At 38.7% G+C, this 144,179-nt stretch overlaps 2 protein-coding genes, 1 long non-coding RNA gene, 1 other non-coding gene and 1 pseudogene across 5 annotated transcripts; all 5 read right to left on the bottom strand.

Moving 5' to 3' along the window:
- Positions 1-76,156: 76,156 nt before the first annotated feature.
- LOC130459156 (DNA-directed RNA polymerase III subunit 1-like) lies at positions 76,157-120,710 on the bottom strand (annotated as a pseudogene).
- LOC130459121 (uncharacterized) lies at positions 82,033-86,458 on the bottom strand. Of its 2 annotated transcripts, XR_008922834.1 has the most exons (5): positions 86,006-86,458; positions 85,748-85,912; positions 82,867-83,017; positions 82,641-82,792; positions 82,033-82,076 (listed from the first exon to the last, which is right to left on the bottom strand). It is a non-coding gene; the product is annotated as an uncharacterized lncRNA (long non-coding RNA). The 2 variants fall into 2 exon arrangements; XR_008922833.1 differs by having other exon boundaries at positions 82,867-85,912.
- On the bottom strand, positions 114,829-114,935 carry LOC130464477 (small nucleolar RNA R71). Its single transcript, XR_008924886.1, has one exon. It is a non-coding gene; the product is annotated as a small nucleolar RNA R71 (small nucleolar RNA).
- A 9,846-nt stretch (positions 120,711-130,556) lies between the features above and the next one.
- On the bottom strand, positions 130,557-134,632 carry LOC130463296 (uncharacterized). Its single transcript, XM_056832385.1, has 4 exons — positions 132,846-134,632; positions 132,207-132,657; positions 131,066-132,034; positions 130,557-131,024 (listed from the first exon to the last, which is right to left on the bottom strand). The coding sequence occupies exons 1-4, from the start codon at positions 134,630-134,632 to the stop codon at positions 130,557-130,559; spliced, it is 3,675 nt and encodes a 1,224-aa protein (XP_056688363.1).
- Positions 134,629-136,020, bottom strand: LOC130463295 (uncharacterized). The gene has a single exon (XM_056832384.1). The coding sequence runs from the start codon at positions 136,018-136,020 to the stop codon at positions 134,629-134,631; it is 1,392 nt and encodes a 463-aa protein (XP_056688362.1).
- Positions 136,021-144,179: the final 8,159 nt, after the last annotated feature.

Raw genomic sequence — 144,179 nt, 5'->3', positions numbered from 1 at the left:
CAAGGTGAACAAATTCTGCAACTATTTCTTCTCTTGGTTCACTTAGGTATAGTTGCTTGAAGCGACCAAACCCACTGTGTAGTGAATTGAGCAAGATAGAGAATGCCATCCTTTCGCTTATTGGTGTTCCTAGTAGACTTAGGCGATCAAAGTATGAACGCATAAGATCCACATGGAACCTCAGTCGGACGCCTACCCTCTGTTTAGTGCGAAGGAGCTGAACATGTGTTTCTTGGACCTCCATCCTATAACACCTGTTGGGAGAACTAACCTTTAGACCAGACATTGATTCAATCAACTCATGGACGTTCAGGTCCCTGTCCTCCGTGCTTCCACGACAGATATCCCTCAGATTCTTGATGAGCGTAAAAGGTTCATAGGCTACAAACCTTCTAGCCCAATCATCAGGGATATTGTTCAGCATGAGACTCATAACCTTTTTGAGATCCGCATCCCAGGTGTAAAATCTCTCAGGGGTCATGTCTCTGGCATAGTAGCTTGGCATGGGATGTGACAGTACATACTCAAGTCCATTGAGTTTGACTATTTCAACTAGCTTAGCTTCCCATTCAAGAAAATTTGCCAGGTTCAGCTTGACCATAAGCTCAGAACCTATGATGATGTTTTGATTGTTGTTTGCCATTTTAAAAACTACAATTGAAAAGAATAAACAAATAAATAACCATTCACAGTTTTTCTTAATAAACTTAAATTCTAGCATACATGCATAATTCAATGTTTATTAAGCATTTTATTCAAGTTATGTGTTCCGGCAGGTGTGAATAAAATGATTCCAAGATCCTAAAATCATTGAAGAACTAAGCACAGTTTGTCGACTTAATCCTAAAACATCTTAGGTAAGCAAAAGCCTTTTGCTAATAGTCTAGAAACTATTCTTGGTTGATAGGTACGTCTAAGAACTTATTAGGTAAACCTATCGATTTTGCCACGACATAAAAGGACTCCTTACTTATATCGTTGAGTTTCACCAAAACTAACATGTACTCACAATTATTTGTGTACCTTGCCCCTTTAGGACCAATAAGTAACACCTCGCTGAGCGAAAACTATTACTAGATTGATGTAAAGGATATCCAAGCAAGTGTATATTTTGGCATGGCACCTTTTAACTCAATTTTTAAGTTTGGAACTTAAGGCTCTTACTATGTTGGTTAGATTTTAAGTGAACTAAAATCCTTAATCATGCAACATAATCAAGCCACAATCTCATGCATAATTAAGACATATTTAAAGCAATAAATAACTTAAAGCATGCATAAGATAAATGTGATCTAGTATGGCCCGACTTCATCTTGAAGCTTTAACTTCAAAGTCCGTCTTGAAAATCTCCGTGGGAGGCACCATTTTCTTCAAATAGGATAAGCTATAATTAAAACTAATTACAACTATTTGATGGTACGCAGACCATATTTGAATTGAAAAACAACTTTGGTACTTTAGACCAATTACATTCAAATTAATGGTACGCAGACCATATTTTCTATCCTATTTGGGCCATACTAGTCACTTCATAACCTGCAAAACAGTACATATACAATATATACCATTCACCCATTCATTATCATGAATGGCCCACATAGCTGGTTAGTAAAACACATTATGCATCACGTAAATATTTGCAGCAATTAATCAAGGGCACCAATAATCTACCAATTATTCAGTCCTTATTAATTCTAATCAAGTTGTTTTAACCTTAAGGATTTGTAGACCTAATCAAGAGTTTATGACTAAAAAACGCTCCCACTTAAACCAATAAATTCATATGCTTTACTAATTTTAAACATAAAAATGTATTTCAAGTCTAACCGGAAACATACAAATTTAATTAAAATTTAAAGCCCATATAAATTTATAATTGAATCCAATAATTTTAATTTGATTTCAGTCGTATTTAAATTAATTTATGATTTTAATTTTAGTAAAATAATTAGAATAAATAAAATTTATTATAATTACAATATTCAAAATTAAAATCCAAGAAAATAATTTAAATTATTAATTTTAAAATTAATTAAAATTACGTAAACTGAAAATTTCAAATTAAACATTCAAAACGATCTAATCGCAACGCAAACACCCTACGCATCGCACACCCATGGGCCACACGCACACAACCATCGCTGGCCATGTGCGCGCAGCCCATGCGCTCGTCGCATAGCTGCTGCATCTTCCATCGCAAGCCATCGCACAAGTGGTGCTCGCTGCGCGCGCGCCAGCGCTCGATGCACGCGAGCCATCGCTCGCTGTGCGCGCTCGCCAGCGCTTGCTGCGCGCGCTCCAGCGCTTGATGCACGCGAGCCATCGCTCGCTGTGCGCGAGCAATTGCGCGCGATCAACGCTGGGCGCAGCGCTCGTGGCACGCGAGCTTGCGCTCGCTGCGCGCGCTTGCGCGAGGCAGTGCGCGTTGTGGCAGCTCGCTTGCTGCCCACACGCGACTGCCATGCCTTGCCTTCGCCCATGCCCATTCATCCATAGCTCGTGGCCCACGACACAAGGCAGGGCTGCTGCCTTGTGCTCGTGCACCATGCCCCTGCTCATTGCATTCGTGCCGCACGGGCGACGAGCTCCCTTGCTCGTCGTCGCATGCCCGCACTATACAACATCCCTTAAGGGTAACACGAAGCGTCCATTGCTTTGCGCGTGCAAGTTATATGAACGAATCGCATAAAAATTTAAAATTTATATTTAAAATTAATGACAAATTAATAAATTAATATTAATTTCACAATTTTAGTGCGAAAAATCGAAAATTTATTATTCAATTGATTTCCGATTATCATGGATTCAAGCCTAGGTCATAAAAATTTAAAATTTATCATAAATTTACAATTTTTATGGTGGTTTTTAATCATAGGTTTCTAATTAAATTATAATTAATTATGAAAATCAAATTAATTCTAAATTATTCTAATTTTCAACTAATTAATCATAATTACAAATTAGATTGCACAATTAACAAGGCTAGGCATTCAAACTTGTTAAACATATACAGTAGGTCAATCAAAAATTCAAGATTTATCAACAAGAATCGCAAATATTTAATTTAACATCTTAAATTTACGAAATTTTGCATTCGAAAAACTAAAACCTTCGAAAAGTCATAGTTAGGCTTCGAATTTGAGAATTCTGGGTTCGGCAGAAAAATATCTATTTTTGTCAAAATTTTAGAATGCCTTTTACATGCGGAATTGACACAAAAATCACTCGATTTGGATGAGTAACGAAGAAACTGCCGAAAAACTGCGTACGTATAATTAAATAAACGCAATTTGCAATTAATTAACAATTACGAAAATTAATCACCCCTTTTAATTCTTGCAAATTTGTAATATTTAACCATGTTCATGCAATTTAGATTATGAAAATAATAAGAGGCTCGTGATACCACTGTTAGGTTATGATACATATGACAATTCATAAATCATGCGGAAAAACCATTTAGCCAGGAATACATATTATTTACACATAATCATATAGCATAGTTTAGATGCATACTCTTTGTTGCGTGCCTTCCCTAGCTGCGCCCGAACCGAACAAGAACAAGTCTTTAGGACTCCAAGTGTCGTCCCTCCGTAGATAGTCCACAGCACGTCCGGATCCGCCTTAAGATTGACCAACTAGAATCGCCCTTAAGGTACTAAAGATTTTCGGCACTTTTAGTCAAGGAATGTGTCTGAATTTTCTCTCAAAAACTCACTTTGAATACTTGAATAATCTATGAAAATATGTGACCCTAGGCACCTATTTATAGAGTTATGGAAAGGGTTTTGGAATCCTATTAGGATACTAATTTATTTAATTATAACCCTACTAGGACTCTAATTAAATAATCATTATCTAATAGTTTTAGGATTTAAGCACACTTCGAATCCTGATTGCTTCAGGATTCCCGCACAAGCATTGCACGAGCACCGTACACCCGCGCAAGCCTTGCGGCCCACGCTAGGCGCACAGCGCTCGGCCCACTGCTGTGCTCCCGCGCGCGCGCCCATGGCCTTGGCTGGGCCTGGCCTTGCGCTGGGCCTGGTCGAGGCTTGGCGTGCGATGGTGCGCGTTGGCTCGCTGGGCGACGGCCTGGCTTCGTGCTGGGCCTTCGTCTAGCGGGTCTCGTCCGATGCTAATTCGTACGATACGCTTCCGATTAAATTCCCGATTCCGGAATTCATTTCCGATACGAACAATATTTAATATTTCCGATTCCGGAATCAATTTCCGTTTCGAACAAATATTTAATATTTCCGTTTCCGGAATTATTTTTCGATTCCGATAATATTTCTGATTCTAACAATATTTCCGTTTCCGGCAATATTTCCGATTCCGGCAATATTTCCATTTCCGATAATATTTTCCGATACGATCAATATTTAATATTTCCGATTCCGGAATCAATTTCCGTTTCGAACAAATATTTAATATTTCCGTTTCCGGAATTATTTTCCGATTCCGATAATATTTTTGATTCTGACAATATTTCCGTTTCCGGCAATATTTCCGATTCTGGCAATATTTCCATTTCCGATAATATTTTCCGATACGTACCATGTTTCCGTTTCCGGCAACATCTACGACTTGGATAATATTTATATTTCCGATACGATCCATATTTCCATTTCCGGCAATATCATCGTTTCCGGAGTATTCATTTCTTGCCTGTGACGATCTCAGCTCCCACTGAAACCAAGATCCGTCGATTCCGAATATCCATAGATGGAGTATTTAATGCCATTAAATACTTGATCCGTTTACGTACTATTTGTGTGACCCTACGGGTTCAGTCAAGAGTAAGCTGTGGATTAATATCATTAATTCCACTTAAACTGAAGCGACCTCTAGCTAGGCATTCAGCTCACTTGATCTCACTGAATTATTAACTTGTTAATTAATACTGAACCGCATTTATTAGACTTAACATAGAATGTATACTTGGACCAAGGGCATTATTTCCTTCATTAAGGTGGTCGGGCCTCGGAATGAGGTTGTCTACGTGTCCCGTTAGAGAATCAGGCCGAACGTAGGTCTAACTTACATAATTATTTGAATATGACTTTTGAATTTAGAACTTAAACATTGAATTTCTTGAGCTGTTCGAGGTTTGTAAAAGAACGGAATTCAGTCCCATCGACATTTGTTAATTCGGCTGCTCCCCCGGAGAGGATTTGCTTGACAATGTATGGCCCGACCCAGTTGGGTCTGAATTTTCAACTTAGGTCCATGACGCTCTTGCGAAGGGCTTTCAGGACAAGTGTGCCTTCTTTGATGTTTCGGGTTCTGACCCTCTTGTTGAAATGTCTGGCCTCTCGGCGTTGATAGACTTGTACATGGTGAGCGGTTTGAAGTCGTCGCTCATCGAGCATGACTAGCTCGCCATATCTTGCTTGTACCTATGCTGCTTCTGGGATTTTTCTTTCAAGGACTATCCTTAGGGAAGGTATTTCCAGCTCTACAGGTTGTACTGCTTCCATTCCATAGACCAATGAAAATGGATTTGCGCCAGTTAAAGTGCGAATTGAAGTTCGATACCCCTACAATGCAAAGTGCAGCTTCTGGGGCCAGTCTTTGTAATTTGTTGTCATTTTCATGATGATGGTTTTGACATTTTTGTTGGTTGATTCAACCGCCCCATTAGTTTGCGAGCGATAAGGTGAAGAGCGGTGATGTTGAATTTTGTACTCGGTGAACAGATCTTCACACTCTCCTTGGAAATGGGTTCCCTGGACACTAATGAACTCGTGAGGAACTCCGTATCTGCATATGATGTTTTCTTGTATGAACTGGGCCACTTGCTTGGAACCCAACATTGTTAATGATCTGGGTTCAACCCACTTAGTGAAATAATCGATTACGACCAGTATGAATTCATGACCCCCGGTGCCTCTTGGAGTGACTTTGCTGATGACGTCGATACCCCAAGCTTAGAATGCCCATGGTGATGATTGAGAATATAGCAAGGATGGGGGAATTTGCTTCAGGATCGCACATTTTTGACAGATAGGACATTTCTTGACAAAGAAGTAGCAATCCCGTTCGAGGGTGGTCCAGTAATACCGAGCCCTGATGACTTTGAGGGCCAACATCTTCCCTTTCATGTGAGTATTACAGACTCCGGCATGTACGATGTCCATGACTTTTTGTGCTTCATTCTTGTCAACACATCGGAGGTTGGGGCCGTTAGAGGACCTCTTGTATAAAATACCGCCTTCTAGGACGAAGTTGGCTGATTGTAGGCGTAAAGCCCTTTTGACTTTTGCTTGAAAAATGCGGTGGATACTCAGAGTTTTGTAGATACCTTTGGATGTCTGTAAACCAAGGCTCACCATTGCCAGGCTCGACGTTGTCAATAGCTAGCATTGACATATGCTGCTTCTTGACGCGTTTCAATTGTAAGGGGAATTTCAGCCATGCCATTTGGAATGTTGATCATTGATGCCAGTTTTGCCAGTGCGTCGGCGAATTGGTTCTCCTCTCTTGGGAGGTAGGTGTAACGAAGCTCTTCCAGTTATTCAGACAACTTCTCGAGATAGGACTGGTATGGGGCTAAGCTTTCACTTCTGACTTTCCATTTGCCAGAAATTTAATTGATAATTAGGGAGGAATCCCCGTACACTCAAAGTTTCTGGACGCCCAATGCTAAGGCGGCTTCCAGGCCCATAATGCATGCTTCATATTCGGCCGCATTGTTTGTAACATTGAATTGTAACTTTGCTGATATGGGAATGTGAGTGTCGTCCGGAGCTACCAAGATTACCCCGACACCACATACTTTTTGGTTTGAGGCACCGTCAAAGTGCAGCGACCAACTGTCATCGGTTTTCATTAGAATTTGCTCATCGGGTAGGTCGTAATCCTCCTCTTCTGCCTCGATGGGACAGTCGGCTAGGAAGTCTGAGACCGCTGAACCCTAGGTAGATTTTTGAGGGATGTACTTGAGATCGAATTCAACTAACATAACCAACCATCTGGACAACCGTCCGTTGAGAGCCGTCTTTTCGAATAGGTATTTGAGATGATCTGCTTTGCAAACCAGGTGAAGTCTGTGAGAGAGCATGTAGTGTCGGAGTTTCTTTGTGGCCTAAACCAAGGCAATACTGAGCCTTTCGAGTTGATTATATTTGGTTTCGTACTCGAGTAGCTTCTTGCTTAGATAGTACACGACATTTTCTTTAACTTCGATCTCTTGGGCGAGCATGGCCCCTACTGCCGAGTCGGTTGTTGTAAGGTAAAGCCTGAGGGGAGCACCCGGTATTGCTGACTTTAACACAGGTGGATTTGAAAGATAGACCTTGATGGTGTCAAATGCATGTTGGCAGTCTTCGTCCCATACCTTGGGTCCACTCTTGCGGAGTTTTCGAAACACTGGCTCAAAAATCATGGTGAGTTTTGAAATAAATCTGTAGATGTATTATAACTTGCCAAGGAACCCCTGAATTTCTTTCATATTCGATGGCGATTTCATGTCTAGAATGGCCTTGATTTTTGAAGGATCAGCCTAGATGCCCCGAGAACTGATGACATACCCGAGTAACTTGCCTGACGTTACCCGGAATGCACATTTTTGAGGATTGAGCCACATATTGTATTGACTGAGCCTGTTGAAGAATTTTCGAAGTACAGTTGTATCCTCATGTTGCTCTCTGGATTTTACGGTCATATCGTCGACATATACCTTGATTTTTCTGTGAATCATGTCGCTCATAATGGTTGTGGCTGTTCTTTAATACATAGCCCCCGCGTTCTTTAGTCCGAACGGCATAACTGTGTAGCAATATGTACCCCACTAAGTGATGAAGGTTGTTTTCTCCATGTCTTCCTCTACCATGGGAATCTGATTGTAGTCTTCGTACCCGTCCATAAAAGAAAGTAAGGCATGATTAGCTATGTTGTCGACCAAGATGTCGATGTGAGGCAGTGGAAAACCGTCTTTAAGGCTAGCCCTGTTAAGATCTCTGTAATCAACGCACATTTGATGAGCGACATTTATGTCGCTCTTAGCTTAGGATTTTAGTTCCTTTTATTAGCATTTTATTATTATTTTTGCTTAGTTTTATCGTTTTTAGTTCTTTACTGCATTTTTGCATTTATCGTAACTTTTTCTCGTCTTGCGTATATTTTAGTCGTTTTTGCTCTATACGTGCCTTTTTTGCGCATTCTCATTGCGTAAGAGTCGTTTTGAGTATTAACGTGTTAATAATGATTCATTATGCTTGTCGACTAGTTATATGTTTTGCGATTTGTAAAAAATGTAAAACGAATTATTATTTTGATTTTCGAATTTCAATAATATGCTTTATTTCTCTATGCAGCGACTTTTATTTGAGTGTCCAGCAGTGCAGCCCAATAACAGCAGCCTCACGAGTAACACAAACAGCCACGCTGCACTTGAACAACTGTGCACTTGGCTTTGTTGCAGCTAGCAAGCAGTTGTGCACTAGGCTTTGTTGCAGCCAGCAAGCAGCTGTGCACTTGGCCTTGTTGCAGCCAGCAACACTCGAGCTACCTCACGAACAACAGCGCAAGCGGTACATCGCAGCTATGCACGAGCAAGAAGAATAGCAGCATCACAGAACAGCCGTAGCTGCCACTCAAGAACAGCAATGCACTTGCCTTTGCAGCAACCCCATGTGCCCTCCAATTAGCTCCCTTGCAGCAACCTTGCAGCATCCTAAGAACAGCAACAATGAGCAAGCATAATAGCAGCGACACGCAAACAGAGCAACAACAACAGCTTAGCAATAGCACGGCAGAACAACTTAGCAAGCAGCGCGCAACAGAACAGCTCCTGCAGTGTTGTGCGATCGAACAGCTAGGCTGTGTGGTCGCACAGACCTGCTGTGCGGTCGTTTAACAGTGCTCGAGCGTACAAACTGCCATTTGAAAATTCAGAAGTTTCTGTTTTGTTGTGCGACAGAACATGATTTGCTGTGCGACCGAACAGCCTTTGTGCGATAGAACACACCCTTTGTGCGACCGAACAAGGCTGCGCGGAGATGGTTTAAATACAGAAATACGCAGCTTTGTTTAGAGAATTAGTTTTTACGTAGTTTTGATATTTTAGGATTAGCTTAGAATTCTAGAGAGAGAATTAGATTAGGGCTTAGATTAGTGGTTAGGATTAGGATTCTTAGCTTCAAATTCTTAATTCTCAGTTGATTCAAACTCTAAAATTCAGATTTCTTTTCTCTTTCATTTGAGTTTTGTTCTTCAAGTTTGATGCAATTTCAACAATTCAATGTATAATTCTACTTTTCTTTTTGATTTGTTCTTTCATTCTTTAATTGCTTCATTAATTTTGTTTATGCTTTGATTTCATTGTTGAACTCTAGAATTAGTTTCATATTTTGAATGTTCTTGATTTTCCCCCCAATTTTGATATTTGAATTTTCTGATTTTTGTTGATTCAATTAGTTTCCTTAATTCAATTAGTTTCATGATTAGGATTAATTTTAGTTTAATTTTGATGTTAATCATGCTAATTGAGTAGTTCATAGTCTAGAGATTTAGGTTGAAGTCTTGGGAATGAATTTGGGAAATTATAGGGAAATTCATGTTGATGTTGTGATTAAATTTGAGTTGATGATAGGATGTCCATGACTAATTAAGTAGTAGTTGCAAATGCTAATTGATTGGAATGCATAGTTTAGGTTTGGCAAGACATTGTGAACCTCTTTTATGCAAGTGAATAATAGGTCTTATATGCAAGTGGTCTAGTTTAGGATTATGCGAAAGCTTTTCCATTAATTAGATGCTTCGCATGTTCCATGCGAGAGGTGGCGAGCACGTCATTAGTTTCTATTCCCATATGCATCAAGTCTTTGCATAATCATTGTGTTTCGACCTTGTTCTTCCCTTAATTCAATTTCCATTGCCAATTCTCGAAATCTCTAGAATTTCTTTACTTGTTTGTATTTCGTGCTTTTCTTGCTTTCATTAGATTAATTCAAAAACTCATTTTCCATTCGAACTAGCTTTTGAACACATTAGATTGAAAAGTCAAACATATTCATTCTCTTAGGACGATCCCAATGCTTGCCACTATAGTCAATATAGCCGGTTAGTTAGGAGTTTTATAAATTTTGTTTGGTTAGGTGGTGTTCGCATAACGACGCGAAAATCGCCTTATCAACATTCCAACTTTGCAATCCATTCTGGATACTTGGCTTCTCGAATAAACCCGGCCTCTAGTTGCTTAGAGACTTCTTCTTGATTTTTGAGGGAAACATCTGGTTTCATGCGACGGAGTTTCTTCTTGATGGGCTTTCAACCTGGAATGAGGGGAATTTTATGCTAACCGATGTTTGGATCAACCCCTGGCATATCATGATAGGACCATGAGAAGACGTCTATGTACTCTGAAAGTAGCTTGATAAGATCATCCCGCTCTGCTTGAGATAGAGTCAAACCAATCTGAACTAGTTTTGGATCACTGTTGTTAGAAAGGTTAACTTTTTCCGATTCCTCAATTATGGGCTTCCTGTTTTCATGATTTCTGATAGCTTTTAAGATTTCAAGGTCAGTTTCTTGTGCAGCAAAGTTGTTTGGATTAGGAACGTGTTTTGAATTTAGACTTGAAGAGTAGGAGGAAATTGAAGTATTATTGAAATTAGCAATCATTACATCGACAACTTTAACTTGAAGTTCGGCCTTTAGAGGCTCTTGATGTTAGGTTATGATACATATGAATAAACATAAATCATGCGGAAAAACCATAAAGCCAGGAAACATATTATTTACACATAATCATTTAGCATAATTCAGATGCATACACTTTGTAGCGTGCACTCCCTAGCTGCGCCCGAACCTAACAAGAACAAGTCTTTAGAACTCCAAGTGTCGTCCCTCCGTAGATAGTCCACAGCACGTCCGGATCCGCCTTAAGCTTGACCAACTAGAATCGCCCTTAAGGTTACTTGGATTTTCGGCTATTTTGGGTTGCAAGTGTTTGGCTGATTTTTGCTTAAAAATCTTACCTTTGAATACTTTAAAATCATCTGTTAAATATGTGACCCTAGGCCCTTATTTATAGAGTTTACGGAAAGGAATTATAATCCTACTAGGATATGGATTTATTAATTAGAACCCTAATAGAACTCTAAATAATAAATTTAATCTTTAAGGATTAGGATTTAATCAATGCACGAATTCCGATAGGATTAGGATTCGTTACGAACACGAGCACATGCACACGCATGCACGCCCGTACGCAGGCCTTGCGGCCCACGCCGAGCGCACAGCGCATGCGGCCTCGCAGCCCATAAGCTTCGTGCGCGCCTGCCAGTGCTTGGTTGGGGCTGGCCTTGCGCTGGGCCTGGTCGAGCACTTGGCGTGTGGCTTGTCGGGCGTTGGCCTAGCCTCGTGCTGGGCCTTCGTCTAGCAAGCCTCGTCCGATGCTAATTCGTACGATACGCTTTCCGATTAAATTCCCGATTCCGGAATTCATTTCCGATACGAACAATATTTAATATTTCCGATTCCGGAATTAATTTCCGTTTCGAACAAATATATATTTAATATTTCCGTTTCGAACAAATATTTAATATTTCCGTTTCCGAAATTTTTTTCCGATTCCGATAATATTTCCGATTCTGACAATATTTCCGTTTCCGGCAATATTTCTGATTCCGGCAATATTTTCATTTCCATTAATATTTTCCGATACGTACCATGTTTCCGTTTCCGGCAACATCTACGACTTGGATAATATTTATATTTCCGATACGATCCATATTTCCGTTTCCGGCAATATCATCGTTTCCGGAGTATTCATTTGCTTGCCTTTGACGATCTTAGCTCCCACTGAAACCAAGATCCGTCGATTCCGAATATCCATAGATGGAGTATTTAATGCCATTAAATACTTGATCCGTTTACGTACTTCTCTCCGTCTCTTTTTATTCTTTACGTTTTCCTTTTTGGGTGTTCCAAAATGTTCTTTACATTTCCTTTTATATTATCACATAAATGAATTAATATGTTATCAAAATTTGTGTCCAATTATTATTTTAACCAATTAAATCTATTCGGTCATTTAATATCTCACACTTTTCCATAATGACATTAACTTTTTTCATTTTTCCAATATCAGAATTTTGATAAGAGTGAAAACATTATAAATAAACGTAATTTTTCTCGTTTACATAAAAAATTTAGAAGATCTCAATGCACATTAATTAGTCGTTAAAACGCGTGCAAAATACCAAACGTAAAAAACAAAAAGAGACGGAGGGAGTATTTGTGTGACCCTACGGGTTCAGTCAAGAGTAAGCTGTGGATTAATATTATTAATTCCACTTGAACTGAAGCGGCCTCTAGCTAGGCATTTAGCTCACTTGATCTCACTGAATTATTAACTTGTTAAGTAATACTGAACCGCATTTATTAGACTTAACATTATATGCATACTTGGACCAAGGGCATTATTTCCTTCACTTGATTGATGCAAGACTCTATCCCTAGACTCTTAGACTCATCACTAGACTCAGATCCAGACTCATCCTCTGACTCGGACTCGCTCATCATAGATCCTTCGCCCACACTAATCTTGAACATTTTGCCGTTTGGAGCAGTGATCTTGAGGGAATTCCGCCAGCCATTGACCATCTTCTCACTAGGAGCAATGAGTTTAGACGGGTCAAAATCTTTGATTGGAGTGATCATTTGAACCATAGTATCTTCAGAAATGACTGGTGCTACTTCTTGGCCGAACAAGAGACCAAAAGCTGAAGAATCAAAGCATTCTGGGTAACCTTGCTTTGTACCGGAGGTGCATCTTCGAGAAAGTGATAGTTTTGAAAGATTTCGAACCCAGGGTAGAGGACCCCTTTTGAAGTATCATAGAAAGGCTCTGGAAAGTCGAAGTATAGATCATCCTCTCCTTCTTTTATGAATTTCCCATTGTGTGTGCGCTGATGGGGAGGTATTTTGAATTGGTCATTACCAGCTCGACGGGCCCTTAACTTAGCCTCTTGTTGCTTGTTTTCATGCTTAGTTGGTTTGTATCCCAGACCACAGAAGTTAGTCTGACCTTGGGTCTTGAAAGGAGATTCGGTAGGTGGTGGCAGAGTAGTGCCCAGGAAGCGCCCACGCTTGATCATTATATGCCTTGCCATGGGATTCATTTTGGACTCGATGGCTCCTACTTCAGCACTGAGCCCCCAAAGGTCTTCGTCATTGTCATCATGCTCTATTAATATCAGAGCTTTGTCGGCTATCTTAGTTCTTGGAAGGGATGCATTCAAAGTAATGATGTTTCCTTGGACCTCCATTAAAACTTTCTGATGAAGTGTAGATGGTACAACTTTAAGGTCATGGATCCACGGTCTCCCCAATAGGATATTGAAGCTTGCTTTGACGTTGAGCACTTGAAACCTCACTTTGCATTCAATTGGGCCTGTTCGGAGTAGAAGTGTGAGAGTCCCCATTTCTTCCCGACGAGTGTTGTCGTAGGCGCAAACGCCCTGGGAGGAGCTAGAAAAGTCACTAGGAGTGAAGCCCAAATTGTCAGCAGTGCGAAGAGGACACACATTGATGGCTGACCCATTGTCCACTAGAGTCATGGGGATAATTTTGTTTTTTTTATTCAACAGTCAAATAGAGTGCCTTGTTATGGCTTGCCCCCTCGGGCGGGAGGTCTTCATTTGTAAAGGTAATCCCTTCTTTCAGATTTGTTAGTAGCCCAATCAGCTCATCAAGAGTAACTTCCGGCGTGAGATTCAGCTTGACGAGGAAATTGATTAGAGCAATGCGGTGCTCAACAGAGGAAGCCATGAGTTGCCAGATATTGACCTCTACTTTTGCACGCTTCAATTTTTTGATCAAGGGATTACCCTCAGTGGGTGGAGGGACATTAGTTGTTGGTGTTGTCCTGTTGACTGACTCTTGAATTCGACCAGATCGAGTCATGACCTGAACACTGTTTTCTGCCTTAGTGTCCAAGTACCAATTGGCGTTCACAATTTCTTGAAACTCATCATCAGAGATGTTCTTCATAGTGGGATCATGGTATAGGTCTTCATCATCACTGGCCCATATCCCACAAATGTCTTCTGGAGGTAATCCAGTAACAAATCCAGACTCTAAATTTTCGTCGGGCTGCACAAGGTCAAGTGAGGGCCTCTGGTTATGAAATATTTCCTCTACTTCGAAGGGACCCACATCATTGAAAAGATTTTCTTGATTATCTTCGAGAGCCCTTATGCGAGCCTCAGCTTCCTCAACACGATCATAGAGCTCAGCTACAGCCGCTGCCAATGAAGTCATCTTGAAGTGTACTTTGAGAGAACGAGTCCGGGGACCTATTTAGCACATGACTTGGATTTAGAACTTGGACTACCCGACACATGGTATGATATGCATGCAATGAATGAGACCTAGACTTGACTCTAAGTACCACTCCAAAGATTTGGGATTTTGGATTTTGTATTTGTATCAGGGGTTTGCGACCCGTTTCAAAGGAGTTTCAACCTATTGGGATTTGTATAAGAATTTGTACTTGTATCGGGACTTACAACCGGTTGGAAATATTTTTGAAAGGAGCTTCATTCATTTGTGGAGGCTTCCTCCTTGTACCATTTCTAAAGACTTGCAACCTAGCATTAGAACTCGGAATATCGAAAGAGAGTTTTGACCCATTGGATTTTGGATATTTCAAGGGAGTTTCGACCCAACATAGAGTATGGAATATTTTAGGGGAATTTCAACCCGATGGAAATGTAGAAATTTAATTTGTATAATTTCAAGGGACTTTCAACCCGGGAATAGAGTTCGGAAGGAAAATTGTATTTTGTACTATTTCAAGGGGATTTGAACCCGTCAATAGAACTTGGAATATTTTACGAGAGTTTCAACCCATTGGAACTTGGAATATTTGAAGGGAATTTCAACCCAAAATAGAGTTTGGAGTATTTTAGGGGAGTTTCTGAAGGAAATAATGCCCTTGGTCCAAGTATGCATATAATGTAAGTCTAATAAATGCGGTTCAGTATTAATTAACAAGTTAATAATTCAGTTAGATCAAGTGAGCTGAATGCCTAGCTAGAGGCTGCTTCAGTTCAAGTGGAATTAATAATATTAATCCACAGCTTACTCTTGACTGAACCCGTAGGGTCACACAAATAGTACGTAAACGGATCAAGTATTTAATGGTATTAAATACTCCATCTATGGATATTCGGAATCGACGGATCTTGGTTTTAGTGGGAGCTAAGATCGTCAAAGGCAAGAAAATGAATACTCCAGAAACGATGATATTGCCGGAAACGGAAATATGGATCGTATCAAAGGCAAGAAAATGAATACTCCAGAAACGATGATATTTTCGGAATCGGAAATATTGCCGGAAACGGAAATATTGTCAGAATCGGAAATATTATCGGAATCGGAAAATAATTCCGGAAACGGAAATATTAAATATTTGTTCGAAACGGAAATTAATTCCGGAATCGGAAATATTAAATATTGTTCGTGTCGGAAATGAATTCCGGAATCGGGAATTTAATCGGAAAGCGTATCGTACGAATTAGCATCGGACGAGACTTGCTAGACGAAGGCCCAACACGAGGCTAGGCCAACGCCCAGCAAGCCACACGCCAAGTGCTCGACCAGGCCCAGCGCAAGGCCAGGCCCAGCCAAGCCCTGGAAGGCGCGCATGAAGCTCATGGGCTGCGAGGCCACATGCGCTGTGCGCTCAGCGTGGGCCGCAAGGCCTACGTACGGGCGTGCATGCGTGTGCGTGTGCTCGTGTTCGTAACGAATCCTAATCCTATCGGAATTCGTGCATTGACTAAATCCTAATCCTAAAAGATTAAATTTATTATTTAGAGTTCTATTAGGATTCTAATTAATAAATCCATATCCTAGTAGGATTATAATTCCTTTCCATAAACTCTATAAATAAGGGCCTAGGGTCACATATTTAACAGATGATTTTGAAGTATTCAAAGGTAAGATTTTTAAGCAAAAATCAGCCAAACACTTGCAACCCAAAATAGCCGAAAATCCTAAGTAACCTTAAGGGCGATTCTAGTTGGTCAAGCTTAAGGCGGATCCGGACGTGCTGTGCACTATCTACGGAGGGACGACACTTGGAGTCCTAAAGAATTGTTCTTGTTCGGTTCGGGCGCAGCTAATGAGGGCACGCTACAAATTGTATGCATTTGAATTGTGCTAAATGATTATGTGTAAATAATATGTTTCCTGGCTTTATGGTTTTTCCGCATGATTTATGTCTATTCATATGTATCATAACCTAACATTAGTATCACGAGCCTCTTATTATTTTTATAATCTAAATTGCATGAACATGGTTAAATTTTACAAATTTGCAAAGAATTAAAGGGTGATTAATTTTCGTAATTAATTGCAAATTGCGTTTATTTAATTATATGTACACAGTTTTTCGGCAGTTTTTCGGCAGTTTCTTCGTTACTCATCCAAATCGAGTGATTTTTGTGTCAATTCCGCATGTAAAAGGCATTCTAAAATTTTGACAAACAGAGTATTTTTCGGCTGAACCCAGAATTCCCAAATTCGAAGCCTAACTATGACTTTTCGGAGGTTTTAGTTTTTCGAACGCAAAAGTTTGTAAATTTAAGATGTTAAATTAATAATTTGCGATTCTTGTTGATAAATCTTGAGTTTTTGATTGACCAACTGTATATGTTTAACAATTATGAATGCCTAGACTTGTTAATTATACAACCTAATTTGTAATTATGATTAATTTGTTGAAATTCGAATAATTTAGAATTGATTTGTTTTTCATAATTAATTATTAATTTAATTAGGTATCCATGATTAAAATCCACTATAAAAATTGTTAATTTATGTTAAATTTTTAATTTTTATGACCTAGATTTGAATCCATGTTAATCGGAAATTAATTGATTAATAAATTTTCGATTTTTCGCCCTAAAATTATGAAATTAATATGTTTTATTAATTTGTCATTAATTTTAAATTAAAAATTGTAAATTTTTATGAAAACGCCCATAAATGTTGCACGCACAAAACAATGGAAGCTACGTGTTACCCTTAAGGGGTGTTGTATAGTGCGGGCACGCGACCCGTGCGGTACGAATGCAGCGAGCAGCATAGCATGGCGCGCGTGCGAAGCAAAGGTGCTAGCCGTGTGTGCTATGCAATGGGCGTGGGCGAGGGCAAGGCAAGCGAGCAGTCGCGTGTGGGCAGCAAGCGAGCTGCGCCACAGCGCACACTGCCTCGCGCATGCAAGCAAAGCTCCGGCAGCGAGCGATGGCTCGCGTGCAAGCGAGCGGTGCCTTGCGAGGGTGAGCAGCAGCAGACACGACACATCACAGAGGCTGCGCGCATCGTGGCCAGCGATGGCTGCGTGTGCGTGTGGCCTATGGCTGAGCGTTGCGTGGTGATGTACGTACCTTGTGCAGCGACCAATCGTGCACACGATGGGGCTTGGGCGCAAGCCCAAGTGCTCGTCGTGTTACGATTAAATCGTTTTAAATTTTAATTTGAGATTTTCAGTTCGAGTAATTTTAATTAATTTTAAAATTAATAATTTAAATATTTTTCTTGGATTTTAATTTTGAATATTATAATTATTATAAATTTTAATTTATTCTAATTATTTTACTAAAATTAAAAACCTTGAATTAATTTAAATTCGACTGAAAATAAATTAAATAAGTGGATTCAACGATAAATTTATATGAGCTTTAAATTTTAATTAAATTTGTATGTTTCCGGTTAGACTAGAAATACATTTTTATGTTTAAAATTAGTAAAGCATATAAATTTATTGGTTTAAGTGGGAGCAATTTTAGTCATAAACTCTTGATTAGGTCTACAAATCCTTTAAGGTTAAACAACTTGATTAGAATTAATAAGGACTGAATAATTGGTAGATTATTGGTGTCCTTAATTAATTGCTGCAAATATTTATGTGATGCATACAATGTGTTTTAACTAACCAATTATGTGGGTCATTCATGATAATGAATGGATGAATGGTATATATTGTATATGTACTGTTTTGCAGGTTATGAAGTGACTAGTATGGCCCAAATAGGATAGAAAATATGGTCTGCGTACCATTAATTTGAATATAATTGGTCTAAAGCACCAAATTTATTTTTCAATTCAAATATGGTATGCGTACCATCAATTGTTGTAATTAGTTTAATCATAGCTTATCCTATTTGAAAAAAATGGCGCCTTCCACGGTGAAATTCAAGACGGAGTTTCCAAACCATTTTCAAGACGGACTTTGAAGTTAAAGCTTCAAGATGAAGTCGGGACATACTAGATCACATTTATCTTATGCATGCTTTAAGTTATTTATTGCTTTTAAATATGTCTTAAATATGCATGAGATCGAAGCTTGATTATGTTGCATGATTAAGGATTTTAGTTCACTTAAAATCTAACCAACATAGTAAGAGCCTTAAGTTCCAAACTTAAAAATTGAGTTAAAATGTGCCATGCCAAAATAACACTTACTTGGATATCCTTTACATCGATCTTAGTAATAGTTTTCCGCCATAGCGAGGTGTTACTTATCGATACTAATGGGGTAAGGTACAAAAATAATTGTGAGTACATGTTAGTTTTGGTGAAACTCAACGATATAAGTAAGGAGTCCTTTCATGTCGTGGAAAAATCGATAGGTTTACCTAATAAGTTCTTAGACGTACCTATCAACCAAGAGTAGTTTCTAGACTATTAGCAAAAGGCTTTTTCTTACCTAAAAGATTTAAGAATTGAGTCTAAATACATAATGTGCTTAATTCTTCAATGGGTTTTAGGATCTTGGAATCATTTTATTCACACCTGCCGGAACACATAACTTGAATAAAATGCTTAATGAACATTGAATTATGCATGTATGCTAGAATTTAAGTTTATTAAGAGAAACTGTGAATGACTATTTATTTGTTTATTCTTTTTCAATTGTAGTTTTAATTATGGCAAACAACAATTCATTCAACATTCGATCAATTCTCGAAAAAGAAGAAGTTGAGCGGGAAAAACTTCCTTGACTGGCAAAGGAACTTGCAAATAGTTCTTATGCAGGAAGAAAAGGAGTATGTCCTGGAAGAGGCGATGCCCGAAGCCGCAGGCCAAGGGGTCACTCAGGCAGCCCTCAATCGTTGGATTGATGCCAACAAGGATGTGAAATGTCTAATGCTTGCAACCATGAGTGCAGATCTACAGAAAACGTTCATCAACTCAGATGCTTTCACGATCATCAGTGAGTTAAAGAACATGTTCCAAGATATGGCTCGGGTCAAAAGATTCGAGACTCATAGGCAAATTCTTGAGACCAAGCTTAAGAAAGGCGAGCCCGTAAGTCCACGTGTTCTCAAAATGATTGGACTCATTAATATGAGTCGGCTGGATCAGCAGTTCTCTCAGGAAATGGCTGTAGACACCATCCTCCATTCTCTTCATAACGGGTATGATCAGTTCAAGCTGAACTACAGTATGAATAGTCTGGACAAAACACTCACTGAGCTTCACGGTATGCTGAAGACCGCTGAAAAGACGCTCAAAAGTGATAAGCAAGATGTGCTTATGGTGCGTGGGGGCAAGTTCAAGAAATCTGGAAAGAAGAGGAATGCTAAGAAAGGTGGCAAGAAGGCCAAACCAACTAAGCAAACTGGCGCCAAGTCTGAAAAGAGGAAGGTCAGTCAACCCACTTCTGAATCCGAATGCTTCTACTGCAAGAAAAGGGGCATTGGAAGAGAGATTGCTTGAAGCTAAAGGAAGATCAGAATAACGGAACAGTCGTTCCATCTTCAGGTATTTTCATTATAGACTGTATACTTGCTAATTCAACTTCTTGGGTATTAAATACAGGTTGTGGCTCACACTTATGTTCCAATTCACAGGGACTAAGAAGAAGTAGAAAGTTAAGCAAGGGTAAAGTCGACCTACGAGTGGGAAATGGAGCACGGATTGCTGCATTAGCTGTAGGAACTTATTATTTGTCGTTGCCCTCTGGGCTAGTTTTGGAACTGGAAGAGTGTTTCCATGTTCCCAGTCTTACTAAAAACATCATTTCTGTTTCTTGCTTAGGTGCTAAGGGATTTTCCTTTTTAATAAAAGACAATAGTTGTTTGTTTTATTTTAAAGAGATGTTTTATGGATCTGCTAGATTAGTCAATGGACTTTATTTATTAGATCACGACAAACAAGTTTATAACATAAATACCAAAAAGGCCAAAAAGGATGATTCAGATCTCACCTATCTGTGGCATTATCGATTAGGCCATATTAACTTGAAACGCATGGAAAGACTTCAAAAGGAAGGAATTCTAGAACCATTTGACTTAGAGGATTATGGTAAATGCGAATCATGTTTACTTGGCAAAATGACAAAGCAACCTTTCTCTAAAGTTGGAGAAAGAGCAAATGAACTATTGGGTTTAATCCATACAGATGTATGTGGACCAATTAGTACAAATGCTAGAGGTGGTTTCAGCTACTTTATCACTTTCACTGATGACTTCAGTAGATATGGTTATGTCTACCTAATGAAGCATAAGTCTCTAGAGAATGCTCAAGATGACATTCAGGATGAAACTCAGAGATCTTTAGAAGTTTCTGGTGAGAATCATGGACAATCTAGAGATGTAACCCCGCGCAGATCGCAGAGATATAGATCTCAACCGGAAAGGTACTTAGGTATTTTGACGAACGAGAGCTATGACGTTCTATTACTTGAAAGTGATGAACCTGCGACTTACAAACAAGCTATGACGAGCCCTAGCTCCAAGCAATGGCAAGAAGCCATGCAATCTGAATTAGACTCCATGTCTGAAAACCAAGTTTGGGATTTGGTCGATTTGCCAGATGGCTACCAAGCCATTAGAAGAAAATGGGTTTTCAAACTGAAAAAGGACAAGGATGGGAAACTTGAAGTTTTCAAAGCTAGATTGGTTGCAAAAGGTTACATGCAAGTCCACGGTGTGGATTACGATGAAACCTTTTCACCAGTTGCAATGCTAACATCTATTCGGATAATGTTAGCAATCGCTGCATATTACGATTACGAAATATGGCAGATGGATGTCAAAACCGCTTTCTTAAACGGCATTTTAACAGAAACTGTGTTTATGACACAGCCTGAGGGTTTTGAGGATCCAAAGAATGCTAAAAAGGTATGCAAGCTAAAGAAATCAATCTACGGATTGAAGCAGGAATCCAAGAGCTGGAATATACGTTTTGATGAAGCAGTCAGTGACTTTGGTTTCATCAAGACCGCAGACGAATCTTGTGTATACAAGAAGGTCAGTGGGAGAAAAATTGCTTTTCTATTATTATATGTCGACGACATATTACTTATCGGAAATGACATTCCTATGTTGAACTCTGTCAAGATTTGGCTTGGGAAATGTTTTTCGATGAAGGATCTAGGAGAAGCACAGTACATATTGGGCATCAAGATTTACAGAGATAGATCTAAAAGGATGATTGGACTTAGTCAAAGCACTTATATCAATAAGGTACTTGATAGGTTCAAGATGGCAGACTCTAAGCGAGGCTACCTACCCATGTCTCATGGAATGACTCTAAGCAAGACTCAGTGCCCAAAAACACTTGATGAGCGTAGACAAATGATGGGATTCCGTATGCATCATTGATTGGTTCAATAATGTATGCTATGATATGTACACGCCCGGATGTTGCGTACGCACTCAGTGCTACGAGCAGATACCAGTCAGACCCAGGAGAGGAACATTGGACTGCTGCCAAAAATATTCTGAAGTACCTGAAAAGGCACAAAGATGACTTCCTGGTCTATGGTGGAGATGATGAATTAATTGTTAAAGGCTATACGGACGCAAGTTTCCAAACCGACAAAGATTATTTCAGATCACAGTCTGGGTTTGTCTTCTGCCTCAACGGAGGAGCAGTAAGCTGGAAAAGTGCTAAGCAAAGCACCATTGCGGATTCTCAACTGAAGCGGAGTACATTGCTGCACATGAAGCAGCAAAGGAAGCTATATGGCTAAGGAAGTTCATAGGAGAACTTGGTGTAGTCCCCTCCACTAAAGGACCAATAGCCCTGCACCTGTATTTTGATAATAACGGAGCTATTGCACAAGCAAAGGAGCCTAGAAACCACCAAAGAGTCAAGCATGTACTTCGTAGATTCACCTTCTACGAGAGTTCGTTGAAAGAAAAGAAGTCGAGATAAGCAAGATTGAAACGGATGACAACATATCATATCCATTGACTAAACCTCTGCCGCGGGCAAAGCACAACTCGCACACTGCAGCTTTGGAAATCAAGCATATTGGAGAATGGCTTTGATGTCCTTGTTTAATGTTTTAAAGTTTTAGAGTTTAATACTTTGTAAAACATTAATGGTTAATCATTCACAATAAATGAATTGAATTCATTTTCATTTAATTTTTGGTTTATTAAATGATGAGTCCCTTCAATTTGACGAAATATTCAAGATAGACTGTCAGGACCAGTCCTGTGACTAAGAAATGTCTATCAAGTGAACTTGAATGTCAAAAGTTGAAAATGGTCCCTGGTCGGAGTTTTCTATAAAGATGGACGCATAGAAAACGTTAGACGACTAGAATGCAAGATGACTAGTAGTTCTTTTCTTGAACTATGTGGACATGGCAATGTCATAATCATTTGCATAGATACTTACTTTGGGAAGACTAGTATCGGACAGACCTATGAAACTTTACTGTAAGAGATAAAAATCTATCATAAGTAAATTTCATTAAAATTATTAGACACTAAATCCTCAATACCTGATTGATTAGAGATTACTTGTTTGAGAACTGGTTACTTTGACGTTGACCAACCGTCACACCGTAAAAGGAGGCTATAAAGGCAACGCTCAGGTAATCACCTATCAAACGAAGTCTAATCTCAAGATCGCAAGATTGGGATTGTCCTCCCATAAATCGGGATGAGATGCTTAAAAGTTGTATAAGGCCACTCGGAGAGCTAGAAACTGTAAAATGCATGGCCGTGCTCGGATGAATCATAGGATATGATTATCTGTTTATTTGATCAGTTGAACTCTGAAACCGAGAAACACCTCTGGACATAATAAGGATGACAACTTTTACCTTATGTTCAAGAGCAAGCATCGAGCGACAAAGGAAATAGGAAATGCACACTTGTCCCTAAGGACAAGTGGGAGACTGAAGGAAATAATGCCCTTGGTCCAAGTATGCATATAATGTTAAGTCTAATAAATGCGGTTCAGTATTAATTAACAAGTTAATAATTCAGTGAGATCAAGTGAGCTGAATGCCTAGCTAGAGGCCGCTTCAGTTCAAGTGGAATTAATAATATTAATCCACAGCTTACTCTTGACTGAACCCGTAGGGTCACACAAATAGTACGTAAACGGATCAAGTATTTAATGGCATTAGATACTCCATCCATGGATATTCGGAATCGACGGATCTTGGTTTCAGTGGGAGCTAAGATCGTCAAAGGCAAGCAAATGAATACTCCGGAAACGATGATATTGCCGGAAACGGAAATATGGATTGTATCGGAAATATAAATATTATCCAAGTCGTAGATGTTGCCGGAAACGGAAACATGGTACGTATCGGAAAATATTAATGGAAATGGAAATATTGCCGGAATCGGAAATATTGCCGGAAACGGAAATATTGTCAGAATCGGAAATATTATCGGAATCGAAAAATAATTCCGGAAACGGAAATATTAAATATTTGTTCGAAACGGAAATTAATTCCGGAATCGGAAAATATTAAATATTGTTCGTACCGGAAATGAATTCCAGAATCGGGAATTTAATCGGAAAGCGTATCGTACGAATTAGCATCGGACGAGGCTTGCTAGACGAAGGCCCAGCACGAGGCTAGGCCAACGCCCAGAAAGCCACACGCCAAGTGCTCGACCAGGCCCAGTGCAAGGCCAGGCCCAGCCAAGCACTGGCAGGCGCGCACGAAGCTCATGGGCTGCGAGGCCGCATGCGCTGTGCGCTCGGCCTGGGCCGCAAGGCCTGCGTACGGGCGTGCATGCGTGTGCGTGTGCTCGTGTTCGTAACGAATCCTAATCCTATCGGAATTCGTGCATTGATTAAATCCTAATCCTAAAAGATTAAATTTATTATTTAGAGTTCTATTAGGATTTTAATTAATAAATCCATATCCTAGTAGGATTATAATTCCTTTCCATAAACTCTATAAATAAGGGCCTAGGGTCACATATTTTACAGATGATTTTGAAGTATTCAAAGGTAAGATTTTTAAGCAAAAATCAGCCAAACACTTGCAACCCAAAATAGCCGAAAATCCTAAGTAACCTTAAGGGCGATTCTAGTTGGTCAAGCTTAAGGCGGATCCGGAAGTGCTGTGGCCTATCTACGGAGGGACGACAATTGGAGTCCTAAAGACTTGTTCTTTTTCGGTTCGGGCGCAGCTAGGGAGGGCACGCTACAAAGTGTATGCATCTGAATTATGCTAAATGATTATGTGTAAATAATATGTTTCGTGGCTTTATGGTTTTTCCGCATGATTTATGTTTATTCATATGTATCATAACCTAACAGTTTCAACCCGTTGGATTTTGTACTAGAAAATTGAATTTGTATTATATCAGGGGATTTTCAACCCATTGGATTTTGGGAATTGAATTTGTATTATTTCAAGATATTTTCAACCCATTGGAGTTTGTATGGGGTTAAGATTATTTCAAGGGATTTTCAACCCGTTGGAAATGTTTTAGGAGGTCGAATTTATTTCTGGGGATTTTCAACCCGTTGGAATTATTTTTGGAATCTTGTATTCAGGAGCAATGGTTAACAAGAGCTTTTGTAATTTGGAAAGTGAATTTTGAGACTTGAGTTTGATTTGGAGTTTGAACTTGGAATTTGAAAAGAAGAGTTTTTCATAGAAGATGAGGCTTTGAATTTGAAGTGAAGGACTTGGAATTTTGGACTTGAAAATTTGGCACTACGCCGCCATAGGTTTTAGGCATTTGAAATTGGACTTGGAACTTTGAAAAGGGATTTGGGACTCGAAAGTCCGACATTACGCCGCCGTCGGCTTGGAAATTTAAGGTGTTGATCATTGGATCGTGAGGTTGAATAGAAAGTTGTGCCATCATGGATTTGAGGCTTGAAGTTTGAAACATTGAACTTGTAATTTGAAAGGTTGAATTGAGGAACATGGATATGGAAATTTGAACTTAAGGCTTGAAAGGTTGAATAGAAAATTCGGCATTATGCCGTTATGAGTTTGGAAATTTGAATTTGAGGTTTTGAATATGGAATTGGAGGTTTGAATTATTGAATTGGAAATCCGGCATTATGCCGCCGTTGGATTTGGAAATTTGAATTTGAGATTTTTACTATAGGACTTGGACTTGAAAATTTGAATTGAAAATCGGGCATTATATCACCGTTGGATTTGGAAATAGGACTTTGAAGATCCGGAACTATGATGCCGTTGGATTGAATTTTGAATTTGGAATTGGAATTCGAAATTGGAAAATCCGGCATTATGGCGCTGTTGGATTGAATTTGAATTTGGAATTTGGAATTTGGACTTGAAAATGCGGCATTATGACGTCGTTGGCACTAGTACATAACTGAGCTTATGTAACACGCGTTGGTAACACTTTTTGAAATGCAAAATTACTAGATTTTTAAGTAACAATTTGGTAACATTTTTTTAAAAATGTAACACTCAAGGTAACACTTTTAACATAGGTAACATTTTATGGTAACACTTTTAAAATAGGTCACAGTTTATGGTAACACTTTTAAAATAGGTAACAGTTTATAGTAACACTTTTAACATAGGTAACATTTTATGGTAACATTATGAAGTGATACCTTATTTTTTAAGAAGGAAATTAAATATTTGCAATAAAAATATGGGCTAAGTGTAAAAAACTCTCATTCGGGACCAAACATTACGGCCATAAGCTTTTCTCGTCGTAAAAAATCAATTTCAACGACGAGTATTGGAAGTGGTCGCAAATAGTTTCATTAGTTGCGACCAGTCTCCAATCTCGATGTATTTATAAATATTCTCGTCATAAAATATATGAAAATTTGGCGAAAAGTAAAGCAGGAATTTTTTCCCGGGTCTGCTATAAAATCAACTACGACCAGAGTTCTAAATACAACTGGTCGTATTTGTGATATACGAAGTACATATTTTTTTAATAGAAAAAGCTTGAAATTACCCAAAAAACGAATTAAATAGAAAAAACAAAAGAAAAAAAAGAGCTGAACTAATAAAACAAAAACCCTCTTCCCTTACGCATCTCCTCTCCTCTCCACCAAACATGGCAGCAAAATTCTTGCTACCCTAATTCTCACCACAAAACAGTGCGAATTTCTCCCAAAAACCTCAATTTCTTACTCTATTCGAAATGATCTGGTCATAATTTATAGTTTCAATTCTGAGTACTGAGTCGGCGATTCCAATTTGCTTTTCAATTAGCCAATTGTGAAGATCGATAAGTGCGAAATTGGCTCTCCTTCGAGGAGTTTGAACCGTTTTAGAGGTAAAGACGTAGTTTTTAATTGTGTTAATTATGCTTTATTTCCTTTTCATTAATGCCTCCAACCCTCAATCTAGATGAAGTTGGCATTTCGAAAGTGGGTCTTCTAGTACTACTAGGGTTCATCAAATTGGGATAATCACACTGGCTTGATATTGTTTTTAGGTAATTTTACAGTGATATGATCTAACGGAGGTGCAATATTTGCATATTGTTAAGGATTTTCTAAGACTAGTAACTTAGGATAGTGGCTGTGTCATAAACGTACTTGAGGGAGTTGTAATTAGGGATTTAGTTTTCTATTTAGGTGAATTTCAAGCTGAGCGAATCGATTTTGATGTATCCTATTAAAAATTTTCATATGAATTAGGTTTTTTAATTGCGCTGAATGCTTCTTTTGTGTGCAATTGATGTTAAATTGATGATATTCAATATATGAACAGTCAATCAGGAGTTCATGAATGAATGATTTGGTTCACAACATACCTCTCCATCTCTGGAATGAGTTGCATCTCAATTTAGTTAATAATTCTCTTTTCTATCAAGATCGAATATTTTACACTGTTTTATGAGTAATTGTTGGAAGTTTGAACTGTTTTAAATGTTATCAGGTTTATGAGCCAAAATTAATATATCCTGTCCTTGATGCTGCAGGCTGCAGTAGTTGGTCTAGGAAACGAACTGGGAAAACCTATTGATGTCAGTAATGCTTCTGATCAAATCTTTGGGCTTGTGCTGATGAATGACTGGAGTGGTAAATCTTTTACGATCTTTATTCTTTAATCTGGATTCCACTTATCTTTCAAGAATCTTTATTTATTCGTATTTGAATAATCTTCAAATTTACTTGAAAACGGTTTCCATAGCTAGAGATATTCAGGGGTGGGAATACATGCCTCTTTGACCTTTCCCGGGGAAGAGTTTTGGTATGGTCGATTTTCATGATGGTTGTTTATTCTTTGATTTCACCTCATCTTTTTGGAGCTTAGGAAACATATTTCTTTATTTAGGTACAACAATCTCACCATGGACACTCTGGATGCTCTGGAACCTTTGCTAGTGGTGTCCTAGAACAGGTACTTGATGGATTAGCCATTTGGCATTTAAATTTGTACTAAAAAGTTACGAAAGATCTATCGATGCTACGGTACTGTCATTTTAATTTACACTGGTACATTACTTAACTCTAATTGTAGGATCCTCCTCCTTTTCCATGTATAGAAATGACGACAGAAGAAGCTAAAAGACTTGATCACTTCTTCTGCCAAAATTGTTCCTCCAACGACCCGAAGAAGTTGTAGAACTCACATGCTGCATCTAGACATTCTGATACGAAGGTATATCAATTCCTCTTATAATAGATTCTCTTTAGGTTTACACAGTGATGGGATATTCTGCTTTTTTACCTATACACTAAAATATCCGGTCCGAACCAATTATGAAGAGTGTTAACCAAAAAGGATAAGTTTTGTTAAATTAAGGCTTTTCTACTTAAAAGAAGGGGGGCGAGAAAAAAGATGAAACTAAAAAGTAAAAGTATGGCACGAGGATTTGAACCCTAGACCAAGGTGTACATTACAGTTATTAAACTATAAATAACCATTGACGCAAGTAGCATTTAGTGATTGTTTTAGTGTTTATTAGTACTCTGTTATTGGAACATGGAAGGAGTAAGTTGGTTTGTTGTAAAAAGTGGAGTTATTTTGGGTTCAAAGAGAACCTTTTCATGTAAATCAATTAGTTTACTGGTTTGTAGAGTGTTGATAACATCGTTCAATGGAATAGTGGGAACTAAGCTTGAATTGGGTAGGGGAGATTGGGAGAAGTGGAGAACTAGGATCATGTTGGAAATGTGAAGGAACTAGGAAGAAATCTTAAAGTTATATTGCTGCTCTTGAAAACTGGATATTTGGTGGCTGCCTATAGCGATTCTTCAGTTACATTTAAAGAATTCATTTTTGAGTACATATCTTAATAAGTGAGGTGCAAATTATGTGGTCTTCGGCTCTTTGGGTTGTGTTCTGAATTCTAATAGCAACTAGTGCTCACTGAGCATGGGAATAAACCTGACTGCGTTGTTGCAACATTGATGCAAGAGTGGGTTCATAGTCTCTACTCCCTGATCTTCTCACTGACTTGTATTCAAAAACTAAAAAAAAATATATGTTAAAACAGGATACCAACATAAAACTGACAGTATATATATATATATATACACACACACACACACACACACATTTACTCAAATAATCAAGTTTAGGACAGTAGACAATGCGTGCTTGCACGCTGTAGAATCCGGAAGATTTTATGCATTCAAAAACTAAAAAAAATATATGTTAAAATAGGATATAAACATAAAACTGACAGTATATATATATATATATATATATATATATCCGTTTCTATCTCCCAAGGAGAATTGCAGAATAATAGAAAAATCAGCATTGTCTCGGCATGCTGTTTTGGATCTCTAATGAATAATAAAAGTGCTAGCATTCTGATGTTTTTACTTTTATTTAACTTCTTTTTATTTTGTCTTTGCTATTCTGAAATTTGTCTTTGCTAAAATCTAGCGGTCACAAAACCTGTTCAGTAGCCGAGTTAAGGATACTTGCAGCCTTAAAAAATGCAAATGAAATGTGACCAGACAAAAGGACTGGTCACTTAAGTCTGGGAATACTTCCCCCATTTGAACTAAAATTTGATCAAGCCAAAGAGAAGTTGTATAGAGTTTTTGTGCAGTTAGAATGCCAGATTTAGCTGATACTGTTACCCGGACTAAGACACAAACTGAGCTCACAATAGAAACATAGGGAATATACAAGTAAGACATAGTCTATCCCAGCTATAACAGCAGATTATATAGCTTGACTATAAGCTCCAACCATGACTAACCCGATATTTTGTTTCAAGAGTTCCTTCAAATATTTTGATGTAATTGGAAATCTGATGGTTTATATGAAATAGATGGGTTTAGTCTTTGCTAATTAAGTATTTATCTCCCAGATCCTCACCTCTTGGCCTAAATGGTAGAAGGCTCTAGCTTGAAACTTCAGTCATATGATCATGATCTTTACCAAAACTAATATTTTTTTCTATAGAGAGTCAATGATCAATATAAGATTCATGCCTATGTCATGAGTTTCATGATTCGTAGTTTCAAGTGGGAGCTCAATGAAGTTAAGCTACTAGGCTCAAATATTGATACCAACCTGTTAAAAAACTTCAACCCCCCAAGCCCCATACCCAGTTCCTATTGGTTGAAAATTATATCCTAAGAATTCTCTCCTGCAGGATCTCATACTGTAAAAATTGTAAGATTTGATCTTTATGACTGTCACTTCCCTTTGTAATTACATTGGATCTAATAAAAACGAACAGTACACAGAAAAAACTCTACAACTTAAATGTTACATCAAAAACAAAAAAACCCCTCAAGTGCATTTATGGCAAAAATAATACTGTGCACATGCGTGTTTTATCTACATTGAACTTAAATTATCAATACAAATGCTTAATAAATAAAGGTTCTGTAGTAATCATATTTTTGCACTTAAATTATCAATACAAGTAATTTTTGCAAGTTTAAGTCTCAGTTGCGGTATTGATTCAGAAAATTCGCTATTTTAATTTCAAGTTGTATTGAGCGCCTGTCTTAATTCAAACATTTTCAATTTCAGGTTTCATTGAATTCGTGCTTCCAATCTTGTGGTCTTAATCGTTGTGTCGATCGTGCTCTTGGTCTGACTTTATCGAATTCCCCCTTTTTTTCCAGGTATGTTCTTATTTGTGTGCTATGAACTGATATTGTATTCGAGCATACGATATTGTATTCGAGCATTCAGACTTTATCGAATTCCTTTTCTTAGTCTCTTGATTTTATTTTATTTTCATTTTTGGCAAATTTGTGGGCCTTTTCTTTTTTACTGGTGTTGTATTATGTGAGTTCAAGGATTGCATTAATTTGCTGGGAAGTTCTATTAATATATTGGTATTCTCTGATTTTAGATTACTCTGTCTGAAGGTTCATATTCTAATCCTTTAAGTTCATCTCCTCTGAAAGGGCTACAACTCTAAGTTGTTCCAACCTATGTGGTTCTTCTAGTCCGGTAACTGTAGGTTCCAAGAGCTTGCCATGTACCATTATTCAATGACAATTATCATTGCGTATGAAATGAGAATTGAGAATTTCTATGAATATTTTCTCCCGTAACTCTTATATTCGTTTAACTAGCCAATTATAGTTGTTTTTGTGCATATTACATGATGCCTATCCCACATTACTTGACTATAGACACTAAGACTGACAGATTCAGTAAGATTTTTTTAGTGATTAGCTTTCTCATGTGTTTCTTGTGTGACACAAGGGTGGTAGTATTGAAGCAGCAAAAAGGGCCGTTGATATCGGAGTAGATGCGATCATTGTTCAAGGACGTGAAGCAGGTGGGCATGTGATAGGTCAGGTAACTACTTGTGCTTCTTATTAGTTGATTATTGGATTGAAGGTCAATTTGAACATCATTTCTGCCATTGATATACATCTAATTAATCAATTCCGGTTACCCGATTTGCTCTTGTGGCCCTCGTAGTTTAAGTTTTATTTCTGCAACAAACCTCTTATCCGACCCGCCTAATAACCAGGCCTACTAAGAAGTACTGTTCTTTTTTCTTTTCCTCCCGCGCATCTTTTTAATATAATTCACATTGCTTTTTCACTTGGCATGTAGTTTGTTTTATAGTTACAAGTTTTTGATGCAATAATGGTAAGAAACACTCCAGACTAATCAACTGATCATTCTGTTAATATGTGACGCAACTGATCAATCTAGAAAAAGAATAGCTATCTAGCTCGAAAACAAATTTACTGAAATAAGAGAGTTCACTTGTACCAAATATATGTACTTTTTTTCCAGGTACTGTCCAGACTCCAGATAATTTCACACATATATAGGATCAAATGGATCAAGATGAAGGATTGGAGTAGCATTTTGGAGTTGTCAGCTGCTGCGCGCTGTCATTGTTGTTTGCTGCTGTCGCTGCTGTTTGCTGCTGTCGCTGCTGTCGCTGCTAGCTGCTGCTGTACGTCTGCTGCTGTTACTGTTGTTGTAATGCTGTCACTGCTGTTACTGTTACTGTTACTGATCAGTAGTCTACTATTGTCTGTTGGCAACTGCTAGCTGCTGTGCGCTATTACTATTGATGCTTGTTTGCTGTTGCGCTGACTATTATGTTGTTTTTTTCTCTTTTGGTATTTGGTAGTCTAGAGATCGAAGTCGGAAGTTGTCTTTCGTTTTGTTTTGTTTATTAGATTGTTTAGCCAAACAAAAAAAATTAGTGTTTGTGGACGTTTTTTTAAGAAACTATGAAATTATATAAATTCCAATTATTTATCGTATATGTTAATTTCAAAATCGTTGTTGTTGTCCGTGTTAATTTTATTTTTAACTTAAAAAAATAAAAAAAAGTTGCATATTTTAAATAACCATAGTAGTTGTAGTAGTCGTCCAATAATAATAATAATAATAATAATAATAATAATAATAATAATAATAATAATAATAATAATAATTAAAAAAAAGTTACCTATTAATTAACAAGGTTTTACATTAGTTGGCAAAAATTGATACATAATGTAGAATAAAGTGTTACTATATGTCAAAAGATGATTGAAAAAAGTTACCTAATAATCAACAAGGTGTTACATTAGTTCGCAAAAGTGATACATAATGTCGGATAAAGTGTTACTATATGATTGCATAATATTACCAAAGATAAGTAAGTGTTACCTAAGAAATAAAAAGTAACACTTTAAAAATGATACGATTGATATAAAAAAGTGTTACATAAGAGGGTTTATGGTAACACTTTTAAAAGTGTTACCATAAGTTACCCAAAGTGTTACATAAGACCTTAGGGAACATGGGCAGATGTACCACCCACTAAAGTGTTACCTATTGTCTATAGTAACACTTTTACCACTTTATGTATCACTTTTTGGGTGTTACTTAAGGTTAATTATGTACTGGTGTGGATTGGGTTTGAATTTAGAATTTGGAAAATTGACTTGAAAATCCGGCATTATGATGTCGTTAGATTGGAATTTGAATTTTGAATTTTGAATTTTGAATTTTGAACTTGGAATTTGGACTAGAAAATCCGGCATTATGACGCCGTTGGATTGGAATTTGAATTTTGAATTTGGAATTTGGACTGGAAAATCCGGCATTATGACGCCTTTGGATTGGAATTTGAATTTGGAATTTGGAATTTGTGCGTGAGGCGTGTTTAGGGGTTTTGAATCAAGTGGAGTGGCACTCCTAAAAGACCCTAAATTGGAGAATTTAGATGCATGAGGTTTGAATGATACTCCTAGGGGAGGTTTCCTAGTTGGAGGCTAATGGTTTTGGCAAAGCTAGAACTCGAGGTTATCCATTCACGCAAGCAAAGACTCCTATACAATGCACAAATAGCACGTTGTCACACTAACATGTATATGAATGCGACATGCAAAGTTCTCAACCTAAGGTCGGTCTAAGTTTTGTATGATGCAAGTGGTGCGCTTTGGGTGTCGAAAAGGGTTCTTGACTAAGAAGCGGATCCGGCAACAACTGTTTCACCTCCTCAAGGGGGAGGTGTTGGTTGGTGGACGACCTCCATACTTGACATCAGGAATGTCAAGCAAATGTCAAGTTTCGGTAGGCGCGGAAATGGTCATACACTTTGGTCAGGAACCGCATGGAGAATCACCATTTCGTTGCCCCCGGGGCTAACCCGAATGTAAAACACATTCGTATTGGGCAAGGTAGAAATTCATTTTGCACAAATATGGTTTCCGAAAACATGTATGTCATGCCTAGAAATTGAAAATTGTACTCAAATATTGTATTTAAAAAGCTCGTTTATCGGCATTCGCTTTCAAGGTTTGGGAGCGTTCTTCAAAATTCAAAATCTGAACTGAACTCCCACTCGAAGACTTGGGCAGCATGAACAACCAGCCACTGGAAGCCACTGTGCTGAATGCAGGCAGCAGCACCTGGCGCAGGGGCTTGCGCCCAGCGCAACTTCTGGAACCAGAAGTTGAGCAGCAGTGGCAAGTTTCTCAAAGCTTGCTCGTATAATCGAATTGAAAGCTTGAACTCCCTAGTGGATTCACCAGATTTGTAGGGGGTTTTTTCCCTCTTTTCGGCGAGGTATTTGGACTTTCAAATATCCCCTACGGGTTTTGGAATATTTTTGAATTTCGAAGGAGTCACCACCAAACATTGTTTAAGGGTCCGGTTTGGGAGGACCTTAGTTGACTCTCATGGATAAGGCATTGAATCTTAGAAACGGGTGGGTGAGATCTGGGCAAGGGAACAAAGTGCTTATTTTGCGAGCTTTTAAAATTGTATTCGAATACACGACAAGAATCATTTTCGGATATCCCTAGTCATGACACTATGTTGGTTTGGACATGCATTTAGAACATGAAAATTGCTACTTGTATGTGATCACTTCGCTTTAAAGTTAATTAAAGGAACCTAAGGCCAGTTTGTCCAAGAATTATCTTCGTTAAGCGTGATGTGACCTTTTGTATATTGTTAGATTTAGCATGTGAGATGATGAAAGCAATAAAAAAGTAAAGCATCATCGCAATAAGTAAAGGAATTATTGAAAGTGCGTACAAAACCACATCACCTTAAATAAGGTGAGTAAAGAGTGCGGAATTGAAATTGCAAGAATAAAGGTGTGATATTGAAATGCGATATTGAAATGTGCGATATTGAAATTGTATTATTTTATTTGAGATCCGAACGCCAAACGACTACTTAATAATAAATGCGTCCGACACGGATTCAATTATAAAAATCTCAACTTTAGGATGAGTTTCTCATCACAAAGTGTCTTAGACTTTGATTGTTGAAATTAAACATTGAACTTTGAATATTGAATCTTGAATATTGAATCTTGAAAATTGAATCTTGAACTTAGGAGGCTAAATGCTTAAAGTCCAAATCTTTTAATGTGAAACAGATCTCAACTTTAATGTGCTCCACTACTTGACATTGATTCTAGTTTAAGGAAGTGATTACAAACAACCTTAAACATCATAGAATCCATAACTTGTATTTGAATCATAAAAGGGTTTTGATTTTGTAAAAATGTATGATTGTTGTAAGTAACACTTTTAAGAGTAAAAGTGTCGACTTTACTAATCATTTTTGGAATAAAGATTGAATCTTGTATGACATAATGGAAATGGGGTTTTGGACAATCATTTGGAGAGGGTTTCAAGAGTGAAACCTCCCAAAGATGACACCTTTGGCATAGTGTTTCCTAGTTAATCAAGGGTATGAACCCTAATGATAACATCATTGGATTTTGCATTTATAAAGGTAGAAGAGTAAAAAACATTGTAGCTTTAAGTAGGGATTCGGAATTACCTATTTAGGATTAGGTTGGATTTCCGATTAGTGCTCCCAATTGCTTAAATTCTTGAAATTGTATAGGAAATTGTAGTTTAGGATTTGATTGTGTATTTTGATTTTGAGAGAAGATTTTGAAATTACGACGATGTGTTTATCCTTTTCTGCCCCAAATGCTTAGGAAATGAGGGCTTAAATTGATAATTAACCGGCTAAAATTCAAAAGCCAGCTGCGTCTGGCGCAGGTGATGTGGCTCAAAATTCGCCAAAGCAAGGACGATGACGCCGTCCTTGCCTTTGTTTTATATGGGTGTACCTTTGTACGAATGGTACGAAATTGGCACGTAGTGATTGCTTAAGGATTAAGTTGATTTACGTCTAAAAACAAGCCGTTTTGAATTTTGAAAGTGTGTTTGGACTCGGTTTTACGGGTCGGGGACCGACATGCTCGGTTTTGTGGGTTGGCGCCCGAATTTGGGTTGCTTAATGTCATTTTGACTGGAAAATGCCTTGTAAAGCCAATGGAGAGGTCCATTGGTTGAGATTGTGTATGGATTTTGAAATTGATTTTTGGAAATTGAATTTTGTACCGAGTTCTGTAATGGGAACAGGCTCGGGAATTGGATTTTGGATTTTGGAATACATTTTAGCAATTGGGACTTCCGCACGGAGTTGCACCAACCACCTAGTTAGGATAATAGTATCGGCATCATCCCATGTGGGGAAACACGATTTAGGTGTCTACACTTATTGATCCTGTGATGACCCATTTTGGTGAGTAGTCTCTAAGTATCAATAAGCATTGTCTATCTACAAGATTGAAGATGATACATCATTTGGTTCGGGATTGGAGAGCTTGTAGTTTAGTTTTGATTTGCTAAGTTGACTTTGGTTTGTTTAAATGGACTTTAAACTTATGGAATTAGTTACATTGACTTTATTTTCGTTTGTTGGATTTGGAGTTAATTCCGTAGTTGACTCTTTATAAACTTAAAGTTAGTTTTATGTTTTCCGCTGCAAAATTCTGAATAAGTCATTACGTTTTCACACGGGAGATAATACTTTGATAATTCTCTATATCTATATTCATATTTATTAAAAAGGTTATTCTAGAAAAGGAAGAATTGTCGGGGTGTTACAAGGATTTAAAAAAAATAATGGTACGCTGATCATATTTAAATAAAAACCATGGTACTAAGACCATATTTTACATTCAAATTTTAATGGTAGGCATACCATATTTTCTATCCTATTTGGGTCATACTAGTCACTTTTTGCAACCTGCAAAACAATATATTTACAATATACCATTCACCCATTCATTTATCAATAAATGGCCCACTTATCAAGTTAGCAGAAAATATGCATCACATAATAATGCAACAACTAATTAAGGCTAAAGAATCTACCAATTATTTGACCCTATTAGTTCTAATTGAGTTTATTAATCCTAAGGTAATAAGGACCTAATCAAGAGTTTAACAAATATGAACAAAAGCTTCCACTCAAACCAAGATTTATATGCTTTACTAATTTTAAACATAAAATGTTTTTCCAAGTCCAATCGGAACCACATAATTAATTCAAATTTAAAGCTCATATAATTATTTTAAATCCCTTAAACGAATATTAGTTGATTAAAATAAATTAAATATAATTTATTCAAGGTTTTAATTTTATTAAATAATTAGTATAAAATTAATTATAATAATCAAACTAATGAAATTAAATTCCGAAAAAAATTATAAGCACGAAATTAAAATTAATTAAATTTGCCGCTCAACGAAAAATAAAATTGCACAAGTGTGCACAATGGCCCTAAACCATTGCACATATGCGCATAGGCCAAAGCAAGGGTATGAGAACGAAGCCCACCCCTCGTAGAGGCCACAATGTGTGCAGCGACAGCCACGCAGGGAACGCAGCATAGTAGCAAGGCATCGCTCCCTGGCGTTTTGTAGCATTCGTCGTAGCACTACAAGCAGCACAGCGCAGTAGCGACGCACAAGGCCATCGCTCGTTGGCTCGACCCAGCACGCGCTGGCTCGCTGCCAGTGCTCGCTGGCTCATCGCTGCTCCCTCGCCTTTGCTTCACTTGCACATGCCGTAGCCCATGTGCCTTGCTCGCTGCCATGGCACCACATGGGCGACGAGCTCCCTTGCTCGTCGTCGTATGTCTGCACCATTGCAACACCCCTTAAGGGTAACACTAAGCTTTCTGTTTCTTCATGCGTGCAAGTTTGTGAAGGTTTATAAAATCAATTTTTTTTTAATTTTCAAAATTTATGACAAGTTAATAAATCATATTTATTTCATAAATATTTAGGCGATAAATCAAAAATTCATTGAAACAATTTTCCGATCACATAAACTTTAGGGATTAAAATATCGTTCATAAATTTTAAAGATTCAAACTTTAACAAATTTTAGGTGGTCTTTTAATCATTAGATCAAATTATCAATTAATTATGAAAATAAAAAAAAATCCGAATTATTTGAAATTCAACAAATTAATTATAATTACAAATTAAGTAAACGAATTTAAATCTTAAAATTGTTAATCATATGCAGTAGGTGATTTATTAATTCAAGATTATTAAACAAGAGTCGCAAATATTAATTTTTAATATCATTAAAATTATAATTATACATTCGAAAAACTAAAACCTCCAAAAAGTCATAGTTAGGCTTCGAATTTGGGAATTCTGGGTTCGGCCGAAAAAGGTACTTTTGTCAAAATTTTAAAACATCGTTTACATGCGGAATTCACTATAAAAACATAAGATTTTGATCATTATTGACAAAACTGCCGAAAATCCTGTGAACATATAATTAAATAATCCTATGAATTTGCAAATAATCCATATTTAATGTAACACCCCCGAAATAATCCATAATCCATAATTAATGCAAATAATCCATGATCCATATTTAATGCAAATAATCCATATTTAATGTAACAAAAAAGATAATTATGGGGTTCTTTAAATTCCCACGAACTCCATGGAATCTGGGGCAATAAGAAACTTACGGTAGCAAAGTAAAAACGGCTGCATATCATTCTGAAATTATTTGTAGGGTTTAAAAGGCATATTTATATAAGATCATTAAACAACAATCCTACAGTTAATAAAATAGGGTTTCGGACTTTCTGAAAATAGAAAAGACTAATTTAGGAGAAACTCATTTAATAAATAAAGATAGTTTTATTTCGATTATAAATATTTTATAATATCATAAAATATTGGGATATTACATTTAATTCACCCCTTTAATTGTTTGCAAATTTATAAAATTAATCCATTTTCATGTAAATGATTATGCAAATTTATAAAATTAATCCATATTGAGGTAAATGATTATGCAATTAATTAGAGGCTCGTGATACCTTTTTTAGGTAATGAACAATCTAATGTCATGCGGGATAAACAAAAATGCCAGAATCCAAATTAAATGCACATAATCATTTAGCATAATTTAGTGAACACACTTTGTGATGTGTGTCTTCCCTTGCTGCTCCAGAACCGAACAAGAACAAGTTAGAACGTCAAACGTCGTTCCTCCGTAGAAAGTCCACAGCACGTTCAGATCCGACTTAGAACGTACCAAGTAGGATATAAAAACTTTAATAATCCCAACCACCCGCCTCAAGAAGGGCCAATTCCTCGTTAGGGAAGGAGATGGCGCACCACTTACATACCCCTACTATAGTGGTGATGTCCCCTCCTAGGAGATATTGCACCCTCCCCCTCCCTATGATTGGACTAGACCGGGCGACGCCGACTTTGCTTATGACTCGGCATGCCCGATGTATGTCCCCCCCGATCTGAAAATTGGGGGTCATGCTGGGGGACATACCAAGCACCCTCCGGTGTGTCCCACCACTCCTAGGTATGATTGGCCACCTTACACCACAGCCTTTGGGCCCGATGTAGATGGTCAATATAATTTACAATTCGACAGCGTCCGTTTATACTAGTCTATATGATCCATCAGACATCTATTTTCCTTACCAAACTACTTTACATGCGGATGGTGAGGACGATATGGATGATGATTGAGCCCTTTCCCTGACTCCCTATTTATGCCTTGATTAGACTATGTTTCTCATGGATGAGCAAAGACTTAGCTTGGGGGGAGGTTGATTTGGGTGCATGTGGTGGAGTTGGAAGGGCTAGCTATTGTTGGTTGTTGGTGCCTTATTGCCCATAATTGTTGGTGTTGCTTGTTTGTATTGCTTGCTTGTTGATCGATTTTGCTTGTTATTTGCTTGTTGTGGCTATGGTTGGTGAATGTTTGTTATGTTTGGTATATGCTTGTTAGTATCCCGTGGTGGTGTGATTCCTCCCAATTCTCAAAATCCAAATTGACAAACAAAAACTTCACCATTAGTTCCCTTTTCTTAGTTTTTACTCTTATGTTCTTGTACTTTTTTCCTTCCTTTTCTCCATTCCTTTTTTTAAAAAAGAAAAAAAAGATTACAAAAAGATTTTTTTTATTTTTTTTGTTTATTTCTTTTCCTTTACTTTCGCATTTTTTTTCTTTTTAGCTAAAACATACAAAAAAAAATCAGAAAAATTTATTTTTAAAAAAAATAGTAAAAAAAGGTATTTTATTATCGAATAAATGGTCAAATTGCCCAAGGACGATGCCTAATGATGAAATCTAATATGGATCTCTTTTTAGAACTTTGTAGGAAATTATAGGAATCATTCTCGGATAAATGTATGCTAAAGTTAGGGTGCTTTAGGAGTCGCTTAATCTCTATTGCTTCTTGTTCCACTAAAGTTAATTAGCCTTCAAATGTCCAATTTCTATCTAGCCTAAGAAATTGTCTGATTAGCTCATAATTGGATAAGAGTAATTTGATTTGTGGTCCCATTTGCCCCTAAGTGTACTCACCATTCCCTCCAAAGTGAAACTCTACAAGAGACTTAAGTTCTATCTAAGTTTCATTCAATAAGTGGCACCATAAGCCACAAGTACACTATTCATATTCTTTGTTCAAATAAAGTTTTTTTTTGTAAAGACAAAAAATCTCATAATAATTGAAACATAAAAAGCCAAATTAAAAACAGTTAAAAGGCGTGAAAAAAAAGAGAGAAATATGAAAAGCAAAAAAATAAAAGTTCAATAAGAGGTCAAATTGTGGATGCCTACCACGCTTAGCTTGTAATCGTTCGTGTCTTAAGTAGAGGGAAGAAAAAAGGGGGTTTATTCGTGCATTTAGGGGAGGTGGACCATTATTTTGGATTCTTTTAGTCTAGAAGAGCTTATGAAATCTTTTGAATGGCTAGATGGCTCTAATATACCAAGTAAAGGTGCCAAAAGAAGTGTACTCTAGCAATCTAGATTAGTATTCACCTGTAACCTTAACCTTGGCATACATTTGAAAGAAATTTCTTTGAAAAGTCACTCAATTGTCTGAATTTATGGACCATATCCTTCATGGATTGACTTGGACATGACCTTGTAATTTCAAAAATTGAAAAAAAAAAAAACAAAAAAGAAGGATTGTCTCTTTATTGCTTCTTTCAATTGAATTATGGGTGAAACTCGATTCAATTGAGTTATGGGTGAAACTCGAAGAAAACCCTTGCGAGATTTCACTCGCCCTCTAAAATGACTTAGGGGTTTAAAGAGCTTATTGCATGTGCTTAAATACAATCTTGATTCCTACGAAAGTGAGTTAGTGTATATTCTCATCCTTGGTTTCCTTTATTCTTGTTTTGTTTGAATAAAACCTAATTCTTCGTCTCGTCTTTCTCTTTGTTTTTCTTGAGGAAAAGCAAAAGCCTGGCTTGGGGGAGTTTGATGAGTGACATTTATATCACTCCTTGGGTAGTACTTTTCTCCTTTTTCTTCTTGTTTTCGTTTTGTTTTTCACCCTTTACGCTCGTTCTAGTCTCCATCGTTCTCTCCTTGTTTGGTTGACTCGGTTACTCACATTTACCATCCTTTTCCTTGTTTTTCCTCATTTTTTGTCAAGCTTTTGCTTTTTACAGGTGCATTAATGTGTAGGAAAATAGGTAGGGCGGGCAGAAAAGTCAACGGAAGTCAACATCATCCCAAGGACGAGTCGGAGCGAAGAAGAAGTCATGAAACCAAGAACTCAAGATAAGTCAAGAGGTTTGGTCGAACCCCTTAAGAAGTTAGACCAAACCAAAGCAGATTTAGTGAAGCAAAGGATTGCAGTGGTTTAGGAGAACCAACCCCTGGTCGGATTCCATCAAGTTCGGCCGAACCTCGATATTTTAGAGTTTCTTATTGTTTATGTTTAGGGGCGAACCTACCCTATAGTTCGGTTGAACATATCTTCAAGTGCAACAGAACCCCAATGTACGAAGAGTTGTTGATTTCTGTTGTGTTCGGGTGAACCCTCCTAGGTTCGGCTGAACCTACCCTTCAGTTCGATCGAACATATTTTAAAGTTCGCTCGAACCTACTATCAGCCATGGATTCTTTTGCGCGGATATTTATAGCTTTTTAGGGCAGTTTTAGAGTTACCTTAGTTTTGATCTAAAATAGACTGAATTTATTTTAGAGAGAGAAAGAAGGAACTTCATTGATTTCTCACTTATGCTTGGGAGTCTCCCTAATCTTTGATTTGAAGCTTCATTATAAAATTCTCAACGTACTCTTACTTTCATTTATTTTCGTTAATTTCTGATTTTCTTTTGTGTGTTCTCTTTGTTTTCTCATTTATCAAAAACCCTAAAAATAGGCACTTTCATATTTCCTTTTCCATTTTACTTGTCTATTTAGATTTCCCTAATCTTCTGATAGGATGTCGTACACCCGTCAAAAATAAAATCCTAACGAAACCTCCTAACAATGTAGTAGGGTAAGCAGGGTAGAATCCACAGAGAGACGGCTATTTAAATATAGTTTTCAAGGTATGGCGAAACTAACAATGTCACGAAATTTAGGATTGAATGTTTAAACTAAAATAAATAGGAAAATAAACTAAAAGATCTAGGGAAATGGTTCACCATGTTCATAGTTCAAAATCAATTAAAACATCATCAATAATTCAAGTATTTAAAGTATCTAGAGCACGAGTTAATCCTATGGCCGGGTCTTAACACTCTCCATTCAACATATGCAGTACGGTCGCTAACATAATTAGAATTACTAGTTGTAGGCAAGCCTCTAGAAGTTGATCTTTCGATTCTAAACCCTATTAGCAAGATTTAATCAAAGAATTGATCAGATTGCAAAGATTAAAGATATAAGCCTAATCAACTAGAAATATCAATGAATAATGAAACCATCAACAATAATAATAAAGATTCATAGTATAAACATGGATTCCTAAACCCTAGAAACACTCTACTCAACCATGAAATAAACAATGAAAATTAAATCTAGGAATGAAAACATAATTAAAATCGATAAATAAAATAAAGAGAAAATTCAATAATACCTCAAATAATTACATTGATGGAGTATGTAGAAAAACTAGGGTTCATGAAAAAGAGAAGAGAGAAAAGGAACGTGAAATAGAATTCTAAGGGAATTCAAACATAAAGGAAAATAAAGCATTCCCTTGAAGTATTTATGTGCTTTCTAAATTCTAAACAAAATAGGAAAAAATAACAATTACATAAGCTATGATTTAATTGGACGATCACGAAGACGAAAGCATGCGCAGAAATCACTTGGGCGCGGAAACCAGCGGGCCCGCTGGTCCGCGCCCAAGGAGAGGAATTGGGCCATCATTTTGGGCTGTGGGAGAATCGGATAGTCGAGCTACTTTGTTTATGTCATAACTCTTGTTCTACAATTCCTATAGGGACGTGTGACCTGTCGTTGGAAAGCTCTTGAAACGTACTTTCTATCCCAATCAAAATTGTCTCATTCCAAAATGTAGAACTCGAGATATCATCAAAAGAGTGAACGTTTGTCCGTTTTGATGCTTAGAAAAATAGTGTTTAGCTTCATTGTTGACTCAAAATTATCCCTAGAGACATGTAATGATCCTCGAGTCAACATCCCATCCGTTCATCATCCAAATCAACTCATAGCACTCCGAAAGCATCCAAATAACCGTAAAATCGCCTGAAACATTAAAGAAACTGCAAACGGGGCGTAATAGAGTACGACAACGATAACTTATGCAAATGTGATCATAAATGCCTAATAATGCAACCTAAATGTGCCTAATAATACCCTATACAAATATAACTCATCAAATTCCCCGAAGCTAGACTGTTGCTTGTCCCCAAGCAACACTAAACCAAAGATAGGGAAACAAGACGCACATGACTTTCATAAAACCATGGTAAGAATAACCCAACTCTCGAGAAAACAATCAAACGAAGTTATTGAGACAGAAATCTAGCTCGGATACAAATAGAACCACAAAACATCATGATCCACAATCGAAACAACCAAGCTAGCCACAAAATATTCTCAATCAAGCTAGTCGTCGCCGCATACTTTGTAGAAAATAAATATATGATGCAACATGGGGTAAGATGACAATAGAAAGAAACAATTTTCACTCAATCACAAAACAAACATGTGTGAGGGGGTCGAAAAAGCACGAGGCTAATGCGTGACCTCGTCCCTCGTGGGTGTGACGCTTCTTTTTGTCAAATCAAGTGTAATTGGATTTCCTGTGAGTTTACACCCAATTGACTAGTAATATAGGAGTCGCCATTCAGTTTTTAACGACAATGAGAAAAACTGACAAAACCCGGTTATCGTGACATAAAGGGAGTGCAATTATGTTTGACCACGACGGCCGTAGGTTCCCTTGTGATCCCTGGTGGTGGGGATCGCTCAACGTACACCCGCAGGGTAGAGATTGAGGGTTCGGGGGACTGTAACTACCGAGAGGAGTACTCGCTCTTCGATAACTCCAGAGGCAGGATATCCTTACTAGCTCAGCATAAATAATTGAAGGGACATGTGTTAACTATTAAACTAATCTGAGTTGACTTTATCAATATGCAACATATAGTACTAGATCGAGCGCGATTATCTGGTTTAGATTGTTTTAAGGGACCTAGCATGATAATCCAATTTCCCAAAAATATCATATTTATTAAGCGTGATCGAACAATCAGATTTTAGTTAGTTTAACAGTTCATAGAAGGGCGAGGAAAGCAATTAAACCATGGAAAAGGGACACATTACGACGCACCCTTGAGAGGTGCGTCACGTTCTCAGAAAACTAACCACTTTGACTTTGCTATTTCTCCTTTTATTTAACGAATGTCAAATTACGGGACAGGATACGTTCTGTTCGATTTATGGATCGATTGCGACAGAACGCGTGATCGGTTTTGCAGCGTGAGGCTTAGGCTTAAGGGTTTAGAGTCAATACTCAGAATAATAATTGTATGTTGTTGTCCTTTTCACGTCGAACTTAAGGCCCTATTTATAGAAAAGAGTTCGTGGAAAGATAGAATTGCAGAACTGTAATCCACGAGGAATTAGGAAAAAACACGTACCAGGTATTTTCAGCGCCCAGGCCTGGGCGCCGAAGATTTCGGCGCCCAGAGCCAGGCGTTGAAAATAGGATCTGGGCTGTTTTTCATAGTCAGATTCGGATTCCTAGAATCCGGAGTATTTGAGATTTAATTGAGTCTTTTAGTGCGTATTAACCTTGTGACGGGATGCGTCTGGGCCCGTTACGAACTCTAGGCTCGTTAGGATTTTAATTAATACGTGACTTTTATTTTCGAATCATATTAGGAATAGGATTCTCTCATCATCTCTATCTCATTTAGGATTTATGTTGGAGTGCAACACCTAATTCTGACAGATTTCTATCTTTTATGACTTGCCACTTTTAACAAGTACCCATTACGGCAGTTACTATTTTTAGCAGGTTTCCATAAATAGCAGGTTTCTATAAATAGCAGGTTTCGGGTGAAATGAAAAGGGGAATTGAGATTCGTTATTTTATAGGAGATGCGTTGTCAAGTGGAGATTTACGCTTTCATCATCGAACCTTCCCTTTGGGAATGGGGACAAAAGTAGGTGTCTACAACATGCAGATCAAGAGGTGTAGACACCTACTTTTGTCCCCATTCCCGAAAGGAAAGGTTCGATGATGAGAACATAAAATCTCCACTTGGCAACGCATCTCCTAAAAAGTAACGAATCTCGATCACCCTTTTCATTTCACCCGAACCTACTATTTATAGAAACCTGCTAAAAATAGTAACTGCTGTCACGGGTAGTTGCTAAAAGTGGCAAGACATAAAAGATAGAAACCTGTCAGAATTAGGTGTTGCACTCCAACATAAATCCTAAAAGAGATATAATTTTCAAGAGGAATCCTGTTCCTAGTATAGCTCGAAAATAAGAGTTACGTATTAATTAAAATCCTAACGAACCTAGAGTTCATAACGGGCCCAGACGCATTCCGTCATAAAGTTAATACGCACTAAAAGACTCGGATAAGTCTCAAAGACTCCGTATTCCATGAGTCCAAATCTGACAAGGAAATACGGCCCAGACCCTATTTTGAACGCCTGGCTCTGGGCGCCGAAATCTTCGGCGCCCAGCCTTGGGAGCTGAAATTACCTAGGTACGTGTTCTCCCCTAATTCTTCTTGGATTAGTGCTCTAAAATTCTATCTTTCCACAAACTCTTTTCTATAAATATAGTCCCAAATTCGACGTGAAACCAGAACACACACAATTCATATTCTGAGTATTGACTCCAACCCCTAAGCCTAAGCCTCACGCTGCGAAATTGATCCCGCGTTCTGTCGCAATCGATCCAAAAATCGAGCAGAACGTATCCTGTCCCTTGTAGCTGAAGAATTAAGCCCGGAAACCTGAGATTCGTTAAATAAAAGGAGAAATAGCAAAGCCAAAGTGGTTAGTTTTCTGAGAACCATGACGCACCTCTCAAGGGTGCGTCGTAATGTGTCCCTTCGCTTGATTTAATCGCTTTCCTCGCCCTTTTATGAAACTAATAAACTATTAATCTGATTTTTCTATCACGCCTAACAAAGATAATATCTTGGACAATTGAACAATCATGCTAGGTCCCTTAAATCAATCTAAACAAGATAATCACGATCGATCTAGTATTATGTGTTGCATATGAAAGAAATAATGCCCTTGGTCCAAGTATGCATTCAATGATAAGTCTAATAAATGCGGTTCAGTATTAATTAACAAGTTAATAATTCAGTGAGATCAAGTGAGCTGAATGCCTAGCTAGAGGCCGCTTCAGTTCAAGTGGAATTAATGATATTAATCCACAGCTTACTCTTGACTGAACCCGTAGGGTCACACAAATAGTACGTAAACGGATCAAGTATTTAATGGCATTAAATACTCCATCTATGGATATTCGGAATCGACGGATCTTGGTTTCAGTGGGAGCTGAGATCGTCACAGGCAAGAAATGAATACTCCGGAAACGATGATATTGCCGGAAACGGAAATATGGATCGTATCGGAAATATAAATATTATCCAAGTCGTAGATGTTGCCGGAAACGGAAACATGGTACGTATCGGAAAATATTATCGGAAATAGAAATATTGCCGGAATCGGAAATATTGCCGGAAACGGAAATATTGTCTGAATCGGAAATATTATCGGAATCGGAAAATAATTCCGGAAACGGAAATATTAAATATTTGTTCGAAACGGAAATTAATTCCGGAATCGGAAATGTTAAATATTGTTCGTATCGGAAATAAATTCCGGAATCGGAAAATTAATCGGAAGCGCGTCGTACGAATTAGCATCGGACGAGCTTGCTAGACGAAGGCCCAGCACGAAGCCAGGCCCACGTCCAGCAAGGGAAACGCGCGCCACAACACGCCAGCCCAAGGCTGTGCCAGGCCCACCGCAAGGCAGGCCCAGCGCGCGCCCAAGGCTGCGGCAGTCGTGGGCTGCGATGCTCGGGCTGTGCGCGCGCGCGCATGGCGCCCCTCGTGGGCTGCTGTGCGTGCGTGGGTGTTTATGTTCACATACGAAACCTAAAACGTGCAGGATTCGTTTAATGATTAAATTCCTAATTCTATTTGATAAATTAATTAAATAAGAGTTTTATTATGATTCTAATTTAATTAATTCGTATCCTAATAGGATTCCAATTTTCTTTCCATACCCCTATAAATATGTGGCCTGGGTTCACAATTTATAACAAGTTTTTCAAGTATTCAAAGTGAGTTTTTGAGAGAAAAATTCAGTCACATTCCTTGCTCAAAAGTGCCGAATTTTTAGTACCTTAAGGGCGATTCTAGTTGGTCAATCTTAAGGCGGATCCGGACGTGCTGTGGACTATCTACGGAGGGACGACACTTGGAGTCCTAAAGACTTGTTCTTGTTCGGTTCGGGCGCAGCTAGGGAAGGCACGCAACAAAGAGTATGCATCTAAACTATGCTATATGATTATGTGTAAATAATATGTATTCCTGGCTAAATGGTTTTTCCGCATGATTTATGAATTGTCATATGTATCATAACCTAACAGTGGTATCACGAGCCTCTTATTATTTTCATAATCTAAATTGCATGAACATAATTAAATATTACAAATTTGCAAGAATTAAAAGGGGTGTTTAATTTTCGTAATTGTTAATTAATTGCAAATTGCGTTTATTTAATTATACGTACGCAGTTTTTTCGGCAGTTTCTTCGTTACTCATCCAAATCGAGTGATTTTTGTGTCAATTCCGCATGTAAAAGGCATTCTAAAATTTTGACAAAAATATTTTTTTTCTGCCGAACCCAGAATTCTCAAATTCGAAGCCTAACTATGACTTTTCGAAGGTTTTATTTTTCGAATGCAAAATTTCGTAAATTTAAGATGTTAAATTAAATATTTGCGATTCTTGTTGATAAATCTTGAATTTTTTATTGACCTACTGTATATGTTTAACAAGTTTGAATGCCTAGCCTTGTTAATTATGCAATCTAATTTGTAATTATGATTAATTCGTTGAAAATTAAAATAATTTAGAATTAATTTGATTTTCATAATTAATTATAATTTAATTAGATACCTATGATTAAAAACCACCATAAAAATTGTAAATTTATGATAAATTTTAAATTTTTATGACCTAGGCTTGAATCTACGATAATCGGAAATCAATTGAATAATAAATTTTCGATTTTTCGCCCTAAAATTATGAAATTAATATTAATTTATTAATTTGTCATTAATTTTAAATATAAATTTTTAAATTTATGCGATTCGTTTATATAACTTGCACGCACAAAGCAATGGACGCTACGTGTTACCCTTAAGGGGTGTTGTATAGTGCGGGCATGTGACGACGAGCAAGGGAGCTCGTCGCCCATGCGGCACGAATGCAATGAGCAAGGGCATGGTGCACGAGCACAAGGCAGCAGCCCTGCCTTGTGTCGTGGGCTACGAGCAATGGACGAATGGGCATGGGCGAAGGCAAGGCATGGCAGTCGCGTGTGGGCAGCAAGCGAGCTGCGCCACAACACGCACTGCCTCGCGCAAGCGCGCGCAGCCTCGCGCGTAGCGAGCGCAAGCTCGCGTGCCACGAGTGCTTCGCCCAGCGTCGATGCCGCGCGCAGCGAGCGCTGGCTCGCATCAAGCGAGCGATGGCTCGCGTGCATCGAGCGCTGGAGCGCGCGCAGCGAGCGCTGGCGAGCGCGCACAGCGAGCGATGGCTCGCGTGCATCGAGCGCTGGCGCGCGCGCAGCGAGCACCAACTCGTGCGATGGCTTGCGAAGGGTAGAAGCAGCAGCTATGCGACGAGCGCATGGGCTGTGCGCACATGGCCAGCGATGGCTGTGTGCATGTGGCCCATGGGCGTGCGATGCGTAGGGTGTTTGCGTTGCGATTAGATCGTTTTGAATGTTTAATTTGAAATTTTCAGTTTACGTAATTTGAATTAATTTTAAAATTAATAATTTAAATTATTTTCTTGGATTTTAATTTTGAACATTGTAATTATAATAAATTTTATTTATTCTAATTATTTTACTAAAATTAAAATCATGAATTAATTTAAATACGACTGAAATTAAATTAAACTTTTTGGATTCAATTATAAATTTATATGAGCTTTAAATTTTAATTAAATTTGTATGTTTCCGGTTAGACTAGAAATACATTTTTATGTTTAAAATTAGTAAAGCATATGAATTTATTGGTTTGAGTGGGAGCCCTTTTTAGTCATAAACTCTTGATTAGGTCTACAAATCCTTAAGGTTAAAACAACTTGATTAGAATTAATAAGGACTGAATAATTGGTAGATTATTGGTGCCCTTGATTAATTGCTGCAAATGTTTACGTGATGCATAATGTGTTATACTAACAAGCTATGTGGGCCATTCATGATAATGAATGGGTGAATGGTATATATTGTATATGTACTGTTTTGCAGGTTATGAAGTGACTAGTATGGCCCAAATAGGATAGAAAATATGGTCTGCGTACCATTAATTTGAATGTAATTGGTCTAAAGTACCAAGGTTGTTTTTCAATTCAAATATGGTCTGCGTACCATCAAATAGTTGTAATTAGTTTTAATTATAGCTTATCCTATTTGAAGAAAATGGTGCCTCCCACGGAGATTTTCAAGACGGACTTTGAAGTTAAATCTTCAAGATGAAGTCGGGCCATACTAGATCACATTTATCTTATGCATGTTTTAAGTTATTTATTGCTTTTAAATATGTCTTAAAATGCATGAGATCAAAAGCTTGATTATGTTGCATGATTAAGGATTTTAGTTCACTTAAAATCTAACCAACATAGTAAGAGCCTTAAGTTCCAAACTTAAAAATTGAGTTATAAGGTGCCATGCCAAAATATACACTTGCTTGGATATCCTTTACATCAATCTAGTAATAGTTTTCGCTCAGCGAGGTGTTACTTATTGGTCCTAAAGGGGCAAGGTACACAAATAAATGTGAGTACATGTTAGTTTTGGTAAAACTCAACGATATAAGTAAGGAGTCCTTTTATGTCGTGGCAAAATCGATAGGTTTACCTAATAAGTTCTTAGACGTACCTATCAACCAAGAATAGTTTCTAGACTATTAGCAAAAGGCTTTTGCTTACCTAAGATGTTTTAGGATTAAGTCGACAAACTGTGCTTAGTTCTTCAATGATTTTAGGATCTTTGAATCATTTTATTCACACCTGCCGGAACACATAACTTGAATAAAATGCTTAATAAACATTGAATTATGCATGTATGCTAGAATTTAAGTTTATTAAGAGAAACTGTGAATGGTTATTTATTTGTTTATTCTTTTCAATTGTAGTTTTTAAAATGGCAAACAACACTTCATTCAACATTCGATCAATTCTCAAAAAGGAGAAGTTGAACGGGAAAAACTTCCTTGACTGGCAAAGGAACTTGCAAATAGTTCTTATGCAGGAAGAAAAGGAGTATGTCCTAGAAGAGGCGATGCCCGAAGCCGCAGGCGACGGGGTCACTCAGGCAGCCCTCAATCGTTGGATTGATGCCAACAAGGATGTGAAATGTCTAATGCTCGCCACCATGAGTGCGGATCTGCAGAAAACGTTCATCAACTCAGATGCTTTCACAATCATCAGTGAGTTGAAGAACATGTTCCAAGATCTGGCTCGAGTCGAAAGATTCGAGACTCATAGGCAAATTCTTGAGACCAAGCTTAAGAAAGGCGAGCCCGTAAGTCCACATGTTCTCAAAATGATTGGACTCATTGAGAATATGAGTCGGCTGGATCAGCAATTTTCTCAGGAAATGGCTATAGACACCATCCTCCATTCTCTTCATAGCGGGTATAATCAGTTCAAACTGAACTACAGTATCAATAGTCTGGACAAAACGCTCACTGAGCTTCACGCTATGCTGAAGACCGCTGAAAAGACGCTCAAAAGTGATAAGCAGGATGTGCTTATGGTGCGTGGGGGCAAGTTCAAGAAATCTGGAAAGAAGAGGAATGCTAAGAAAGGTGGCAACAAAGCCAGCCCAACTAAGCAAACTGGCACCAAATCTGCAAAGAGGAAGGTCAGTCAACCCACTTCTGAATCCGAATGCTTCTACTGCAAGAAGAAGGGGCATTGGAAGAGAGATTGCTTGAAGCTAAAGGAAGATCAGAAGAACGGAACAGTCGTTCCATCTTCAGGTATTTTCGTTATAGACTGTATACTTGCTAATTCAACTTCTTTGGTATTAGATACAGGTTGTGGCTCACACTTATGTTCCAATCCACAGGGACTAAGAAGAAGTAGAAAGTTAAGCAAGGGTGAAGTCGGCCTACGAGTGGGAAATGGAGCACGGATTGCTGCATTAGCTGTAGGAACTTACTATTTGTCGTTGCCCTCCGGGCTAGTTTTGGAACTGGAAGAATGTTTCCATGTTCCAAGTCTTACTAAAAACATCATTTCAGTTTCTTGCTTAGATGCTAAGGGATTTTCCTTTTTAATAAAAGACAATAATTGTTCGTTTTATTTTAAAGAGATGTTTTATGGATCTGCTAGATTAGTCAATGGACTTTATTTATTAGATCACGACAAACAAGTATATAACATAAATACCAAAAAGGCCAAAAAGGATGATTCAGATCTCACCTATCTGTGGCATTGTCGATTAGGCCATATAAACTTGAAACGCTTAGAAAGACTTCAAAAGGAAGGAATTCTAGAACCATTTGACTTAGAGGATTATGGTAAATGCGAATCATGTTTACTTGGCAAAATGACAAAGCAACCTTTCTCTAAAGTTGGAGAAAGAGCAAATGAACTATTGGGTTTAATCCATACAGATGTATGTGGACCAATGAGTACAAATGCTAGAGGTGGTTTCAGCTACTTTATCACTTTCACTGATGACTTCAGTAGATATGGTTATGTCTACCTAATGAAGCATAAGTCTGAATCCTTTGACAAATTCAAGGAATTTCAGAGTGAAGTAGAGAATCAATTAGGCAAGAAGATTAAGGCACTGCGGTCTGATAGAGGCGGTGAATATCTGAGCTATGAATTTGATGACCATCTGAAAGAATGTGGAAGTCTATCAGAATTGACTCCTCCTGGAACACCACAATGGAACGGTGTGTCGGAACGGAGGAACAGAACCTTGCTAGACATGGTCAGGTCAATGATGGGTCAGGCCAAACTTCCATTAGAATTTTGGGGACATGCACTAAATACAGCTGCACTCACTATAAATAGAGCTCCGTCTAAAGCTGTCGAAAAGACTCCATACGAATTATGGTTTGGAAAGCCTCCAAATGTGTCTTTTCTTAAGATTTGGGGATGTGAAGTATACGTCAAACGATTAATTTCAGACAAACTTCATCCAAAATCTGACAAATGTATCCTTGTGGGCTATCCAAAGGAAACAAAGGGGTATTACTTCTACAATACATCTGAGAACAAGGTGTTTGTTGCTCGAGATGGTGTCTTTTTGGAGAAAGATCACATTTCCAAAATGACAAGTGGGAGAAAAGTAGACCTCGAAGAAATTCGAGTCGAACAACAAACTCTAGAGAATGCTCAAGATGACATTCAGGATGAAACTCAGAGATCTTTAGAAGAATCTGGTGAGAATCATGGTCAATCTAGAAATGTTACCCCGCGTAGATCGCAAAGATATAGATCTCAACCGGAAAGGTACTTAGGTATTTTGACGAACGAGAGCTATGACGTTCTATTACTTGAAAGTGATGAACCTGCGACTTACAAACAAGCTATGACGAGTCCTAGCTCCAAGCAATGGCAAGAAGCCATGCAATCTGAATTAGACTCCATGTTTGAAAACCAAGTATGGGATTTGGTCGATTTGCCAGATGGCTACCAAGCCATTGGAAGCAAATGGGTTTTCAAACTGAAAAAGGACAAGGATGGGAAACTTGAAGTTTTCAAAGCTAGATTGGTTGCAAAAGGTTACAGGCAAGTCCACGGTGTGGATTACGATGAAACCTTTTCACCAGTTGCAATGCTAAAGTCTATTCGGATAATGTTAGCAATCGCTGCATATTACGATTACGAAATATGGCAGATGGATGTCAAAACTGCTTTCTTAAACGGCGTTTTAACAGAAACTGTGTTTATGACACAGCCTGAAGGTTTTGAGGATCCAAAGAATGCTAAAAAGGTATGCAAGCTAAAGAAGTCAATCTACGGATTGAAGCAGGCATCCAGGAGCTGGAATATACGTTTTGATGAAGCAGTCAGTGACTTTGGTTTCATCAAGAACGCAGACGAATCTTGTGTATACAAGAAGGTCAGTGGGAGCAAAATTGCTTTCCTAGTATTATATGTCGACGACATATTACTTATCGGAAATGACATTCCTATGTTGAACTCTGTCAAGATTTGGCTTGGGAAATGTTTTTCGATGAAAGATCTAGGAGAAGCACAGTACATATTGGGCATCAAGATTTATAGAGATAGATCTAAAAGGATGATTGGACTTAGTCAAAGCACTTATATCAATAAGGTGCTTGATAGGTTCAAGATGGCGGACTCCAAGCGAGGCTACCTACCCATGTCTCATGGAATGACTCTAAGCAAGACTCAGTGCCCAAAAACACTTGATGAGCGTAGACGAATGAATGGGATTCCATATGCATCATTGATTGGTTCAATAATGTATGCTATGATATGTACACGCCCGGATGTTGCGTATGCACTCAGTGCTACGAGCAGATACCAGTCAGACCCAGGGGAGGCGCATTGGACTGCTGCCAAGAATATTCTGAAGTACCTGAAAAGGCACAAAAATGACTTCCTGGTCTATGGTGGAGATGATGAATTAATTGTTAAAGGCTATACGGACGCAAGTTTCCAAACCGACAAAGATGATTTCAGATCACAGTCTGGGTTTGTCTTCTGCCTCAACGGAGGAGCAGTAAGCTGGAAAAGTGCTAAGCAAAGCACCATTGCGGATTCTACAACTGAAGCGGAGTACATTGCTGCACATGAAGCAGCAAAGGAAGCTATATGGCTAAGGAAGTTCATAGGTGAACTTGGTGTAGTCCCCTCCATTAAAGGACCATTAGCCCTGTATTGTGATAATAACGGAGCTATTGCACAGGCAAAGGAGCCTAGACACCACCAGAGAGTCAAGCATGTACTTCGTAGATTTCACCTTCTACGAGAGTTCGTTGAAAGAAAAGAAGTCGAGATAAGCAAAATTGGAACTGATGACAACATATCAGATCCATTGACTAAACCTCTGCCGCAGGCGAAGCACAACTCGCACACTGCAGCTATGGGAATCAAGCATATTGGAGAATGGCCTTGATGTCTCTGTTTAATGTTTTAAAGTTTTAGAGTTTAAATCTTTGTAAAACATTATTGGTTAATCATTCACAATAAATGAAGAGAATTCATTTTTCCATTTAATTTGTGGTTTATTAAATGATGAGTCCCTTCAATTTGACGATATATTCAAGATAGACTGTCAGGACCAGTCCTGTGACTAAGAAATGTCTATCAAGTGAACTTGAATGTCAAAGGTTGAAAATGGTCCCTAGTCGGAGTTTTCTATAAAATTGGACGCATAGAAAACGTTAGACGATTAGAGTGCAAGATGACTAGTAGTTCTGTTTCTTGAACTATGTGGACATGGCAATGTCATAATCATTTGCATAGATACTTACTTTGGGAAGACTAGTATCGGACAAGACCTATGAAACTTTACTGTAAGAGATGAAAATCTGTCATAAGTAAATTTCATTAAAATTATTAGACACTAAATCCTCAATACCTGAGTGATTTGAGATTACTTGTTTGAGAACTGGTTGCTTTGACGTTGACCAACCGTCGCACCGTAAAAGGAGGCTATAAAGGCAACGCTCAGGTAATCACCTATCAAACGAAGTCTAATCTCAAGATCGCAAGATTGGGATTGTCCTCCCATAAATCGGGATGAGATGCTTAAAAGTTGTACAAGGCCACTCGGAGAGCTAGAAACTGTGAAATGCATGGCCGTGCTCGGATGAATCATAGGCTATGATTATCTGTTTATTTGATCAGTTGAACTCTGAAACCGAGGAACACCTCTGGACATAATAAGGATGACAACTCTTACCTTATGTTCAAGAGCAAGCATCGAGCGACAAAGGAATTAGGAAATGCACACTTGTCCCTAAGGACAAGTGGGAGACTGAAGGAAATAATGCCCTTGGTCCAAGTATGCATTCAATGTTAAGTCTAATAAATGCGGTTCAGTATTAATTAACAAGTTAATAATTCAGTGAGATCAAGTGAGCTGAATGCCTAGCTAGAGGCCGCTTCAGTTCAAGTGGAATTAATGATATTAATCCACAGCTTACTCTTGACTGAACCCGTAGGGTCACACAAATAGTACGTAAACGGATCAAGTATTTAATGGCATTAAATACTCCATCTATGGATATTAGGAATCGACAGATCTTGGTTTCAGTGGGAGCTGAGATCGTCACAGGCAAGAAATGAATACTCCGGAAACGATGATATTGCCGGAAACGGAAATATGGATCGTATCGGAAATATAAATATTATCCAAGTCGTAGATGTTGCCGGAAACGGAAACATGGTACGTATCGGAAAATATTATCGGAAATAGAAATATTGCCGGAATCGGAAAAATTGCCGGAAACGGAAATATTGTCTGAATCGGAAATATTATCGGAATCGGAAAATAATTCCGGAAACGGAAATATTAAATATTTGTTCGAAACGGAAATTAATTCCGGAATCGGAAATGTTAAATATTGTTCGTATCGGAAATAAATTCCGGAATCGAAAAATTAATCGGAAGCGCGTCGTACGAATTAGCATCGGACGAGCTTGCTATACGAAGGCCCAGCACGAAGCCAGGCCCACGTCCAGCAAGGGAAACGCGCGCCACAACACGCCAGCCCAAGGCTGCGCCAGGCCCACCGCAAGGCAGGCCCAGCGCGCGCCCAAGGCTGCGGCAGTCGTGGGCTGCGATGCTCGGGCTGTGCGCGCGCGCGCATGGCGCCCCTCGTGGGCTGCTGTGCGTGCGTGGGTGTTTATGTTCACATACGAAACCTAAAACGTGCAGGATTCGTTTAATGATTAAATTCCTAATTCTATTTGATAAATTAATTAAATAAGAGTTTTATTATGATTCTAATTTAATTAATTCGTATCCTAATAGGATTCCAATTCTCTTTCCATACCCCTATAAATATGTGGCCTGGGTTCACAATTTATAACAAGTTTTTCAAGTATTCAAAGTGAGTTTTTGAGAGAAAAATTCAGTGACATTCCTTGCTCAAAAGTGCCGAATTTTTAGTACCTTAAGGGCGATTCTAGTTGGTCAATCTTAAGGCGGATCCGGACGTGCTGTGGACTATCTACGGAGGGACGACACTTGGAGTCCTAAAGACTTGTTCTTGTTCGGTTCGGGCGCAGCTAGGGAAGGCACGCAACAAAGAGTATGCATCTAAACTATGCTATATGATTATGTGTAAATAATATGTATTCCTGGCTAAATGGTTTTTCCGCATGATTTATGAATTGTCATATGTATCATAACCTAACAGCATATTGCTAAAATCAATTCAGATTAGTTTATTAGTTAATGCATGTCCCTTCAATTATTTTTGCTGAGCTAGTAAGGATATCCTGCCTCTGGAGTTATCGAAGAGCGAGTACTCCTCTCGGTAGTTACAGTCCCCCGAACCCTCAATCTCTACCCTGCGGGTGTACGTTGAGCGATCTCCACACCAGGGATCACAAGGGAACCTATGGCCGTCGTGGTCAAACATAATTGCACTCCCTTTATGTCACGATAACCGGGTTTTGTCAGTTTTTCTCATTGTCGTTAAAAACTGAATGGCGACTCCTATATTACTAGTCAATTGGGTGTAAACTCACAAGAAATCCAATTACACTTGATTTGACAAAAAGAAACGTCACGCCCACGAGGGACGAGGTCACGCATTAGCCTCGTGCTTTTTCGACCCCCCTCACAGTGGCGACTCCACTGGGGATAGTGAAGGAAATACTCGTGCTCGTAGGTAATCAAAATAGCCGAAGGGTGAAACGATCCTACCTGAAAATCAGCATATTAATGTGAACGGACAGAACCGCATAACGAATCTTGGCTCCCTTGAGATGTTTCATCTCGGGAGTTGGGACTAAGGATACCGATCGCCAACCGGGGGGTGCATACGCTTCGAATGTTATCCACTCGGCACTTTTCGCTAGTAGTACACCCGTCCCAAACCCAATCGCTCGCCCACTAGGTCCCTCTCATTGGTGTATGCCCCCTTCGCTTACATTGTGATTGGCCTCTTGGGCGAAATTCGTCTGTTGAAGGCACTACCTCGACCGGGGCATGTGTTGGATCTGCGATAGAAGCGGTACCAAGTCGGCGCAAATACTACCCATAGAATCCTATCATAAACTACATGACATATTATTATTTTGCCTCATGTTGTAATGTTAGTTATGTGTAGCGAATTATGTGATTGTATGTGACAAGTAATGCTAGAAAACCAACGACCTTAAAAATTGCCCAAACATTCATAAACCAATTGGCCAAAGAGTTATACCAAAATACGTGTTCCGCAACCCCGAACGATCACCACAAAAAAAAAGCGACGCTCAGGATGGCCTGTAACGAATCCCACAACGCTGCACAACGCGTAAAGGACGTTATTAGGCAAGCACGCAAAATTAATTCGCATATACAAAAAAAAAATACGCGAACAGAATACGAGTACCAGTCAGGGACGCATTTTCAGCGCCCCTGGCTGGGCGCCAAACATTTTCACGCCCGTTGCTGGGCGCTGAAGTTGCTGCCTGGCCTCTTGGTCAGACACAACAGCCTCGGTACCCGCGCATAAAATATACGTAGCAATATAAAAAAAATTCGTGAAAATCGCTGCGAGGGCGTATGAAAAAAGGCACTCGATTCTAAAAACGACTTATAAAAATAAATAACTCTTTGTGTCGTCGTTAGGCCTCCTATGACGACAATGTTCGGCACCAAAACCGAGCATGCTAATTTAAATAACCTTGAATGTTACATGGGTAAATAATTCAAAAAATGATGTTCAAATAAAGTTTTCAAGGAAAAATGATGTTCGAATAAGAAATAAATAAATCCGAGTCTAGACTAGGCTATGCCAAAGTACAATCTAAATCCTAAGTCTTAGTTGTCTTATACATAGAATCCGTCCTAATGCTTGGTGTCGTTCTGCAAGTTAAAAGGTTAAACCATATTGAGTCTCCCTTCCTAACATTTAAATCAATAAGCACCCATATGTAATTGTCATCCCTTGCTAAGAATCTACGGCCTCAATACTCTCTCACCAATAAAAAGAATATACTATGTAATTCAAGTATTTGGAAAATGGAAACAGTCACATTCCGAAAATCGTTCCTCCATAGTCGCACAACCCCCAAAGTGAGCCTAAGGTGTCAATACCATTGGCAAGAAAAAATTAATGGCCTCAAGGCTTATGATCACATTGGGTCACGACTATCATAGTCCTCTCGAGCCACTCGCTCCTTGAAGTACTCCTAAAGTACGGACTAAAAGATTTTCCATGAATGCAACATGACGAACCATGAAAATACCCAAATCGGCATACCATAAGGCTACCATTGGGGTAAAGCAATACACACTAAGAGAGAAGCCGCACTAATGATTCTAGTCTTGCAAAAATGAAAATTCGATCTCCCCAATTAACTACCTTGCCAACATTAAGCAAAATGGCGCATGACAAATGAACACCCAAGGGTTAAAATCTAAAGTGTCAACCAACGAAAGTTATGGTCCAATTAGCCTAAATCCGAAAGTTGCTTGGTCAAGTATTATAGGCTTACGCCGCGTCATTATTTTGAGTCTAGGCCACCTCCTTGTATTCCTACACGGGTTATAATCAGAAAAATTAATGAAAGTTCGAGTCTAAATCACAACTTCCAATTAAATCCCGAAAATTGGAATCTGAAAAGAAGCCAAAAAAATTATTTTTCGATGTAATTCTTTCGTTAAATTTCAATAAAGTAAAAACAACATTTTGAATCTACGCTATTTGCACATTTTAAGAAACGACTAAATACGCTTGCAAAGTAAGACAATTTAAAGGTCCACCCTAGGCCTACTAAAATTAAAGGTCCACTATAGGCCTCCCAAACGAGGCTCACTCAGTCTCGCCTCGTGACTCAAAGACCACAACCATCTACCTTTTAGCCCAAGTAAAAAGGGGGAGAAATCCCAAGCAAAAAAGAAAAAAGAGAAAGAGAAAAGGGAGAGCGAAAAAAGCGAGCCATGAAATACTTAAAGAGAAAGAGAAAAGGGAGAGCGAAAAGAGCGAGCCATGAAATACTTAGCCCGTACCTCCCAAAGTGCAAAAAAAGAAAAAAAGATAAAGAAAGGGGGAGCGAAAAGAGCGAGCCATGAAATACTTAACCCGTACCTCTTAAAAGTGCGAAATTTACCCAAGTAAACGAAGGAAAAGAATTGAGTCAACCAATCCAAATCATGCCACCAAAACTACATAAAATTCTACAATGTCTACCCTTTCCAATCCTTATGTTCTTAGACGCCTTCGCTCTGGGGCCCCTGTTCAGCTCGTTTAACGCATCCATGTTCTCATTGCCATAACCCAAGAAACCATTACCTCGACTCTTGTTCCTGAACTTGTTGTCAACTGCAAACCACGTACTGTCATTGACACGTGCGTCATACCCATTATTTCCAAAGCCCAAACCTGCTCTTGCACCACCATTAGCATAATGACCATATAACTTGTATGGATACATCCTGTTGATATACCCTTGAGCCGTCCCCATGCTACTCATTGGCCTTGGTTGATGTAAATTCATGACACTAGATTGAGGCTGCAAATTGTGAGTCCTAGCAGATGTGATCCTCATGCTTGACTAATACCTATACAAATTATCCTATCTCATTCGACCCGTCTTTCAAGCCGTCTTGAGTCACGAATAAAAAAAAAACAAATGAAAAGTACGTTCTACGCTTAATGTAAAAAATTAAATTATAATAAAAAAAAAACTTTGCAAAAGGGAAAAAAGAGGAAAAGAAGCATTTAGCGCACAAAAGAGATTCGAAAATATTTGGCACAAAACGAAAAGGAGTAGCGGAAAAAGGCAGCCCAGAACACGCTTTCAACGCCCACACCTGGGCGCCGAAAATAATAGCGCCCAGCCCTGGGCGCCGTTCTTGCTTAACACTTTTCAACTCCCAATTCCTAAAAGTGTTCGTATATTTTCCTATATACGTGCAGAAAAATAACGAACACTTGGGGGGTAGAAGATCATACAAAAAAGGCAAAATACGCGCGCTCCAAAATCGGCATTCTAAGAAATCATTTTTGGCTAAGAACTACGCAAGACCTGATTCCAAATTAAATCTATTTAAGGCGGATACGTAGGCAATCCATGATTCGGTCCAACCAATTTGCAAAATGTTAAAGCCTATAGAATAACAAGAATAAAAAATAGCGTCCCTTATTGAAATTTAATTACTTACAATCCAAGTCAAAAGAAAAATTTAAGTCAAAGGAAGAATCCAAGTCATCAAGATGCAAAAATGAGCACACATCGAAAAATAATAAGGGCACGTACCCTTGCCGGAAGGAGCACTCACACTCCTAGGCACTTAGCCAATACTCAAAAGATCGCTTTGCCTCAATTAAATGGGGGCTAGCGCGACGTCCATGACCTCTAAAGTACTCGACTTGACCCTCCCTAAAGCAAAGTAACTCACTTAAAGACCTTCTTTCACCACTAGACACAGTCAACAAGTAGTAAAGGCAGTAAGCTTGCAATAAAGAGGATTGTTCTACGGCATCGCCCCATCGTTCCTTCGAACTCAGGGCACCCGTTCACGGTAATTCAAATGCTTGTGAATCCCCTTTGAAAAAAAATCAGACATTGTCAATAGGACTTGGCACTTAACCAAGGTTCACCCTACTCAGACATATGACACGGGCATCTAAAACCGAAATCTAAAAGCATCATTAATGGGAAGACATAATAGCAACTGGGGGCTAAAAAATTGAAATGAAAGAGCTATGGAAAGAACTAAGTATACCTTGACCTTTTGTGGAGACATACACCAAGTAAATCTAAGTCAATTTGAAAACAGTTTATATTCCCGCAATTCTGGAAAAGATGGCCCTAAAAGCCCAAAGCATGTGCCACACGGATACAAGTAATATCTTGACTCCTGTACCCTGGCTTCCAGCAAATCCTTAGACAGCATTCTAAAAATCGTAATAGTATTTTGATTCACTCATGTAATCCTGTACGAACCCTTCTATAAGTCGACTTACTTATGACACCTCAGATTGTACACAGTAGAACTCGAATTTCAAATAATTTTCAAAGACTTCTTCGAACATAATAAAGTGTCGTTGGTTTAAGCTAAGTATGCGTTTATCTCAAGTGAGTCAAAAAGATTTCTAAATATGATAATGGGTAAAGAAAGGCACCTAGCTTTTGGTCAAGGCACACTTCAACATGTGATTACCTTGACCATGGCAATGTCGCACAATACGACATTTACAAGAGAAGTAGCAAATCACTACTCGAACGCACCTCGCACTAAACGAGTCTGGTTCAAACTATTCATGATCCATGTCACCATGAATGCATAAAACTATATGCCAAGCATTATAGCACCAATCCAATCCCGTAGCTATAATTGGGGGCTTGAGAAAAACACTCTAAAAATGCTCGAAATGATCATTTTATCGCAAATTCTCGACGCTAATGCTATACACACGTCATAAGGGCACAATCCTAAGGTCAATCGTGTAAAATGAACCTTAGAATGGCTACAACCCCTCCCAAATTCTAAAGCACTACTTAGAATATATAAAGTCACCCCACTATCAAGGGTAACTGAAAATCGCGAGTCACCAAAACTCCGGTCAAACTACTGCACATAACGCTCTCCCTATAAGCGCCCGTTACACAGTCTACGTCGTTCCAAAGCAAAAGCGAAAGAAAAATCAAGGACAAAAAACTGTCAAATTCTGCCCAGAAATCATTTTCAACGCCCAGAGCTAGGCGCCGATATCTTTAACGCCCCAGCCTGGGCGCTGAATATCTCTGCTTACCAAATTTTGCCCAGATATAAAAACGAGAAAGAAACACCTATGAATCCTCGCATCGAACGAAGTAATAACCCGTGCACACCCACGCAGAAGGTGCTACACTTATTCAAGCACCTGAACGAGGCATGATGAAGTACTCCAATGCAAAAAATAATAATGATATCCCAACACCTGGAGAAATGTTCTAATACATGCGGTTAGGCCACACAAGCCTACGTCGCACCATAAGTTTAACCATCCCATGGTACAAGTCCTAAAAAAAAAAAAAGAGTAAGGCATATTGCACTAATGCGGGCACGACCAAGAGCATGAGGCAAAGACTACTTATCGCCCAAATTCGAAAGGCAAGCCACACGACTTCTACATTAAGGATTAAAGGTAGCAAAATATTACCTACCACGGAAGGGATAGCTCGCACCTACACGAGCGGAACCCCAAGGCACCTTTCTCGAAAGAACCTACAAAAATCGTACGCCAAAAGGAAGCATCCCAACATGCATACTTGGGGGCTCCAAGCTACGAAACGACCATAGCAAAATAAAAAATCTCGAAGCAAATGATTGAACGATCGAAAGGGCACGATGCTTGAGCCCACCTCATGAATGGGCCTGAACCCTATCAAGCCTCTAAGCAAACTATTCAAAATCAGTCATTGCTCAAAAAAAAAAATGGTTCAAGCGGACTGATTAATGGACCGCACACAACGGCCATTCTATGAACGCTCGTTCGCACATACATATCATCATTCACGAACGCGTTCAAAAGAAAAAAATATATACAAGAGCGGTCAAAATCTTACGCCTCAAGGTATGTTCCTCGGGCCATATAGACTCGCCCCACTATTGCAATAACTACACGCCTTAAGAGTGACAGTCCCTTTAAATAATCGCCCAAAAACGACAAACACCGTAGTCCACCAATCGGCTACGGTTTCTCGAGAAATAATTGTTATTCACCAATCAACGGTGATCTCAAATGAACGGTTCGTTCCAAAAATTGAATCTCTAGAAGAAAAGAAAAAAAAGAAAACGAACGAGAAAGAGGCCAACTGTGTCATGAAGAAACCTCGCCAGAAATCATTATCAGCGCCCAGATCTGGGCGCCGATATCTTTAACGCCCAGGCATGGGCGCCGAAAATGATCCCAGACCCAAAAAAAAGGGCCCCTGGCTTCTATAGGGCCCTGCCGTATCCGTTCGACTCGAAAATTGCCGATTTCTGAAAGTCGCACCTCACGGCTTTGTTAAGAGTAGCACTACAAAGGCCGCTCGCACTTACGAGCACAACCCCAAACACGATCAAGGACATTACAGAATGTGTATCCCAAGGAACCTCTTTGACAAGAAATGACCGTCAAGCACGAGTGCTTGGGGGCTTGAAAGAAAATATATATTATGCAAAGGTAAAACAATATTGCCAGACTACGCTGTACGAAGTCCCGTGTCTGGATGTCTCAAAAGATAAAACCGGTTTACGACTTCAAGACAAAGGTCGCTGTTGATACTTATACATGGTCCCCTAATCAAGGAACTAGGTAGTGGCAAAATTGAGCCGTAAAGACTAGCTCAAAACCATGAAAGATGATGACCACGAGACTATGGTCCGTCTAAGGACATTGTCAACCCACATTCAGGTTGCAACTAAATCCGAGCATCCCTCGAAAGAATTCTCTCTTACGAGAATGAATAAAAAGAAAAAAAATCTCAAAATAAATTACAAGAACAAATGAATAGGGACTTGCCCACCTCAATCGGGCAAGATCGCGCCACAAACCACGCGAGTCCCAAATCGAAAAAACGAATTCAGGTTCGCTCACCTCCAGCAAGCGGGGCGTCCACCCTTAGCGGACAGGGCTCGCCCACCTTCAGCAGGCGGGGTCTGCGTCACTAACCGCGCAGGTCCTCAGTTTTCGAAAATGAAAAGAAAATAAAATCTTGAAAACAAAAACAGGCTCGCCATCTTCAGCCGGCGGGGTCTGCGTCACTAACCGCGTAGGTCCTCAGTTTTCAAAAAATGAGATCTTCAAAACACAAAAACAGGCTCGCCATCTTCAGCCGGCGGGGTCTATGTCACAAACCGCATAGGTCCTTATTTTCAAAAACTTCAAAACAGATTCGTCCACTTCTATCGGACGGGGTGCCCACCCTTAGCGGACAGGCTCGCCATCTTCAGCCGGCGGGGTCTACGTCACAAACCGCGTAGGTCCTTATTTTCAAAAAACAACAAACAAATTTCGAAATAGATTCGTCCACTTCTATCGGACGGGGTGTCCATCCTCAGCGGACAGGCTCGCCATCTTCAGCCGGCGGGGTCTGCGCCACTAACCGCGCAGGTCCTTAGTCGCCGTAGCGATAACTTTTTTCGGTTTTCCCTTTTTCCAAAAATTAAAGGATTAGTTTTCCCTTTTTCCAAAAATTAAAGGATTGGTTTTCCATTTTTCCAAAAAAGAACGATGTGCTGGATTTTCCTTCGTTTTACGTCCCATAAAAACAAGGGGGTTTTCTCGTTTAGCTAACCCTGAAAATGAGAGTCTTTAAAAACATTTTTACCTCGTGATTGGGCTTGGCCAGGCCCAATTACACTTTATAGCTTTGATTTTGAAAACATCTTTAGATACTTCCAATGACAAAGTGAGGGAGTTTCTATACTACCAGTTGACAAATCCCAATGACACGTGAGGGATATGTCGACACTTCAAGTGATGACCCTTAAGTCAAATGTTATCACTCGGGGGCTCGTGAGACCCTCGCGAAACAAGTCACATACACTATGGCTTGTGTGACGCACTCCGTCCAGTACTTTGACCATCGTCTCATCCCGAGACTCAGTCAAAGTGGGGGCTCACTGCAGACACCTACTTTTGTCCCCATTCCCGAAAGGGAAGGTTCGATGATGAGAACATAAAATCTCCACTTGGCAACGCATCTCCTATAAAATAACGAATCTCGATCACCCTTTTCATTTCACCCGAACCTGCTATTTATAGAAACCTGCTAAAAATAGTAACTGCCGTCACGGGTAGTTGCTAAAAGTGGCAAGACATAAAAGATAGAAACCTGTCAGAATTAGGTGTTGCACTCCAACATAAATCCTAAAAGAGATATAATTTGCAAGAGGAATCCTGTTCCTAGTATAGCTCGAAAATAAGAGTTACGGATTAATTAAAATCCTAACGAACCTAGAGTTCGTAACGGGCCCAGACGCATTCCGTCATAAAGTTAATACGCACTAAAAGACTCGGATAAGTCTCAAAGACTCCGTATTCCATGAGTCCAAATCTGACAAGGAAATACGGGCCAGACCCTATTTTCAACGCCTGGCTCTGGGCACTGAAATTACCTAGGTACGTGTTCTCCCCTAATTCTTCTTGGAGTAGTGCTCTAAAATTCTATCTTTCCACGAACTCTTTTCTATAAATACAGCCCCAAATTCGACGTGAAACCAGAACACACACAATTCATATTCTGAGTATTGACTCCAACCCCTAAGCCTAAGCCTCACGCTGCGAAATTGATCCCGCGTTCTGTCGCAATCGATCCAAAAATCGAATAGAACGTATCCTGTCCCTTGTAGCTAAAGAATTAAGCCCGGAAACTTGAGATTCGTTAAATAAAAGGAGAAATAGCAAAGCCAAAGTGGTTAGTTTTCTGAGAACCATGACGCACCTCTCAAGGGTGCGTCGTAATGTGTCCCTTCGCATGATTTAATCGCTTTCCTCGCCCTTTTATGAAACTGTTAAACTATTAATCTGATTGTTCTATCACGCCTAACAAAGATAATATCTTGGAAAATTGAACTATCATGCTAGGTCCCTTAAATCAATCTAAACAAGATAATCACGATCGATCTAGTATTATGTGTTGCATATTGCTAAAATCAATTCAGATTAGTTTAATAGTTAATGCATATCCCTTCAATTATTTATGCTGAGCTAGTAAGGATATCCTGCCTCTGGAGTTATCGAAGAGTGAGTACTCCTCTCGGTAGTTACAGTCCCCCGAACACTCAATCTCTACCCTGCGGGTGTACGTTGAGCGATCTCCACACCAGGGATCACAAGGGAACCTATGGCCGTCGTGGTCAAACATAATTTCACTCCCTTTATGTCACGATAACCGGGTTTTGTCAGTTTTTCTAATTGTCATTAAAAACTGAATGGCGACTCCTATATTACTAGTCAATTGGGTGTAAACTCACAGGAAATCCAATTACACTTGATTTGACAAAAAGAAACGTCACGCCCACGAGGGGCAAGGTCACGCATTAGGCTCGTGCTTTTTCGACCCCTTCACAAGAGGTCTTTATAATAAGCTTGTAATGGGGCTAGGTAAAAAGAAAAGGTAGGGTATAATTTGGGGAAAAGTGTGAGTAAGGTCCAACTTGGGGAGAAAAGGTGAACTATATGCGTCGCCGTGATAATGCCGAAAATCCAACTCCATCAAACAATGAAACCCGAACAATCAACCAAGTTATAACCAAGGGGAAAAACATAATATAATGTCAATGATCTTTCTTCAATCCCCTTTCCTTTCCTTCAAACTATATACTAAACCGAAAACGTATTTTTGATTTTTACTTGATTTTTCTCTCTTTTTTTTTTCTTTCTTTCTATTTTTTTTTCTATTTTTTTCTACCTTTTTTTTTCAAATTTGAGATGAAATAAATTGATGTAAACGAAAGTACAATAATAAATACTAATGCTAACTATTACAAGCTTGGGTGCCAACAATAATATACACCATTTCCGAACCACAAATCTAAACATAGCCTCGAACCACGAACTATTGGCTTAGTGTGCCAATCAATAAACATCAATGAAACCATTACGAACACCGAAGCTCCGCAAAGCTAGACTCGGGACAAGTAACCAACGGGCCTAATAGGGCTCAATTTTGTGGAGTTAAAAGAATAAACGGACAAGGCTACAACATGGGTATGAAAGGCAGGAACTGGTGTTTCTAAATTCGTCTGAAGGCTTCCTAAGAGAATGGCCTCTGTCATACGCGACATGCGTGAGTTCGTTGCAACGAAACTACTAATGAATCTCAAGCCAAAATTATACGATAACAAGTCACATCAATCACACAAACACATAGTAAGGTGACCTACAAGATAATTGGCTAGCTATTCTTGACACGAGACCAACATCTTACCGCATACCATTCAATTGGTTCACAAAATGCCAAGCAGTTATCAATGTATAACATGACCGACTGAATTTCAGAATCATAACTAAGTTCAAAAGAAGCTCAATAGAGTCAAATAAAGCCCGAACATAGTTTGAAAGTCAATTGCATGATGCAGGGTATAAAGAAATATGAATGAAAGAGAGAATGCAACTAATTTGAACAATAATTCTATGAAAGCAGTACATTTTTTTTCGTTGCACGTATACTTCCACCCCAAATGGATGGTACAAAGCGTACAACACCTAAAAAAAGCGATAAAATTATACTAGAAAGCAATAAAGAGAGATATCTCTCCCCCAAGCTAATCCAAACACAGTGCCCTCACTGTTAAAATAGCAACAAAATAACTCAAACAAGTGAGAGAGATGGAAAGTGCTCACTCGTGATGAGCCTCGTCGGTCGAGTAAGACTCGGTAGGACTGTCGACAGTAGAAGCAGTGTGGCCAGAAGCTTCAAATTGGCGACGCAAGGACCCGATCTCTATGGATGTGGTGGATTTGGGTGAGAGCTAGTTGGTTTAGTTGCTTTCATGATGCAACAACCACGATTTAAAATACTCCAATCAACCAAGACGGTGCATACTTCAAGATTCAACGATCAATCCCAACGAATAGTTCAAGCAATAATCAATAATCTTTCAATGCTAACAATTTGAACCTAACAATCGACAAACGTTAACCAATCTCAACAAGCAATTCAGATAATATTCGCCAACAACGACAACCATTCAAATTCAACAACCAATATTGACATCAAAATTCCAATTTCCTTTTCAAAATATGAGTCAAGTGAATAAACTTTAGAAATTTTGAAATTTTAATATCGTTTGTGCACCACAAAGACCAGAATTTGGTTGCGAACTCACGTGAATTCCGCAAACGAGCACTAATACCACACAATTTGTCAATGTCCACAAAGAACCAAAAAAGAATCCCCAAATTGATTTCAAAAGTTAGGGTTTTAAATTCAAAAACAAAATAATGGTGAATATGGGAGATTGGAGAAGTGGAGAGAAGGGAAGGTGGTGGATGGTGGGCTGGTGGTGCGCGGGAGGGAAGGAATTCGAAGGGGTGGTTGGCCGGCTGGGTTTCGTGGGTGAGGGAGAGTGGCGGGCTGGGCGGCTGCACGGAAGGGAAGGAATTCGAAGGGGTGGTTGGTCGGTGCAAGGGCGAGTGACAGGTGATGTTGCTGCAATATGGCGTGAGAGAGGGATAGTGGCGGGTGGTGCGCCGAGGATTTCTGGTGGTGCGGTGGGTTGATGGCGAGGAGAGGTGGTGCGGTGGGTTGCGGTATTGCGCCGGTGGCTGGTGGTCGTCACTCGTCGTGGGTGAAGGAAGGTGGAGATTAAATTTTTTTTAATTTTTAATTATTTTTTTTTTGAATAAGGGGAGGGCGGCAAAACCAGCGGGAGCGCTGGTTCGCCAGCGGGCAAGGCAGAAATGGCATTTGTTGAGGAGAAAACGGCCAGCGGGCTCCATGGGAGGGCGCTGGGAAGCGCGAGAAAGAGATGCGGCCAGCTAGCTCGCTGGGCTAGCGCTGGAATGCGTGAGTGCAGCTCGTCGCTACATTATTGTGGCTTGCAAAAACTTGTCGATGCATCGGATTTCCGGAATCAACTTGATCTTGCACCTATAATTCTGATAAAAATCATAATTCAAGCACCACTAAACTCAAAAGTTAGAACCGTTAGTAAAATTAAACGCAAAAAATAAATTAATTAATTAATTAAAACGATGAACGAAAAACTAATCTAAAAATAAAATAAAATTATGAATTCAAGTGAACTCAAAGGAAAATAATCGTTAATAAAAGTTAAACGCACAAAATCAATAAATAAATAAATAAATACGATTAACGAAAACTAATCTAAAAATAAAATAAAATTATGAATTCGAGTGAACTCAAAGGAAAATATTTTTTTGCTTTTGTTGTTTTTTTATATATATTTTTATTTTTCAATAAATTAAGCAAATAGAAATAAAATACTAAATTAAAATGGAAATAAATGAAGAAAATTGAAATGAGAGAAAGTTAGGAATCGGGTTGCCTCCCGGTAAGCGCTCGTTTTAAGTCATTAGCTTCACTCCACTCAAATTGTTAATCAGAAGAATCCAACGCCTTGAGTAATTTATCAAATACCCCTGCAAACATGTCATTGAGCACTACGTATGGCTTGAGTAAAACCAAATTCATGCTCGCAAATAGGGTATTAGATAAATAAGTAGAAAATATAAAACCAAAAGAATCAGAAGTAGAGGAAAAATCAAAAGAAAAAGAAAAAGGAGAATATTTACAACTTCCTTCTAATTACTCCTCGGGCAATGTAAACGGTTTAGAATGAGCATCAATGTTGGCAAGGTCAAGTGTATCATGGAATAGAGACCTATTGATAAAGTGCGAAAGACTTAACATGGGGATGAAAGAACAAGATCAAGCCTCCGCGAGAACGGGACATAGGCGGGAGGAGATATAGGGTCATTAATGATTTTACCTACAATTCCACCCTCGTGAATAAACTTGTTACTAAGATCTTCAGCCAAAAGTTTCGCAACCAATGGTTTCTCAACCATCAATTCTACAACCATTTGCGATTCTTCATCCTCCAAAGTCTCCGTTATATCCAACTTTTCCTCATCAGTACCAAAAGTCAAATGATAACCTTCCTCTAATGAACTAACATTCTCAACAAATCCACCATCATCATCATCATCATTATAAAGGATTTTCATATCACAATAAGATGGTTCGAGTTGGAAATTTTGCATATCAAAATCGAAGGAAAGGGTTGACAGTACTAACATATGACTCGTTATAGGGACAAAGAGAAGTATCATGGTCATGACAATGACAACAAGAACAATAATACGGGGGAGGGGTGTGAGTTTGAGGAATAGGAAAAGAGAAATTTTGCAGAGTAGGTTCAACAAACATTGTCATCTCCCACTCATATATATCTCTAGCTAATTGCTCGATCAAATCCCAACACTCTTCTGGAGTTTTCTCCACAAATATATAACTACTCATGGAATCCAACACCAATCTTGTATCTTCATTCAATCCCTCATAAATCACCATACATAGTTCCCATTGTTCAAAAATATGATTTGGACAAAGAAAATCTCCAAGCCTATAATAATATCTCCAAAACAATTTATTCTCAAATTGAGGAAAACAAATAGAAGCCATTTTATATTAAAAAAAGGGAAATTTTATACACAGACGAAAAAATATATACAATGTAGCCTCACCAAAAAAAAAAACTAAAAAGAAAAATAAAACCGTCTCCCCGGCAACGGCGCCAAAATTTGATAGGCTGTCGTACACCCGTCAAAAATAAAATCCTAACGAAACCTCCTAACAATGTAGTAGGGTAAGCAGGGTTGAATCCATAGAGAGACGGCTATTTAAATATAGCTTTCAAGGTATGGCGAAACTAACAATGTCATGAAATTTAGGATTGAATGTTTAAACTAAAATAAATAGGAAAATAAACTAAAAGATCTAGGGCAATGGTTCACCATGTTCATAGTTCAAAATCAATTAAAACATCATCAATAATTCAAGTATTCAAGTATTCAAAGTATCTAGAGCACGAGTTAATCCTATGGCCGGGTCTTAACACTCTCGATTCAACATATGCAGCACGGTCACTAAAACCATAATTGCTAGTTGTAGGCAAGCCTCTAAAAGTCGATCTTTCGATTGTAAACCCTATTAGCAAGATTTAATCAAAGAATTGATCAGATTGCAAAGATTAAACATATAAGCCTAATCAACTAGAAATATCAATGAATAATGAAACCATCAACAATAATAGTAAAGATTCATAGTATAAACATGGATCCCCGAACCCTAGAAATACTCTACTCAACCATGAAATAATCAACAAAAATTAAATCTAGGAATGAAAACATAATTATAAGCGATAAATAAATAAAGAGAAAAATCAATAATACCTCAGAGAATTACATTGATGGAGTATGTAGAAAAACTAGGGTTCATGAAAAAGAGAAGAGAGAAAAGGAACGTGAAATAGAATTCTAAGGGAATTCAAACATAAAGGAAAATAAAGCATTCCCTTAAAATATTTATATGCTTCCTAAATTCTAAACAAAATAGGAAAAAATAACAATTACATAAGTTATGATTTAATTGGACGATCACGAAGACGAAAGCATGCGCGGAAATCACTTGGGCGCAGAAAACAGCGGGCCCGCTGGTCCGTCGCTGTTTTCACGCCCAAGGAGAGGAATTGGGCCATCGTTTTGGGCTGTGGGCGAATTGGATAGTCGAGCCACCTTGTTTATGTCATAACTCTTGTTCTACAATTCCTATAGGGACGTGTGACCTGTCGTTGGAAAGCTCTTGGAACCTACTTTCTAGCCCAATCAAAATTGTCTTATTCCGAAATGTAGAACTCGTGATATCATCAAAAGAGTGAACGCTTGTCCGTTTTGATGCTTAGAAAAATAGGGTTTAGCTTCGTTGTTGACTCAAAATTATCCCTAGAGACATGTAATGATCCTGGAGTCAACATCCCATCTCCGTTCATCATCCAAATCAACTCATAGCACTCCGAAAGAATCCAAATAACCGTGAAATCGCCTGAAACATCAAAGAAAACACAATTGGGGCGTAATAGAGTATGACAACAATAACTTATGCAAATGTGATCATAAATGCAACTAAAATGATTTAAATGCCTAATAATGCAACCTAAATGTGCCTAAAATACCCTATACAAATATGACTCATCATCTTCCATGATTAGATTTATTAGTTAATTGACTAATCTCTCAAGATTTAGTGATATTGATTATATTATTGGTGATGGTTTTGTCTATAAATTTGATTGTCATGATGAAGTAAGTCTAGACTATTTGGTTAGAGATTTTTCTTTTTATTTCTTGGAAATGAACTCTTCTATTGAATTATCATGTTTGAAATTTGTTGCGAACTCCATGAGTGAGTAGTTTCCCATCTAGGGGTTTGGGTGTAGTCAAGGGTTTCCATGTCTGGGGTTTAAGGTAGAGGTTTAATAGTTTTTGTAACTAAAGTATAAGTTGGGGGAATCATTTGTTGTTTGCTTGGTTAGACGTAACCTTTCTTGGACAATAGAATGCGATGCATTGACATGGCAAGTACTTGCGTCGTATGATTTCGATTTGGACTTTTTGGTTGCCTCTCTAGTTTTGGGTTAATGCGAGAACGTGATTCACTACTTCATGAGTGTTTTCAAAGGCCGATTTCCTTTTCAACTTGTCTTTGCAAGTCTATTTTGTTCGTAATCCCTTCTTCCCCTAATGCATGTATACCTTGGTGAACCTCAATCCTCTAGTGTCTTTAATCTCTTTGTCTCTTTTGAATCAATTAGTTCTTTTTACGTTTATTTTCCAAACCAAATCCTTTTTTCGAACTAGTTTGTGTCAAGCACTAATCGTTACAAAACCCTTAAATCTTCGTGGATTTCGACCCTTCGCTTACCAGTTAACGTGTTTGTAATTTCTTTGATTTATGAAATACTAGTAACAACCTACTTATTCCCTTATCATTAGCATATAAATATAAATAGAAATAAAACCATTGCATTTGAGACATTGTTCACATAATAATCACATTATTAAAAAATTTGTTACATTTGAACAATAAAAAAAAACGACGCATATCTTAAATAATAGTCGATAACTAAATATAATTGCATCCTATATATGAAAGGATAAAATCTATCTATATACTATAACCATATGCATTACTACTATGCATAACTATAACCATAACCATACATTTATACTAAATCAATCTATATACTATAACTATACAAAAGTAACACATAGTTCGTAATAAAAGACACTTCGGGGATGACATGCATCATCTTTCAGTGTATCCTTAGTGTTTTTTTAAAATAAACCATGTCAATTAAGAAATTAAACTTTAAAAATCTCTTTATTTTTTGATTTTTTTTTCTTTCCTTCTATATACGGAGTAATAGAATATATATGAGAAAAAATAATTTGATTAAAAGTATTACGACGAGAATATAAAATAATATACAGGTACTAACACTAATTTAAAAATATATGCTAAGAATAGTTGTTATGTTATTACTGATTTTCTAAGATTTATATAATATGTTACTAATAGCAGGATGAAAAATATATATATATGTTTTTCACATTTTTTTAATACTATTAGCCTGCTTAATAACTATATAAAATGACTAAAATAGTAAAGGTAAATAAATTATGTGTTATTATAATGTCTGGATGGTATTGATTTAGGTTGGAACCCAAATAGACATGAATTATGTTCATTCTTATATATTAACAGACGCTAAAGTTCAACATTGTTTTAAAGATACTACGTATTAGTTAAAATAGAAGTCAGAAAAAAGAAAAAAAATTAGTGTTTTAGAGTGTTTTTTGTTATTAGAGGTCGATATTGATTTACTAATCAAACAAGGGAGATTAATTTTACAGTTTCACCAAGTTTTTATTTACGGGGCAATAATATTTAGAATATATTCTTGGCACTGAAAGTATTTGTTATATTTTTTTATTTATGTTACCTATGACCAATTAGATTTTTCAAATGTTCGGATTGCTATTTGTTAGGTCTAATTGTGAATAAACGACTTAGGAAACACAATTAATTTACGATTAGCTGGTTATCATTGTTCTTTTGTACTTGGTACTTGTAGTTCTCATATTGATTATTAAATAGGTAAGTTATTCCAGGATTTTCTTGTGATCAAAATCCAACACATGAGCATAGTATTTAGGTTAAGAGTGTATAATCCTTGTCAAATAAAATGATGTTTGGCTTCCAATCGCAATAAGCGCATCCTGAACTATGCAGATATTGTAGTCCCTCTATCACTGATTTTGTTATTTTCTCTAATTGTACCTCTTTACCTTCACTTTCAAGTATAAAATTGTATTAAGTCATGCTTTACTTTATACGAATATTTCAACATTAATTTGAAGAAATAAGTTGTCATATTACGTTGCATTTTCTTTTTTAAAGAAATGTGGAAAAGCTCAAATAACATTTCAAAATAAACGTTATTTCATAAGTTCTCAGGAACACAATTACGTTCTTGTTTGATTTAAACTTATCGGCACTTCAAATTCTAACTGAAAATTTAAACGAAATTTCGTAGTAAATTAGTTTTTTTGATAATGAAGTATTTCAAATCATCAAAATTTAATAAATTTATATATAAAATGTAATTACTTTGTTATGTAATAAATGAGCTTTTAAAATCCTTTAACAAGCTACGTGCTTGTGCTTACAAAGAACCTTCAAAACTTGGTGGAATTCCCTCCTCCCATACAATTTTCTTGGTCCATCAACTCGTCATCAAACTTACATCTAACAGTAGTGAGATTTATATATTTTAGTATCTTACTTGTTGAACAACTTGATTCCGTAAATATTATTATGTAATACATTTGACAATATAAGTTTATTTACATTAAATTTAATAAAATAAGATATTTCCGTAAATGAATGTTTCATATATCAATTGATTTGGTTTTCCCTACACATATAATAAAAAAAACATTTAAGCTAAATGATATAGATTGGATATTGTCCTTCCACTGCAATTCAAAATCATATATTTAAATGTTTAGTTTATTTTTATTTTTATAGATTTTATTATTTTAATTTCACATCAAAATTCCTATACAAAACATTTCCAAAAATGTTAGTACAATTTTTCAATCAAATTACAAAATAATGTCAAACTAACTTATAATTTAATAGTAACATTTTAATGGAATATTTACAATTGGTAACATTAAATGAAATAACGATTCATATCAAAAATATAGTATCTCATATATCCAAATTTTCTTTGGTAATTTAATGTTCTTTTTCCAGTCATAAATTTAAGTTATTACTAAAATTGTTTTTAAATTCATAAAATTTAAAAGGATCATTTGTGTTTAATCTTACGCCTTGTAGGTTTTATGTCGTGTAAATAATGACTTAGGTTAATAATAAGTTCCATTTTATTAATCACTTTATTACACAAAAGAAAGGAAAAATAACGAAAACCCAATTTCAATAATCTCTTTACATCCTTTTAACTATTCTACTTGCCACAACAGGCGACAACCAACCATCACAACGAATTACCACACCGGCTCCAAACCCACCACCGTTGTCCTTGCCCTTCATGAAGTCGTAACCTTGTAGTACATGACTCATTGCCCCTGTGCCGCGACCGATACCCAATTTCCACAATTAATTTTGTGTTGACAGTGGTAAAATTTTCTTAAGTTTAGATAGATCTACATATCTTTGTGATTGAAATGTATAGTTATGAGAATTGGATTGTTGACGTGCTTAAGTTTCGGCAATATTTGTTTATGAAGTAAGATATAAAGATTTTAAAACTTATTTATGAAGTAAGATATGAAGATTTTAAAACGTGTTTGGGTACACTCGAGAGTATCGGGAGGAAGGTATTTTCGCGCGTTAAAATTATATCATGTTCGCTTTTTATGATTGCAAATTCACAACAAATTTGAATCTAATGGATTAAAATATGGTTTAAAAGATAAAAAAAAAGTTAAAGGTTGAAGAGAAAGAAAATCACATATTAAGTATTAACCTAATTAAGAAACAAATAACATAAAGTGATACTGACGTAACATACACAGTAACATAAATAACACAAGATTTTAATTAATTATTACTCTGTTTTGGCTTAGGAGAACATTTAGCTTTTTTCATCTTCATTATTCTTAGTTTCTCTGTATCACAAAATAGCATGATTTTAAATAATCATTGCAAAAACCCTAGAAATCATTGAATATACAATAAATAACATAAGTACAAGATAAAGTAACATATATTATGTCAAAAATAACATGCATAATACAAAATTATGAAAACATATTAGCTTATAATTTGACGGAAATTACGAACTAGATTTTAATTCATGATGCAATTGTGGCACCTTCTTCAAGTTATTCAGAACTGCAATTGTACAATTAAAAAGAAAAAATAATCAAAAGTTAGGGTTTATAAGTAAAAGTTTCCGAAATATGAAAAAAAATTAGGAAGAAACTACATAATTATTTAGAAATTAGTATCACACCTACTTTTGAATTCCTTGTTTTCTAGATGTTTTTCAGGCTACTTATCTTCCATTTTACTTCAGAAACCTTCAACAATTGCAAAGAGACTTTTAAAAAAATGTTAATGGAGAGGAGAGAGAAAGCCTAAAAATCTCCAAAAAGGTGGTTTGTGACAATTGTGGAGTGAGAAAGTGGAGAGGAGAGAAAAAGCTTCGAAATGGAAATGAAGCGTAATTTTTCTTTATTTTAAAGCTATTTATATTTATAATTTTGGCAGTCATGTTATGTTACTTTGTTCATTTTGTATGTTACGTCTTTCGTTTCACTTGTTATTTTATGTTACCAGCGTTCTACATCGCGCGCGTTGTGGTATTTCCTCCGTTTTTCCCTCAGAATACCATTTGGACGGTACTCTCGGGTGTATAATTCAGTAATTGGAGGATAAGTACCTAAAATCTTAATTTTATGAAAGGAAGGAAACCTTGCCATTGAACACGAGACCAATTCCTTCGAAGTTTAAAATTTAAAATGTTCGAGACTATTTTTAGTAATTTTTTTTTGGTGTTAGCACCCGGTTCACTTTTAGGGCTAATCCGGATTCGGGGCGAGTTCTGGGTGGTTAAGTTCCAGTCCCCTCCCAATTGTTATTGCGAGGGATCGAACACAGGTTCCCCTACCAAGTTCAGCCTCAATCACCACTGAACCAACAAACAATTGGTTACTATTTTTAGTAAATAGGTTACACGATTGATCTCTATGTACTCTTCACGTTCATCGTAGAGTTCAACATATTTATCACAGATCACGATTGAAAGGTGACATTTGCAATCCTTTGTAAAGTCGATTGAGCTTCTACACAATTTATCACTATGTAACAAAATTGGATATTTGATTTACTGATTAAGATAGCTGGAATCATCAGGCAATGGCCAAAAATAAAACCGAGTTATAAAGATGGTTCACACGATCACACAAACAGGAAATAGTAGTTCAAAATGCCTGTATGATAACAAAATTAGAAAAGCATGAATTTACAACACCCTTAGGAACCAAAATTTGATACACAACCAATTACTTATACCTCTCAACATGTCAATAGTGAGTTGATTTTGTTTGTGAGATGATTGCTCAACTCCAACTTGATCAGTCAAGATATTACCAGATCAGGGCCATATTTGAGGGGCGGCAACGGATCCATTCTGAGAAATATAACAGAATTAGGAGCAACTCTAAGATGTGAAAACATTAACAGCTCAGATATCTTGCTGGTATAAAAATTCGAAACTTTTGCTTCAAAATTTCAATGAAAAAAAGAAAAATAAGCACATGATTGGCTGATGCATAACATGAAATCATAAAGGATGGAAATTACCACCATTGAAAAAGAATGTCAAGGTTTGTTTACATGATGGTAAACAGAGCATACAACGATGCGAGCTTGCTAACATACCTTTGTCTAATTTTAATAATTCCAGTGTCAATCTGCGCTGGTATGCCCAAGATGATACGTTCACCTACTCCTTTGATCTCATCCTTCCTCCCATGTAAAGAACCATTAAAAAGATGATAGTCTGTCTTCTCAAATGATGACAGCGTCAATACACTTTCTTTCATTTTTGCAATCCCATATCTATTAACTCCCAAAACCTCCCCCTGTAACAACAGTAAAATCACTTTGATTTCTGATGAAAATTCGCACCAAATTTGATATTCTTTCATTGATAATGGAGTATAAATTTGGTTGAAGAAGGAATTACCTTATATGTCATCACATCAGCAAGAAGCATCATATGCCGTACGTCAACATCCATTGAATGACTTTGCATGACTTTATTTATCTCACTGATGATACAACTTCTTGCAGCTTCTATTCCAAGTGCTTGTTGACTTCAATTACATGATTGCTATCCGTCTTGCATCCTTTAATTCCAGGGATTCCCATCACCTCCCTGAGACCAGTTCTGTAATACCAAAGTATTTTTATGTTTAGAGTAACTTTTCGGGTTAAACAGAACCAAATTTTATTACCATGTTTTCTGGATACAGTCATAAAATATCAAAACCAAATATCAAAGGTACAGAATACCCATTAACTCAATTTGACCTAATTGCCTCAGCTAACCTTTAGAGCTTTTCTTCATTCTTCCAAACTCTCTTGTAGATTTTAATTCTCATGTGGGTATATAAAAACCTAAAAGCTCACAACTGCTAGCCAAACATCCAACCTCACTGAAACCCCATCCAGCTGTTTTTTATTCTTGTAATTCTTCATCGTCTCTTGGGGATATTGTAGGATATACGTAGGATATCCTAGTCAATAGTGTAGTTATTGTAATCCCTAATATTACTCCTTATATTTAGGTTATTTGTCAATGTATATCCATAATTAGTCAATGAATATCTCAAAATCCTAGGATTAAGCTACCGTTAGTTGTTACTATTATAGCTATATAATGTTATTCATACAATACAATATATTTAAGCTTTCCAATTCTCGACATGGTATCATGAGCTATAGATCCCTTTTTTCGTTTCCACTATCCCATCTCCTTTGTAGAAAATTGCATTGATACGGCTTGCCTTCTCATTAATTGCTCAACCAAATATATATATTACAATAATAACTAAATTTAGAATAAATGTTTATCTAAAATTTAGGAAAACTAAGTATTCTAAAATTAAGAAAAACTAACTAATTTACAATATATTTACCACAAAAATATCCTAGCAACATGCCGCAAAATATTATGAAATTATATCACAAAATATTATCAGATATCCTCAATATCCTTCCTCTCTTCCCACCTACATCTCCCTCGTCTTTCATGGTTACACCATCAAAGACCTTTGCCGACTCTAACAAATGACCCTGACCATATTGAGTCCCCCACCCATCATGCTTCATCTTCCTCGATCTCATTAAATGGTAACAATGGACACTCTGTATGCTCAACCTCTCTTCTCCTCTTCAAAGGGGAAATCTTCAAACCAACTTTTCTGCTCAACTCTTAGGGCACCCCGTAGTTCGCCTACCATGTTGCCTTACAATTCATCTACTTTCTCCAAAACCCTACAGAGAACACAAATATATTCTCTCAATTTATCCCGGCTAATGCCACCGTCGAATAATTAAGCCATGCATTCTGATTGTCCAACGGTCAAAAAAGTGTGTAGCAACCCTCGTCCCTCGTTCTTCTATGTTTTCAATCAAAAATGGAACACCTCTTTCCTAGATTTCTTTCCCTATGATATGCCATTAGCACACCATAACTCTATGCAAAAATACTTCTTGATTTTCTGCCAGAGTGCCCTTGATAAACTCACTCTAGTTTACTCTTTTCTCTCATTCATGGTCATTAATATGAAAATGGAACATGTTCACTTTACTTCTCTCCCTCATACATGCCTCTCTGATATCTCGTCAATCCTCACCCAAGATGTCAAACCCCAATGTTTATTTATTTTCCTTCATCCTTAGCATTCTGACTTTTCCCTATGGTCTCGTACCACTTTTGTGGCTCCTCACTCAAAAGGCCAAAACCCCCAAAAATTTGGTACAAATCCAAACATTAGCATTTTTTTTGTATCTCGTTTCCATTAAAGTGGAAATGCAATTTATTTACTCTTTCATATCTCACCCTTGTTCATACAGCTTCATTTTTCAAAGAAAAAAAAAGCATTTGATGATTTTCAATGGCAACCAGTCAGACATCGACAGGAGCACACTCTACAAATCACGTTCATTGTCGCTCAAACTCGCGCTGGAGCTCCCACAACTTCTCCTATGGTGCAACCCACATCTTCGGTGTCCGCTACCTCCTCTACTTCTATTCAAGACTGGTCTCTGGTGCCGGTCGTCCGTCTTGCGGGGGCGTGTAGAAGATATACGTAGTACATCTTAGTCAATATTTTAGTTATTGTAATCCCTAATATTAGACCCTATATTTAGGTTATTTGTAAATGTATATCCGTAATTGTTAATCAAAGAATATCTCTAATTTCTAGGATTAAGCTACGGTTAGTTGTTACTATTATAGCTATATAATGTAATTCATAAAATGCAATATATTCAAGCTTTCCAATTCTCTACAGATATGAGCTTCAGTCGGATTTGGATGCCTTTTGGTGTCCGTTTTTGGTGGTGATTGGTTGACTGCCGAGAGATTTGGGCATGCTGGTTTTCAGTGGGCTGTAATGAAGTGATTTCAGTGGTAGTGGTCAAGTGACAGTATGGGGTTTGGGTATGGTTGTGCTAGCTTTACCTCTTGGCCGGTGGTGGATGGAATGCACTGAAGGGATTAGCTGCGTGGTGGGGTTTGTTCATGGTGGTTTTCAGTGGGCTGGAATGTGATGGTCAGTTTACACTGGTGTATGATCCTCCTCTTGTGTTCATTAGAGAGTGGTGAATGGTGATACATGTTGGTTTATTGGAGAATAAAGGGAAATTCAGAGAATGGTACTGGATAACTAAGGGAGTGGAGGGAAGAGGCTGATGAGGTTATTTAGATGGTTGATTGCTTCCTAGCTGCAGAATAGGTAGGCAGGTGGGAGGTGGACGCTAAGCAGAGAAGATGGTAGGGAGGAGAAGTGATAATGAGCTTTTATACCCCAATATACCATGTGTACAAAAAATTAATTGGGGTACTAATTGACAAAACTAGGTAGGTTACCCAGTAGAATTCCCTATGATTTTTATGTGTTAAATTTAAGTTAACCATCTGATTTTAGATGATTTCTCAGAATTTTCTTCATCATACCAAATCCAAATGATGAGAAGAAAGTCATGCAATTGCATTTCGAACCAAAGATACTTTTGTCAAGGATACATACACTTTGAAATGCTAGTATGATATAAAGAGTCTGAGCTATTAAATAAAACGAACATATTTATATCTGGTGCATGCATGCAATAGTTGTAGTAGGTAGAATATTACTCGTATTAAAGGAACTGCTTTATATTATATTGTTGAAGAAAAATCTCTAAATAACCCAAAAGCATTTCTTAGCTCTAATTCAGATTCATCTAGGATTAAGTGACGTTCTAAACATTTTGCCACTACCTAAAACTCCAGACTTTCTTCCCCTGAGGTTGCAAGTAAATAGGACATGAAAAATAAACCCTACCCGGATTTTTAAAAATGCTTCTGAAAGCAGAAACAAATAGAGTAGTAGACCTAAAGGTACTGCAATTGTAATGGACCAACTACTTGGATGTCTTAGTTCTGTCTTTATTCTCTCTTATTACTATTCCCCCTCCCCCTGGTTTGTAACTTGGGGGTTGTAGATAGAATGCAAACAAACAGTTAAGTAGGTAATTAAAAAACAAACCCTTCAACAACCACATTGAGCTTCCCAACTTTCCCGTCACCGTCAGCAATAATTGCACGTTCAACCGTAGATATGCCCTGGAGCTAAAAGGCAGTGGTAAAAGTCAAACCATTTACACAATAAGCCTAGGATGTAAAACAGAAGGGGAAAAAAACAAAAATAAGGCATGACGAAAAGCAAAAGAAATTGCAAGATAGAACTTCCTAGTCTCACCTTAACAATAACCACTGGCAGCTTGTTCTTCAACTGGTGAAGTGGAAAATGAGCATCTTTTTTTTTATCAGCTTTGAAAACTCTAACATCCTGCACATAATTATGGATTAGATACTAATAACTAACGATATAAGAGTCATATTAATGAAGAAAATTGTTTCACCAGCTTGTGATCCTTATGGATTCTCAGAGATTTTAAAATTTTCTCCCTGACAGTATGAGCATTTATAAATAGCCGTGAAGAATTGATTTTCGCCATGTCAAGTTTAATAACTATAAATGCTCCAAATGATTCCATTATGAGCACTATACTCTTGGCAACCTGCAAAACAACACAAAGTGGAGGTCATGAACATTTCAACCTATGCAACAACATTTAAAAAGAACAAAGCATGGAAACATAAGAACTTTTGGGAAGAGGAAGCGAGCGCATACGCTTTTGTAAAATACGTTATACAACCAATCTGACGTCCTTCAGTAATTTCTGTTATTTTAAGCAATAGATCTGATGTGGGAACAAAGGCATTAGAATACTGAATATTCTATTTTCGGAATACACCTTTTACCATCATACCCCCTTTATCCCGTAATTTTTACACCATTCCACCCAATTTCTCTTACTTCTTCCATCTTTTTCTTACATCCACCACCTTTTTACTTCATCTCTCTTGCGTTATCCAGCTTTTTGTTACACCCACCCACCTTTCCTAGAAACAAAAGTCTACGTGGGTTTAGGGCATATATTTTTCCATACATAATGAACCCAAACAGACTTGTCAGCAAACAATGGCGATGGTCAGACTTAGACACAAGAACACATTACATAGAGAAGAATCCATCTTAAAACTACATAATGAATAGACTTCCATGAATATCATATATGTACCTGACCCAACATCGTCTTCTCGATATTTCCTCTTACAGTTTGAGCATTCTCCATAATCTGATCATCCTCAAGTTTTTCCATGATAATTGGAGTACTTATTTTTTTGCTTCCATTTATGATTTCATTGATACGTGGAACTCCAAGGGTGATATCTAGATGTAATTAAGGATTGAACAAACTCATATAAACTACACTTATTGTAAAATAGAACAAATCAGAGGGATACTCATGCTGGCAACTCCAGCAAAGTGAAAAGTTTTCAAAGTCATTTGTGTCCCTGCAGGCTCTCCAATACTTTGAGCTCCGATCACTCCTATTCCAGTTCCAGCTTCAATCCCTTTCGAATGAAGGCGAGAAATACATGTATCTAAAAAAACCTTCAACATCCATCAACACACAATAATTTGATCAGAGTTTCTAATCACAAATGTTCAAAGTAAGAGCCACATAAGTATTTTGCATAGAAATATGGAAAAAAGTGAAGCGACTACCGACTCCTAAACGAAAGAAATGGCATAAATAACGCAAAAATAAGAAAAGGCAACAACAATTTTTCAAAATCAAGATAAGTAACAAAGACATGACACAAATGCTTCAAAGGCCAACAAGCAGTACGAAAAAGTTCTCTACATAAGTTATAGATGACGTGAAGGTCAACGGTATGAAATCAAATTCATTAAATTCTAAAACTTAGTGGAGCTGGGTAATACATATTTGATATGTTTTTGTAAAGAAGTACGGAAAATTTTAATCATAGGTCTGATTAGGCTTTATAATTATTATAATTTAAACTCATGTCCTTATTCTTTCATGTAGTGGATTCTCTACAAAATCAAACATCATGAGCACTTCAGAAATATAACACTTGACTAAGCTATACAATAACCTCAAAATAAAGAATTGTAAGCTGATGTGAGTAACCTCTGAAGGAAATAATGCCCTTGGTCCAAGTATGCATATAATATTAAGTCTAATAAATGCGGTTCAGTATTAATTAACAAGTTAATAATTCAGTGAGATCAAGTGAGTTGAATGCCTAGCTAGAGGCCGCTTCAGTTCAAGTGGAATTAATTATATTAATCCACGGCTTACTCTTGACTGAACCCGTAGGGTCACACAAATAGTACGTAAACGGATCAAGTATTTAATGGAATTAAATACTCCATCTATGGATATTCGGAATCGACGGATCTTGGTTTCAGTGGGAGCTGAGATCGTCACAATCAAGAAATGAATACTCCGGAAACGATGATATTGCCGGAAACGGAAATATGGATCGTATCGGAAATATAAATATTATCCAAGTCGTAGATGTTGCCGGAAACGGAAACATGGTATGTATCGGAAAATATTATCGGAAATGGAAATATTGCCGGAATCGGAAATATTGCCGGAAACGGAAATATTGTCAGAATCGGAAATATTATCGGAATCGGAAAATAATTCCGGAAACGGAAATATTAAATATTTGTTCGAAACGAAAATTAATTCCGGAATCGGAAATATTAAATATTGTTCGTATCGGAAATGAATTCCGGAATCGGGAATTTAATCGGAAAGCGTATCGTACGAATTAGCATCGGACGAGGCTTGCTAGACGAAGGCCCAGCACGAGGCCAGGCCAACCCCCAGCAAGCCGCACGCCAAGTGCTCGACCAGGCCCAACGCAAGGCCAGGCCCAGCCAAGCAATGGCGGGCGCGCACGAAGCCCATGGGGCTGCGAGGCCGCATGCGCTGTGCGCTTGGCGTGGGCCGCAAGGCCTGCGTGCGGGCGTGCATGCGTGTGCGTGTGCTCGTGTTCGTAACGAATCCTAATCCTATCGGAATTCGTACATTGAGTAAATCCTAATCCTAAAAGATTAAATTTATTATTTAGAGTTCTAATAGGATTCTAATTAATAAATCCATATCCTAGTAGGATTATAATTCCTTTCCATAAACTCTATAAATAGGTGCCTAGGGTCACATATTTGCATCGAGATTTGAAGTATTCAAAAGGTAAGATTTTCAAGCAAAAATCAGGCAAACACTTGCAACCCAAATAGCCGAAAATCCTAGTAACCTTAAGGGCGATTCTAGTTGGTCAAGCTTAAGGCGGATCCGGACGTGCTGTGGACTATCTACGGAGGGACGACACTTGGAGTCCTAAAGACTTGTTCTTGTTCGGTTCGGGCGCAGCTAGGGAGGGCACGCTACAAAGTGTATGCATCTGAATTATGCTAAATGATTATGTGTAAATAATATGTTTCCTGGCTTTATGGTTTTTCCGCATGATTTATGTTTATTCATATGTATCATAACTTAACAACCTCTACCTCAAATATCCATTGGTTCTTTCTTTTCCAAGGACACCAAATTGCCAATGAAACCATTTCTACACTTCAGCAAGCCAACCTTTCAACCTTTCTTAATCCTTCTTTTCCAAGGCCCAATAATTTTATTCACAAAACAAATTTGAAATGAGCTCATCCCAAACAAGACAAAAGATATGTGCCAAAGAAGGCAAATCAACAAAAGGGTAAAAGGTGATTAAAGGATTCTTCCTCCTTATGAAATAAGCTACAACAGTTTGCTAGGGAAAAATGCATATATACTAATATTGACCAAATTTTATAACTAATAGTCTAATACGTAAAAGTAGAAGTTCGTACATACTTAATGTATATTTTCAAAATATTAACTTTTTAAAAGTTTTTCTAATATACCGTCAAAGTTATTAATGGTCGAAATTGTATGTTGGCAAACGTGAAAGTCAAAACGGTGCATGTATTGTGAAACGGAGGAAGTATTTTACAAAAAAACATGTTCAACATTGTTGAGTTTTGACAACAAAAAAGCAAGTGCAAATTTCAGTATTATAGAGGGACTATTTCAGAGTAGTAGTAGCATGTATATGTGTGCGTGTGTGTGTGTTTGTGTTTGTATGGATTGTGTGGTATAGTGTACTAGAGAAGTCTATCTTACTTCCCATCAAGCTCTTATTCTTTAATTGAGTACCAATTGGGGTTCCTGATCCTCTATTGATGCAATATTTAATTACTGAAATAAAAATACTGTCTAAAACTATTAGAAACAATACCTGTAGTTGCTTTATAAAAACACTGCACCTTCTTTTACCCATATTTTCGAAGAACACCAACAACTTCTTCTTAATTGAAGGCATCAGACCCAGCACCATAAGAAGTTGCATCATCCTTTGAAAGCCTTTTATTTACAATTTCAGAAATTTCTGAAGGAGACAGTTTTTCAGTTCTTCCAGCCGGACAAGTAGCCTGTTTAAAAATCCGCACATAAGAAACTGGTACTAACTACCTATAAAACTAGCATGGCATTTTAGATTTTTAAGAATAGGATAAAGAACATACCTCAACTTTCAAGCGCAATCTCTCGAGATCTAGAGGAAATCCTTTTGCCCCTTCCATTTGAGATGGATCCATTCCATCATCACCGTAAAAAAAATTGAATGACGAATCCGCTAGAATTTCATACAGTCATGTCATATTGAACAGATATATCCTCTAAGCATTTAATCAGTCTACGTGACATATAACCAGTTGTAGCAGTTTTACCTGTGAATATAAAAATTTCCAAATGACTAGCCATAAAAAAAAAAAAAGAACATCATTAATACAAAATGACAAGTACACTGGAAGATTTTGAAAGTTAAAAAGAGATGGAACTGTAAATTATGAATCGCAAGTAATTCTTCCAAGAGCTCAGAAGATTATTAACCACCCCAGGAGAAAGAGTGTGTTACACTGGAAGTCTGGAGAAGGATAAAAATGTCTCACATACGGAATATCTCTATCAGTTGACAGTGAAATTGTTAGGTTATGATACATATGACATTTACATAAATCATGCGGAAACAACCATTAACCCAGGAATCATATTATTTACACATAATCATATAGCATAATTAGATGTATACTCTTTGTTGCGTGCCTTCCCTAGCTGCGCCCGAACCGAACAAGAACAAGTCTTTTAGGACTCCAAGTGTCGTCCCTCCGTAGATAGTCCACAGCACGTCCGGATCCGCCTTAAGATTGACCAACTAGAATCGCCCTTAAGGTACTAGAAAATTCGGCACTTTTATGAGCAAGATGTGTTTTAATTTTCTCTCAAAAAACTCACTTTTGAATACTTTGAAACTTGTATATAAATTATGACCCCTAGGCCTTTATTTATAGAGTTATGGAAAAGGAATCGTAATCCTAGTAGGATGCGAATTAATTGGAATTAGAATCCTACATGAATTCTATTTAATTAATTTATCCAATTAGGAATAGACATTTAATCATATACAGACTCTTGCAGATTCAGGAATCACGCATGAGCACAAACTCACACACACACGGCAGCCACAAGGACTGCCCATGCGTGCGAGCTGCAGCCCACGCAGCAAGGCCCACGCATCCGTGGCCTTGGCGCGCGCTGGGCTTGTGGCGTGCGTGCTTGCTGGGCGACGGCCTGGCTTCGTGCTGGGCCTTCGTCCGGCAGGCCTCGTCCGATGCTAATTCGTACGATACGCTTCCGATTAAATTTCCATTTCCGGAATCTATTTCCGATACGAACAATATTTAATATTTCCGATTCCGGAATTAATTTCCGTTTCGAACAAATATTTAATATTTCCGTTTCCGGAATTATTTTCCGATTCCGGCAATATTTCCGATTCTGACAATATTTCCGTTTCCGGCAATATTTCCGATTCTGGTAATATTTCCATTTCCAATAATATTTTCCGATACGTACCATGTTTCCGTTTCCGGTAACATCTACGACTTGGATAATATTCATATTTCCGATACGATCCATATTTCCGTTTCCGGCAATATCATCGTTTCCGGAGTATTCATTTCTTGCCTGTGACGATCTTAGCTCCCACTGAAACCAAGATCCGTCGGTTCCGAATATTCATAGATGGAGTATTTAATGCCATTAAATACTTGATCCGTTTACGTACTATTTGTGTGACCCTACGGGTTCAGTCAAGAGTAAGCTGTGGATTAATATCATTAATTCCACTTGAACTGAAGCGGCCTCTAGCTAGGCATTCAGCTCACTTGATCTCACTGAATTATTAACTTGTTAATTAATACTGAACCGCATTTATTAGACTTAACATAGAATGCATACTTGGACCAAGGGCATTATTTCCTTCAGTCTCCCACTTGTCGTTAGGGACAAGTGTGCATTTCCTAATTCCTTTGTCGCTCGATGCTTGCTCTTGAACATAAGGTAAGAGTTGTCATCCTTATTATGTCCAGAGGTGTTCCTCGGTTTCAGAGTTCAACTGATCAAATAAACAGATAATCATAGCCTATGATTCATCCGAGCACGGCCATGCATTTCACAGTTTCTAGCTCTCCGAGTGGCCTTGTACAACTTTTAAGCATCTCATCCCGATTTATGGGAGGACAATCCCAATCTTGCGATCTTGAGATTAGACTTCGTTTGATAGGTGATTACCTGAGCGTTGCCTTTATAGCCTCCTTTTACGGTGCGACGGTTGGTCAACGTCAAAGCAACCAGTTCTCAAACCAGTAATCTCTAATCACTCAGGTATTGAGGATTTAGTGTCTAATAATTTAATGAAATTTACTTATGACAGACTTTCATCTCTTACAGTAAAGTTTCATAGGTCTTGTCCGATACTAGTCTTCCCAAAGTAAGTATCTATGCAAATGATTATGACATTGCCATGTCCACATAGTTCAAGAAACAGAACTACTAATCATCTTGCACTCTAATCGTCTAACGTTTTCTATGCGTCCAATTTTATAGAAAACTCCAATTAGGGACCATTTTCAACCTTTGACATTCAAGTTCACTTGATAGACATTTCTTAGTCACAGGACTGGTCCTGACAGTCTATCTTGAATATATCGTCAAGTTGAAGGGACTCATCATTTAATAAACCACAAATTAAATGGAAAAATGAATTCCTTTCATTTATTGTGAATGATTAACCAATAATGTTTTACAAAGATTTAAACTCTAAAACTTTAAAACATTAAACAGAGACATCAAAGCCATTCTCCAATATGCTTGATTCCCATAGCTGCAGTGTGCGAGTTGTGCTTCGCTTGCGGCAGAGGTTTAGTTAATGGATCTGATATGTTGTCATCAGTTCCTATTTTGCTTATCTCGACTTCTTTTCTTTCAACGAACTCTCGTAGAAGGTGAAATCTACGAAGTACATGCTTGACTCTCTGGTGGTGTCTAGGCTCTTTTGCCTGTGCAATAGCTCCGTTATTATCACAATACAGGGCTATTGGTCCTTTAATGGAGGGGACTACACCAAGTTCTCCTATGAACTTCCTTAGCCATATAGCTTCCTTTGCTGCTTCATGTGCAGCAATGTACTCCGCTTCAGTTGTAGAATCCGCAATGGTGCTTTGCTTAGCACTTTTCCAGCTTACTGCTCCTCCGTTGAGGCAGAAGACAAACCCAGACTGTGATCTGAAATCATCTTTGTCGGTTTGGAAACTTGCGTCCGTATAGCCTTTAACAATTAATTCATCATCTCCACCATAGACCAGGAAGTCATCTTTGTGCCTTTTCAGGTACTTCAGAATATTCTTGGCAGCAGTCCAATGCGCCTCTCCTGGGTCTGACTGGTATCTGCTCGTAGCACTGAGTGCGTACGCAACATCCGGGCGTGTACATATCATAGCATACATTATTGAACCAATCAATGATGCATATGGAATCCCATTCATTCGTCTACGCTCATCAAGTGTTTTTGGGCACTGAGTCTTGCTTAGAGTCATTCCATGAGACATGGGTAGGTAGCCTCGCTTGGAGTCCGCCATCTTGAACCTATCAAGCACCTTATTGATATAAGTGCTTTGACTAAGTCCAATCATCCTTTTAGATCTATCTCTGTAAATCTTGATGCCCAATATGTACTGTGCTTCTCCTAGATCCTTCATCGAAAAACATTTCCCAAGCCAAATCTTGACAGAGTTCAACATAGGAATGTCATTTCCGATAAGCAATATGTCGTCGACATATAATACTAGGAAAGCAATTTTGCTCCCACTGACCTTCTTGTATACACAAGATTCGTCCGCGTTCTTGATGAAACCAAAGTCACTGACTGCTTCATCAAAACGTATATTCCAGCTCCTGGATGCCTGCTTCAATCCGTAGATTGATTTCTTTAGCTTGCATACCTTTTTAGCATTCTTTGGATCCTCAAAACCTTCAGGCTGTGTCATAAACACAGTTTCTGTTAAAACGCCGTTTAAGAAAGCAGTTTTGACATCCATCTGCCATATTTCGTAATCGTAATATGCAGCGATTGCTAACATTATTCGAATAGACTTTAGCATTGCAACTGGTGAAAAGGTTTCATCGTAATCCACACCGTGGACTTGCCTGTAACCTTTTGCAACCAATCTAGCTTTGAAAACTTCAAGTTTCCCATCCTTGTCCTTTTTCAGTTTGAAAACCCATTTGCTTCCAATGGCTTGGTAGCCATCTGGCAAATCGACCAAATCCCATACTTGGTTTTCAGACATGGAGTCTAATTCAGATTGCATGGCTTCTTGCCATTGCTTGGAGCTAGGGCTCGTCATAGCTTGCTTGTAAGTCGCAGGTTCATCACTTTCAAGTAATAGAACGTCATAGCTCTCGTTCGTCAAAATACCTAAGTACCTTTCCGGTTGAGATCTATATCTTTGCGATCTACGCGGGGTAACATTTCTAGATTGACCATGATTCTCACCAGATTCTTCTAAAGATCTCTGAGTTTCATCCTGAATGTCATCTTGAGCATTCTCTAGAGTTTGTTGTTCGACTCGAATTTCTTCGAGGTCTACTTTTCTCCCACTTGTCATTTTGGAAATGTGATCCTTCTCCAAAAAGACACCATCTCGAGCAACAAACACTTTGTTCTCAGATGTATTGTAGAAGTAATACCCCTTTGTTTCCTTTGGATAGCCCACAAGGATACATTTGTCAGATTTTGGATGAAGTTTGTCTGAAATTAATCGTTTGACGTATACTTCACATCCCCAAATCTTAAGAAAAGACACATTTGGAGGCTTTCCAAACCATAATTCGTATGGAGTCTTTTCGACAGCTTTAGACGGAGCTCTATTTATAGTGAGTGCAGCTGTATTTAGTGCATGTCCCCAAAATTCTAATGGAAGTTCGGCCTGACCCATCATTGACCTGACCATGTCTAGCAAGGTTCTGTTCCTCCGGTCTGACACACCGTTCCATTGTGGTGTTCCAGGAGGAGTCAATTCTGATAGAATTCCACATTCTTTCAGATGGTCATCAAATTCATAGCTCAGATATTCACCGCCTCTATCAGACCGCAGCGCCTTAATCTTCTTGCCTAATTGATTCTCTACTTCACTCTGAAATTCCTTGAATTTGTCAAAGGATTCAGACTTATGCTTCATTAGGTAGACATAACCATACCTACTGAAGTCATCAGTGAAAGTGATAAAGTAGCTGAAACCACCTCTAGCATTTGTACTCATTGGTCCACATACATCTGTATGGATTAAACCCAATAGTTCATTTGCTCTTTCTCCAACTTTAGAGAAAGGTTGCTTTGTCATTTTGCCAAGTAAACATGATTCGCATTTGCCATAATCCTCTAAGTCAAATGGTTCTAGAATTCCTTCCCTTTGAAGTCTTTCTAAGCGTTTCAAGTTTATATGGCCTAATCGACAATGCCACAGATAGGTGAGATCTGAATCATCCTTTTTGGCCTTTTTGGTATTTATGTTATATACTTGTTTGTCGTGATCTAATAAATAAAGTCCATTGACTAATCTAGCAGATCCATAAAACATCTCTTTAAAATAAAACGAACAACTATTGTCTTTTATTATAAAGGAAAATCCCTTAGCATCTAAGCAAGAAACTGAAATGATGTTTTTAGTAAGACTTGGAACATGGAAACATTCTTCCAGTTCCAAAACTAGCCCGGAGGGCAACGACAAATAGTAAGTTCCTACGGCTAATGCAGCAATCCGTGCTCCATTTCCCACTCGTAGGTCGACTTCACCCTTGCTTAACTTTCTACTTCTTCTTAGTCCCTGTGGATTGGAACATAAGTGTGAGCCACAACCAGTATCTAATACCCAAGAAGTTGAATTAGCAAGTATACAGTCTATAACGAAAATACCTGAAGATGGAACGACTGTTCCGTTCTTCTGATCTTCCTTTAGCTTCAAGCAATCTCTCTTCCAATGCCCCTTCTTCTTGCAGTAGAAGCATTCGGATTCAGAAGTGGGTTGACTGACCTTCCTCTTTGCAGATTTGGCGCCAGTTTGCTTAGTTGGGCTGGCCTTGTTGCCACCTTTCTTAGCATTCCTCTTCTTTCCAGATTTCTTGAACTTGCCCCCACGCACCATAAGCACATCCTGCTTATCACTTTTGAGCGTCTTTTCAGCGGTCTTCAGCATACCGTGAAGCTCAGTGAGCGTTTTGTCCAGACTATTCATACTGTAGTTCAGTTTGAACTGATCATACCCGCTATGAAGAGAATGGAGGATGGTGTCTATAGCCATTTCCTGAGAAAATTGCTGATCCAGCCGACTCATATTCTCAATGAGTCCAATCATTTTGAGAACATGTGGACTTACGGGCTCGCCTTTCTTAAGCTTGGTCTCAAGAATTTGCCTATGAGTCTCGAATCTTTCGACTCGAGCCAGATCTTGGAACATGTTCTTCAACTCACTGATGATTGTGAAAGCATCTGAGTTGATGAACGTTTTCTGCAGATCCGCACTCATGGTGGCGAGCATTAGACATTTCACATCCTTGTTGGCATCAATCCAACGATTGAGGGCAGCCTGAGTGACCCCGTCGCCAGGAGCTTCGGGCATCGCCTCATCTAGGACATACTCCTTTTCTTCCTGCATAAGAACTATTTGCAAGTTCCTTTGCCAGTCAAGGAAGTTTTTCCCGTTCAACTTCTCCTTTTCGAGAATTGATCGAATGTTGAATGAATTGTTGTTTGCCATATTAAAAACTACAATTGAAAAGAATAAACAAATAAATAACCATTCACAGTTTCTCTTAATAAACTTAAATTCTAGCATACATGCATAATTCAATGTTTATTAAGCATTTTATTCAAATTATGTGTTCCGGCAGGTGTGAATAAAATGATTCCAAGATCCTAAAATCATTGAAGAACTAAGCACAGTTTGTCGACTTAATCCTAGAACATCTTAGGTAAGCAAAAGCCTTTTGCTAATAGTCTAGAAACTATTCTTGGTTGATAGGTACGTCTAAGAACTTATTAGGTAAACCTATCGAATTTGCCACGACATAAAAGGACTCCTTACTTATATCGTTGAGTTTCACCAAAACTAACATGTACTCACAATTATTTGTGTACCTTGCCCCTTTAGGACCAATAAGTAACACCTCGCTGAGCGAAAACTATTACTAGATTGATGTAAAGGATATCCAAGCAAGTGTATATTTTGGCATGGCACCTTTTAACTCAATTTTTTAAGTTTGGAACTTAAGGCTCTTACTATGTTGGTTAGATTTTAAGTGAACTAAAATCCTTAATCATGCAACATAATCAAGCTTTTGATCTCATGCATTTTAAGACATATTTAAAGCAATAAATAACTTAAAACATGCATAAGATATTTGTGATCTAGTATGGCCCGACTTCATCTTGAAGCTTTGACTTCAAAGTCCGTCTTGAAAATCTCCGTGGGAGGCACCATTTTCTTCAAATAGGATAAGCTATAACTAATTACAACTATTTGATGGTACGCAGACCATATTTGAATTGAAAAATAACTTTGGTACTTTAGACCAATTACATTCAAATTAATGGTACGCAGACCATATTTTCTATCCTATTTGGGCCATACTAGTCACTTCATAACCTGCAAAACAGTACATATACAATATATACCATTCACCCATTCATTATCATGAATGGCCCACATAGCTGGTTAGTAAAACACATTATGCATCACGTAAACATTTGCAGCAATTAATCAAGGTCACCAATAATCTACCAATTATTCAGTCCTTATTAATTCTAATCGAGTTGTTTTAACCTTAAGGATTTGTAGACCTAATCAAGAGTTTATGACTAAAAAGCGCTCCCACTCAAACCAATAAATTCATATGCTTTACTAATTTTAAACATAAAATTGTATTTCTTGTCTAACCGGAAACATACAAATTTAATTAAAATTTAAAGCTCATATAAATTTATAATTGAATCCAAAAATTTAATTTAATTTCAGTCGCATTTAAATTAATTCATGATTTTAATTTTAGTAAAATAATTAGAATAAATTCCATTTATTATAATTATAATATTCAAAATTAAAATCCAAGAAATTAATTCAAATTATTAATTTTAAAATTAATTAAAATTACGTGAACTGAAATTTTCAAATTAAACATTCAAAACGATCTAATCGTAACGCAAACACCCTACGCGTTGCACGCCCATGGGCCGTACGCACACAGCCATTGCTGGCCATGTGCGCGCAGCCCATGCGCTCGTAGCATAGCTGCTGCTGTCCCAACGCAAGCCTCCGCACAGCGCCCCATCGCACGCGAGCTATCGCTCGCAGTGCGCGCGCGAGATCGCTCGCTGGGCGCGCTGGCTCGCTCGCTGGCGCGCGAGATCGCTCGCTGGCGCGCGAGATCGCTCGCTGCGCGCGGCGCGAGCCATCGCTCGCTGGGGCGCGAGATCGCTCGCTGGCGCGCGAGATCGCTCGCTGCGCGCGCGCGAGCCATCGCTCGCTGGTGCGCGACATCGCTCGCTGGGCGGGCGACGTCGCGCGCTGTGCGTGCGAGTGATGCTGTGCGCAGCGCTCGTGGCACGCGAGCTTGCGCTCGCTGCGCGCGAGGCTGCGCGCACTTGTGCGAGGCAGCGCGCGTTGTGGCGCAGCTCGCTTGCTGCCCACACGCGACTGCCTTGGCTCGCCCCTCGCCCATGCCCATACGTTCATTGCTCGTGGCACACGACACAAGGCAGGGCTGCTGCCTTGCGCTCGTGTATTACGCCCTTGCTCATTGCATTCGTGCCGCACGGGCGACGAGCTCCCTTGCTCGTCGTCGTATGCCCGCATTATACAACACCCCTTAAGGGTAACACGAAGCGTCCATTGCTTCGTGCGTGCAAGTTATTTGAACGAATCGCATAAAAATTTAAAATTTATATTTAAAATTAATGACAAATTAATAAATATTATTAATTTCATAATTTTAGGGCGAAAAATCGAAAATTTATTATCCAATTGATTTCCGATTGTTATGGATTCAAGTCTAGGTCATAAAAATTTAAAATTTATCGTAAATTTACAATTTTTATGGTGGTTTTTAATCATAGGTTTCTAATTAAATTACAATTAATTATGAAAATCAAATTAATTCTAAATTATTCTAATTTTCAACAAATTAATCATAATTACAAATTAGATTGCATAATTAACAAGACTAGGCATTCAAACTTGTTAAACATATGCAGTAGGTCAATCAAAAATTCAAGATTTATCAACAGGAATCGCAAATATTTTAATTTAACATCTTAAATTTACGAAATTTTGCATCCGAAAAACTAAAACCTTCGAAAAGTCATAGTTAGGCTTCGAATTTGAGAATTCTGGGTTCTCAAATTGACATGCCTTTTACATGCGGAATTGACACAAAAATCACTCAATTCGGATGAGTAATGAAGAAACTGCCGAAAAACTGCGTACATATAATTAAATAAACGCAATTTGCAATTAATTAACAATTACGAAAATTAATCACCCCTTTTAATTCTTGCAAATTTGTAATATTTAACCATGTTCATGCAATTTAGATTATGAAAATAATAAGGGGCTCGTGATACCACTGTTAGGTTATGATACATATGACATTTACATAAATCATGCGGAAACAACCATTAACCCAGGAATCATATTATTTACACATAATCATATAGCATAATTAGATGCATACTCTTTGTTGCGTGCCTTCCCTAGCTGCGCCCGAACCGAACAAGAACAAGTCTTTTAGGACTCCAAGTGTCGTCCCTCCGTAGATAGTCCACAGCACGTCCGGATCCGCCTTAAGATTGACCAACTAGAATCGCCCTTAAGGTACTAGAAAATTCGGCACTTTTATGAGCAAGATGTGTTTTAATTTTCTCTCAAAAAACTCACTTTTGAATACTTTGAAACTTGTATATAAATTATGACCCCTAGGCCTTTATTTATAGAGTTATGGAAAAGGAATCGTAATCCTAGTAGGATGCGAATTAATTGGAATTAGAATCCTACATGAATTCTATTTAATTAATTTATCCAATTAGGAATAGACATTTAATCATATACAGACTCTTGCAGATTCAGGAATCACGCATGAGCACAAACTCACACACACACGGCAGCCACAAGGACTGCCCATGCGTGCGAGCTGCAGCCCACGCAGCAAGGCCCACGCATCCGTGGCCTTGGCGCGCGCTGGGCTTGTGGCGTGCGTGCTTGCTGGGCGACGGCCTGGCTTCGTGCCGGGCCTTCGTCCGGCAGGCCTCGTCCGATGCTAATTCGTACGATACGCTTCCGATTAAATTTCCATTTCCGGAATCTATTTCCGATACGAACAATATTTAATATTTCCGATTCCGGAATTAATTTCCGTTTCGAACAAATATTTAATATTTCCGTTTCCGGAATTATTTTCCGATTCCGGCAATATTTCCGATTCTGACAATATTTCCGTTTCCGGCAATATTTCCGATTCTGGTAATATTTCCATTTCCAATAATATTTTCCGATACGTACCATGTTTCCGTTTCCGGTAACATCTACGACTTGGATAATATTCATATTTCCGATACGATCCATATTTCCGTTTCCGGCAATATCATCGTTTCCGGAGTATTCATTTCTTGCCTGTGACGATCTTAGCTCCCACTGAAACCAAGATCCGTCGGTTCCGAATATTCATAGATGGAGTATTTAATGCCATTAAATACTTGATCCGTTTACGTACTATTTGTGTGACCCTACGGGTTCAGTCAAGAGTAAGCTGTGGATTAATATCATTAATTCCACTTGAACTGAAGCGGCCTCTAGCTAGGCATTCAGCTCACTTGATCTCACTGAATTATTAACTTGTTAATTAATACTGAACCGCATTTATTAGACTTAACATAGAATGCATACTTGGACCAAGGGCATTATTTCCTTCAGAAATCTCATGTAAATCCCGTTTTCTTTCAGTTTTTCTACAAGACTGACTCCGTAACCTAAGGCCCAATATGGCTCATCTGATCATGAGTTCATGACGCCTATGAACTACAAATATTTCGTTACCTTGCCCTTTAGTTCTTCTCGTTTTGAAGTAGTAGCCAATATCTTTGGTTTTAGAATTCACGTTTGAATAGAAACACACTTTTCCATTGAAGGGGTAAGGGCGAAAGACTAAGGTTAAACAAGCCACTCTGTAATTGTATGGATCAGGATGCATAAATTTCCAACGCTTTCTTAAATACACCCCAAACAGGACGACAGGAGTCTCCCTAGATTCTTTTAACTTTTTTTTCTTATAATTATTAGAAGTCTCCTTGGAGTTAGTGAGATGATGATATGTTAAGGTGAGGTTAACATGCCAGCAAGTCCAAGTTTCATTTGTTAAACACACAAAAATATAATCATCTGAGATCTGACATTTGGATATGCAATATGTGGGTTTGAGAAACTTGGACTGGCATCTCAAAATAAACCATAAAACAGCAAAGTACGGTTATTTTAACATAGACCCATAAACATTTCCTTCCCTTGAAAACAAAAGGTAATACAAAAACAGCAAGCTACAAAATTGCATCCAACCCATAATATTGTGGAGGAAAAGAAGCAATCTCTAGGGAAGAATCATAAAGCAAATATAAAGCAAAGTTGACATACATCAGTATCGACAAGCCCTTCTCGTCCTCCCATTGTATGGAAAAAGAATTCTGTTGCTGTTAAGCCATTGTAGAATGAATTGGCAACAAATCCCTTAGCATGTATAAGTTAGAAAAAAAAAGAGAAGTTATCTAATTTGGAACAAGTTGCACTGTTATTACTTATTACCAAAATCTAGCACGTTAAGGGGAAAAAAGGAACCATATGAAAAGATAAGAAGTACTTCATATATAAATAATAAGTATTCAAAAATTCAAGGAAAGATCGTCAATCTATGTGTAAGGGGTGTTCCCAATTAATCCCAAGTTTGAGGACCCGTACCCATATTGGTCCCGTTGAATTGCTACCTTTATCAAACAAATCAAAATAAGTGGTGTGGCTTTTCAATTCCGTTTGGGGAGCTAAATTGGTGTCTTTTATATACTTCCTCCATTTTGTATTACTTGCTACATGGGGAAGGGCACACAAATTAAGGAGGTCATGTGAGTTGGATAGAGATATAGAGAGATTAAAAGAGGGACCCGTGTTATGAGGAGAGATATAGAGAGAGATAAAAAGAGGGACCTATGCGATGAGCAGAGAGATAGAGATAACGCATTACCAAAAATAAATATGTGGCAATTAATGTAAAACTTCCAAGTTAAGAAAATGTAACAACTAATATAGAACGGAGGGTAAAAAGTTCTGAAATCCCAGCCCAGTATCTCTTGTCCTTAGACACAAGAATGTTTACGCTCTCTAGCTCGTCGCTTCTTCAAAGTAGCACTGACAACCTCCTTGTGTCGTCCTACATTGCAAGATAGAGGAAAAGAGAGACAATATTAAACCAAGTACGGACTTATTCTCGTACGCAATACCACATAACATTGCAAAAGAAAAGGTAAGGATGTATAACCTCACTTCACGTTAAACTTAAACATACCTCAGGATCGTTTGATTTTTTAAAGAAATGTGGTAGGCTGCGATCAGTGAAGCCATTTGGAGCTCGACGACCTCCAACCGCTTGCTGACCAACACATGCAACCATTTGGCTAATGTTGATTGGTGAACCTTTTGAGCCACATTGTGACATTATCAAGGGACTATTCCTCCAGTGAAGTTGTTGCATACAAGCCTAGATACCATACAAAAATAGAAATCATTGAAGTTAAGATGCTACCAAAAATCATTAGATTGAAAGGAATAATGATCACATGTATCACTCTTTCCTTCCAAAAAATGGAGAAGGTATAAAGAAGTGAAAGAATTAGAGAATGGCTTATGTCTTCCTAAAATGTGTTCTTGCTAGTTTCAAATTGGGTTAAGGCTTTGTACATTTGACCTCCGGTAGTTGACCGCCAGGATTAGGATCACACACTAATGGAAAAAGGGTCATTTGCATCGCACTTTTAAGCATATTTGCGTCGCACATCGTGCGTGGCAAAAGCTCTCGACGCAAATGACTAAAAGTCATTTGCGTCGCACATTTGTTGAAAAGTCATTTGCCACGCACATTAGCTAAATGTGCGACGCAAATAAGAGTCATTTGCGTCGCACATTTAGCTAATGTGCGTGGCAAATGACTTTTCAGGCACCATGTTGAAAAGTTATTTGCCACGCACATTAGCTAAATGTGCGACGCAAATGACTTTTAGGCGCCAAAAAAAAAGTCATTTGCCACGCACATTAGCTTAATGTGCGACGCAAATGACAATTTTAGCGCCAAAAAATTAAGTCATTTGCCTCGCACATTGAGCTAACGTGCGTTGCAAATGACTTATTTTTTTTAAAAAAAAAATTCGTTTTTTAATATTTTAGTTGGAAATTCCGACATGATCGTCTTTGAAATTAGACGCTTCATTCCCAATACCGGGAATACATTTATAAATAATACCTGTCACAAAAGTTTACAACGTAATTAACGTTCCCAATAAAAGGCAATTAAATTCGTCATAGATCGATCAACCAACATGTTACAACAAACATAAAATTATTACAACAAAGGTACGTAGCTAGCTAGAGATCAAGTTCATATTACAAATTAAGCTAAAAATTCGACATTGTTCATGAAGTAATCTGCCCAAAAATCTTTCACCTCATTAATCTCCTCCGGTGAATAAGGCAATGTTCTTGAAAAATCCTAAAAAAGTGTAAATAATTCAATTTATCAACGATTGATCAATATAATAGTTTTGTGTACTTCAATTTATTATATAAAGTACGTAGTTTATGAGAACATACCTTAGTAAGATCTTGACTATTACCATGATTCATTATTATGTCGTACATAAAACGCATGACGTAGTAGCCACAATCTAGTGCTCCCGGTTGTTGAGCACACTAAATGCATTAAAATAAATAAAACAAGTAAAATTTCTATCACATTGTATGTTATAATTTTGAAAAACTTACTTCTTAGGTAAATAATAAACTAATTATACCTGTGCTGGAATCCATGTTAATTTAGTTCCCTTAGATTGTCCACCTAGTCTCTTGTAACTCCGAAAAGCACTACACATTCGATAAAATATGCAATTATATATACTTTGTTTACACATGTAAATGCAAAGAATATTTTACATGTAAGTGCAATTATATACTTTGTTTACACATGTAAATGCAATTATATACGTAGTAGCCACATTTAAGGCTAATTGAGTCGTTCTAGGTCATTTTCAGGCAAAAATGATGTTTTCGAACCCAACTTTGAACTAAAGAACCTAAGGAATGTTTTCAAACTTATTACACGTCTCATATGCATAGTTATAACTTTCTAAGGCTCTTTACAATCTATTATTTCACATTTAAGGCTAATTGGGTCGTTCTAGGTCATTTTTAGGCAAAAATGATGTTTTCGAACCCAACTTTGAACCAAAGAACCTAAGGAATGTTTTCAAACTTATTACACGTCTCATATGCATAGTTATAACTTTCTAAGGCCCTTTACAATCTATTATTTCACATTTAAGGCTAATTGAGTCGTTCTAGGTCATTTTTAGGCAAAAATGATGTTTTCGAACCCAACTTTGAACTAAAGAACCTAAGGAATGTTTTCAAACTTATTACACGTCTCATATGCATAGTTATAACTTTCTAAGGCTCTTTACAATCTATTATTTCACATTTAAGGCTAATTGGGTCGTTCTAGGTCATTTTTAGGCAAAAATGATGTTTTCGAACCCAACTTTGAACCAAAGAACCTAAGGAATGTTTTCAAACTTATTACACGTCTCATATGCATAGTTATAACTTTCTAAGGCCCTTTACAATCTATTATTTCACATTTAAGGCTAATTGAGTCGTTCTAGGTCATTTTTAGGCAAAAATGATGTTTTCGAACCCAACTTTGAACCAAAGAACCTAAGGAATGTTTTCAAACTTATTCTACGTTTAATATAGCATTTACAACTTTCTAAGTCCCTTTACAATCTATTATTTCACATTTAAGGCTAATTGGGTCGTTCTAGGTCATTTTTAGGCAAAAATGATGTTTTCGAACCCAACTTTGAACCAAAGAACCTAAGGAATGTTTTCAAACTTATTCTACGTTTAATATGCTTATTTACAACTTTCTAAGGCTCTTTACAATCTATTATTTCACATTTAAGGCTAATTGGGTCGTTCTAGGTCATTTTTAGGCAAAAATGATGTTTTCGAACCCAACTTTGAACTAAAGAACCTAAGGAATGTTTTCAAACTTATTACACGTCTCATATGCATAGTTATAACTTTCTAAGGCTCTTTACAATCTATCATTTCACATTTAAGGCTAATTGGGTCGTTCTAGGTCATTTTTAGGCAAAAATGATGTTTTCGAACCCAACTTTGAACCAAAGAACCTAAGGAATGTTTCAAACTTATTACACGTCTCATATGCATAGTTATAACTTTCTAAGGCCCTTTACAATCTATTATTTCACATTTAAGGCTAATTGAGTCGTTCTAGGTCATTTTTAGGCAAAAATGATGTTTTCGAACCCAACTTTGAACCAAAGAACCTAAGGAATGTTTTCAAACTTATTCTACGTTTAATATGCTTATTTACAACTTTCTAAGGCCCTTTACAATCTATTATTTCACATTTAAGGCTAATTGGGTCGTTCTAGGTCATTTTTAGGCAAAAATGATGTTTTCGAACCCAACTTTGAACCAAAGAACCTAAGGAATGTTTTCAAACTTATTCTACGTTTAATATGCTTATTTACAACTTTCTAAGGCTCTTTACAATATATTATTTCACATTTAAGGCTAATTGGGTCGTTCTAGGTCATTTTTAGGCAAAAATGATGTTTTCGAACCCAACTTTGAACTAAAGAACCTAAGGAATGTTTTCAAACTTATTACACGTCTCATATGCATAGTTATAACTTTCTAAGGCTCTTTACAATCTATTATTTCACATTTAAGGCTAATTGGGTCGTTCTAGGTCATTTTTAGGCAAAAATGAAGTTTTCGAACCCAACTTTGAACCAAAGAACCTAAGGAATGTTTTCAAACTTATTACACGTCTCATATGCATAGTTATAACTTTCTAAGGCCCTTTACAATCTATTATTTCACATTTAAGGCTAATTGAGTCGTTCTAGGTCATTTTTAGGCAAAAATGATGTTTTCGAACCCAACTTTGAACCAAAGAACCTAAGGAATGTTTTCAAACTTATTCTACGTTTAATATGCTTATTTACAACTTTCTAAGGCCCTTTACAATCTATTATTTCACATTTAAGGCTAATTGGGTCGTTCTAGGTCATTTTTAGGCAAAAATGATGTTTTCGAACCCAACTTTGAACCAAAGAACCTAAGGAATGTTTTCAAACTTATTCTACGTTTAATATGCTTATTTACAACTTTCTAAGGCTCTTTACAATCTATTATTTCACATTTAAGGCTAATTGGGTCGTTCTAGGTCATTTTTAGGCAAAAATGATGTTTTCGAACCCAACTTTGAACTAAAGAACCTAAGGAATGTTTTCAAACTTATTACACGTCTCATATGCATAGTTATAACTTTCTAAGGCTCTTTACAATCTATTATTTCACATTTAAGGCTAATTGGGTCGTTCTAGGTCATTTTTAGGCAAAATTGATGTTTTCGAACCCAACTTTGAACTAAAGAGCCTAAGGAATGTTTTCAAACTTATTACACGTCTCATATGCATAGTTATAACTTTCTAAGCCTCGTACTAATCTATTATTCCACATTTAAGGGAAATTGGGTCGTTATAGTACATATTTAGGCAAAAATGACGTTTTCGAACCCAACTTTTAACTAAAGAACCTAAGGAATGTTTTCAAACTTATTACATGTCTTATATGCATAGTTATAAATTTCTAAGCCTCGTACTAATCTATTATTCCACATTTAAGGGTAATTGGGTCGTTATAGTACATATTTAGGCAAAAATGACGTTTTCGAACCCAACTTTTAACTAAACAACCTAAGGAATGTTTTCAAACTTATTACATGTCTCATATGCATAGTTATAACTTTCTAAGCCTCGTACTAATCTATTATTCCACATTTAAGGGTAATTGGGTCGTTATAGTACATATTTAGGCAAAAATGACGTTTTCGAACCCAACTTTTAACTAAACAACCTAAGGAATGTTTTCAAACTTATTACATGTCTCATATGCATAGTTATAACTATCTAAGCCTCGTACTAATCTATTATTCCACATTTAAGGGTAATTGGGTCGTTATAGTACATATTTAGGCAAAAATGACGTTTTCGAACCAAACTTTTAACTAAAGAACCTAAGGAATGTTTTCAAACTTATTACATGTCTCATATGCATAGTTATAACTTTCTAAGCCTCGTACTAATCTATTATTCCACATTTAAGGGTAATTGGGTCGTTATAGTACATATTTAGGCAAAAATGACGTTTTCGAACCCAACTTTTAACTAAACAACCTAAGGAATGTTTTAAAACTTATTACATGTCTCATATGCATATTTATAACTTTCTAAGCCTCGTACTAATCTATTATTCCACATTTAAGGGTAATTGGGTCGTTATAGTACATATTTAGGCAAAAATGACGTTTTCGAACACAACTTTTAACTAAACAACCTAAGGAATGTTTTCAAACTTATTACATGTCTCATATGCATAGTTATAACTTTCTAAGCCTCGTACTAAACTATTATTCCACATTTAAGGGTAATTGGGTCGTTATAGTACATATTTAGGCAAAAATGACGAGAAAATTATCATTTTACTGTCCGAGAAAATTAATTCTCATGCTCTCACCAATTAGGACATTGCATCTACAAGGAGATAAGCAAGGATTTGGCATTTTCTTTCAAGAGCCTTCAAATAGCACCTATAATCTAATCCAGATCAATAGGCATAAAATTTTTCCATCCAAAACTTAAATGAGCCTTACTAGTTCAAAAACACACGGAAGCCTCGCTTAACAACTTCCCTGGTAACACAAACTTCAAACACTGGTAACAAGTCTAATAACAAATGCAGATAAAACTATCAGCTATCAACCTAATTGTTTGCTCGCACAAATCACAGAATTCCGGCATCTCATAGAGATCAGCAACTGATAGTTTGAATTTGCATCAAAGCCTTTCCTAATACTACTAATTATTTCACATCTAGGTTATCCTCTGTTATTCATAACAACGAATTCACACAAAATTCATACATTACTAACCTAATCGATTTCAGAAATTCAGATATTCATTGCAATCAACATCTCTTACCATTGAAAATTCAGCAAAATATCCGAAAACCTAAACATTATTTCCGAGACGAAGTAACCTAATTACTTGCACAAATCACACAATTCTAGAGTTACATTGAAATTAATACATGGTTTTTCAAAATTCAACAGAATATCAACGGGAATTTCTAGAAAAATAATCAGAGAGAAGAGAAATAGACCTTCAAGCGCTTGTGTAGGCGAGAATTAGAAGAATCGACCTCCTTGAGAATGTAAGAGTGAGAGCGCTCAACCTGCCGCTTAATCGAGTCAATATGAGACGACAAGGATATGTACAACGGCGACACTGTGCAGGGGGCGACGGATGTGAGAGCAAGGGCAGGCGAGGGAAACGGCGGGTGAAGACCAATTCCTTGGCCGTGGGCGGCGGCGCCGGTGAAGTGAATTGAAGCAATGTTGTTTGTTTCGTTTGGTGGGAGTGAATTGAAGCACTGTTGTTGTTTGTCGCAAAACCTAAGTCAGAATGAAAAGTTGAAAGGAATAAGCGTGAGCGGGAAATTGAGGGAAGAAAAAAAAATTCCAGTGCGTCGCAGATTTACAAATCAGCGTGGCAAATGACTCTAGGAGCATCCTAGAGTCATTTGCGTCGCAGATTAGTAAATCTGCGATGCACTTGATTTAGTAAATTGCGTCGCAGTTTTACTAATCTGCGACGCAAATGACTCTGGCGGGCATCCTAGAGTTATTTGCTTCGCAGTTTAGCAAAGCTGCGACGCAAATGAGTATATTTTATGTTGAAATTTATTATTTGCGTCACATGTTCAGAATGGCGTGGCAAATGCGGGGATGCAAATAAGCCTTTTTCCACTAGTGACATTGCCCATTAATATTCTTGTGGTAACCAGTGAACAGGAAGCTACCAAGCAGAAGGATTAGATGTGGGACGTACAAGAGTGTTCAAGCATCAGTATATGAGCTAGGAATGTGCAAAGGCCAAAGGCACATGAGGCAGAACTGGTGGTAAAAAAAGAGGTTTCCCCTCATTTTAAAGAGGTGGGGCGAGGTTTATCGATGGGAACATTTATTAACTACTGAATATTAAATACAAATAAGTCCAATGCCTAGATGTGGATTATACGATAGATTTTAAATACACACACACACACATGATACGTGTGTGTCTGCGTTTGTGAAGCATTACCTTTGCTGCTTCTGCTCGCATTTCATTTAATTTTTCTGTTATTTTAGCTTCTAGAGTTTGGGCTGCATCAAAGCCAGGCATGAGAGACATATTTCCCTCATTGAAAGACTTGATTAACCTATCATAATGTCCATATGATATTATCTCTTTCTTCCGTTCAGTCAGAATATTTCCAGGTTGGACATCATCAATGCCGATTGAAAACCCATGATTACCTATCCACCTAGCACTGTGAGGAAGAAACACCAGAATGTTATATTTAGGTAGAACTAGAAGATATTTATTGAAACCTTACACAATGAGGACAAGTATCCAAACAAATCAACAGGTCGAATTGGATGAGAGAAATGACAAACAGCTAAGTTACAACACAAAACAAGATCCATGCCTCCACAAGACCATGACACGGGATATGCCATCAAGCCCACCAATAAAGATAGATACCAGTGGAAAACCCATGTAGCCAGGCATGAGGAAAGTATTATCTTGTAAGTTAACCACCTATGGAAAACAAGCCAATGGTGACAAAAGAAATCGTAGCTATTGTAGACACCTACTTTTGTCCCCATTCCCGAAAGGGAAGGTTCGATGATGAAAGCGTAAATATCCACTTGACAACGCATCTCCTATAAAATAACGAATCTCAATTCCCCTTTTCATTTCACCCGAAACCTGCTATTTATGGAAACCTGCTAAAAATAGTAACTGCCGTAATGGGTAGTTGTTAAAAGTGGCAAGTCATAAAAGATAGAAACCTGTCAGAATTAGGTGTTGCACTCCAACATAAATCCTAAATGAGATAGAAATTGCGAGAGAATCCTATTCCTAATACGATTCGAAAATAAGAGTCACGTATTAATTAAAATCCTAACGAGCCTAGAGTTCGTAACGGGCCCAGACGCATCCCGTCACAAGGTTAATACGCACTAAAAGACTCAATTAAATCTCAAATACTCCGGATTCTAGGAATCCGAATCTGACTAAGAAAAACAGCCCAGATCCTATTTTCAACACCTGGCTCTGGGCGCCGAAATCTTCGACGCCCAGGCCTGGGCGCTGAAAATACCTGGTACGTGTTTTTTCCTAATTCCTCGTGTATTAGAGTTCTGCAATTCTATCTTTCCACGAACTCTTTTCTATAAATAGGGCCTTAAGTTCGACGTGAAAAGGACACAACAACAAACAATTATTATTCTGAGTATTGACTCTAAATCCCTAAGCCTAAGCCTCACGCTGCAAAACTGATCACGCGTTCTGTCGCAATCGATCCATAAATCGAACAGAACGTATCCCATCCCATAATTTGAGATTCGTTAAATAAAAGGAGAAATAGAAAAGTCAAAGTGGTTAGTTTTCTGAGAACCGTGACGCACCTCTCAAGGGTGCGTCGTAATGTGTCCCTTTTCTATGATTTAATTGCTTTCCTCGCCTTTTATGAACTGTTAAACTAACTAAATCTGATTGTTCGATCACGCTTAATAAATATGATATTTTTGGGAAATTGGATTATCATGCTAGGTCCCTTAAAACAATCTAAATTAGATAATCGCGCTCGATCTAGTACTATATGTTGCATATTGTTAAAATCAACTCAAATTAGTTTAATAGTTAACGCATGTCCCTTCAATTATTTATGCTGAGCTAGTAAGGATATCCTGCCTCTGGAGTTATCGAAGAGCGAGTACTCCTCTCGGTAGTTACAGTCCCCCGAACCCTCAATCTCTACCCTGCGGGTGTACGTTGAGCGATCCCCACCACCAGGGATCACAAGGGAACCTACGGCCGTCGTGGTAAAACATAATTGCACTCCCTTTATGTCACGATAACCGGGCTTTGTCAGTTTTTCTCATTGTCGTTAAAAACTGAATGGCGACTCCTATATTACTAGTCAATTGGGTGTAAACTCACATGAAATCCAATTACACTTGATTTGACAAAAAGAAGCGTCACACCCACGAAGGACGAGGTCACGCATTAGCCTCGTGCTTTTTCGACCCCCTCACAGTGGCGACTCCACTGGGGATAGTGAAGGAAATACTCGTGCTTGTAGGTAATCAAAATAGCCGAAGGGTGAAACGATCCTACCCCGCGTTTATTTCCCCATCAAGTTGGGACGACCTGAAAATCAGCATATTAATGTGAACGGACAGAACCGCATAACGAATCTTGGCTCCCATGGTGTTTCACCTCGGAAGTTGGGACTAAGAATACCCATCGCTAACCGGGGGGTGCATACGCTTCGAATGTTGTCCCCTCGGCACTTTCGCTAGTAGTACACCTGTCCCAAACCCAATCGCTCGCCCACTAGGTCCCTCTCGCCTGCATGCCCCCTTGGCTTGCACTTGCGGGTTGGCCTTCTGGGACAAAATTCGTCTGTTGAAAGCACTACCCCGACCGGGGCATGTGGTGGATCTGTGATAGAAGCGGTACCAAGCCAGGCGCAAATACTACCCATAGAAGCCTATCATAAACTACGTGACATATTTAATTTTCAAATCCATGTTTGTAATGTAGTTATGTGTAGCGAACTATGTGACTATGTTATGATTGTGCGTACGAATAATGCTAGACAAATAATGCTAGAAAACCAACGACCTTAAAAATTGCCCAAACATTCATGAACAAAATTGGCCAAAGAGTTATAACGAAATACGTGTTCCGCAAACCCGAACGATCGCCACAAAAAATAAGCGACGCTCGGGATGGCCTGTAACGAATCCCACAAACGCTGCACAACGCGTAAAGGGCGTTATTAGGCAAGCACGCAAAATCGAAGTCGCATAAACAAAAGTAGACGCAAACAGAAAACGAGAACCAGCCAGGGACGCATTTTCAACGCCCTTGGCTGGGCGCCAGAATTTCTCACGCCCGACGCTGGGCGCTGAAGTTGATGTTTGGCCTTCTGGTCAGGCGCAGCAGCCTCGGTGCCCGCGAAAAAGAAAACACGTAGCAAAAAAAATCGTTCGTAAAAAAAAAATTGCTGCGAGGGGGTAAGAAAAGCACTCGATTCTAAAAGAGACTCATAAAAAAGAATAACTCTTTGCGTCGTTGTTAGGCCTCCTACGACGACAATGCTCGGCACCAAAACCGAACATGCTAATAACATTGGATGTCACATGGGCAAAGTATTCAAAAAATGATGTTCGAATAAAGTTTTCAAAGTAAAAATAATGTTCAAATAAAAAAAAATCCGAGTCTAGACTAGGTTATGCCAAAGTACAATCTAAATCCTAAGTCTTAGTTGTCTTATCCATAGAATCGGTCCTAATGCTTGGTGTCGTTCTGCAAGTTAAAAGGTTAAACCATATTGAGTCTCCCTTTCTAACATTTAAATCAATAAGCACCCATATGTAATTGTCATCCCTTGCTAAGAATCCACGGCCTCAATACTCTCTCTCACCAATAAAAAGAATACATTATAGTATTTGCAAAATGGAAACGGTCACATTCTGAAAATCATTCCCCCATAGTCGCACAACCCCCAAAGTGAACCTAAGGTGTCAATACCATTGGCAAGAAAAATTAATGGCCTCAAGGCGTATGACCACATTGGGTCACGACCATCATAGTCCTCTCGAGCCACTCGCTCCTTGAAATACTCCTAAGTACGGAGTAAAAGATTTTCCATGAATGCAACATGACAAACCATGAAAATACCCAAATCGGCATGCCATAAGGCTACCATTGGGGTAAAGCAATACACACTAAGAGAGAAGCCGCACTAATGATTCTAGCCTTGCAAAAATAAAAATTCGATCTCCCCAATTAACTACCTTACCAACATTAAGCAAAATGGCGCATGACAAATGAACACCCAAGGGTTAAAATCTAAAGTGTCAACCAACGAAAGTTATAGTCCAATTAGCCTAAGTCTGAGAGTCGCTTGGTCAAGTGTTACAGGCTTACGCCACGTCATTATTTTGAGTCTAGGCCACCTCCTTGTATTCATACACGGGTTATAATCAGAAAAATTAATGAAAGTTTGAGTCTAAATCACAACTTCCAGTTAAAATCCGGGAAACTGGAATCTGAAAAAGAAGCAAAAAATTATTTTCGATGTAATTCTTTCGTTAAATTTCAATAAGGTAAAAATAACATTTTGAATCTACGCTATTTGCACATTTTAAGAAACGACTACATACGCTTGCAAAGTAAGACAATTTAAAGGTCCACCCTAGGCCTGCTAAAATTAAAGGTCCACCCCAGGCCTACTAAAATTAAAGGTCCACTATAGGCCTACCAAACGAGGCTCACTCAGTCTCACCTCGTGACTCAAAGACCACAACCATCTACCTTTTAGCCCACATAAAATTTTTGATGGATTTATGTTGGGGAGAAATCCCATGCAAAAAGGAAAAAATAGAAAGAGAAAAGGGAGAGCGAAAAGAGCGAACCATGAAATACTCAAAAAGAGAGAGAAAAGGGAGAGCGAAAAGAGCGAGCCATGAAATACTTAGCCCGTACCTCCCAAAGTGCGAAATTTACCCAAGTAAACGAAGGAAAAGAATTGAGCCAACCAATCAAATCATAAAGTTCTACGATGTCTACCCTTTCCAATCCTTATGTTCTTAGACGCCTTCGCCCTGGGGCCCCTGTTCAGCTCATTTAACCCGTCCATGTTCTCATTGCCATAACCCAAGAAACCATTACCTCGACTCTTGTTCTTGAGCTTGTTATCAATTGCAAACCACGTACGGTCATTGACACGTGCGTCATGCCCATTATTTCCAAAGCCCAAACCTACCCTTACACCACCGTTAGCATAATGACCATATAACTTGTTTGGATACATCCTGTTGATATACCCTTGAGTCATCCCCATGCTACTCATTGGCCTTGGTTGATGTAAACTCATGACACTAGCACGAGGCTGCAAATTGTGAGTCCTAGTAGATGTAATCCTCATGCTTGACCAATACCTATACAAATTATCCTATCTCATACAACCCATCTTTCAAACCGTCTTGAGTCACGAATAAAAAAGAGACAAATGAAAAAGTACATTCTACGCTCAACGTAAAAATAAAAAATAATATAAAAAAACAATGTGAATAATAAAAATGAAACTTTGCAAAGCGCCTCTAAAGTTAGTCTAAAAAGGAAAAGAAGCATTTAGCGCACCAAAAAAGATCCGCCCAGAAATAATTTTCAGCGCCCACGGCTGGGCGCCAAAATCTTTAGCGCCCCATCCTGGGCGCTGAATCTCTCTGCTTGCTAAAATTTGTCCAGAAGTGCTCGTCATTTTATCCGCACATACACGGAACAATAACGAACACTTGGGGGGGTACAGCACGTATTCAGACATACGTACCACCAAAAAAAAAATACATGTACTCAAAAAAAATATAAAACAAATTTTTGGCTTACGGCAAGGCAGCAGATTAAAATAATAATAAACTTCACTTATTCTACCGTTTCAAATAATATGTTTCCACCTCAGAACATACTTATCGAATTCGGCATTCTAAGAAACCATTTTCTGGCTAAGAACTACGCAAGACCTGATTCCAAATTAAATCTATTTAAGGCGGATACGTAGGCAATCCATGATTCGGTCCAACCAATTTGCAAAAATATTAAAGCCTATAGAAAAACAAGAATAAAAATAGAAGTCCCTTATTGAAATTTAATTACTTGCAACCCAAGTCGAAAGAAAAATTTGAGTCAAAGGAAGAATCCAAATCATCAAGATGCCAAAACGAGCACACATCGAAAAATAATAAGGGCACGTACCCTTGCCAGCAGGAGCACTCACACTCCTAGGCACTTAGCTAAGACTCAAAAAGATCGCTTTACCTCAATTGAATGGGGGCTAGCGCAAGCGTCCATGACCTCTAAAGTACTCGACTTGACCCTCCCTAAAGCAAACTAACTCACTTAAAGACTTTCTTTCACCACTAGACATAGTCGTTCGCTTAAAGACCTTCTTTCACCACTAGACACAGTCATAATCGCCAACAAGTAGTAAAGGCAGTAAGCTTGCAATAAAGAGGATTGTTCTACGGCGTCGCCCCATCGTTCCTTCGAGCTCAGGGCACCCGTTCATGGTAACTCAAATGCTCGCGAATCCCCTTTTAAAAAAAAATCAGACATTGTCAATAGGACTTGGCACTTAACCAAGGCTCACTCTACTCAGACATATGACACGGGCATCTAAAAATCGAAATCTGAAAGCATCATTAATGGGAAGACATAACAGCAACTGGGGGCAAAAAATTGAAATGAAAGAGCTAGGGAAAGAACTAAGTATACCTTGACCTTTTGTACAGACATACACCAAGTAAATCTAAGTCAATTTGAAAACGGTTTATATTCCCGCAATTCTGGAAAAGATGGCCCTAAAAGCCTAAAGCAAATGCCAAACGGGCACAACCGCACAAGTGTATCTTGACGCCTGCACCCTGGCTTCCAGCAAATCCTTAGACAGCATTCCAAAAATCGTAACAGTATTTTTACGAACCCTTCTATAAGTCAACCTACTTAGGACACCTCAGATTGTACACAATAGGACTCGGATTTTAAATAATTTTCAAATGATTTTCAAAGACTTCTTCGAACATAATAAAGTGTCGTTGGTTTAAGCTTAGTATGCGTCTATCTCAACGTTGCAAATGAGTCAAAAATATTTCTAAATATGATTATGGGTAAAGAAAGGCACCTAGCTTTTATTCAAGGCACACTTCAACATGTGACTACCTTGACCATAGGCAATGTCGCACAATACGACATCTACAAGAGAAGTAGAAAAATCACTACCCGAACGTGCCTCGCACTAAACGAGTCTGGTTCAAACTGTTCATGATCCGTGTCACCATAAAACCATAAAAATGTATGCCAAGCATTATAACACCAAGCCAATCCCGTAGCTACAATTTGGGGCTTGAGAAAAACACTCTAAAAATGCTCGAAATGACGATTTTATCGCAAATTCTCGACGCTAATGCTATACATACATCATAGGGCACAATCCTAATCTTAATCGTGTAAAACGAACCTTAGAATGGCTACAACCCCTCCCAAATTCTAAGCACTACTTAGAATATATAAAGTCACCCTACTAACAAGGGTAACTGAAAATCGCGAGTCACCAAAACTCCGATCAAACTACTGCACATAACGCTCGCCCTACAAGCGCCCGTTACACAGTCTACCTCGTTCCAAGGCAAAAGCGAAAGAAAAAAAAATCAAGGATAAGAACTGTCAAAATATACCCAGAAATCAATTTCAACGCCCAGAACTAGGCGCCGATATCTTTAACGCCCCAGCCTGGGCGCTGAATCTTTCTGCTAGCCAAGTTTTGCCCAGATATAAAAATAAGAAAGAAACACCTATGAATCCTCGCATCTGATATACTCATATTTTATATAGTTTTTACCCCCGTCCCGTATGCACTTTTCATCTCATTTGAGCTCTTCGGAGCCTATTTTAGTGCTAATGTGTGTGGTGTAGTGTCTGTTAGTTGCAGTGCTGTTTTTGATGATAATGGATCTTTGGAGGCCTGTTTCTTATCACTCTTGGATGACTACACGGATCCCGGAGCATTGCGGGATGATCTAGCTAGCTTCAAAGGGGCCACGAGCGTCAGACTTGGCCCAAAGGAGTTGGACCTAGGCCTCAAGTTCAAACTCAAGCCAATTGCGTCAAACTGAGCTCAAAACCTGTGGCCCCGGTTTTCGGAAACCGGCAGGTTTTGAGAATTGAAGGAAATCTATCTTAAGTGCGAAACCGGCAGGTTTGGAGAAACCTGTGGCCCCGGTTTTCGCTACCTGCTACTTTTGAGACACCTGACTGGGCCGAAAACCGGCCGGTTTCTGGAAACCGGGGTGCCCGGTTTTCGGCCCCTTTGCGTCTTCTTTTGCTTAGTTACTCCGTAGGATTAAGGGGAGGCTTATATGTATATTTAGTGTTTTTTTTTTGTATGGGCTTCCCTCCGAACTTCGTATTATGATTGCTTAGCTTAAAACTTCAATTTTTATTTTCTCCAAACACTCAACTTTTAATTAATTAAAGATTCAAACTTTCAGCTAATCGTTTCGTTCTTCGTTTTAGGTATTACTTTATTCCTTATTTTATTATTCAATCTTAATCATGTTCTTATTTAATATGTTTATTTGGTTTAATTTAAATATGTGTGAGTAGTTGATTTTCTAGGGTTTTGGGAATCCATGAACGAATGTGAAAGGATGATTAATTGTTGTTGATTGTTGGTTTAGCTGTTAATTCCTATTGATTGCCCTTATCTACTTTGCAATTAGATTTGCGCAGGTTTGATTGTATTAGTTTCGCAATATCAAATTAAGATTCGAGAGATGCAATTTGATGTTTAGGCTTGTTTCAATAGGTAGAATTGGGATTAATACGTAGCGAGAGCCCGTTAATTCTAAGTCTATGATTAGTATCGATTCGAGAGAGCATGCTAGTCTAATTAACTGTTATATTGATTGTTATCGATTGTTGTCGTCCTGGAATGTTGTTCATCGGTGAACCTATGCCCTAGACCTTTTAATATCTGATTTCTTCCTATTTTATTATCGTCCTAGTTATATTATACAAATCAATCCATATTCTTGTTTCCCAATAAGTCTAGAATTACCGATTAATAGTAGAAAGAACATTGTTTCCCTGTGGATACGATCCCTGCTTCCCTTGCTATATTTTTAGTTGGTGAACGTTAGGTTTATCTTTGATAGGAGTGCGATTTAGCCTGTCAAATTTTGGCGCCGTTGCCGGGGAGACGGTTTTATTTTCTGTTGTTGATTGATTATCCTAGATTATTGTTTGTTACTACTCAAGGAACTCACGTTCCTTGAGACCGGATCTCACATCGTTTTGTAGTCTTTGTCTATGCCCAGGACCGTAGGTACTAGTAATCTTACTCCATTCGATCCTGAGCCCGAAAGAACCTTTCGTAGACGAAGAACTTTCATTGCACAGTGTGGGAATTACTCTGATTCTGATCATAATATTGGCGATCTTTTTCCTTCAGATACAGATTCAGTTTCAGAGATAGAGATGGGTGACGAAAATCTGATACCGCCACCTACCCCACGGCTTACGGACTATTCTAAGCCAAGTCTGTCCGTGCTGCCAAAGGCGATCATGCCTTCTATTGCAGCTGAGACCTTCAAGATTGAGCCCGCATTGATTAACATGATCGAGAGACGCCAGTACGGTGGGGAACCAGGTGAAGATCCGAATCTTCACATTCAGTCCTTTATCCAATATTGCTCCACCATCAAGCAAAAGGGATTGACTCCGGAGCAGACTATGGAGATACTTTTCCCGTTCTCTTTGAGTGGGAAAGCTAAACTGTGGATTAATGGGTTGAATCGGGCGGCTTTGAAAATCAATAATTGGGAATCCTTGGCTCTTGCTTTTTATGTTAAATATTTTCCACCTGAGAAAACGGCTCGTCTGAGGGGTCAGATATTAGGTATCTCACAACAAGCGGATGAGAGTTTGTTCGAGGTTTGGGAGAGATTCAAGGATTTGCAAAGAGAATGCCCGCACCATGGTTTGGAAGATTGGTTCTTGATTCAGCAGTTTTATAATGGTCTGGGCAATGAGTCTAGATGTTTGTTGGATTCAGCTCCCAATGGGAGGTTCATGCAACTTGAGGTGCCTAGAGCTATGGAGGTGATTGAGGAGATAGCCATTCACAATGCCCAGTATGGAAATCCTAGAGGTCTATCTAACAGGGGTGGTAAGCATGATTTAAATTCTATTGAACAATTAACTGCCCAATTGACTGCATTACATTATAAATTCGATAATATGCAAGCGGCCAATGCTCAATCTGCCCAACCTGTTAGTGTAGCTGCTATGAGTGCCCAACCTACTACTATTTGTGAAAGTTGTGGAATGTCTGGTCATTATGCACAGGAATGTAGAAGCTCTATTGAACAATGTAATGCTTTTCAATCCTACAAACAAAACAACCCATTCTCCAACTCTTACAATGAGGGCTACAAAAATAACCCTCTGCTTTCCTACAGGAGCAACAACATCCAAAACCCTCACCAAGTTCAACATCCACCACCACAACCATATCAACCCCCACACCAACAATCTTACCAACCCCGAAACAACTACAACCAACAGTCTAGTGGGCCACCTGGGTTCTCTAGACAACACACATCACCCCCACAACCACAACCTCAAGCCACACAGCCTGACCCTATGCTAGTAGAGATGAGAAACATGATGCTACAAATGCAAAAATCTCTAAGTGAAAAGGATGCAAAAATCGATGCTCTTACTGCTCATAACAAGATCATTGATACACAGTTGGCACGGATGGCTACTACTATTGCAGGGAGGCCACCAGGCCAACTTCCTTCACAGCCCGAAAATAGGGAGTCTGCTAATGCAATTACATTGAGGAGTGGTAGGGATTATGATGGTCCTTCTATGCCGGTTGAGGTTGATTCCGGGGTGTCTGCTAGTGATCTGGTCAGTGAGGAAATCCCGAAGATAGTTATGGGTGAAAAGGAACCAGCTGAAAAGATAGTCAATGAGAATGAGGCTACAACTGCGGTTAAGAAGGGAGCGGATATACAAGTACCACCTATTGCACTCCCCTTCCCAAACCGACAACTCAAGAATAAGCTAGACAAGCAGTTTGGCAGATTCTTGGAAGTGGTCAAAAATTTGCAGGTAACGGTTCCTTTTACTGAATTAATTTTACAAGTTCCTGCTTATGCTAAATTCATGAAGGATATTTTGACCAGAAAACGTGCTTTTTGTGAGGTAGAGACTGTAGCTTTCACTGAGGAATGTAGTGCTTATTTGCAAAACAAGTCTCCACCTAAACTTAAGGACCCCGGGAGTTTTTCCATCCCATGTAACATTGGCACCGTATTTATTGATAAAGCTTTATGTGATCTAGGTGCTAGTGTGTCTGTCATGCCTTTGTCTGTCTGTACTAAACGGAATATGGGTGAGCTTAAGGTTACCAATATCACTCTACAAATGGCCGACCGTTCTGTCAAATACCCCTTAGGTGTTTTAGAGGACGTCCCTGTTAGTGTAGGTAAATTCTATATACCTGTGGACTTTGTAGTATTAGACATGCAGGAGGATTCTCAAATTCCCATAATCTTAGGTAGACCCTTCCTTCATACGGCGGGGGCGGTAATTGATGTTAAAAGTGGGAAATTGACATTGTCTGTTGGGGATGATAAGGTGACTTTTAATCTGAATAGTGCCTTAAAAAGTCCCATGCTAGAGGAGGAACAATGCTATCGCATAGATGTAGTCGATTTTATTACTCGTGATAACGTCTCCCAAGTTCTCGAAAGAGACCCTTTGGAGGCAGTGCTTTGTTGTGAGTCTTCTGCAGGTGATAGCAGTTCTTGGAGTGCTGAAGTGGATGCTCTGGAGTTGGCTCTTAATGGTGGAGAATCTGAGCCGGAGAGCACCAAATTGAAGAGGTTAGTTCGGCCGGTTTGTTCTGTTAAAGAGGTAAAGAAACCCGAACTTAAACCTCTTCCTGCTAACCTTAAGTATGCGTTTTTAGATAATGAACAACTTTGCCCTGTGATCGTCAGTACTGCACTTGATGCAGGCCAGTTATCCCAACTTCTTATTGTGTTGAAAAGGCACAAAAAGGCCATTGGGTACAGTATTGATGATTTAAAGGGTATTAGCCCTGACTTTTGTATGCATAGGATACATCTAGATGAAAATCATAAACCATGCATTCAACCCCAGCGTCGTTTGAACCCTGTCATGCAAGATGTTGTAAAAGCTGAAGTTATGAAATTGCTTGATGCGGGTATAGTGTATGCTGTGTCTGATTCTAAGTGGGTGAGTCCCGTTCAGGTAGTGCCTAAGAAAGGGGGGACAACTGTGGTGAGAAATGAAAAAAATGAGTTGATACCAACTAGGGTAGTCACAGGTTGGCGCATGTGCATTGATTATAGGCGTCTTAATGTTGCTACTAAAAAGGACCATTTTCCCCTTCCCTTCATTGCTCAAATGTTAGAAAGGCTAGCCTGTCACAAGTTTTTCTGTTATCTGGATGGTTATTCTGGTTTCTTTCAAATTCCCATACATCCAGACGACCAGGAAAAGACCACCTTCACCTGCCCCTATGGTACCTTTGCATATCGTAGGATGCCTTTTGGTCTGTGCAATGCGCCTGCTACTTTCCAACGTTGCATGATGAGTATTTTTTCTGATTTTATTGAGTCTATCATGGAAGTGTTTATGGATGATTTTAGCGTCTATGGTACTTCTTTTGATTCTTGCTTGCTAAATCTGACTAAAGTTTTGAAAAGATGTGAAGAGTGCAATTTAGTCTTGAACTGGGAAAAGTGTCATTTCATGGTTACTGAAGGGGTGGTTTTGGGACATTTGATATCTGATAAGGGCATTCAGGTGGATCGAGCTAAGGTCCAAGTGATTGAACAATTACCCCCTCCAGTTAATGTGAAGGGTGTTAGAAGTTTTCTTGGTCATGCGGGGTTTTATCGCCGCTTTATCAAGGATTTCTCTAAAATTGTTAAACCACTTACCCAGCTCCTTCTCAAGGATGCCCCGTTTGTGTTTACTGATGCTTGTCTTGAAGCCTTTGACAGGATTAAACAGGCACTGATTTCGGCTCCCATCATCCGTTCTCCCGAATGGGATATTCCGTTTGAGATAATGTGTGATGCAAGTGATTATGCAGTTGGGGCAGTGATGGGTCAGAGAAAGGAGAAGGTCTTACATGCCATCTATTATGCAAGTAAGACCTTGGATGAAGCTCAAGTTAATTATGCAACTACTGAGAAAGAGCTTCTAGCTATAGTCTATGCCTTGGATAAATTCCGCACCTATCTGATTGGATCCAAGGTGATAGTCTATACTGACCATGCGGCCCTTAAGTATCTGCTCTCTAAGAAGGAAGCCAAGCCTAGGCTTATTCGATGGATACTACTGCTACAGGAGTTCGATCTAGAGATCCGCGACAAGAAAGGGGCTGAGAATGTGGTTGCAGATCACTTGTCTAGATTGAGGTATGACGATGGTAAGGGATCTACACCGATTGATGATTCATTTCCGGATGATCATTTACTTGCACTTGCCAGTCAGTCACCATGGTTCGCAGATTTTGCTAACTACATTGTAGGTAGAATTCTTCCGGCCGATCTTTCATATCAACAGAAGAAGAAATTCCTACATGATGTCCGGTTCTACTTTTGGGACGATCCTTACTTGTTTCGTGAGACTGCTGAAGGGTTATACAAGCGTTGTATTCCAGAATGGGAAGTTCAAGGTGTTATCAGTAGGTGTCATTCTTCACCTTATGGTGGCCACCATGGACCGTCGAAAACAAACGCTAAGCTGTCACAATGTGGTTTTTACTGGCCTACTATGTTCAAAGATGCACAGGCTTTTATTATGGCTTGTGATGCGTGCCAGAGGGCCGGCACTATTTCGAGGACGTATGAGATGCCACAGAACGGGATCCTTGAGGTTGAGATTTTCGATGTGTGGGGAATTGATTATATGGGACCATTCCCATCGTCCAAGGGTAACTTGTATATCCTTGTTGCTGTAGATTATGTGTCTAAGTGGGTGGAAGTCGTTGCCTCACCTACTAACGATGCTAAGACAGTCATCTCCCTGTTCAAGAAGATCATTTTTCCTAGATTTTGGGTTCCGCGCGCTTTGATCAGTGATGGAGGGTCACACTTCCATGAGAAGCATCTGGACGCGCTCCTGCGCAAGTATGGAGTTTATCACCGCACTGGACTAGCCTACCACCCTCAGACGAGTGGTCAAGTTGAGGTCTCCAACCGAGAGATCAAATCTATCCTTGAGAAAGTGGTGGCAAAGTCTAGGAAGGATTGGAGCGATAAGCTAGATGATACTCTATGGGCATACAGAACCGCCTTTAAGACACCTATTGGTACCTCCCCGTATCGGTTGGTGTATGGCAAGGCGTGTCACTTACCAGTAGAAATGGAGTACAAGGCTTATTGGGCAATCAAACAGCTCAACATGGATGCAAAGCTAGCCGGTGAGAAGCGGTTACTTCAATTAGGTGAGCTCGATGAATTCCGACTACAAGCCTATGATAGTGCCCGAATTTACAAGGAAAAGACCAAGAAGTGGCACGACAATCACATTTTGCATAGAGAGTTCGCGGTGGGCGACAAGGTTCTACTTTTTAACTCTAGGCTTAAGTTATTTCCTGGAAAACTTAGGTCTAGGTGGTCTGGGCCGTTCACTGTGACTATGGTAAGCAAGTTTGGGTCTGTTGAAGTAGAGAATGAGAATGGTGAACGATTCAAGGTCAACGGGCAACGTCTGAATTTGTACCATGATGGGGCTACTGTAGGAGTGGTTGAGGTCCATCACCTCAATCCCTCCGCCTCATAAACTGCACATTCAAGGTAACAAGGTCGAGCGGGACCTAGAAATAAACCAGCGCTTTGCGGGAGGCAACCCGTATTTCATCGCTTTAAGTAGTATAAGTTTGATTTTTTTTTTGTATTCCTTGTGTTTTTAGTTTCGATTCTATAGCTTTAGAGAGGTGAGGAGAGTGAAATTTTACCACTTGGTCGTTTGTGTAATGTGCAGATTTTTATACCAAGTGTGAGAAATTTGAAGGATGATGGGCGTTTTAGAAGGCGAGGAAAACCGGCCGGTTCGTGGAAACCTGCCGGTTACGAACTTAGCATCATATTCATGCCTTAGAATTTTTTTTGAGTTGCTTGGTCGTAAGGGGAAATTTTCAGCGAAAACCGGCCGGTTTCATCAAAACCTGCCGGTTCCGTATGCAACCAAGAAATCAGCGTCCGAGGAAAAAGTTGAAGGAAAGTAAAGAGAAATTCGCGAAAATCGGGGAGGCAAGTTTCCACAAACCGGCCGGTTTCGCGTTGAACAAGAATAATTGCAAGTACCGAAAACCGGCCGGTTTGTGAGAACCTGGGCGCCCGGTTTTCGGAAGCCAAAGCAGAGAATTTGCGAAAACCTGGGAGGCAGGTTTAGCGAAACCGGCCGGTTTCGTGCGTGTCAGGGAGTTTACAATTTCGCGAAAACCGGCAGGTTTTGGGAAACCGGCCGGTTTTCGGGAAAATTTCCGAAACAGAGTAGCAGCAGCATCAGTTTCCCACGGGTCTCACTTTCTCAATTCATCTTCTTCCTCAAATTTTTCCCCAAAACTCCATTAAACCTCAAAACCCTAACTCTTCAAATCCTCATACCACCTCCATTACTCCACCAAATTACAAGTTTCTTACATCAAAATCATCCCCATCCTTCCCTCTTTCATCTCTTAGTATCAATTCCTTGTTTTTCATTCATATTCTTGAAATAGGAACTCCACCCAAAAAGCTTGAAAATACATCAATGGCACCAACTAAAAGGTCAAGGGCAGAGGCAAGTACGAGTAGGGTACCTTCACCACCTCCCGAAGTGCAGCTTGAGCAAGACACAACTTACCCGGATGTGGTGTTCGAGTCCTACGATCAACAACGCCGGTTTAAGCTACTCAAAGGTAAACCCATCCATCCCACTCGTTGGTTACATAAGGAAAGTCTGAACAAGTTAGGGATTGATAAAGAATTGAAAAAACTGTTTCAACATGCTGGCATTGGTAGAATGTATGATATTTGTGGTCGAAAAACCTATGCACGTCTCACCCTTGAATGTTTGAGTAGTTTCAATGTCGAAAAAGGGCGTGGTAGTGAAATTACGCATGTTTCTTTCCGAATGTTCAATCAGAATTACCGCATGTCTATGAGAGATTTTGCCCGAGTGTATGGTATGAATGTAGGTGGACCTAAGGAACCCCCCGCTCCCTATAATGTTTTGGAATTGTGGACCGCTTTAACAGGGGAGATAAAAGAGGATTTGCAACATCTCCATGCCACTTCCTTTCAACACCCCTTGCTTAGGGTAGGCCAACGGTTTTTCGGGTTGACTTTCTTTGGGAGATTTGAGCCTAATAATGTCCGGAGTGCTGAGTTGATGATTTTGGGAAGTTGGGTGTACAGGGGAGCCAATTCTTACAAGATCAATGTAGCCCACCACATGGCTCTACATTTTCAGGCTCTCGGGAAGCAGTCATCCACCCGTCCCATTGTGTTAGGAGGCATGATCACACACCTAGCAATGAGTGTGGCAAATTTTGTTCAGCCAGAGACTGGGCATGTTGAGGGTGGTAATGCCATGACACTTCTCTACATGGAGAGGCAAGGGTGGATTAGGCCCTTAAACCATAGTCTAGTGCCTGGAGAGATTCAATGGATGTTTAATGGGAGGCCTCTTTTCACACTACCTAATACTACTCTCACAGCTTTTATCCCTGATCAGGCTAGCTATCTTTATAACATCCCTGCTGAGCATGTTCCTGTTCAGCAACCTATACATGAGCAGGCCTATTTCAGAGATGCAGCACGGGCTGCAGGCCAGCCTGGTGAGCCCGGCCCCCTAGACCCAGAGATCATATATGCTAGATTCCGGCAACTCGAGGTTAACCAAGAGGCTCTCATCTCCCATTTCAATCAATTTCAGAGTCAATTATGGGGCCGATTTGACCGGCTTGAGAGTCACTTCGAGAGGCGGTTTGATCATTTTGAGAGCAACCTGGCGAGTCGATTTGCCCATGATGGTGGGCAAGGGAGTTCCGGTGCGGGTCCGAGTGGTGGACAGGTGGGAGGCGATGATAATGGTGATGATGATGATATTGGTGATGATTCCGTACCCCTTTGAGCCAATGAGGACATTGTCCAATTTAGCTTGGGGGGGTATTTGCTTCTTGTACATATTGGTATGTCTTTCCATTCCTCTTTTCTATTATTGTGTGTGTGTATTTGCTTGCTTCTTTAGGATAGTTTATGCTTTGATAATTTTTGCTTTAACAAAAAAAAAAAAAAAAAAAAAAAACAAAAAATATGTCATTCATTTTATAGTATTAGAAAAGCAAGGAAAAGGATAGAAGTTGGTTCATACTATGAAATATATTGGATACTTCCTCCCTTATGGTAATGTTTTGGTTATTGATGAGTTAATTTCCGGAGATGATTTCTTTGGTATCATTGGTTGATTTTGCTCCCCAAGTTAGACTTTATTACTCACATATCCAGAATATTCCTTACCCCTTGTTTATACCCGGCCAACGTTACAAGCCTATATAAAGACCTTTTTGATCATCGTGCAATGTGTGTATAACAATAGGTTGAAGATAGTCGTTTATCAAGGGCCAAAGAGCATATGCGCATTTCGAGTCGACTCCGGTGTAGGTTGAGTGTTTAGGAGAACCTTCAAACACACTAGTGTTGTGAGTTGGGAGGGGCGACTACTCATTCGGTAGTATGCATGCTCATAATGGGAAGGTGAGTGAACGGGCCACAATTGGCTCGCTTAGCCCGCCACATAACGAGAGGAGTGATTCACTTGGTGAGGCCCAATCTTGATTTTATACGTATGTCTTGTGAGCCTTGCTTGAGCTTTGTATCGGTTTGATGTGTGACTGTGGGGATTAGAGATTTCGGTCATGATAATTGCTTGCCTTGATTTGACTCTTGTTTTATCACCAACCTTTTTGCATAGATTTTGGGGTGAGTTAATCGTTTATGTCTCATTGATGCTTTTTGCTTAGGGACAAGCAAAGGTTTTAGCTTGGGGGAGTTTGATATACTCATATTTTATATAGTTTTTACCCCCGTCCCGTATGCACTTTTCATCTCATTTGAGCTCTTCAGAGCCTATTTTAGTGCTAATGTGCGTGGTGTAGTGTCTGTTAGTTGCAGTGCTGTTTTTGATGATAATGGATCTTTGGAGGCCTGTTTCTTATCACTCTTGGATGACTACACGGATCCCGGAGCATTGCGGGATGATCTAGCTAGCTTCAAAGGGGCCACGAGCGTCAGACTTGGCCCAAAGGAGTTGGACCTAGGCCTCAAGTTCAAACTCAAGCCAATTGCGTCAAACTGAGCTCAAAACCTGTGGCCCCGGTTTTCGGAAACCGGCAGGTTTTGAGAATTGAAAGAAATCTATCTTAAGTGCGAAACCGGCAGGTTTGGAGAAACCTGTGGCCCCGGTTTTCGCTACCTGCTACTTTTGAGACACCTGACTGGGCCGAAAACCGGCCGGTTTCTGGAAACCGGGGTGCCCGGTTTTCGGCCCCTTTGCGTCTTCTTTTGCTTAGTTACTCCGTAGGATTAAGGGGAGGCTTATATATATATTTAGTGTTTTTTTTTGTACGGGCTTCCCTCCAAACTTCGTATTATGATTGCTTAGCTTAAAACTTCAATTTTTATTTTCTCCAAACACTCAACTTTTAATTAATTAAAGATTCAAACTTTCAGCTAATCGTTTCGTTCTTCGTTTTAGGTATTACTTTATTCCTTATTTTATTATTCAATCTTAATCATGTTCTTATTTAATATGTTTATTTGGTTTAATTTAAATATGTGTGAGTAGTTGATTTTCTAGGGTTTTGGGAATCCATGAACGAATGTGAAAGGATGATTAATTGTTGTTGATTGTTGGTTTAGCTGTTAATTCCTATTGATTGCCCTTATCTACTTTGCAATTAGATTTGCGCAGGTTTGATTGTATTAGTTTCGCAATATCAAATTAAGATTCGAGAGATGCAATTTGATGTTTAGGCTTGTTTCAATAGGTAGAATTGGGATTAATACGTAGCGAGAGCCCGTTAATTCTAAGTCTATGATTAGTATCGATTCGAGAGAGCATGCTAGTCTAATTAACTGTTATATTGATTGTTATCGATTGTTGTCGTCCTGGAATGTTGTTCATCGGTGAACCTATGCCCTAGACCTTTTAATATCTGATTTCTTCCTATTTTATTATCGTCCTAGTTATATTATACAAATCAATCCATATTCTTGTTTCCCAATAAGTCTAGAATTACCGATTAATAGTAGAAAGAACATTGTTTCCCTGTGGATACGATCCCTGCTTCCCTTGCTATATTTTTAGTTGGTGAACGTTAGGTTTATCTTTGATAGGAGTGCGATTTAGCCTTTCAGCATCGAACGAAGTAATAAGCCGTGCAAACCCACGCAGAAGGTGCTACACTTGTTCAAGCACCTGAACGAGGCATGATGAAGTACTCCAATGAAAAATATAATAATGATATCCCAACACCTGGAGGAATGTTCTAAGACACGCTGTTAGGCCACACAAGCCTACGTCCCACCATAAGTTCAACCATCCTACGGTACAAGAAAAGAGAATAAGGCATATCGCACTAATGTAGGCACGACCAAGAGCACGTGTAAAAGAGGCAAAGACTACTTATCGCCCAAATTCAAAATGCAAGCCACACGACTTCTACATTAAGGATTGAAAGTAGCAAAAACGTTACCTACCACGGAAGGGATAGCTCGCACCTACACGAGCGGAACCCCAAGGCATCTTTCTCAAAAGAACCTACAAAATCGTACGCCAAAAGGAAGCATCCCAACATGCATACTTGGGGGCTCCAAGCTACAAAACAACCATAGCGAAATAAAAAAAATCTCGAAGCAAATGTTTGAATAATAGAAAGGGCACGATGCTTGAGCCCACTTCATGAATGGTCCTGAACCCTATCAAGCTTCTAAGCAAACTATTCAAAATCAGTCATTGCTCAAAAAAAATGATTCAAGCAAACTGATTAATGGACCGCAAACAACGGCCATTCTATGAACGCTCGTTCGCACATACGTAACATCATTCTAAGTATCGAACATTCACGAACGCGTTCAAAAGGAATATACAACAACAAGAGCAGTCAAAGTCTTACGCCTCAAGGTATGTTCCTCGGGCCGTATAGACTCGCCCAACTGTCGCAATAATTGTACGCCTTAAGAGCAACAGTTCCTTAAAATAATCGCCCCAAAGCGACAAGCACCGTAGTCCACCAATCGGCTACGGCTTCTCAAGAAAATCATCACGTTCTAAAAACAAAGAAAAAAACAAAAGAAAAGAGAATACATAGAACTTCCAAGTGAAATAAACGAATGAACAAGAGGCCAACCGTGTCATCAAAAGACCAGCCCAAACAACACTTTCAACGCCCCACCTAGGCGTAAATTATTCCAACGCCCAGGCCTGGGCGCCGAAAATGAACCCAGGCTCAAAAAGGCCCTAACTTCTATTGGGCCCTGCCATTCGACTCGAAAATTTCCGATTTCCTTACTGAAAGTCGCACCTCACAACTTTGTCAAGAGTAGCACACCACTACAAAGATCGCTCGCACTTACGAGTACAATCCCAAACATGATCAAGGACATCACAAATTGCGTATCCCCAAGGAACCCCTTTGACAAGAAATGACCGTCAAGCACGAATGCTTGGGGGCTCGAAAGAAAATATATATTTCAAAAGAGAGTATGAAAAGTTAAAACAATATTCCCAGACTACGATGTACGAAGTCCCGTGTTTGGATGTCCCAAAAAATAAAACCGGTTTACGACCTCAAGACAAAGGTCGCCATTGGCACTTGTACATGGTCCTCTGATCAAAGACCAAGAGCTGGTAAAATTGAGCCGAAAAGACTAGCTCAAAACCATGAAAAAGACCACAAGACAATGGTCCGTCTAAGCACGTTGTCAACCCACATTCAGGTTGCAACTAAATCCGAGCATCCCTCGAAAGAATTCGCTCCTACAAGAATGAATAAAAAGAAGTTCTCAAAAGAAATCGCAAAGAACAAAAGAAATAGGAACTTGCCCATCTTCAGTTGGCAAGATCGCGTCACGAACCACGCGAGTTCCTAAATCGAAAAAACGAATTCAGGGACGTCCACCCTCAGCGGACAGGGCTCGCCCACCCTCAGCGGGCGGGGTCTGCGTCACTAGCCGCGCAGGTCCTCAGTTTTCAAAAAAGAATCTTCAAAAAAAAATATATATGTTTATAGGCTCGCCATCTTTAGCCGGCAGGGTTTACGTCACAAACCACGTAGGTCCTTATTTTGAAAAAGCACAAACAAATTTCAAAATAGATTCGTCCACTTCTATCGGACGGGGTGTCCACCCTTAGCGGACAGGTTCGCCATCTTTAGCCGGCGGGGTCTACGTCACAAACCGCGTATGTCCTTATTTTCAAATTTCAAAAATAGATTCGTCCACTTCCATCGGACGGGGTGTCCACCCTTAGCGGACAGGCTCGCCATCTTTAGCCGGCGGGGTCTGCGTCACTAACCGCGCAGGTCCTTAGTCGCTGCAGTGATAACTTTTTCTGGTTTTTCGTTTTTCCAAAAAAGAACGGTGTGAGTAGCTTTCCCTTTTTCCAAAGATTGGTTTTCCGTTTTTTCCAAAAAAGAGCAATGTGCTGGATTTTCCTTCGTTTTACGTCCCATAAAAACAAGGGGGCTTTCTCGTTTAGCTAACCCTGAAAATGAGAATCTTTTAAAACGTTTTTACCTCGTGATTGGGCTTGGCCAGGCCCAATTACACTTTATAGCTTTAATTTCGAAAACATCTGTAGCTACTCCCAATGACAAAGTGAGGGAGTTTCTGCGCACCTTTAGATCCTTCCAATGACAAAGTGAGGAAGTTTCTATACTATCCGTTGACAAATCCCAAAGACACGTGAGGGATATGTCGACACTTCAAGTGATGACCCTTAAGTCAAATGTTATCACTCGGGGGCTCGTGAGACCCTCGCCAAAACAGGTCACCATGGCTTGTGCGACGCACTTCGTCTAATACTTTGACCATCGTCTTACTCCAAGACTCATTCAAAGTGGGGGCTAACTGTAGACACCTACTTTTGTCCCCATTCCCGAAAGGGAAGGTTCGATGATGAAAGCGTAAATATCCACTTGACAACGCATCTCCTATAAAATAAAGAATCTCAATTCCCCTTTTCATTTCACCCGAAACCTGCTATTTATGGAAATCTGCTAAAAATAGTAACTGCCGTAATGGGTAGTTGTTAAAAGTGGCAAGTCATAAAAGATAGAAACCTATCAGAATTAGGTGTTACACTCCAACATAAATCCTAAATGATATAGAAATTGCGAGAGAATCCTATTCCTAATACGATTCGAAAATAAGAGTCACGTATTAATTAAAATCCTAACGAGCCTAGAGTTCGTAACGGGCCCAGACGCATCCCGTCACAAGGTTAATATGCACTAAAAGACTCAATTAAATCTCAAATACTCCGGATTCTAGGAATCCGAATCTGACTAAGAAAAACAGCCCAGATCCTATTTTCAACGCCTGGCTCTGGGCGCCGAAATCTTCGGCGCACAGGCCTGGGCGCTGAAAATACCTGGTACGTGTTTTTTCCTAATTCCTCGTGGATTAGAGTTCTGCAATTCTATCTTTCCACGAACTCTTTTCCATAAATAGGGCCTTAAGTTCGACGTGAAAAGGACACAACAACACACAATTATTATTCTGAGTATTGACTCTAAATCCCTAAGCCTAAGCCTCACGCTGCAAAACTGATCACGCGTTCTGTCGCAATCGATCCATAAATCGAACAGAACGTATCCCGTCCCATAATTTGAGATTCGTTAAATAAAAGGAGAAATAGCAAAGTCAAAGTGGTTAGTTTTCTGAGAACCGTGACGCACCTCTCAAGGGTGCGTCGTAATGTGTCCCTTTTCTATGATTTAATTGCTTTCCTCGCCTTTTATGAACTGTTAAACTAACTAAATTTGATTGTTCGATCACGCTTAATAAATATGATATTTTTGGGAAATTGGATTATCATGCTAGGCCCCTTAAAACAATCTAAATCAGATAATCGCGCTCGATCTAGTACTATATGTTGCATATTGTTAAAATCAACTCAGATTAGTTTAATAGTACGTTAACGCATGTCCCTTCAATTATTTATGGTGAGCTAGTAAGGATATCCTGCCTCTGGAGTTATCGAAGAGCGAGTACTCCTCTCGGTAGTTACAGTCCCCCGAACCCTCAATCTCTACCCTGCGGGTGTACGTTGAGCGATCCCCACCACCAGGGATCACAAGGGAACCTACGGCCGTCGTGGTCAAACATAATTGCACTCCCTTTATGTGACGATAACCGGATTTTGTCAGTTTTTCTCATTGTCGTTAAAAACTGAATGGCGACTCCTATATTACTAGTCAATTGGGTGTAAACTCACAGGAAATCCAATTACACTTGATTTGACAAAAAGAAGCGTCACACCCACGAGGGACGAGGTCACGCATTAGCCTCGTGCTTTTTCGACCCCCTCACAGATATGTCTAAGGTATATAGTATACTTTATATCTAATTGGGGATGTGAGCTATTGCTGGCTATTTCTAGTTATGTATATGACAATCACTTGTGAATGGTCTGTAACTCAAGAAAATATTTTGATGTGAATTGTATCCAGTAATTGGATTCAATTTCAACTTTAACTTTTAGCCCCCTTACTAAAAACAAAAAAGAATAAGAGTATAATAGAACATATATTTTTTTCCTCAATTCTTTGAAATTGATGGTTCATCAAGATTTCCTTCAGTCAGTTTAAGTATAATAGAACATAATGGATACCGATCATAATAGAACATGTTAGAACATGTTACGAAACAAAAAAGAATAAGAGGATTATTGAACCCCAAAAGGCAGAGAAGGATACCGATCACTTTAATAGGATCACTAAAAACAAAAAAGAATAAGAGTATAATAGAACATGTTACGAAATCTGATCATAATGGATACCGATCACTTTAATAGGATTATTGAACCCCAAAAGGCAGAGAAGGATAAGAAAATGAGCAAAATGTGCACAAAGAAGTCTGGATGAGTTGAGTTTTACATACCCAACCCGAGCACATAACCTAAAGCAAATTCTAAAGAGCCAAAAAATACAAATCTAATGCTAGGTAAGTGGAGTTTTCACTATCAGGTCATATAAACGTGTCTTGAAATATAGCTTATGTTATAGGAAGAAATAATAATAATAATAATATTTTTGGTGGGAAAAGCTGTGAGTTAGTTGTTGATTAGTTGGGCAGCGCCGCACCAATATTTAGTTGTTAGCTTAATTTCAGGATTTTGTTATGAATTCTGTTATAAACTCGACACTATATAGCCAGTTACAGTTGTAATATGGATTCACTGAATATAATCATAATCATAATCTCCAATCTCCTACTTCTCTAATTTCTCTCTCTGCCTTCTTCTATATTCTGAGTTCTCTCTCTCTACCTTCTACACTTTGTTTTCTATCTTCTATTCTTCCATTCAAGGCCTGTAAGCTTTTAGCTTACAACAGCTTAATTTGCTACATTAATAAAAACAAGCATTATATTGAAACATGTGATACTCCGTATATGATTTCTTCCATTTTCTTTAAAGTGCTACCCGCAATTTAGAATGGTCGAATAGACGCAGAATTAATCAGTTACCCACTTTATGTAAGTTCAAATACAGATGAATGTATGCTAAAATTAAAAGAAAAGCAGTTACTAATCTTAGTTTTGCCAACCGATTCATGCAATCTGCAGCAGCATATGCATTATAGTCTCTAACAAGAACAAAGAAAAGGCCAACTTTGTTACCATTCCCTGCAACAAATTTAACAGCCGGATAAGGGGCTTTCTTCATATTTTTTTTTTTTTTTTGCTTTCATTTTGCCAGGTGGGTGATTGGAGACGGCTTTTATGAACGAAAGGAAACTCTTTCAAAAGAAAGAATGATGGGGAAAGACTTGAAAGTAACAGTTACAATACAACCACCAAGCTCAAAAAGAAGCATGATGGACCACCCGATGCAAAGAATAGAATTTAAGAAAAGACGTCCTTCCGTTCTATGCAACCTTAGGGGGAGGCAGGAATATTTAGGAAACCCATGTGGTAAAGAGAGAGATAACAAAGGAGGCTCATTTGATAATGAGAGTAATAGATACAAACCACAAACCAAAAAACGATAAGTTGTACGAGACATTTTGAAACATACAAAAATGGGAATTGTTGCATTTATGTTGAGAACAGAGGGAGTTTTATCAAATATCAATCTTCAAGGCACCATTTACCCTACTCTATCATTACCTAGATACCTACAACAGAATTGAGTTGGGATACGGATTTTGTTGTACATAGTGTCAGAGCCTTTCCCCTACCGTTGCCAAAAAAGTTGTTTCCAACAAGATCTTTGGTCTCAAACATTTTTTTTTTTTTTGAGGGAAAGAACGAGCAATAATTTCATTAATTTAAATCAAGCTATGCCAAAGTAATTAGGCTTTGGGGAAAGCAGTCCATCCGAACACGCTCCGAGCCAATATCGGTCTCCCATCGAGCAACTAGATGGGCAGCCGTATTGTCTGCTCTTCTTACATGCATACACATAAATAAATTGAAAGAACGACACATACGGCCAATATCTTCATAGAAGAGGAAAACCGGTGAGGCGCCAACCTCCTGCTTCTCAATGGCCCGCACCACATTCAGAGCATCGCACTCCAGCACCACATTCTGATAGCCCAATCGCCTTGCCAACTCCACCCCATATCGCGTTGCCCCCGCTTCGGCCATTTCCACCCCGAAATTTTCCCCCACTCGCATCACCGCCGCCACCAATACTTTCCCATCAGCATCCCGAATAACCGCTCCAAAACCGACCCCCCTCCCCGCGGTCAGGTGGGCATCAACATTAACTTTCACGGTACCCGTAGGGGGGGCGTCCAGTACCTAGCGGAAAGTACCCTCGCAGAGGATGAAACCACACTAACCTTCCCCTTATATGCATGGTAATCATCCACCAGCTGCACAAAACCTGTGGCCAGGCACACAACATCAACATTAGCATCTTCAAAGATAGCCCTATTACGGCAGCACCAAGCCGCCCAAACCAGGGAGGAGAAGTTGCGGAGCTTTTCTTTGTCGATCTTACCAGCGATCCAGACGAACCTATCCGCAAAGGAAGACCTCGGAGCATCAACTAACACATCCCCGAATTCACTACATCCCCAAATTGTGGAGGCATGCTTGCAGTCAAATAGGGAGTGTATGATGGATGCTTCGTCAGCCGCACATATTGGGCAAGCCTTCTCTTGTCTAATGTGACGCCCGAATAGAACGCCCATTGTTGCGAGGCTACCTCTTCTTGCGCGCCACAAAAAGTGACTCAATTTTGGCGGACCATTGAGCCTCCAAACATAGGACCATAGCTCCTTATCTCGCGTCCCATAATATAGCTCATACGTGCGAGTGCGTCCCAACATCCCCAACCAGTAAGCTGAACGGACACTATATATGCCGTTTGAAGTGGGCCACCAATACAGCAAGTCCCTCGGCCACGAAGGCGAGAGCGGTAAATCAAGCACCAACTGCTGCTCATCCTCTACAAACACTTCCCTGAGAACCTCTTCATTCCACCTTTGGCCCTCAAAATCAATCAAGTCCGACACACGCAGCTCCGGGTCGCTTGTACTCCTCGGTGTAGGCACGAAATGAGACCCATTTCCCGGTAACCATGCGTCATCCCATACCCGTATTGATGTACCGTTGCCCACCCTCCATTTCAGACCTTCCAACAACAGCGATTTCGCCCCCCAAATGCTCATCCAAGTGTAGCTTGGATCATGCCCACGTCTAGCATCGACAAACTCAGAATTTTTGTAGTACTTTGCCTTTAACACCCGACACAGCAACGATTCGTTACCATCCCGGAGCCGAAATCCTTGTTTGGCTAGCAATGCCTGATTGAAAACATTTTAGGTCCCGGAAGCCCATGCCCCCCATTGCCTTAGGCAAACATAATGACTCCCATTTATGCCAATGTAGCTTCGTTTCCGACTCATTGTCTCCCCACTAAAACCGGGCCAAAATAGAGTGTATCTCATCAATGAGTCCCTCCGGAATTTTAAACACACTCATCATATAAGTGGGAATAGCCTGTGCCACAGCTTTGATCAACACTTCCTTCTCGGGCCGCGATAAAAGCTTCTCTTTCCAACCTTGGAGTTTCTTCCAAATTCGTTCCTTCAAGCAAGTAAATATTACTTTTTCTGACCTTCCAATGATCGTAGACAGCCCCAAATACTTTTCATGTCTGTTCACCTCCCTCACACCAAGCGTTTCCACAATCTCTTTCCGACGGTCCATTCGTACACACTTACTAAAGGCAACTTCTGTCTTGCTTAGATTAACTTTTTGACCGGATGCTCTCTCGTATGTACTGATAATTTCAGCAATTTTAGAGCATTCTTGCAAGTTTGCCTTTGCTAAGAGGATACTATCATCCGCGAAGAAAAGATGCGACACCCTCGGAGCACCCATGCACACTCGAGCACCGTGGAGTAGCTTGTCCCTCGCCGCCTTACTTAACAAGGAAGAAAAGGCATCCGCACATAGCAAAAAGAGATATGGGGATATTGGGTCCCCCTGCCGAAGTCCCTTGCCAGGATAAGCGAACCCGAAATACTCCCATTGTACTTAGAAGAGAAGGAAACGCTTGACAAACATCCCAAAATCCTTGACACCCACGCACTTCGAAAACCCAATTTGTACATCACTCTCTCTAGGAAGCCCCATTCAACCCTATCATATGCCTTACTCATATCTAACTTCATCGCCACCGTGCCCTCCTTCCCCTCCCCCCTCCTTTTCATAGCATGGAAGATCTCAAAGGCCACCAAAGCATTACCGGTGATGAGGCGTCTCGGCACAAAAGCACTCTGTTCAATTGAGATGATAGTTTCAAGCATCGGTTTTAGGCGATTTTCCATCATCTTGGAAACTATTTTGTATAACACATTGCACAAGCTAATCGGCCGAAACTCCGTTATACTCTTAGGATCATTACATTTCGGGATAAGGACAATACAAGTCCGGTTTTCATCCTCCAATGTCACCTCTCCTTTCCACCATGCCTTCACAAAACTCACTACATCCCCCCCTAGGACCCCCCAAAACTTCTGAAAAAACAACGCATGCATCCCGTCCGGACCCGGCGCCTTATTTGGGTGCATTTCAAATAGAGCTGCCCTAATCTCTTCCCCCGATGGCTCCTCCTCCAACCTGTCATTCATTTCACCCGACACCCGCTCCTCAATACCTTCCAACGCCTCTTCGAACCCTGTGGGGTTACTGGTAGCAAACAACTCCTCAAAATAGCTTTTAATGATACCCTCTATCTCCTCCGGTTTGGTACTCCATACACCCTGCTCATTATTCAAACCAAGTATTGCATTCCGTTTACGTCGTTGCGACGCTTTATGGTGGAAATACTTAGTATTTTTATCACCATCCCGAAGTTCGTTTGCCCACGCTCTTGCATACCAATAGGATTCCTCCACTCTATGAAGCTCATCTAGTTCATCCGCCGCCTCTCTACACTGCTCGAGTACTCTTGCATCGTGGGCACGAGCCTGTAGGCATTTGAGCCTACTTTCCACCTCCCGAATCTTTTTCTTCATAGCACCGAAAGTGGATGATGCCCATTTTGACAAGCTACTCGCCACCGCACCAATTCTCTCTACAATATTTCCCCCATTAGAGTTCTGCCACGCCTTTGAGACCACACCCCCGCACTCCTCATTTGACAACCACATCGCATCAAAGCGAAACACTTTGCCATTCTTGTTTCTTCTATTCTCTTTACCAAACTTTAGCAAAATCGGGGCATGGTCAGACCGGTATATAGGGAAATGAAGTACCTCAAAATAGGGGAATAGTGTTGTCCACCCATCATCCGCCAAAAACCTATCCAACCGCTCACGAACTCTCGTCTCCATAGAATTACCGTGCTCCCATGTGAAAATGCTCCCCTTATATCCCAAGTCCCTCACTGCACACGAGTCAATAACCTCCCGAAACGCATCAATAAAGCGCTCCCTTCTAACTGCTCCTCCCTGCTTCTCATGCATGCCAAGTATCTCGTTAAAATCGCTGAACATGACCGTTGGAAGGGAACTATTACCCTTCAAGCTCTTCATCAGCTCCCATGTCTTATACTTTTCCTCCATCTCTGGCCACCCGTATACACCAATGGCTTTCCACAAGGCTCCCCCATCATCCCCTCTCACTTCTGCCTCCACATGGTGTTTTGAGTAGGAATTAACTGCCACATTCACATCCCTCCACCATAACCCCATGCCCCCCGACGTCCCATTGCTACTAAAACAAACATCGTTTGCGAACCCACACCTATTTCGAACTCCTTCAAGTTTCTTAGAGTCAATCATCGTCTCCATTATGAACACGATATCCGGCATCTCTCTCCAACACCAATTCCGGAGAGCACTAACTGTCCAGGGGTTGCCAATCCCCCGGAAGTTCCATGATAAGATTTTCATTGTACTTCGCGGGATTGGTCCACGCCAATCACCGCTACTTGACTCAAAGAGCCGAATTCCGTACCAGAAAATATTGGTTTAACACACCTCCCTTCCACCCCCTCCTCCTCCATGATCACATCCTCACCATCCATACCACTCTTCCTTTTCTCCCTCCCTTCTCCAGCAGTCTGCCCCTCTCTCACATACGTAGAAGTAACACTACCTCCCATCCGTCCCTCCACAACCGCCTCCCTCTCCCCCACCTTTTCTCTTTTATCACTAATTCTTTTCACCCTTCTGACCCTCCCTTTACTCCCCTCCGAAGCACCGACTGAAAACGTAAGAGTTTCAGCAAGAATCTCCGTTTCAGCAAGAATCTCCTTCCCACTCACCCCCTTCTCCCCACTCCCCCCACCAGGACCCTCGCCAACCACGCCACTACATACACGAATATCCTCATCAGGCTTCGTAGTTGGCACACCATCCAACTTGTTTGCACTAGCAGCCCTAATTTGGAGTTGGCATTCCACATTATCCTCTACCACCTCTACAATCTTCCTTTCTTCCAGTTCTCTACGCCCCATATCTCCACCGAATTTTCTTGTTTTCTTTGAGACAAACAGGACCTTCTTCGCCGCCTTAATGGTTTCCACCTCGTCCAGGAGTTGTGATCTGCCCTTGCTAGGCGAGGCACGAAGGCATACTCCCCATTTGAAACCCTCCTTCCTCTTATCATCAGGTACATTTGAACAATCTCTTTCGCTGTGCCCTAGAATGCCATACAGAAAGCAGAAAAAGGGGAGCCTCTCATATCTAAATTCGACCTCCACCTCCACACCCCTCCTGTTCTTAATGCATTTCGTTCTTCTAAGTGGTTTCCTCACGTCCATGAGGACTCTCACCCTCCTATCCTTGTCCACACCAAAATCGTCCTCCTCAATCTCCATTAGGTCACCCAAGCATGACGCCACTACTTTAACATGATCATTAGAGCGACAGTTAAACGGCAAATTCCAAATACGTACCCAAAAAGGTGAGTGGTTAAGGGGAACATCAGTTGGCTGCTCGTCGCCCGTAACCTTATTCAGGATCAGCAGTTGCTGATCAAAACACCAAGGTCGCCCTATTAGCACCTTCTCCATATCACGCCAATGAAAGAATTGGAACGCGAACATGTTCGGTCCAATACTCCGCACTAACACCTTCCCCATCATTGCCCAGGCCTGCACCATTGTTCGTTTAAACGCATCGATATTGAAAGGTCGATCCGTTAGAAGTTTTCCCACCAGCAAAAGGGCAACCTTCTCGTCCGTCTCATCCGAAACTATACCCCCTAAGTCCAGGACCTCGTCCTCTTCCTCTTCAATTGCTAGACGAGCACATATTTCCGATAGGTCGTCGGCCATTATAGCCGAAGAATTAACCGGCCGCGCGATTAGGGTTTTCCTTTATTTCGAGGGAGAGCAGCCCTTTCTTTCGAGGGAGTTGTTGTTATCTTTGGTCTCAAACATAAATGACTGAAAACCTACTATCTCACTGCAAAAAATGCAAAGGACGGTTCAATGGAACACCAATTTATTTGACTTAGTATATAACTCCATGGAGTTCATAATCTGCCCAAGTACATGGAGAAAAAAACACCAAACAAGGGCTAGACCAAAAGGATAATCATCTCGGGGAAACTATAAATGAATATCATGCAACTAGAAATAAACAGAAAATAAAACACCCATTTTACTGTAAGCACATCCTATTGATTATAAAGTAAAAACATATCCCTCTTAGACCTGTACATCAACACTCAATCACCGACTTGTGGAGCTTAACGTTCTAAGTAATAATTCAAGGCAAGGGTAACAAGAAATTTAAAATAAATGTAAAAATGGTACACTTCAGAAAATCAGAAACCTGATGATCTACTACATCAACATTCCAACAATACCTCTATAGAGACTCCAGTCTCGAGGGGAGGGGGTGTCAAATACAAACAGAAATATGAGGAATAAACATGAAAGGATGCAAAAAAAAAAAATATTAACAAAAATGACGACTGACTATAAACTTACCTAGGGTAGCTTTTCCAAGCTGCCCGGATATTAGTTCACTGTTGTGGAAATAAACAAAATCATCATTCGGATACATGGTTTCCTCCCTAATAGCTATACTTCTGTCTTCAACTCTGGAATATATCTTCTCCTTTACAATAAGATTGACAAAAACTTTTATTTGTGCATGTGGGCGCAGCAAAACATTAAACAACTGTTTACTCGTCCAAAGCTCAATTGGCTGCACCAGAACAATAAAAAATTAAATCAATAAGCGTGATGGAGGAAGTAACACTGACCCTGTCAAAAGAATGATTACCCGTTGTTTCATTTACTACACAAAATATAAAAAGCTTCGATAAAGCCAAAGCAGCCGGATCACAATTGATCAAATACAATCTTACTGCTAGATTTCATTATTGAAAACCCAACAAATATCATATTAGAATACAAAATGGCCAGTAATTTTTTTATAGTTTGCAAACCCTTTTGTGAAGTTGGAAAACTGAGGAGACTGTTAAACAAATATGCCCCAAAAATGGAACAGAAAGCCAGGAAAGTGTCTCCTTCGTACTTGGCTACCAAGCTTCTAGTATCTACTTATTTAAGAAAAAGAAACACGGTGCCTGAAAACAAAGGAGTTAAACTAATAAATGGGGTCTAACCTTTCACTTTTTTCACCGTTTGGGACCTATACCTTTTTTTCCCCGTTTGGGACCTATACCTTTTTTTCACCATTTGGGACCATTCCTTTTCCGGCCAAATTTAACTAATGCACAAAAAAGTATTAGTCCCTTTGATTAAAAGTTTAGGTTCTTGGGTTAGGAACTTTTTTTTCCTTTTTTATATTACTCCTTCGACCCACATTCATTGAAACCATCACCATTGCCATTAAAACCGTCACCCTCACCTTCATCCTCATTGCCACAGTTGTCACCAAAACAAGCCACACACCACCCTCACAAAAACCATTCAGTTAGAAAAAAAGCGCCTCTAACAAATTCTTACTACTAATTAAAATAACACTTCAAGCTCCTCTCCTCACCCAAATCCATTAACACACAACCCAATCTCCATCTCTGAAACCCAACCAACACAATCTCCGCCTCCCAATCCATTCAAGAATTGATAATCGGACTACCATATAACACTCTCACCTACAACGCCAACACCCATTGAATATAACCATCATTCAACACCCACTTTTTTCCTCTCTCTCCAAGGTTACCCAACGATTGGATAGGTTATGATTCATATGACAAACATAAATCATGCGGAAAAACCATAAAGCCAGGAAAGCATATTATTTACACATAATCATTTAGCATAGTTTAGATGCATACACTTTGTTGCGTGCCCTCCCTAGCTGCGCCCGAACCGAACAAGAACAAGTCTTTAGGACTCCAAGTGTCGTCCCTCCGTAGATAGTCCACAGCACGTCCGGATCCGCCTTAAGCTTGATCAACTAGAATCGCCCTTAAGGTAGTATAGATTTCGGCTGATTAGGGGCAAGAGAGTGGCTGATTTTTCTTCAAAATCTTACCTTTAGAATACTTCAATTGTTTTTATAAATTATCACCCTAGGCTCTTATTTATAGAGGTATGGAAAGGGAACTGGAATCCTACTAGGATACGAATTAATTAAACTAGAATCCTATTAGAACTCTAATTAATTAATTTATCCTTTTAGGATTGGGAATTTAATCATATATCAAATCCTAATAGCTTTAGGATTCGTGTATGAACACAAACACACACACGCACGGCAGCCCACGAGTGGCGACTATGCGCGCGCGGCCTGCGAGCTCGCAGCCCATGCCACGAGGCCCACACGCTGCCGTGGCCTTGGCGCGCGCTGGGCCTGCCTTGCGGTGGGCCTGGGCGCTGCCTTGGCTTGGGGCGTTTGTGGCGCGCTGGCTTGCTGGGCGATGGCCCGGCTTCGTGCTGGGCCTTCGTCCGGCAGGCCTCGTCCGATTCTTATTCGTACGATGCGCTTCCGATTAAATTCCCGGTTCCGGAATTCATTTCCGATATGAACAATATTTAATATTTCCGATTCCAGAATTAATTTCCGTTTCGAACAAATATTTAATATTTCCGTTTCCGGAATTTTTTTCCAATTCCGATAATATTTCCGATTCTGACAATATTTCCGTTTCCGGCAATATTTCTGATTCCGGCAATATTTCCATTTCCATTAATATTTTCCGATACGTACCATGTTTCCGTTTTCGGCAACATCTACGACTTGGATAATATTTATATTTCCTGATACGATCCATATTTCCGTTTCCGGCAATATCATCGTTTCCGGAGTATTCATTTCTTGCTTGTGAAGATCTCAGCTCCCACTGAAACCAAGACCCGTCGATTCCGAATATCCATAGATGGAGTATTTAATGCCATTAAATACTTGATCCGTTTACGTACTATTTGTGTGACCCTACGGGTTCAGTCAAGAGTAAGTTGTGGATTAATATCATTAATTCCACTTGAACTGAAGCGGCCTCTAGCTAGGCATTCAGCTCACTTGATCTCACTGAATTATTAACTTGTTAATTAATACTGAACCGCATTTATTAGACTTATCTTGAATATTTCGTCAAATTTGAAGGGACTCATCATTTAATACAAAACCAAGATTAAATGGAATATGAAAATACATTTCATATATGATAAATGTTCAACCCAAATGTTTTACAACCATGGGCCTCAAACCCATCTTCTAAAACAGTTTATGGAATTTCAAAGCTATGCTTGATTTCCAGTGCTACAATGTGAGTGTTGCTTCTCACTTGTTGCATAGGTTTAGTTATCATGCTTTGCCAATCTTTTTCATCGAATGTTCTTCGAGATATGATGATAAGATCTTTTGAGTTTGTTTATTATGTGATCTAGTCTTTCTTACTTTGATAGTGGTTCTACGCATTTTGCAATGAAGAACCATCAAGTCAGCAGACAGGTGATCTACACAAGTTCAGTGAAGAACTCTTTAAAACAACCATGTTTTATTGCTTCTTAGGCAATAAGTACTTTTACTTCAACTGTATAGGTTGTTAGTGATGCTTTGTTTGGATTTACCTATCCAAGCAGTTCATAGATATGTGGAAGACTCTCCAACTATATCTTAGAACATAGAAATTATTATTTTAATTTCCCACGCAACAACTCATGGTCTTCAATCCATGTTGCCATTTCAAAACACGATGCTCTTTAGCTCGTCTTTGTCAATGGTTAACTCCAAAGGAATCTTGCTTGATCCTTTTCTAGTGTTTATGCGTGTAGCATCAATATGTAGCATATCTTTATTTCCTTGAATCAAGAACTATTCCTATGTACTTTTTCAAGTACCATAAGTATTCTTGATCTCAATCTAGTTGATATTCACTTAGATCAATAGAGATTGGTATATGTTCGTCATGCCTAAAGCCATACGATACGTTTTTGGCGATCCTCATATTATATCATACATGATAAATTCTTTTGCAGAATAATTTCCAATTGAATTCTATTCATGTAACTTTAGCTCATTCTAGTCTCAGTAGATACTGAATCCAGCTAAATTCTTTGACATATAATATAGGTTAAGAATCTCACTTAGATCCTTTGATGTTTAACTTAGTAAATTTTTATACATAGTTCAAACATTCATTACTTAGATTTATTCATATGGGTCGAATGTCTCCAATGGAGTATTTCGTGTTTGATTTAGTAAATTCCATTACTTAATCCAAAACAATATTATAAAATCTTTGTGAATGGATCTTAATACCCAGTATGCACTAAGTTTCGCCTTGGTCCGTCATTGATGAATAATTTTCAAATCTAAGCCATTAGTATTTGAATGTTATTTCACAATAGAGAGATATGTGTGTGATACACATAGGACCAATTAAGTTTTACGTACTCCCACTAAACTTCTTATATATCTATAAGAATCATTTACATTTTATGAAACTAAAATACTTATTAGCTTCACTAAAATACAATTCCAATTCCCAATTGCTTGCTTAAATCTGTACTTAGATTTCATAAGCTAGCTTTCATTTCAAGTATTTATTTGGATCCACAAATCATATGACATACCATGTACATAGTTTCTTCCAACATTTGACTGAGGAAGATGTTTTGTCATCCAATTGCCATATGTACCAATATGCAATCAGTGCTTGAATTATAGATTTAAGCATTACGATTTTGCATGAGGTTTCAACACAATCCACACCGTGAATTTGCTTGTAACCTTTAGCAACAAATCTAGTTTTGTGTGTGAACACAATTTCATGTTTGATGGTTTTTATCCTTAAAACAAACTTGCAAACAATAGGTGTGAAACTATTCTTGCAAATCAACAAAATTTCAATTTTGTCATCAAAACATTGAGTATGTTTTATGGTCTTTAACCAATTAAACATTAAGCCTATATATGGCCTCTAACCATTTTAGGGAATCTGGGTTTCGTCATAGCTTTCTTACAGGTCACAAACTCATTAATCTACATAATAGTTTGACTGCAAGTTGTAGGTTTCTTCACTATCTAATAGAATAATCTCATAGTTTCAGTGACTTGAACTCTATGCCTACTTGGGTATAGAACATCAAACAAATAGAATATTAATAGCCACTTGAAAGTCCTTTGAATATTCTGTTCCCTTTGAAGCACTTGTAAAGTCTTCTAAGAGATGTCTATTTTTAAAGCCACTTCTAAAGTCCTTAAAGAATAAGTGTTCGGAGCTTTTTGAAGAACTTCGAAAAGCCTCCGGAATGTCCGTTTATGTTTGTTGTTCGCCTCGAAGACTTTCGAGGTCTATTTTCTCCCACTTGTCATTTTGGAAATGAATCTCCAAAAGGACATTATTTCGAGCAAACAAACATTATGTTCTCAAAAATTCGTGGTAGAAACAATACCCTTGTGTCTCATTTGAATAAATCACAATGAAACATATATCTATACTTGGGCCTTAGTTTGTCGAATGACAAACACTAAGCTCCCACCGAGTTTAGGAACTCTCTAGATATATTATGAAAAGATATTCTGAAATTTCTTTTCAATAGCTTTGACGAATTTGGTTTAGTTTGGTGGTAGTTGAGCATTTTGTTTTAGAGATTATAGGAAAAGCCTTTATGATCCATCATTGATCGAATCAAGTACTAATCGACTTCGATCATTCCAATTTAGATATGCCATATCTTATGGAGCTAGATTGTCAATTTTACTACACACAATCATTGATGATCATTTTGGTCTCAAGTAATCATTAACATGATCTATCCTAGATCTTTATAATTTCTTGCCAAGTGGATTTCATATTTCTGAATCTTTGAACTAGCCAAACAGATTCAAACTTATATCACTTCGAGTAAATGAACCAACATTCACTCTAATCTAGGTGAAATAATAAAGTCATAAAATCTCTTTCTTTAGCTTTGAATTCTATTGTCTAGGCGTTCTAACAATAGTTCATATCTTTTGTTACTTTCAACAAGTAAGACTAGCTTGTCTTGAATTGATCTAGAAATCAATCAACTTTCAAAAGTCCATAGAGCTTATGAATGTTAACTTGTTGATATGGTCTAAGCAACAATGCCAAAGATTAGTGGAACTCAAATCAAGGGGTTGATTTGAACCTAGTAAAGTATTTATTGTTTAAAGAGTTGTTTGTTTTAATCAAGCATATTGACTCAACCCGTAAATGACCATTTCATTCAAATAAACAAACAAACATTGTTTTTTTGTTTTTCTTGAATGAGTCTTTCTGTGTTTGAAGCAGAAATTTAGGTATGCTGATTATGGAACAAAATAGCCATTAAGTTCCAACCTTGAAAGGACTTAAAACAAACCAGATGACCCTACAACTAATGTAGCATTGCCATGCTTCATTTCCCACTTGTAGGCCATTAGTGTAGCCTAGCTTCCATTGTTTGAGTTATTACCGAAGTAAGAACCTCAAGCGGTATATGATACCAAGGAAGTTTGATTGCTAGGTCACTTCTCTTTAAACATAAACTTATAAGTAGAAACAGAATCGTAAATTCCTTTCATTTGTTCCTTGTTTTCCTATTTCTTGTACCCTTTCTTATAGTCTTAAGAATTGATTTCTCTAGTTTGACTTTTATACTTTATTTAGACATGTCCAATGTCACCAACAAGGTTCTTTACCATTTTAATTTATGTTGAATATTTTTTTTCAACTAGATGATCTTACCAGAAGCTTCTAAAGTTCTCTAAGCATCAATCTATTCGAATGTCTAGTGACTAGACTCATTCGAGAATTAAATGGAAAATGATTTTAGGTTGTTAACCATTGGTAAAGCTGAGCGTTTAAACTCAATGCTTTTTGATCTCAAAACTATATTGTATTTTGAATTCACAAGCACCAATCGGTTCGCCATTCGACTTTGATACTCGAAAACAACCATAAAAGTCGCTAAAAGAAACGTACATTTTAAATTGCTCATTTTTTCTAATTTCCGTGAATCGTTCTTGGATTCACTACCAATCGAGGAAATTTACTGTTACCTTTCTAAAAGGATTTACTGCAGTGCAAGATATTTAATTATAAACAATAATTAAAACATACATTGAAGCATGCAAAGTCTAAACATTTATCATGAGTAATAACTTGAAAATTAAAGCAATCATGCAATTTAAAAAAGTTATTGGCATTTTATTCGAATTTATTGTTCCGGCAGGTGTGAATAAAATGATTCCAAGACCCTAAAATCCATTGAAGAATTAAGCACATTATGTATTTAGACTCAATTCTAAAATCTTTTAGGTAAGCAAAAGCCTTTTGCTAATAGTCTAGAAACTACTATTGGTTGATAGGTACGTCTAAGAACTTATTAGGTAAACCTATCGATTTTGCCACGACATAAAAGGACTTCTTACTTATATCGTTGAGTTTCACCAAAACTAACATGTACTCACAATTATTTGTGTACCTTACCCCTTTAGTATCGACAAGTAACACCTCGCTATGGCGGAAAACTATTACTAAGATCGATGTAAAGGATATCCAAGTAAGTGTTATTTTGGCATGGCACCTTTTAACTCAATTTTTAAGTTTGGAACTTAAGGCTCTTACTATGTTGGTTAGATTTTAAGTGAACTAAAATCCTTAATCATGCAACATAATCAAGCCACAATCTCATGCATAATTAAGACATATTTAAAGCAATAAATAACTTAAAGCATGCATAAGATAAATGTGATCTAGTATGGCCCGACTTCATCTTGAAGCTTCAACTTCAAAATCCGTCTCGAAAATGGAAACTTCGTCTTGAATTTCACCGTGGGAGGCGCCATTTTCTCCAAATAGGATAAGCTATAATTAAACTAATTACAACTATTTGATGGTACGCAGACCATATTTGAATCGAAAAACAAATTTGGTACTTTAGACCAATTACATTCAAATTAATGGTACGCAGACCATATTTTCTATCCTATTTGGGCCATACTAGTCACTTCATAACCTGCAAAACAGTACATATGCAATATATACCATTCATCCATT

Source organism: Spinacia oleracea, chromosome 6 (assembly GCF_020520425.1).
Source record: "Spinacia oleracea cultivar Varoflay chromosome 6, BTI_SOV_V1, whole genome shotgun sequence".
Lineage (NCBI taxonomy): Eukaryota > Viridiplantae > Streptophyta > Magnoliopsida > Caryophyllales > Amaranthaceae > Spinacia > Spinacia oleracea.
This window is presented reverse-complemented; position numbering and strand designations above follow the sequence as displayed.

What these genes read in the sequence shown, in the direction of transcription:
- LOC130463296 (XM_056832385.1), bottom strand. Translation starts at nt 134,632, where the DNA reads ATGAAAATCTTATCATGGAACTTCCGGGGGATTGGCAACCCCTGGACA. An exon ending in GGCTTCCTAGAGAGAGTGAT is followed by an intron (nt 132,658 to 132,845) that starts GTACAAATTGGG and finishes TTCCTTGTTAAG; the next exon opens with TAAGGCGGCGAGGGACAAGC. An exon ending in TTCCCACTTATATGATGAGT is followed by an intron (nt 132,035 to 132,206) that starts GTGTTTAAAATT and finishes GTTTTCAATCAG; the next exon opens with GCATTGCTAGCCAAACAAGG.
- LOC130463295 (XM_056832384.1), bottom strand. Translation starts at nt 136,020, where the DNA reads ATGGCCGACGACCTATCGGAAATATGTGCTCGTCTAGCAATTGAAGAG.